The 103,781-nt window shown below is 39.7% G+C and overlaps 2 protein-coding genes across 4 annotated transcripts; both read left to right on the top strand.

Annotated features, from left to right (window-relative positions):
* Positions 1 to 4,896: 4,896 nt before the first annotated feature.
* LOC118789884 (sorbin and SH3 domain-containing protein 1) lies at positions 4,897 to 78,208 on the top strand. Of its 3 annotated transcripts, XM_036546606.1 has the most exons (28): positions 4,897 to 4,965; positions 25,364 to 25,406; positions 27,566 to 27,661; positions 29,155 to 29,277; positions 30,405 to 30,422; positions 30,522 to 30,625; positions 32,729 to 32,846; positions 38,595 to 38,767; positions 41,167 to 41,227; positions 41,356 to 41,430; positions 44,476 to 44,514; positions 45,188 to 45,308; positions 46,476 to 46,590; positions 50,374 to 50,454; positions 56,674 to 56,723; positions 60,709 to 60,887; positions 63,225 to 64,625; positions 66,996 to 67,075; positions 67,476 to 67,643; positions 70,034 to 70,080; positions 70,448 to 70,562; positions 71,196 to 71,321; positions 72,135 to 72,329; positions 72,950 to 73,486; positions 74,547 to 74,645; positions 75,436 to 75,620; positions 76,699 to 76,805; positions 77,068 to 78,208. In XM_036546606.1, exons 3-28 carry the CDS (start codon positions 27,628 to 27,630, stop codon positions 77,133 to 77,135), a joined length of 4,419 nt encoding a protein of 1,472 aa, XP_036402499.1. In that variant the 5' UTR covers positions 4,897 to 4,965; positions 25,364 to 25,406; positions 27,566 to 27,627; the 3' UTR covers positions 77,136 to 78,208. The 3 variants fall into 3 exon arrangements, with proteins under 3 accessions (XP_036402499.1, XP_036402501.1, XP_036402500.1); XM_036546608.1 differs by lacking the exon at positions 72,950 to 73,486 and having other exon boundaries at positions 75,568 to 75,620; XM_036546607.1 differs by lacking the exon at positions 72,950 to 73,486.
* A 5,941-nt stretch (positions 78,209 to 84,149) lies between these two features.
* Positions 84,150 to 100,968, top strand: pdlim1 (PDZ and LIM domain 1 (elfin)). The gene is made up of 7 exons (XM_036546609.1): positions 84,150 to 84,448; positions 87,763 to 87,914; positions 92,714 to 92,798; positions 95,212 to 95,402; positions 98,317 to 98,462; positions 99,274 to 99,391; positions 100,237 to 100,968. Exons 1-7 carry the CDS (start codon positions 84,356 to 84,358, stop codon positions 100,421 to 100,423), a joined length of 972 nt encoding a protein of 323 aa, XP_036402502.1. The 5' UTR covers positions 84,150 to 84,355; the 3' UTR covers positions 100,424 to 100,968.
* The last annotated feature ends 2,813 nt before the right edge of the window (positions 100,969 to 103,781 follow it).

Below are 103,781 nucleotides of genomic sequence, written 5' to 3'. Positions count from 1 at the left end.
TCAAGATTAGACAGTTGTGGACTTGGAAGCTTAAATTTAATGCACATTTTACATACATGACAAAAACTTTGATTTCTGGTGAAATTACCCTGAGGGTTTTAATCTTTAGTCTGTATCAAATGCAGTGGTGTTTCATCAGATAGATCTTGTGGTTTGAAGTAGATATTTTGTGGCAGTAAACTTATTTTAGAGCACCAAGCTCAGAACAGGATGTTAGTTTTTTGCCTGCTTTCACTAAATTATTTAAATATGATACCTGTTCAATTGCCTGAATGTATGCCTGAATTGTCTGTCGTCAAAGACAAATAGTGAAAAATGTGCATATTTTTCAGTAATATGTTTTAGCATGTATGTTTTAATGTACATATACATGTTGTAGCTTATGCGATTGAGGTAATATTTATGTGACAGCATGTTATATTTCATAACAGTCAACAGCAGTGTTTGTTCCGTGCTTTCATGTTGTTGTTTTTTTTTCATACCAGCCAGTTTGCAGTCCAACCAAAGGAAATAATCTTAGTCTTGTCTTTGTTGGATGCTTAGACATACAGTAGGTTCAGCAGATGTCTCTTGGAGTGAGTACATCCAGTTTCATTCTCTTCTTTTGACCTGTTAAATATGTTTCCATGGAGACATTTTGATCAAGTGTGACCAAACATGTGACATATAGCTGTGTGGCTCTGTGGTTGTATTCATTTCATAGTATCTGTGTGCTGGTTCCTTCTTTCCTGGCCTTTTTGCACTTTACTGGTAGATCATAGTTACTGTGGAAGCCACTCATTCACTCACTCAGTGCATGCATGAGTCATTCAGTGACTGAGACATATATCTGTTAACTGATAATACTAATGCAAAGTTGGAACACCAACAAAGAGATAAATGCCACCTATAAATCTTGCAAAAAATCCAAAGAGAAGCCAAGAAAAACACCAATTATGCCATTATTACCATAGAATTGTGTCAGCAGTGCACTTATTTGATCATCTGCATACCTGTCCATTTGTGAACTGCAAATTACATTGTGCATTTTTCATAGTATTCCTTCAGCATTTTCAAAGAAATATAGGAACACAGAATGTTATAATACTATGTCACTTTTGTGATTGCTTCAGCAGTGCAAAGGAAAGACAATACAGTACAGAACAATAACTTCTCCTATACCACCTCCTGTAGTTCCTTGTTTTGAACCATGTTGAAGTTAGTGACCTGCCACACCGGGAAGTGAAAGTGGATGGGTGTTATGGTAGGCCAGCCTTAGGCTTCAATAGCCTTAGGCTATTGTAGGCATCTCAGGCTTCACTTGGAAAATATTTATATTTGTTTGTGTATTCATTGGACATTCATTTTATGTTTGATTGCAGTGCCGCTGGAATCCAGTTCTAGAACTGGATAGATGTTGATTAAAGGACCTATATGACCATGTTTTCTCAGACACTATGTCATATGAAAATATTCTTTAGAAACATGAAAAGTAGTGTGCTTATAAAACTAAGTCAGAATTGACAAATATACAGGATATATCAAGACAAGCTGTAATCATAGTAGTTCCTGATCTCTGTATACATTTTTTAAAGTCTTCATATTTCATTTCTATATAATTTCACCAAGCATAACTGGAAAACCACAGGCCACAAAGTTCCTGTTTGAAAATGCATTATGTGTGCCTCTCTGTAGACACATGCACAGACCGGATATAGCCACATTTGGTTTGAATGGGTCCAGCCAGAAAAACTACTGAAGTTTTTTCATGTATTTCATTCAAACTCAGCTTAAATTAAAGTCTAAAAATAATTGAAAATGAACCTCAGAGAAAGATTTAGTTGGATGCACCAAGCACACTCTCAGTCAGTTTCTAACTGATGACAATGAATGATTCAGGTATGCATACGATTTTCAGCAAAACACTTTCCTTCAGCTCACTTCAGGTTTCATTTATGTTTGCTGATGACAGTCTGTAGAAGAGCTGTATGTATCAGTTCCATTGCTATTTAAATTACATTGCAGTCTGGCCTCCTTCTCTGCATGCTGACTAGACAGACAGAACATAAGAAGCTAGATCTCCCTCAGTGAAAATTTTTGAAGTTGCCGAACCTGATCTATGCTCTAATACCACAGGTGCCCTGCATAGATTCATACATAACATATCCATCGCACAGAGAAAATACATATAGCATGCCACAGAAAAATGTGAAATATTTATTAATCATAAGTTTACTGATAAATTAGGATGCAAGCCATACAGAAATCATCTGTTAATACATGTAATTCCAACATAATTATATTAATGCTATTGTACAGCAAGTATAAAATGAATAAGCAATGGATCTTTTTTATTTAGATGTACTTCTTTAAATTCCAGGATTTTCTGAAACTTTTTATTGTTGAAATGGGAACTAGTCTGGTTTCATGGTTAGGGAACTGAGCTTGAATAGCTGTAACCTTGAACAAGGCACCTGTAACCTGAATTGCTTCCATAAATGTGCAGCTCAATTGATATTTAAAACACAAACTATGTAGTGAAGTGACCTTTGTTGAGGGTGTCTGCTAAGGTAATTTGATAATCAATATAATGCCAAGATTGTGCTATTTTTACATTTTGCATTTTTTTCTACCCATCTAGAAATAGATGTCAATCTGGTGGTTCCTGTAAATTGGTTAACCTGACTTTCATTGATTTAAGTACATTATTGTTTCTAAATAAATGTGAAAACACCCTCTTGATGTTTTTAGCATATCAGTTGGTGCTTCACAAGTTTCAGGTAATATATATTTTTAAATATCTTTAAACATGTAAAAATGCTCTGAGATAGAACTACTGGCCAGTGATAGACTCTTGTACCTCAATGTGAAACCCAGCGTCACCTTGTGGTTTTTGGATTTCCTTCTTTGTTGTGTCAGGGTGAATTATTTCTCATCAACAGTTCAGTACATTTACACAGGCACCCCCAGGGGGTGTGTTGTCCCCTGTGTTGTTTTGCATTTACAACAATGACCTAAGAGGTGCTCCTTTGAGATATGTTGATGACTCAGCACTGAAGGACCAATCCAGCAGCAAGGAACATTTTCAAAAGGAAGTGAGGAGAATATGTGACATCTTTTTGACTTTAATTTCCCTCAAATTAAAGTCAAAAAGATTAAAGAACTTTTTGGATATTTCAAAAAGAACAGAACTTGTAAGACCAGTTATAAGTATATAGGGACTGCTATAGACAATTCTGTAGCTGTGAGTGAAAAGATACAGATCAGCAACAAACAATGTATGTATTTTTGCATAACTGCAAAACTGATTATTATTAAAATCTCTAAAATTACAACATTTTCATACCTCGCTTTTTTCAGGCAGATTCTGAATCAAGAGGAGGAACCCCACCATTATGCTCCCCTTCAACAGTTAGCTACCTGTAACTTGTATCTCTAATGTAAGTAATCTAATTTGTTAATGTACTCTTCAGTTTTAACCTCTGGTTGTCCGAATTGAATTGAATATACAACACTGACCCCCAGACAGAATTTTAGGTTTGCTGCCAACAGCAGACAGAGCTGAAGAGCACAAACTCATAGACATACAGCAGAGACATAGGTGCCAATGCCTGATAGAACAAAGTACATCACATAAAAATATTCCCAGAAATAATTCTGTGCTTTTGGAATATTTGGACTTGTTTTTCTTAATTTTTTCTGCAATATGATTTCCAGGGCACACCAAAAATTAGCGTAACAGTACCGCCATAAAAATTAAATCAATTCCAAAAACAATCTACCATTGTTCCCCATTAGGGGTCAGTGTTTTCTTTTTAGACACAAAATTCATACGATGATGTTGCACAATATTTCAAAATATGGGGTCAATTAAAAAAAAGTCCATCATCATGCCATCAGGGCTCTCACTTTGTCTTGTGGCTTATTTATAAATCAATCCAGGGCCCAATGGAATTGGAGGCTATTAGATGTTTGGGAATTTCAGTGATAGTAATCCTGGTATGATTGAATTCATACACACACACACTATATGTATATATATATATATATATAATACAGCATTTCAATGCTACTTTACACAAAGTCTTTCCACAACGTCTGGTAAACACATAAATGTAAATGTAAAATGTAAATGTCCGGACGAAGAATGCCATGTTGGAAATTCCTTTAAAAATTGGCATGTCCAGTTGCATATAACAAGAGACATAACTGGTAATATTCACATTGTGTTGGAGTCTGTCGCTCAGAGGCTACTTAGAGTTTAAGAACCCCTTGTGGACAGCATTATGCCATAGCATGGCCCATGTTAACTATGGGGTAACAGTCCTACTTTGCACAGCACCCAGCTTAATGTGCAAGTCAGACATGTCTGCCACATAATTACCCATCATTGGGTGCTCCTATGGATTTTTTTCCCGTTCATTTGTAAAAACTGAAATCCGCACCACTTCTAGATGATTTGCGTATCATCAGAGGGTCATTTGTGGGGAAATAATTCACATGTATCTACTGCATAACATTTTTTTTTCGTTAAGTAACTTAACCACAGGCAAGGAGGTTATGGATCCATAAACCTACTCGATATGGGGGATTCAATTAACGAGGCACGTATTCTCATGTGGCGAGAAAGCGCACGTTATTCACAAAACTGCTTCTGTCAGGTCTGCGCTTCAGTGCGACAGGAGCCGGAGAGTGCCGTCTCCTCCTGCTCCTTCTCTCCCCGAGTGGTCTTCAAATTCACTCTTTGATCCTCCACTGGCTAATCCATACTTGCTTACATCCACTCGTTCCTCCCTATTTCACGTCGCACCGCACGGACGATTCGAGATATATTCTAATGAGCGGGGAGGCTTGGTCGCCCTGATTGGAGGGGTGGTTGGTGGATAGCCCGCGTTGCCCGCGTTGTCACAGTAGCACAAACAGAATCCCAACTGCGGCGTGTAGTGGCGTCATCACGAAGGAACACTGGAGTGCTTTTTCCCAAAGGTAGGAACCCACTGCGCTACGCAGTTTCATAACAAAGTGCGGCAGTTGTCTTTAAAATAATCCTCACATTTTACCGTGCAAACATGTACCGATTGCTTTTTACCTATTGATACGGGCTTCATCATGAGGCTAAAGCTAGTTTTTATCGTATGCCATCAGATAAGCAAAATAGTTCATTTTCCAACTCGTAATACTGACACTAACAGCTGCTTGGCATTTCGTGGTGCATTTTGAATATTGCGGAAAAAATGCTAACATTATCGTGGAGTCACGTTTACAGCCGCCTTCAATTTAAAGGAAAATGTCTGTCTCAATATCTAATGGTGTAAGAATATTAGTATTTCTCCGTTGTGGAGCTCCTTGGGTATTAAACAGACAGGAGACACGGGAACGTGCTGCAGAACATGCGTTTGAAAGTCAGCAGCCAAAGGAAGGATTGCTGCACTGTACAGCCTTATATGGAAGAAAATACGAAAATCCTGTATTCATGAATACTAGTCATAGCCAATATGCACCTTTTAGGAAGAATAGATGGATGAATTTAATCTGGTCGACATAGGTGGCCAGGGAGATTTCTTAAAAAAAAAACATCAGTCAAGAACAGATGGGAAAGAATCGACAGATGTACATGCGTGGAGATCCCCCGACTGTGGCATTTTCAATACATATGCAATTTACATCAATTCACTTATATTATGACGAAACATTTCCCATTTTCTCATTGTAAATATGGTGTGACTGTTTTTGTACCGTTAAAATCACTGGTTAAAAACGATGTCCACAATGTGGCGTATGTGTTTGATATCGGCAGGTACACGCTGGCTGTCTCCTGACTGATTTATGTTGTTACCTGTGCAAGGTCATAACCCATCAGCCAATAGTTTCCATGGCCTTGAGCTCAAACACTGCCTGAGAGTGCCTGCAGTTCAAACATGTTATGAAATTGAGTGTTACTTTTAACATCTGGGAAAAGCTGCTCTTAGATCGCTCTTACATCGTATGCTTCCTAATTCGGGTCATTTCGTATTAACAGTGCTGTAGTTACAGTATGAAGCTGGCACCTTTTTCTAACCAATATCTTCTGAAGCAATTCTCTTGTGTCCTGAAGCTTTACTGAAATAGACATGTCATGAAACAAAATTTAAAATCCGCTAATAATTGAGTTTTTTACACCACGACAAAATTGTTACATCATTGATTTCTCTGTGTAAATAATCTATTTTACGGGTGTTTAAGCATGCATCATCAGTAAATAAAATGTTTGTATTATAATACTGAAGACAAGACTGGGGCTTCAGACCCACTTTATTACCCTCACACACAGCTCTTACAATTAAAGTATTTCACATTTTTCTTATGGCTTATTTTCTGGTGGACTCCAAGGTAATTTGGTTGGAGTAGTACATGAGTAGTGAGGCAAACTAAACGCTAAAGTACTAGACATGGATCTAAACTACATACATTGCTCAAAAACTTTCAGTGTACAGTGCATCCAAAGTATGTTGTAATCTTTTCAAAAATGATAAGGATCTTTGATGACCTGTGTAGATTGAAAAGTACCAAAAAGACAGCAAAGCTTGAATCAGCTACAATGCTTTGGCTATTCATGAATGACTGTAGTGCAAACAATATTTTAATGGGAGGCAGGTTAACACAAAAGAAGTAATAGATTTGTGATGAGTGAGTGATATTTAGTACTGAGCATGCATCCACTCAAGAATTGTACAGCAGTACCCTTTATACCCAGTATCCTTATCTCAAGTCATTCTGTACAGTTTGGTAATCTTTGTGTTATCGGGCAATTTGGAGAGGTTTTAAAGTGGAGAAGAGTTTAAAATGCGCAGTAATTAAACTTACTGTTTGCCTTTATAGTGGCGGTAAAGTGGATATGGATCAACTTTGTCGCAGTAATGATTTTGCAGTCAACAATGCCACAAGCTGCATGATTTCAGCTCAGTGATATGCCCATAGTGCAACTGGCAGGACTCAGCCAGTACACATTAGATATGTTTTACACTCTACACAGTTTCACCTACCGCTGAATCTTCTGCATGGCACATCCCAATCATCATGCCCGCATTATCACCTGATCCGTGTGCCATAAAAATGAGCAAATCTACTAAGAATCAGGGTGGCATCTGTCCCAAGTAATTCCTTAAAACATGGCTGTAGTGGGAGCCTCAGAGGTTCAATCAAGTTCTCAATTTTGGTCTATACTTTGATTCCTCGATTATGTAATTGAATCAGTTAGAAGTTTGATTGGGTGAAGTCAGCTGTTTCACTTCATCTTTGACATGGGCAGATAAGGCCTTGAATCCAACCCTGATATGGAGCTCCAGGACTGCTTTACTGCTGTCAACAATCATTGAACAATCTCATCTTAATATGGTGCACATCTACAACACTGGATCTCACAGGAATTGTGTGTATTCTGAGTGATAGCTGAAAGGAAATAATGTTATGAAACTGAAACAGTTTCATGAGTAACTCCTTGAACAAGATCAGCTTGAGTCTCAGTGCAAATTGGAGCACTTCGTACATTACTGTAATTGTTAATTGTCTAATGCATTGCCCACTGTGTAGTACTGTTCCTGGCCCACTGAAATGAAATTTGTGTTTTAAAATGGATTATGACATTCAGCAGGGGAGAAGGGGAGGGAATGACAGACACCCCCTTGGCATCCTGCCTCCCCCCCCCCCCTTCCCCCCTTCAGTTACACCGTTGTTCAACTGAAGTGCAGAACTCTAGTGCTATCCTCTCTCTGGCTCCCAGCTGCCTGACACATTCTGCTCAACAATTACGTGATCACCCAGGCTGCATGCAGTTCATTTAGGAGAGCAGGCTGAATCGCCATCATAAACGTCACTCCTGCATGCTCTGAATTACAAAGAATGTACCTAATGCCGTCCCTGCTTGGGTGGTTTGAAATCATGTTAAGATATTTATTACAGTAGGTGCATCATCCTACATTGGCAGGATGGCACATTGGTACATTGGGAGGAGGATTTGCATTGGGGATTAGATGGATCTGTACTGAAATCTGATTTTAATGTTAGGGCTGTATTACTTTTGTTTATATGTTAGTGGTGGACCATTTAATTTTACACACAATTCATGACTGTTTTTAGTACTTTTACTGTTTAAATTATTTTCAGTGCTGTTAATTTGGACATTGTTTACATATATGCTGCTGTTTCAATAATGACAACAGCTCCTCTGCATGGATAGGGCCATTAGGATGGCAGGTTTGTCTTCCAGCAAGATTGGAGATATCCCATCTATATAGCACAGAGTTTTTGGCATGTTCTGCAGAAATATCCACAGTCATGAGGTCAGACTCCTTATGGTCATCTACTGCTGTAACATATAACCAACATATGACCATTGGTCTATCCTGGCTACAAATGTTACAATGCTATCTCCGAGATTTGTGGATACTGCCAATCATGTGTACCCACTTTTGATGTAATAGTATGGCCCCAGTATCCCATTGTACAGCTTTATCTTCAGCAGGTCTATGAGATCTATATATTTTATGAATATTCAGTCATTTTGAATTCATTAAAAATCAAGTGTGTTCAACATCAGTTTCATTAATATGTTTGATCAAATAGTTACAAGCTTTTGGTGTTAAAAATAATCCTTGAATTGCATGTACTGTTACACTGATCACTGTTGGTATATCCTGTTTGGAGGGGCTAAATGTAGATGTATTCTGCCTACATTGTGGCCATTTCTTAGTTTTCTCCCTACTTCAATCTGCAAAGTATCATGCAAAGTATATGACATATGTATCCACTATGTATATGATCTTTTTCCGTAACCAGACATATGACAATTGAGTTATCTTATTTTGAAATCACACATACAGTATATCATATATTAAATGCTATTTAATGTCTCAAAAGGTTATGCAATCATGCTAACCTATCATTGCTGTACCTTTTTGTGCCACAAATAAAATCGAAGAGGATCTCTCCACCAGCACAGCTGTATCACTATATGCTCCATTCCGAACTTACCCTTCAGTCAGTTATGAAGAAATACTGTACATTCGAATGCATGTTATCAAATATTTGACTAAATTAAGAATGGACGTTTCTCAGTTCAATACGGGAATAGTCTTAAATCATAGTTGCTCATTTTATCAGTCAATTTGTAATTACACTTTTGAAAGCATTTTGAGTACTTTTTTGTTAATCAAGCATGACATTATTGTATGGTCCTTGTGGGGCATTATGTGTTTAGATCCCAATATTGAGGCTAAGACAGTAGTGGGTTATTTCAGAGTTTTGGAAGTCTTACCTATGAATAAGAAAAAACAAACATTCAGAAAATTATTTTTGGATTGATTTAAGATCTATTACTCTAACAAATGGGGCAGTGTTGTAGCAGAAGCACCCTCTCAAAGTCCCAGTCTCATGAAATATCCATTTAACATAAACATGTAATTAAAATACCACAGAGAGACAACCTTGCAGAATAAACACCCAGTTTATACCCTCAGAAACCACTGTCTTGGAAAATCCCAGAATGCTCTCCTTCTGTGTATCTCGCTCTCATGAGCTGTGTGACCATGTTTTTCAAAAGGTGACTTTATAGGTGACAAATGTACCAATCTATCATATCCTCAAAACAGTTGTTTATATTAAACTTAGTACTGCATATTTAGGTAGGAATTCATGCGCTATTAGTCTAATTATTATGCTTGGTATTGATTTAACAATACGTGTTTCATGCATTACTCTCATATTCTGTCATTTAAGGATGCTTGCTAAATGAAAACAATTATAAGATGATGAAGAATGCATTTTATTTTCACAAAATTACCAGCTACTTTGCCAGAGGTTGGGTTGCTTGGCAGTCATGTCTGACCACCACAATACTTTTTATGTATCTTAGTGAAGATAATTTGCTATTGTATGTATATTTTGTCTTATACAAACTCTGCACGTTTGACTCTGATTGCTTGAAAATATGTAGGGCAGAGTTTATTGAAAAGCAGTGGCATGCTGTTCTGAGTTTCTTTTGTGAAGGTCTGATTATCCAAATGCAGTGCTTAATTAGCCTCCAGTAAGGGCAGCCACCAACAAGACTACCAGGCCAAACATCTGTGCCATTATGAGGCACCCTCAAAGCTAAATGGGTCGGTTGTGTTTGTAGGAGACACATTGCAAAAAGTAAAGAGTAGATTGCTTATCCAAGAGCAAAGTGATCACAATGTACTGAAACATTGTGTATATTGAATGCAGCCCTTAGCTGACTCTTCTGATATCTTATTTGAGCGTTGCTTTCCAGGTCATTGAATTCTTACGGTAGAACATTGTCCACAAGAGTCACAAAAGAGTTGCTTCAGTCACTTTTGTGAAGGGACAGTGTGAAAGCAAGGGCCTTTTCATCTAGATTGATGTACATTCTTCAAAGTCACATCAAGCTGGAACAATTGTGAAAGTGGCTTATACCACCAAGGGTGTGTCCTCCACAGCAGAATTACATATTTTGGCTTTTGTAGAGAAAATTGTTCAAACTTGCCTAGGTTTCCTCTAAACTGCATATTGTTAAAATCATAATTTGTTTTAAAGAAATAGTTAGGTCTGCATTATGTGACTTTGTCTTTGTGGTGTTAGGTGGACTTTATTATGAGACAAAATTGAAATCATCCCCAATGGACAATGTACTAAATGAAATGTTTCAACCAAATCTGGACACAAGAATGATCATGTATGACAACACTTTGTCTGCCAAGATATATGGAAATGAGAATAAATTATTCATTAAAATATTGACCTTTTTTTCTGAAGTTTGACTAACTGTGACTAGTTTCAGTGATTAAACATTTGAAAAATAGGCGATTATAAATGAATCACTTTTCATGATAATGGTATATAGTTTTACACCTGTCAGAGGTAATTAAAGCACATCATCCTACTACAGCTCACTGTCTCACAGTTTCTCCATAAAAAGTACATCTGAAGATCTAAAGCTTTAACTCATTAAAATGTTAAGTATAATTATTAATCCTGTATCTATATAGTTTCAGCAGCATGGATAGCATTGAGTGTAATGTTATCAGCTGTACTTTGATTCCCAGGGAGACATTTGTAGTGAAGCCACCTGCCAATTCATAAATTAGTGGAGTGGCTGCTCTGACTGGGCTGCCTTATATGTTATTAATAAATATTTATTTAATGGACTTTGTGTGCTTTTTGTTTTGCTGCTGATCATGTGCATGCAGTGACAAGTCAGACATCAGTAACATATTTCTTGGCTGTGCAGCATAAAGTAAAACACAATCAGCTGGCACTGTCTTACAACATTGATGTATTAATATAGTGCATTGCCTGGAGATCAAAGGCATTATATTTGAAAGAATTATATTTCCAAACTAATTTAACACTGTAAATTTGAAAACTAATCGAAAACTGTTTTTTAAAATCAAAGTGAAGATGGAACCAAATATGCTACAGCAATGGCTAACATTTACCAGTCAGTGCTCTGAAATTAGCATTGTACATCATTTGTGAGTAGTATCACAGTATGTTTTAATGTGAAATGTCTGTTCCAATAGACTCCTGGGCATAAAGGAAATATATTATTTCAATCACCCACAGATGCTGTGTAATTTCAACTCAAGCCATGATATTAGGAGTGAATGAAAATCATTGACTATCATCAATTAAATTTCTAAAATAAGTCACTAAGCGCCTCATATCTTCTCTTGCACATTTACTCTAAGAATTTGAATGCTTGTCCATTTGTACTCAGAACACAGATACAGAGTGAATAAGACCCATTCAAATTTTAGACCTCTATGGAGAGATAGATTTGCAAACAAATTCTGTGGTAAGTATATTCTGGGCAAGATGTGGTGAGTTACAGTTGAGATATTCCAAAATACCATCAGGAAAAAAAGTTGCAGCTGTATACTCTGCTCCAGTTCCTCTTTGCTGGTGTGTTACTGTTAAAATTCAAAACTAGGTGTGAGAAAAAGTAAGTAATTGCTGCTGTCTTTGCTAGCATAATGTGAATTATGTTTATGCTATTCAACAGCTAATAAAAGTTGCACTGATGTGTTTGATTGCATGCCAACTGAACTTAATTTCAATTACTAACATTTATCACTGGCTACACAGGGGTAGTGTGTAATTTAACAGCATTTCACTGGCCTGTGTGCATCAAAGTGAAATGCCACAAAGCGTGATCTGGCTCTCAATTCCTTTATTTTGAGGTTTTGGCAGTCCAGTTTTTCAACCAAACATGCAAATTGCTCCTATGAATGCACAGTTCTGAACAGCACATGTTGAGAACTGTAGTTCAGTGTGGACCCTACTTCACATATCTCAATGGCAGCAAAGGGGGAGCATTAAACCATTATGAAATCACACTGATATTACACACCTCTGTGAAGCAGAAGGTGATTGGCTGGAATTCAAGTGCCATTTGTGAAAGATCGCTCAGAAGAGTGCAGTGAATGTAGCTGGTTAAATTTTTTTGACATAGAGTAAGCGGTTGGTCTGACGCTGAATGTTCTGAGGAGATCTGCTATGGTGGCTGCTGATGAATAATTTGTGTTGGGTGGTAAATATTTTACAGCTTTCGTGTAGTATCATGTTACCTGTCCCTGTGGAGATAGAGCAGATCTGTTGTGAGAAATGGTTTCAGGACTCAAACCTGAATTCCATTGATTTGCTTTCAACTGAATTCTGTTTGTAACTTTGTCAGATTAGGATTAGGTTTTCCTTGGATCAAAATAACAGTTTGTTCAGTAAGCCTTCTGGAAGACTAGCAAAACTACCCGAAAGACAACCAGGATACAATCCAGTGTAACTACAGAATGTGTACAGCATGGCCTGTGCAAATATTTGATCAAGGTGTCCCTGAATGCAGATTGTACAGGCTGTGTTGCCATGTTAGTTTAGACAGTGTGAGGTACATGTATCTTGTCAGCCGGTCAGTCTGGTTTTGTACCAGAAGTCACATTTCACAGATAACAAACTTTTTTTCTGAATGCTGAACAAAAGTATGAAAAGGCAATTCAGTGAATGAGTATTCCATGGGGGTGAAATGATATGGATGTTTTTTTTCAGACATTGTGCATAATTGTCGGAAATGGCTACAGTATATTTCACTTTACACAGTTGCAGGTGTTAAACTGTAGGTAGTAATCACATTTACCAAAAGAAACACTACTAGAGCTGCTTACACGTTTAAGTTAAGTCTAAATTAAAATTGAATTAGGAGTTACCTCTGATGAGAGCTGAGTAGGAACACGTGCAAAAATGATTCCCTACTTAAAATTTTTTAGTCGACACCAAAGTGAAATCAAAAGTCACCTTGCACCGGATAGTCCAGGCCACATTATCTCATACAAACTGAACAAGAACTGTTTCGCAAACAAATCCTTTATGTCTACATGTGAATACTGATTACAGCAGACAAACTGAATAGTTCTGAACAAGGTCATTAAAGACCTTGTAGCATTTCAAAGACTAGAACTATTTCTAGAGAAAATCCTTAAAGGGCCTTAATATTAGTGCTCTAGAGACAGGAGGTTAAGGCCTGCCAATCCATAACTTTTCAACTGCCATCCCAGTTGAAACCTGTGATTATAACCTTTGTGAGAATCCACTGATTGTTCAACAAATGCAGTGACTGTTTTACAGTGACAGCTGTCCTTCAGGACACAGGCACACACACACACACACACACACACACACACACTTACATAGATGTGTATATATATCATAAAGCATCTTTCTCCCTGATGAATATTCATGCAGAAAGAAAGACTGTCCATTTTTAATATGTGCTTATTCAGGTCAACTTTGTAAGGGTACATAAATATATTCATAAAAATATTTCAGCATTCATTAAAAACCTCAATGTGCTCCTTCTATTATGTAGTTTAACCAGGTGAAGTATGTTTGTGCTTGTGTTACTTTGAGGAATGAACTAAATCCATATTATTGTGGCTGAATACTGACACTAGAGATTTGTCTGAATGCTGAATCCCGTGGCATCTAAATAAACATTATTTCCAGTAATTCATCTGCAATGTCTAAATGTGTGCCTTCTGTCGGAAGACTTTCACCTCTAAAACACAGACAGATAAGCCAGACAGCTGTACTGGATTCTGAACCTGTTATCAAACACCCTCTCACGTTTGAAATTGTGGTGGAAGACTCAAATGTCTGCAGTGAACGAGGTGTAAAGAGTTTGCCATGAAGGAGGCAGGGTCCATGTTACTACCCAGGATAAATTTGTGAGGCTGCAGATTCAGAGCTAACCTTGAGGGTAGATCATTAGCACTCTCAGCTGGGAAGGTGGTCCAATTTGTCAAAGCGAGGGACACAAGCAAGCTGATTCAGCTATACATCTGGCCCTTCCCTCCTGCTGAAGTACTACAGTTGTCACCCTTGAGCCTGTTAGACCAGAGATCACAATCTGTATTCTTGCAATTTTAAGGATGTAATGGAATAACAAGCAGATATTTACCCATTTTTAATTTGAAAGGTGTCCTGTCTTTGCATTTCCAATAGGGAGTGGAAGGGCAGATATACAAAGGTGTGATTAATAAGGCTGATATTACAATGGCAACAGGAAAAGGTGAAACACAAGGGATAATACAAGTCCTTTGTGGTCACCAGTGGAAAACATGATAGATACTCATCATTCAACATGTTGTGGACATTGTGTGACAACAAACACCTCGTCCCTGGGTGTAAAAATGTGTTGTATGCCAATTAAGTGCAACCTGACACCTGCATTAAGCATGGAGACTGAGTATTCAGAACGAAGGCTGTCCAGGCAAATGGCTGATTAATTTAACACTCAGTAGACCATAATAATGAATGCATGTGTTGTACAGTATAGTAAATGTTATTTCCACTGTTATATGAATGTGTTATCTTTGCCTTTCTGTATTTGTCAATGTTGTGTGTGTGTGTGTGTGTGGGGTGGGGGCATACTTGTGAGTGTGCACGTGTGGAAATACAATGATACTGATGAGACATTAAATAGGCAGGGACTGTGAGATTCCACAGCACAAGAAAATGCCAAATACTGTCTTGTATGCTTGCATTTGTGATGCATCTAAAATAGCTGAATTATAGCGTTGTCTTACCAGATGGGAGGAATCCCATGAGCAGATACTCCAAGCACATATACCCGGTCAATCTGTGCTTACAAAGGCAGTGTACTTAAATCATGTTTTAGTTTCCACCATGCATACACTCAAATCCTATTACTCATTTTCTAGTGCTTGCTAATTTGACATTAATTGGATTATTACAGATTTTCTTGTCCCCTGGTAAATGGAATATTCAGTGATATTTTTAGTTGTATTTGAATCCACACAGATGTCTAGGGCAGTGGTGGATCAGAGTCCTATTGTAACCCTTCATTCATGGCCAGAAGGCTGAGGGTTCAAACCCCAGCTGGCATAGTTCCTTAAGCAAGGTGCCCAGGGAAATGTGTTACTTGAATGTCTCTAGTAAATACAGAAACCATGTTGATTTCATTATTACTGCATACACTTACCACTGCTGTAGTAAAAACAATCAGTAAAAATGTCCAGATATTATATACTCTTCAGAATTTTTCCACCTCTAGGGGCTTATAAGTTAATATCACTTATTGATTTACTTGTGCCTTCGTGCTCCCTCTTCTAGCCTTGATTCATGAGAAGCAGTACAGTACAGTGTTTCCTTTTTTGTTAAATTGCCTTAGGTCTGGCATCATTATCAGAAAATCCATAAAATAGCTGCGCAGAGAAAAAGAGTGTGTCTCATATGGAGAGAGAGAGTGTGTCTCAGGGGTCAGGGTTTACACAGGAAGAAAAACAGACTGCAGCGGGGAAGCAGTTTCAGTGAATAAAGGAGGTTCTGTTTTCTGTCAGAGGTCCAGCGATCCAGTAAACAGCCCACAATGCCGGGGCTGTGTGTTTGCTTGCAGGGAGATACAGCATGTGTGTCTCCATAACGAACTGAAGCCTCAGTTGTGAAATGAGTGTCTGCTCTGCAACGGCACATCGTACATTAATCAAATCTACGCAGTATGAATTTTTCATGTTGGGTTTTTAATATACTTTGGTCTTGTGCCTCAGTTTTTGAGCATAAATCATAATGTCCTGATAAGTATGTTGTTTTTGCATTAAATTTTCACTTGATTAAACCCCCAGTTCAATGTTCAGTGTTTATGGTGTGAGGACCATGAGCACCCAGTATCAGTCCAGTATTTGTAACTTTGCTTCTGTCTTCTACATCACTATTTAACTCATCTCTTTTCTAGAATTATACAGTGTAAATGTGTATATACAGATTTATGTAGCCTATATAGTTGTGCTCAATACAGTCAGCATTTTCTTGCATGACTCAGCATAAAATATCTTATGGCAATGTTGTTAGTGTGCTTTTGGCATTGGGTCAGCATTATGTACATAGTGTTGCATAGTGAAGAGTTCACTTGTCTTGTGACTAGGTTTACAGGTTTGATTTCCAGGTAGAGCACAGATGCATGCTTGATCATGTGATGTAGTCTTATTTGTATCATCAGATATCTGGCTCTGTGAATGGATAATAAGTAAGCTCTCCTTGATAAAAGCGACAGCTAAGCAAATAACAAAAATAATAATGTAATGTGCAGTATGTGTGTAAAGCATAATGTTACTATTTTGACTTGACTACCAGTAAGACTGTTAATCTGAAACTAATCTCATTCATGCAGTCACTTGGTGCCACTCCAGTCAGACCTGTGAAGCCCCTAATTGGTCTGTTGTGGTCTAATGTTTCTTTTGATGATGGATATGGGACAGCAGATGGGGGTCTGTCATTCCCCCCTGTGCATACTGGTGTGGTGCAGACAGAGATGCCTATCGGGCAAAGGCATTCTCTGTAGCTTCATCGCTCACACGTGCCTTGCATTCCGACCCAACTGCATTCAAGTGCTAGCACGGCTCCCAATATCCCCTGATTCCATTGTATAATTAATTGATGGCAGCACCTATTAGTCTACATACAGTGTGACATAGTTCTTCCCACTGAATGTCGAGGGGTCGAATGCCATGTGGATGTGCATTTTAGCAGGGGGGCTTAGTAAGCCTGCTTCTGGGAGGGCGTGGCTGTTGAAGGGCGTAGTCTCAATGGGGTGTGGTCCTGTTATGGCTGCAGGTTTTCACTCCTTCAGTCTCCTTTGCTCTTTAGTCAGCTCAGGTAGGTTGAAGTCTTCTGAACCAGGGAGGAAATACCCTACTGTTGCTGTTTTCTCTGTACACTGCTACAGACAATGTACTCTAACCCCATTTAATGTTTCATGCTGTCTGCAGTCAGATAAGGTCTGCTGGTGTGGGTGTTGTTCTCCAACTCAGCCTCTAATGGCGAGTAGTGTTTCGGGGATCTGAGCGACAAACGTGAACTACTGTGTGGGTAACTGGAGATTTACTTTTTCTGACAGCAGTCATCAGAGACTCCAGACCTGATTCTGCCCAGACTGACCTTCTGTAAATGTCCATGTGAAACTTGGCATCCATGTGCCAGGCCCTGTTCTTTTCCCCGGATCTGCACATCATCACACTTTGTAACTGTCAGAACGGAAGGCACCGGCCATCTCTGACCCCATGGCTGTGAACGGCCTGTTTCTGGAGCCAGCACCACAGGCATCTGCTGCTGTCTCAGAGTCTCTCGTCTATTTATGGCGTAACACCTTACATGAAAGCTATTTGTTTTGTTCAAACTCCATCTGGTCTTCACTGGTCCTCTCTGCGAGCCTACACAACAGGACTTTCATTGCCTATGTGCTCAACATTTACCAAAAAACTCAGCATGTTTCCCTCTGCTCCAGCATTGGGTGCATTTACTGGTCTGACACTTTTCAGTTTGTTCCTCAGTGTGAGTCTTGCTGCTCCTCCCTCTTTAAGTGCGATTACTGAAAACATATTTCCTCTGCCATTTTAAAGCATGTGGTTGCTGTCTGTACCATTACTGTATTGTTGATGGTAATAGTGATCAGAATAATTTGTCTATGCCTGTTTCACCTTTTGTCATATTTATTGAGCTCCTTCCTCATATGTAAAGAATCACCCTTTCCCCCTGAGTTATTAGCACTCTATTTCTGCAGTTTCTACTTTTATCTATTATTCCAAAGGCTTCACTCCTCTGCTCATTCTTGTAGACTATAAAGACAGACTTCCTTAGAGCTTTCAAATTGTCCCAGATCCTCTTAGAGTTTACAAGTGACTAAAAATACCCATCTTCTCTGGGGGGTTCCTCCTTCATCCTGACACTGCTTATTCCGGTGGAATCTGTATTATTGAAAATGATCAAACAAAGGAAAAGAACAAGGTAGAGAAGTTCCCTCTAGATTGCAGTCTCTTTCACTTCCCCATCTCTTAAAAACTCCAGTTTGAAAAGGTGTCCTCTTCCTCCTCTAGGAGAAATACCATATGTCAGACATCTTCATCTTCTTTTTCAAAATGAAATGGTGACAGTTGCCTTGAAAGGCTGCAGTGGGCTGAAGGCACAGAGTATGCCTGTGGCTTTCACACAGTCTGGAGGAAAGGCCTGTTGGACGCCTGAGTAAGTCCCGGGTCAGCAGAATCGCATGAGGCCAAATGAATGGATACTTTATCATCCTGAGTTGGAGATATAGCTTACGGCATCATACAAATATCACATACAATCAGAAGCATTAAATGCCTACAAAAAATATCTCTGAAAAGACAACTCTGAACTCTAAAGTTTTTTATGTACTTATGCTGTAGTACTATAGATGTTGTGTATCTTTTCATCTGATGCTCATTGGAACATAGTTTGGTATCTCCAGGTGTAGCGTCTTGAGTAGTTCATGTATGCTCTTACTTGACAGATACACCCTTATGTTGACATTGCCAAGGAGGTGTTTTGCAGTTTTGGTCCCATTTTAAATTTAACGACTGGATATCATCAGAATAGTCCTCACACTTTGCGCTGTGGTCCAACTGTGAGCAGTGCCTGCTTTCCTGGTGTTGGATACTGCTTATCCATGGAAATAGGAATCTCACAATGTTATGAAACCTCTGTTCTGATTATCTGTTTGATTTATTTTTGAAAATGTGCTGCACACTTTTCCCACTACAGAGTGCCTCGTGGGATATCTATAGTGACGTCGACAGCCTCTCTGCTGCATGTTCTGAATCCTGAAACTTCTTGCAAAGCAGATTGAGAGACCCACATATGGGTTATTTTGCAGCCAGCTTGTGAGTCAGTTGAATTAAAAACTGCTCCACTCAGAGAAGATCTGTGTGATTAATGCAGCTAAGAGGCATCCTAAATTAGCTTTTTAATACAACACTGCAGTTTTCAAGAGAAGCACTTTTTTGGTTTTGGCTCATACCTTTTGATCAAATACCATGGAAGCTAAAGTGAATCTCAGTGTTTTTACTGATTAAGAAGTGAGCAGTGCAGTAAGCCTCTGTTATCTGTGTTATTCTGCTCAAAGGGAACAGGGGCTGCCGTGAGCACGGTGCACTGAGGTATGTGGAAAAGACCGGAACATGTTGAATCCCTCTGCAGACACGAGATGTCGCATACATTTCCTTTTATGTAGCAATTGTATAAACAACTGGCGTGGGGCTGGAATAAATCTCGGGCCGAATGTGTAGGGCCTTCGGCTCATGTCCAGTGGGCCCAGCGGTGGTGTTTATGGAAGGAGAGCATGCTCTCCATCGAAAGCACTCTTTGCTCCGGTGGGCCTGAGCTTTTCGAGCCTTGTATGGAGCTCTTTTTTCCAGACCCCTGTCATGTGCCGAGATGTTTCTGCTACTCTCTCTGCCGTTTGTTGATAAAGCAAAGCCAAACCAAATCACTGCCGAGTCCCTCTTCAGTTTTCGGTGGTTGCACTGGTCCTTGTTTATTTATGTATGAAGGTATCTTCAAATAGCACTGTGAAGAAGCTTTCAGGGAATGCAATGGACCTGTACTCTTCATATGAGTGGAAGAGTTTTCTATCCCCTGTGGGCTGCATCAGTTATTTTTAAAAATTTCATTTAACTTGGAATGAAACTCTGTAATGCCCCACAATTGAATTTAATTGGAAAACTTCAGAAATTGATAGATGAGGGGACAGAGGCAGTATGTCTTGCAAACTGCAAATGCTGTTGCAACTAACAAATTTAAATGCTTGTTACAGATTGTACCATTTACCTCATGTCATATGATTGTTCATTTCTGTTTGCTTGCCCTGAGCCAAAGCTAGTGTACCATAATACATAGGCCCTAGTTGATGGTGTCCTGGCATAAACATGTCCCATCATCCATAAGGAGCTAAGTTATCTTATGAGTGACAGTAATGTGCAACATTGATTTTTTCATGTCTATAGTTGAGTGTTCCCGGCTTGTGTGTGTCTAAATCCTCTTTTTGTCAGCCTTTGAGCCTCTGAGGAAACACTCCTTAACAGACGCCATTCAGAAATGCAGAAATTTTCCATGCAGCTTTGAAAACATGACTATTTTAAGGTAGGATACTTGTTGGTATGAACGAGTTTAGTTCTCTTTTTTGTTTTGATGCAAGGCATTAAGTGCTGTCGACCTGAGGGTAATGGAATATACTCACTATGCAAGCTATGTGTGTGGAGTCATTGACCTTTTGGCCAGTATTACTGTTTGCCTCATATAAAGTGGAGACAGTTTCCAGTGAGACACCCGCTGCTTTGTCACCAGCTTTAGCTGCGGTCCGGGTCAGTTTATCTGTCTGCTACTTCAGTTTTCCAGTTCAGTATTTCTTGTGTACATCGGTTTGCCAGTCAGGCTTAATTGTCCTTTTCAGTTTTACGGTTCAGTTTCACCATCTAGTTCCATTGTCTTGTTTGATTAGTTTTTTAAAGTGAACACAAACATACCTGTGCTAAGTCTGATCGGAGACTCACATTCTGGCTGCATTGGACAGGTTAGACTGTTTGTTTGTTTGTGGTAGTCCTGTTACCCTGGAAGGCTGGACTAAACCACAGTGCAGCAGGAGCTCTGTGTCTGGGGCAGGGTGTGGTGAGAAAGCATCTCTTCATCCATGTTTTGAAGGACCAGCAGTCATACTTTCCTTCAGTCATGGCTCCTGACACTGCTGCCCTCTAAAGTCTCCTCTAAAGTGCTTTTGAACATTTGAACAATGTCGAACATATCCATTGACAAAGGCAAGTGTCAGTTTTGTCCCTACTACAAATTGCTGCCCACTTTTTCCCTTTCACATAAAATATGATGTTTGCTGGTGGATGGTCTCCCTTTTCGGGGGTAATCTGTGGGTGGGTGGGGGGGGTATTCAATGTGGCTTGCAGTCATTGAGTGGGTGCCACATTCTCAATTGGCAGGTGCTGACAGACCCATTTGGGGACACCTTGTGCTGAAAGCAGCCAGACCCATGAGAGCACACTCAAGGTCAAAACCAGGTGTTTTTTATGGCGGGGGGTTTAGAGAGGAAGCCACGATGAACAGCCCTCAGAGTCTTGTTGTCCTTCAGAGAGACGCACAGAGGCAGGGGTCGCACTGAATTCCCTCAAGCAGGTGGGTTTGGGAGAAGTACTGTGCCTGTGATGAACTCTGCTCAAGGTGGGGGGGGGGGGGGGGGGGGGGGGGGGTGTTGGTTGTATTAGAGATTTTAGAAAGTGCTGCTGATATCTTGGGAGCTGTTGGGGCTTTTTACAGTGTGTGTATTTGAAAGGCTGTGTCAGCTTGGTGTCGGTGGAAGAGCAGCACACAGTGTGCATTAAAGTATTTATTTTGATGTTAAAGATTGTTCTCCTGAAATTGCAGATGCAAAGCTTCAGTGATTCACATAATTGTAAAAGGTGTTGGCAAAAATATATTTTTAAAATAAAATAAAATATATATATAAATAAAATATATATTTTTTTAAGTGAGCAGGAATCATTAATGCTAATGAACACATCTAATAATACGGTTCAGTTCACAGTGAAATACATGATTTTCCTGGACTCTTTTCTGTTATATTGATTATGGACTAGCTTCCTGCTTTATGTGATGGAGCACAACTGTAATGATAACCAGGAGGAGAAGCTGCTATGGAATAAAGTGCTTGTAAATGACTGTGCTGTGAGGTGGGGCACAGTGGGTTAGTGTTTTCCTGCCTTGCTCTGGGGGGATGCTTTTTGTTCCAACTGCTTTACATTAATTAGGTTTGATTGAGCTATTTATTGAATATGTATCTAGCTTTTACATCACCTAAAACTTAAATAAAGTTTTTAAATAAAGGATAAACATTTAAATAAAGTATCAATGAGCATATTTTGATGTCTCTGGGTTTTAAACAATTTGACAGCTGTATCAATTAAGCTTTATTGATTGTTGAACTGATTACTCAAAAAATTGCCCCTAAAACACTTAACTGTGCAGCTTGTTTAATCTTCATCAATTAAAGTGAAACTAATTAACATCACTCATTTGCAAGAGGCAGAAATTGCCGTAAATATGCACCGATCACACATTCCTTTCATCTTTCCTTTCACAGCCCTAGATGAGTGTCTAGATAAGCGTTCGGCTAATACCTAATCAAAGTGATTTAATTGTGAGATCAGCTGGGAGGAAACCCTGGCTGCACAGTATGTGTTTCCAGCACCGGGGTTGGGAAACATTCTGTTACATCCCATAATGACTGTGCTGTGATAATGAGCGCTCTAGAGGAGTGAAGAGGAGTGAGGATGACTGCATTATACTCCAGCCCCCCCCGCCAGTGAAATCCTCTCCCTCTTTGTCTCTGTATCTCCCTGACTTGGATTTAACAGTGACTTCAAAGTCAGCAAAGCAAAGAAAAAAGCATTCCTGGCATTGCACTCTGCATCTAGGAGCATGGCTAAGTGAGCGGGAGGCTTATCGTTGTAGTTATATTAGGAGATGGAGATATGTACCCATGGGCAGGCTCTGGTGTCACACTTGTTTTGACTGGTTTTGCACCTGAAAGGTCACATATCACTGCCAGTTGGGCAACAGAAGGGCTCTAATTAAATTCCTGATTTCATTTTGTTCCCACCAGGAATGAGGTGGGGGCAAATAGACCTTCCCTGCCGTAGCTGGCTTGTCGAAAGGCCCAGCCATCACAGATGGCTAATGCCTAAGAATAACCGCCGTGACTTGTTGGATTTTCTCTCTGAATCTGCACCCAGGGAGTGAGTGCTTTTCTGGAGCAGCGTTTGGGGCAGCAATAGCTGGAGAGTGTTGTCGTAGCAGTGTTTGCTGCAGTGACAGTGTTATCCTGTAAGCACACTTCCAAGCTCCTGACATTCATTGTCCATTCATCCGTCATTGAGTTACAGCTGTTTTCCTGCCTCAGTCTCTGTTTACGAAATGAGCAGATACCCTGTTGATGGTGCTGGCAGGAAGCTCTGTTGCCAGGCAGCCGTCTCTAGGCCTAATAAGCTAATGACCGACAGCAGCCTGCTCATTAGAAATCCGAGAGCGCCGTCTTTATCCTAACCGCCAGCTAAAGTGTGTGGATCACAGCAGAGGGGAGCTTTTCCTTATGAATTCTAAATATTCGTGTTTTGATCGGTGTAGTGCTATTTTAAGCAGCCGCTTTATCTAAGCGACGGGAAGCTTCTGATTTATCCACCAGTGTGGAAATACAGGGGACACAAAGTGCAGGTTTATCTAAAGCTGCCCTTTTTCGCTTCAGCCAACAACATCAGGTACAGGAAATGCAAGCATCCCCTTACGGAAGGAAATGCAGAGGCTTTGTATCTGACAATGGCACGTCTCATTCCTGTGGCTGTCATGGCGGGAGCTGGGCCAAACGTCTCTCTGGAGCCGATCCTGTCTTATTAAAATCATGTGAATTTTACTGACTGAACTGCATGTGATTCCTTTCACATATTGAATCCCTTCTGTATAAAAGACTAAAGTGGCGAGGCTGGCTCATGTATTTGTGTAATTTATCCTGTGGGGGGCCATAATTCACATCAGAATACAGGCTTGTCATATTTAATTGATAATGATATGCTTTGATGCATGAATTATTGTGGCTGTAAATAATATTCTGCTTGTCATATACATATACAATAAATGAGATACTGTGTGTTCTTGTTAGGGAACAGAAATCTGAAATTCTCAGGACCATTGCCTTTGCATTAGGGCTTGACAGCTTCAAAAGAAGGTATTTAAACTATATGGGCAGAGGAACATGTTCCACGGTTATGTCCTTACTCATTTAATACAAAATGGCAAGGGTCATAAGGTTTGAATTTCAGATTTACAGCTTTGAGTGGTCTTCCATAAACAAGTCATGTTCTCTCAAAGAACTTTTTACATTCAGGGAAGGTGAAAAACTGACAACTAAGTCAGTCCTGCACTCATCCAAGCAGGGAGTTTCATGACTGCCTTTATCACCCTCTAAAAGCATAATTCTTAAACTTCTTACATCATATTATTATTTGTTAAGCACTGGTTTAGCATCTGTATTCATATTTGAGGCAATGCTACGGTATGGCCACCAAGAGGCACTACAACAGGATGGCCCTCAGAAACCACTAATGCAAGCAGAAGAAGAAATCTAACATAAGATGGCAGTATAAGGAATGCTTTCTGTGTTCTGACTTTTCTTCACTCTTATTACTTTCATCCCTGGCACAAATAATTTTGGACCAGTGCACACATCCATCGTATCAATTTTGTTTATGTTGTTGCTTCTGACCCAGGATTAGTGGTGGAAGCAGAATTTATCCTTAAGTCCTTCCTTCTCCTTATATGGGAAAGATGCTATCACAGTTTAGTTACACGAGCCTTGGCAGAAAGTATTAGCAGAAATATTCATACTGTGCTTGTTTTACTATAATAAGTTGTGCCTTGTACATAACCCTAGGCTTGCCGTATGTGGTAAAGTGATGGCGGGGAAAAAGCAACTGTCTGACCGGTTGTCTTCTCAAGATTCCACAAGGGGGTGCTGGTCATCAGCAGGGTTAGGGGTTATGGCTGTGTGCTGGGGTTTATGGTAGTGTGTGAGGGCCCTGAAGGCTGAGTGGATGCACTCAGAATATTCCCTTTAAGGTGCTCTTAGCAGTGAGTTCCTATGCTCCATTGATGCAGCTCGGATTACATGTTTGTACTCCCCACCTCTCTCCTTCTCCTTCTCCCTCTCGCTCTGTCTCTGTCTTCTCTCTCTCCTTCTCTCTCTGTCATTTCCTTTTCCATTTGGGAAAGGTATATTCCAGTATTAGCCCAACCAAATTGGGGCAATCATTACTGTAAAGTAAGATAATCAAATAAACAGTGGTAAAAAATGCAGCTTTCTAGCTAATTATCAAGTACAATGAAACTCTCAAGATGGCTGTGATCTCAGGGTCAAGGAGGGGCAGGATTAACGTGGCTGAAAAAAGATACATTTGAGCATTCATGCTTTAATTTAAAATGAGTCTGTGTTTTGCAGGGCATTGCAGCAGAGAATTCTGCGGGGCCTGACAGATCGCCTGGTAAGTCTGTGTTTCTGTTTGTCTGGCAAAGTGCTCACGTGTTAGTATGTGTTAGCTGTGTCCATCAATATTGTATCACATACTGGGGTCATTACCACATTCATAAATCTCTTAGTATCATCATTTCATCTCAGCAACACAAAGTAAAACAGGATTACAAGAACAGGCTGGTGCCCCACAAACAACTTGAGGACAGAGTAAGAACAATGGCAGCTCACATGCTCCTGTGGGCTGAGTGTGACCCCCCAGCATGCAGTCACAACGAACAGCATGTGAGGGGCAGAACACACACACACACACACACACATGCATGCATGCGCACACACACTGTTCAAACTTCACCCTTTCTGTTCCGGGGGCGCTGGCACCACCATTCTGATATGAACATGATCTTTTTACCGATTTAAAGATTTAGGATCAGAGTTCAACCATGATGCATTTTTGAATGCTTCTACTACTGGATATTGTTCCAAATCTGTTTGTGTTTAGAGTGCCTACTGTACCTCACAGGAACTGGAGTCAAACCTCCAAACCTTTTTGTTAGAGGTTGAGTTTCTCTAACAGCTACTCCACATTGATGTACAGCCCTTTCACATAACCTGCTCAGAAGAGAAATGCATCCCACAAGAAGGCTGTGAATGTGACTCCAGAGACTCCACAAAGTGTTGTAATTAATGTATTCACATGACTCAGCAAAGGTGATCAATGAAATCACATGATCCAGCACATATAGTGATCTTATGGTCAGAGATGATTAATTACAATGACTGTGCCCTGTGTGTTCCTTCCTGGTTCTGTTGAGGAATTTATAATTCTGAAGAAATAATAATTCTGATGGAGAGGAGTGGTGGACTGTTTAGTGGCAGGAGCAGAGTTTGTGTAACGTTTACAGTTTGATATCATGTTACTGAAGAGAATCTTTGGGATGCTTTAATGCCACACACTCCGCAGGCCTTTATGTTCTGATACAGAGTGCCACTGTCCTCCTCCTCTAGCATGGTCTGTGTAATTTCTCCTCTGTCAGTGTCGTTATTTCCTTCCTCTCATCCGTCTTCTTGCCCAGGCAGCGTCTGTCCTTTGTCTGGTCATTGTCTCTAATTCCGCTGCATTCTCTCTTGATTCTTCCCATGTGTACAACACTGTGACTTTTCATTGTGGTCTCTCATCTCAGCATATTTTGGACTGTGCCTCATCTGACTCTTTTGACTCAAACTCTTTTTTAGGTCAGCACACTGACAGTTCAGTCTGTTTTGTTCTCTTTTTTGTATAAGAACAGATTAAGGGTTGTGTGCAGTGTAGTGGTTAGAGGACTGGACTCTGAAGGTAATACAATTGGAAAGTTGCTACAGTATACTTGGCCAGGTTTACCTCAATACTGCAAGTAAAGGGGATTGTCTACAAAGTTTAGTAAAACATTTGAGCATGTAAGCCTCCTTGGGTAAGGAGTTGTGGTGACTAATTGGAAAATAATCACTTTCAAAACCTGTCTCCCCAAATGATAATTATGAGATTATTAACTGTGCTCCACAGACCTGATTACTAACGGCCTGTGGTAACAGTGTCTGCCTTTAGGGAGCTTTCCAGTGCCCCCATCTATTAAACATATCAAGAATTATCTTCCACTTCATAAACAGCTCATTTTAAGTTTTCCTTAGCCATCATAAATCACTGGATGCTGGTTGGTGGCTGGTGAGCTATAAAATAGCGAAGCCTAAAAGCGGCCATAGACCCATTTCTTGTAAGTAAAATGCTTGCCAGTTTTTGGAAGGGTGACCCACAGCAGCTGTTTCATTTTCATTTAATTTTATTTAATTGTGTGTAATGTGATAGCACAAAGTGCAATGATTTAATGTTTTTGTAGAGAGCTCCCACATGAGATGCAGTGAATTAAAATAAATCATGTCATGTGTAATGGTTGATCTGTATTTAAAATGGCTTGCTGTTTAATCTTGCAAATGAATAGTAAAAAAAAAAAAACTTCAAGATAATTATATGACAGAATTAGGTTTTCTGTATAGCCTTAGTGTAGCTCACTGAATACCACATTGTTGCTCTTTTATTTTTCATTCTAATCTGATTAAATAATGTCCTGTCAGACTCATTTTACAGTGTTTCACCTTTCTGAGGCTTGTTGCCTTTTTGTGTTTCTGCTCTCACAGTTTCTAAAGTCCCTTCAGGTCCACGAAGCATCGCTGCCGTTAGAATAACTCCTGTGAAGACCATGAAAAGCTCCCCCGACCTCATGCCTGCCTCAGGTCTGGAAGCCCCCTTTAGCCAACTGCTCTCAACCACAATGCAGCTATATAGACGGAAGTGCAGGAGAAGCTGTAGGTTACCCCCCACCCCTCAAAAAAAAAGTTACGCTCCCCAAGGAGCTAAAGCACTCGCTACTAGCTAGCTTGTAGCAACCCCCTACCACTAACCCCCATATCTGAGCTACACTTGCAAAATGGACAAAACATTTGAGATATTTTTTGATACTATTAGATATTTTAAGTGAAATCATATCCATAAAATCAGTAAATAGGTAACATTTTTCATGATAGAAAACCTTGTCGTACCAACTGAAATCATCGAATTCATTGCTACAACTTACAGGAAATACTGTGGGCAGGCTGTATCCATGTAAAAGAATTATTTTATTCTTTTATTATTATTTGTTGTTTTTTGGAAAGAACAGTCCTTTATTAAATGTAGTGAACTGTTGGAGTCGTAGAGGTAAGTACATTTGCACATGTAGAGTTGTCTGACATGTTGAACATTCAGAATTTCTACTATTGTATTTATGTTCAGTGGCTTGTCTGTTTACCATAGACTAGACTGTATAATGTGTCACAGTGTGGACTAGAGTGACATTTTCAGTGGACACTGATTTGACTTTTAGAAGGTTAATAACTGTCACATAAACCAAGGCATGAATATGTAATGTATTCTCTGCTGTACTGCTACAGTGTTGAAATAAATTTACTCTTACTGAAAGAGGCCATTCTGCTGTGACCACAAGCTGAAAGATTTATGACTATTAAAGTTATGGTGAAATATTGTTATTGTTGTAACCTTTGACTGGCCCTTAACAGTACAGTCTGTTGCACTGTTCCAATTTTTTTTTTTTTTAGAAAGAACCATGCTTGAACATGCCACAGTTAAACAAACTCACAAGGAACTGTATGGCATCACAACTGTGTTCACAAACACAATTGCCTTGATGTTTGACAGTTGACTTTATCATTACGCTTTGGAAAAATGTAGCTACTACTAACATCTGATATGTCTGTGCTTTACACAAATACCAAAATACATTTACCTGTATACTAATTTTGTTGATTTAGCATTTTCCTTCCTTCACATATTTCAAGTGGGAAAATATTCTGTGGTGAAGTGAAACTTACTCTGCTGATTGAGTTGGCCATGATATGATTGCCTGTTCTTTATATGCCTGTCTGTGTCTGTATGAAAAGAACCTGAGGAACAGTTTCTTATGGCAGATTTGAGATTCATAACTCTTACCCATGAACAATCCAGTCCCTTTATATGTAGTAGTTTATTTATTTTGTTTGTGTATTTTAATGTTGATTTTGTCTGTTGTGTTTTTGGTACAGTATGTTACTGCCGGGAAGTGAATTCACAACTCTCCACTAGCAGGGCAGACTAATCATAGGGATACTGTACCAGTAATCACTGTAGCATAGAATACACTACCTTGAATTTATCCCATTACGTTAAAGTCCCTTACTTTTCAACCCCCCAGATATGGACCCCTCCAAAGTGTGTAAGGGGAGGGGCGTCGTGACCTTGAGGGCAACTCTTGTTCACATCGATGATGATGATGAGATCAGTACTCCTGGCACACACGCGCAACAAGCAGCACAGAGTAAGTCTCAATTTACACCGTAAAACAGAGCAGATATAAGCTCTGTGACTCCACAAAACAGGTTCCAAAATCAATGGTGTGCATTATATGTACAGACCTACCTTATTTTAGATACATACTATCAGTACACAAACAAAATGTTTACTAGGTACTGTTTGAGACTGAAATCAACTGCAAAACATAAAAAATTAAATGACCACGCATTTTACTATTGAGAGAAATTGTGTCTTTTATTTTAATTGATTTTAAAAAAATGTTTATTCTTTTTAAAAAGTTCATGTCATCTCATCTATAGTCAGAGATAAGTAATGCAGAGGACTGGCCCAGAGAATGTTATGCTGTATAACTTTAAAGTTTGATTGAATGAAATTATGGCATAGCAATTTCATATTTTTTATTGCAATTGTGTAAAAGGAATAGGAATTCTTATTTGATTGCGGTGACCTCATCTTGGAGAAGCTGACTGTGGCATGGGTACACTGCTCCTCATTGTGTGGACAGCAGGGCGGGGGTGGGCAGGGACATGGTGGCCAGAAATAAAAGCAATAAAAACCAAACTGTCTTTTTCTCCAATGTAATGCCCCACAAAGCAGAGTGCACTGAAGTGCTCCGTGTGGCTTGAAGTCATTTTCATTAGTTGTCATAAATGATGCCTGTTTAGCAGGAATGTTTATTTAGCTATTCAGCCAGTAGAATACTTCACAGTGATCACTCATATTTCCATGGGTTGTCAAAGCCGCCAATTGTTCTGAATAGCCCACGTTGCATTTTGTAACTCAAGCCCTGGATGCGGACTTATTTGTGGCATTTGGAGCATTGGAACAGAGCTGGAGGAGGGCCAAGCCTTTTGGGGGAGATGCCTTAATTGTTGTTGTGCCTGAATAAAAGGGTTTGTGAACAAACGGCCCTTACAGTCCCGCTGAATAGTGGCCTTGTTTTGATTGCAAAGTTCACAGATTGTGAGAGAATCTTGTTTCTAGGGAAATTAGCAACTCTGTCCATATAGACCTTTCTAGGACGCATTTCGTCCTTGCGGAATTGAAAGGCGATTTTTGTTTTACCTAGAGTTAATGGTATCTGTTTCTGTCGTTGTTCCTGGCACCTGCTTGATGTGGGAAAACAAACAGGTCCATCACCAGAAGAAGGTATTTTTTATTCTTGTCTCTTTAAACCTTTTAAAAAGAGTTGGCACACCATGATGTCCGGACTGAACTTTATTGCTGTTTTTCTCTGTTTGGTTGTAGATGGTTGTGTTCCTGACAGCAATGGGGACAGCTCGGGAGTTGGTTTGGACGTGAAGGGCAGTCAAACGCCTAATTTACCCACAGACAACAAAACCCTTTCAGAGGTAAGTGATTTAATCACGTACAGTGGAACACACTAGTCAGTTACAGGAATGTTCTTTGGGAGCAGAGGTTGTCACTATGTGTCAATGCTGTATACTTTAACATGGGGCATCATTTTGTGTCCATTATTAAGGTATAGCATCATTACGTGTTATTTTTGATAAATAATGTTACACAAATAAATTGTCTTTTTAGGGGCTAATATCAACTAATTAATTGTAATCGAACAGTTTTCTGTAAATCCCAGATTGCTTCAGTGAAGACTAATGGCCTCTGGACAATGTACAGTTTATTGCCTGAATTATGCTTTCTATACACTATAATTTTGTTCATCGGGATGTTGAAGCAGCTTTCACACTACAGGATCACTTTGTACACTCTGGAAGTCTGCAGCATTACTGAAATGGTTCCTCAATTTATTTCCCAGGTGTTGTTTCAGTTTAAAAAAATTTATAGGTAATTGAATGTGTAAACAGACCACATAAGGTACTAAAAATGTGTTTGTCAAATAGCATCAGTGTTAAACTTTGAATGGCAGTGATAGGGTATAGAGGAAACTGTGGGCCATGGTTCTGTTTTCTCATTAGGTAGAAATGAACAGAACAGAGGAGTGAAGTCAAACTTTTCTTGTAATTTAGTATGACATCTGCTGTAGAAATACCACCTATGCATTAGTCATTAAGGAGCCCAGTGTGCACTGTGCATTTCTTCAGAACTGCTCCAGATGTCAGCCCTACACCCACACTTATTTCATGTCTTTTCAATAGCAGTATTAGAAGTAGTTTATGATCCAGCTAATGGTACTTAGTAATGAGCCGACTCCACTGTTGGATTTACAGTGGCAGCACTTTACAATAAAAGGCTAATGTGTTCAAGTTTTAATGGTGGTAAAATGAATACAGGGTCACAGACCCCCGTCTGTCCTCCATGACTTCCAGCAGTGCAGGAATTAATCATACACACACCTTTGCCCATACTTCAGTCTCCTATCCAAGCTGCTAAAAGTCAGAACAGGGAGCCATGCATCTTATCACCTGAATTCACCTCTGCTAAAATGAATACATTGTAAGACCCTTTAAAGATCAGTGTATATGAAATACAGTACAATATAAATTCCAGGGCAGTTCACAGTGTGTTGTTTTTACTATTTCACATTCCATAAGACATTATTTCAAAGCTGTTAGAATTAAGTATGCTCTCAGCAAGCAGGCTGTGGGAGACAGAGACGTTTAAAGCAAAAATGAAAGAAAGATAACCTCACTGTACCTGAACAGGTCACCTTCTAGAGCTCTTTGTGGCACTTGGAAAAAATGAAACACAAACAGCACAAATAGATAAATGACGTCCAGTTTTTACCAGCCCATGTGCACCCTTGTAACACTTTGCAGCTACACATTTTAAACAAAAAGGTCACCTAGAGGCATTTGGCCGCACTTTGTCCCAGCGCACACCGCAGAAAGCTCCAGAACAGTTAGCGTGAATAGAGAACAATATAACAGAGGGGTGCTTGTACCAAAAGTAAGGGTGACCTATGAGACACATTAGGTATGTGTTAACAAACACAAACATTTTGATACTATGTTAATACTTTCAGTTATAGCACTGACTGTTTTTAAATGTGAGTTTATATAAATCCCCTACAAAAATATGGCATTGCAATTAGCTGTCTTGAATTGTTGAATTGTTGTAGCATTGTGTAAGTTTAGCCTATGTGTGGATGGCAGTAATCAGTCAGCAAATAGTCCTCATTGATCTAGTACTAAAATGCTGACAGTCCTCAGTCTTATTTTTGTCATAGTATTATTATCACTTCATGAATATTATATGAAGAGGCACCATAACGTGCTGTGTGAAACATTACTGTGCACGTGAAACAGGCATTGTGAAAGTATTATTGACATTTTATATACCTATAGCTATCTACTTGTAGCATTGTTTTGTAGCACACATAAATTCATTATGAACACTTTAAGAGGATGCAGTCTAAGGCAAATTATTTGCATGGGTGTAATATGGCAGTCGGGGTCAAGCTAAATATGCTAATGTTGAGACCAAACACAAATGGAAGTGGGTCTCACATCATGACATCTTTTTCATCTTCTCAGGGGGGGATAGCAGAAGGTATTGAGGAGTCTCTGCTCACATCATCAAGAAAGGCCTCCTCCACTTACCCCTCCACCACCTTCGTAAACCCAACGATTGTTCTTCTGCAGCACAACAGGGGTGAGTAATTATGAGCATTACCCATTCTATTTTTAACAGGTTTATCAGTTGATGCAAGTTACAAAACAAGCCAGTTGTAATTAAGATTTAAATGTGTTGTTTTTTCCACTACTGAATCTGTTTTAAAATGGAGTTTGGATAGCAGGATAACTTTTTAGTGCAAGCCATGTCATGACAATTTTGCTTTTTTAGCCATATTGCTGTGCACAATCAAGAAAGTTTTCTCAGTTGTATTCAGTGATAATAAGAATACATTACATTACTGGCTTTTAACAAACACTCATATCCAAAGCAACTTATATGGGTTACAGTTTTAGCCATTGTGGGTGAATTGGGCAACTGTGGGTGAAGCACCTTGACCAAGGGTGCAACAGCAGTGTCCTAGAAGGGAATTCAACAAACAACCTTTTGATTACAAGCCCTGCTCCTTACCGCTGTGCCACACTGCTGCTACTAATAGTGATTGTAGTCATTTTTAACCCACAGGAAATGTTTCACTTTCTGCTACTAATCATAAAACAAGTGCCTTAAAATTTCAGTTGACATTGTTGGAGGGTTGTAATATTAGATGGTAAAGATAATGAAAGTTGTTCTTTGCAAACTACCAGTAAAATGAACTGTCCTAAGCATGATTTTTTTTTTACTTGCCTTCTGGATGAAAGGCTGGTTCAAATGAGTCCAGTGTACCCCCGTAATATTTGCAGTTAGTCTTGGTCTTATCCATATCTAGTCTTGCCTTAATTTGGGGTGCCAGAGATTTAACAGTATGGAGCTACTCTGTGAGCTAGATGTCACTGAGAAGAACCCTACTTGCTTGAACCTATGAAAGGGAGTGGACTGAGCTCCTCCCTTCATTTTCTTACCCACCATAATGCATATTGTGTTGTTTCAGCATGTGACACAAGCCTATTGGAATTTATTTTATTTCTTATATTTCTCATGTCTGTATTGTTGTATTTTTAAATGTCAATACATTATATTTAAAGAACAATGTATTACATTTAAGAAATGACAATATGCTACATTAAATAATCTGAATATAAGATCTGCAACATTTTAATTTCACAGGTTGCATTTTGTCTAAGGAAAATAAAAGTTAGGACAACAATGACCAGAGGCATATACAAAGTAGACAATGGAGTGGAAGAGATAGTATATCGATATGAATTAAATTATAAACACACACACACACACACATATACACAAAATTCACATCCGAAGGGATCGTCAGATACTGTAACAGCTGCTGTGACTTTCATGATGGTGTGAAAAGGAATGTAGGATGCGGGAAGGCTGAATGTGAATCTGTTGTGTTCTCAGTATTCCATTAAAACACATCCTGTTTCCTCTTCTTCATTTCCTGTGTTTTTGCTTGGATCAAATGCAAGTCTTTCACATGGCTTTACAGTGTCACTTTCCAGATCTTAATGTCAGTGTTTTTCCTTGAAATCGGTGTTTTGCCTGTTTCGCTGTCCTGTTTGCATTTTCCTCTGTGGCCTCTTGCAATTGCTAACAAAGGAAAAGTACATTGAAAAGCTGCTGGCTTTATGTTATGTGTGCTTTTATGTAATACTTCTTAAAGGGGACATGCTATAAGCCAAACAGTAACACCTACTTAATCACTTTATACAGTGCATGGGGTAAGTGATTATACATATGTAACTGTAGATGTGTCTGTTGTTTTAAATGTCCCACATTTAAAAGTTTAGCTGGGTCATTTATTTCCAGGGCAATATATTGAAAGAGTCATCAATTGGACATAAACCTTAGTTTTGCTCCGTGCACATCCAAATTGTTAATTGACAAGTTGGTTTTATGAAGCATATATAATACTCAGCCCCTGACCTATTAATAGTAAGACTAATAATTTTATTAGTAGCCTAAATGATTGACTGCTGCGGGCTTGTTGTGTTGTGACTCTTTCACTCTGTTTACTTTGAGGACATCAGAAGCAAGGGCATGGGACAAGCTATTTTTGATGATTTGCACTTCACTGCCTGTGCTGTGTGTGAATCAGCTGATCGTCTCTCATTTATTGTCCTGTTTCACTTTTGTTCTTCTCTTGTCGCAGAACAACAAAAGCGCCTTAATAGTTTGGAAGGTAGGCAGCCAAGGTCGGGTCAAAGTGCCTGCTGGACATTCGAGCTGCTCTTCATTTCTTTGCTGCCAAGGCCTTCAGCAAACACATTCAGTATAGACACAGGGCACATGCAAGCTTCAATCAAGTGGAAATATTATGATTTGATTTACAGCAATCTCTTAGATGGGTTTTTCATGCTTTTCCACTCAATAGATTGACAGTGCTGAGCTGTGTCAGTGTGTTGCAGGAGTGTTGGCCTTCTGATGAATAAGATAGTAGCATAAATAATAATGCTTTTAAAATTGTTGCATTAAGAATTAATGAATAGCTGCTTTGTAATTTGATTGATGTGATTGGTCACTAGGTAAAAGGTTCGATACCATGCCACATTCTTGCTTTGAACTTACTGGGAGACGGTGTAATCCATCATCAGTTGTCTGAGACCCCTCATTAAATACAGGGCAAGAACACTTAACATTCAGTTTATTAACGTGAGAGTCAAAAAACTATGACAATTTGCTGATGTTGCAGTCTACAGTCTGTATTAACTACACAATTTGGGACTACCAATGAAAAATATCACCTGGAAACCTAGTTTATAATGTCTTGAATGATTTTAATTGTCATTGAATAAACAAACAATCAACCTGTAAAAATTAGTGCCTTTGCAGTACCCCTCTTTTCATCCAGAAGTATGTGTACCATGTGAACCATTGAACAGAAGCAGAATATTTCTTGTGTCCTGCTCTGTCAAGCGTTATGGACCACCCATGCTACTGCTGCTGATGAGTGTGGCCTGCTACATAATGTAGTTGTTGTGTTGTATGAAGTGGACATCCAGCCTGCCACTTTCACTATTGTCAGTTTGTGTTTGAGCAAGACAAGGCAAGAAAAACTCTATGTAAGTACATATCAGCTGCTGGACTAATGTCTTTGATTCAGAGCTAAATACAAATCATAAATCAAGTACATTCAGTAGAGTGTGGCGTCTCTTTGTGAATTGTAGGTTTATTCAATTAGAGTTTTTATTTCTGGTAAAATTTAATACAGCAGTTAAATGAAACTGGGGTACAGCGGTGCCCCCCCAAGATCCAAAAATATTCTTCAAGGATGTGTTTGCTTTTGGCATGGTTGTTAAAATCCTTTTTTATGAGGTGCTGTACCTGTGGCATGTGTGTGTCCTTGCATGAATTTCATTTGTCTTTACCTGTGAAATTTGGTGTTCCCTTCAGCCCTTTTCTAAAGCAGTAGATTTCAAAGGGTTACACAGGGTTATTATACAGCAGAGTATAAGCTATGTGCTTGATTCAGTACATGCCAATATTCTGCATTATCATGTCTTCTCATTTCTCAAACACCTCACTATGGAACAACACATGCATGGTTACTCCTGTTCAAACACAATGTGTCTTTAGAGAAGGCAACAGGTTTTGAATTTATACTTATAAAAATATACTATGAGGAGGAAATTGTTTAAGCTAATTACTGCTTTCATCTCAAAAATTTTAGATGGTTTGTAATATTCCAAAAGCAAAAGTTTGCTTGATTCAGTCATATGCAGCTGGGTGTTTGCTTAAGTAACACAGATGAGTGTCTCTCTCAAGGGCATAATGGCATTGCCCCTGGAATCAAACTGCAAACTTCTGGTTGTTGATTGAAATACAACCACATCCACTCCATGCTGCTAATATAATAATTAAATTAAAGGCAAATTGCTCTGTGGGTAAATTGAAGGTGTTCTTGGGGAAATGTACATCCTTTGGAACATCTTTGAGTATTCCTGTAAGTGAGTATATGTGCTAATCAGTTTTATTTCTGTCAAGCCGGGTGTCTTTAAAAGGCAAGTTCATCTTAAAAGAGAATAGTATAAAAAGCCTATGCGAAGATATGATATCCATCTCTGAAGACAAAAATGTGTTACCTTGTGAATAATATTTGCTTTGCTTCCACAGAATGATAATTTTATACCCGTACTGCACTGTATGTTTCTGATGGAAAAATGAACAGATTATTATCAGTTAGTTTTTTGTGAAATTAAAAAACTATGATAGTCTCCTTGTCCAGGATGTGCTGAAGTGGACTCAAATTGACTATATTCTAAAAGTGAAAATGCTGCATGGCTATGAAACATTTCTTTTGCATGTTGCGACTCAGTAAAAATTGAAAACTTTCCATGCCTTAGCCTCTCCCCACAGAGAACATTGTACCATTTTATTTGCTTACAGAAAGCAGTCATAAAAACTTACCAAGTCCTGTCATGCTCCAGTTGGTAACATATCACAATCCTAACCCTGCAATTAAGTCAAACAATAGCAGCACTAGTGTCACTAAAACCTGAAGTATATCCATGGATCATTCATTGGGGTCCATGCAGTTCATGGACTGGGTGTGTATGCTGGTTGAGTGCTACTCCTCCTGATAGCATTATGTGGCTGGCTAAGAGTCAATGCTGGCCACTGAGCCACAAATGCAGGAGACAGAGAATTTGAAGACTGGTATGGTCTTGAACTTATTTTTAGTGATACAGGCTTACCAATTGTAGTAAGAATTACCCCTTAAAGCAGCAGAATTGTTTGTATTTAAACTAATACAGGAGAATTACATTAATTTTAACTATAACAAAGTGATTTGGTTACATTTCAGCATTTTGATCATAACAAGAAGGTTGGAATTAGGAGGTTTTTAACTGTTTTAGTTGAAATTGTGTAATTTAATATGTAGGGAAAACTACCACATTAGATTCAATCAAGTAAAATTAAATCAGCTTCTAAGTGATGATCTATATTTAAATTGCTGTGGTTTTTACTGTGAACTATGAAGAAAGTGTTGGTAATTGCCTCCCCTATTTACAGCTCAAAAGTTGTCACTGTTAAGAATATCCATGCCACATGATTAATTCTCTGCCCTGTCCTATCACATCTGTCTTCTCTTTCCCTCATGGTCTTGTGTTATGTCCTTTTTTCCCTTTTCTGTCACATGATCTATGTCCTGTCTTGGTGAGCTTCTGTTTAGAGTAGGGCATTTGGCGCCAGTAGGGAAAACCAACAGGGTACTTGCAATAATGATGTCTACAACAGCCTTAGGCTATATAAGAATGTAAGCTCGCTACCGTTAGCCCACATCAAAATGTATGTTCACTTGCCTTAGCCTAGACAAGAATGTACACTCACTAGTCTTAGCCTATACTAGAATTTATCATCTGTTCTGTGTATTTCCTCAGTGCTAAACACCTAAACTAGAACAGATTTGAAATTAATGGAATAATTTGATTATCTTGCTGTATCCTGCTTTTCAATTTGAATGAGACCATATATTAGTTTGCCTTTGATATTTAAGGGTTTTGGTCAGTATTTTCTGTTTTTGTGTATTTTGCACATTTTAAATGAATTATTTTAGTAATTAATAGTTTTACAAACATAGTACACTGTGTTGGGACCATGTTTGCTTGTTAATGACTTCAGATAGCATACTGAAATTCCATAATATTAAAAGAATGATGAACGCAGATTTGTGGTATAGTTAAAGTTACATTAAGGTTCAGCCCACATGCACAAAACGTGCATCAACAAACAAGTTACAGCAGGACTTGAGCCTTGAGTATAACTTAACCTCTGAACAGCCCCTCCCCTGTCCTTACTAGACTGATAGTGTGCTGTTTGGTTTCTCAGATCCCACACCAGAAAGGGGCGCTGATTCAGAGACAGGAAGTGCCAAGGTGCTGGACAGAGATTCAGTGAAAGCTCCACAGAGTCACCACACAGAGATGGATGGCAAGCGAATGAGGCTGTCACTGCACGCATCTGGCATCCGCCCACTGGAAGACATTGGTGCTCCTGTGCGTGTAAGTGTCCACAGGGTACAGTGCCCTCTGTTGGTGCGGTATTACTACTTTTTATGCTTTTTTCTCTCAATGCAAGCAACCATATTCCAGAATCACCAATAGCTCATTGTCACCACACCAACCTCTGCAGTCATGCAGGAATGAAGCAAGACAAATGTGATCCCTTGCGATGTACTTACACACAACCCACAGCTCCATTGCGCCCCGCAAGTCACGCAGTGCGTCACAGTGAAGCGGGTACCAGTTGGAGGATAGGTGCTAATCCACTGACATCACCCAGGCAACTCATAGGCTGCTACAAACTGACAGGCTCCCTGACAGCAGTGAGAGGAGGAGTCCCTGTTGTCACAACAACCCCTACCCCTGTAGTACTAAGCCAATTAACTGCTGTGGGCTCCTGGCCATAGGTCTCAGTCAGCATGAGTACCAGCCTCTCAGCCTGACTGAGAAACTTAGGACCCCTCAATATTACCACTTTGCTCTGCTCTACACGTTGTGCTCCCTCCGCTCTTTCTCTCATGAATAGCTCATTTAAACTACTGGGAATTTTTTGTAGTGTGCACTACAGCTCTTAACTTGACCTAGGATCAGAAGAAGTAAAAAGAACTTCTGCATGTAGGGCTAATTAGATAGAACATATGATAATTTCTTCAGCATTATGGGTTATGGCTTGGAAGGGGTAATAGTCCAACAGAAATGGACAGCAACTCTTCAGATATAAGTAAAAATTGCCCTAAATATATGTATTCCTATAATGTATTTATAAATGTACCAATAGCTAGTTATTTACTGCAAATGTTTTATGCATCTCTGATCTTGTCAAATAGCTAGCTAACTAAATCAGCTATGGCAGCTATCTTGTGTACTATTTGGCTTATGGTGCCTATGAAGGAGAGCCTTCACCTTTCCCTCAAACCTGTTCTTTAATTATTAAATGTTAAATGTAATGATTTTATCTTGCAGTGTTCAGCCTATCAGTAACTGAGCTCATTTCGCATCCAATACATCTAACCAGTTAATTCTTTCATGGTTGCATGTCAATTTGTAATTGTCATTGTCTATGAAATCCAGCCATTGGTTAATTAGCCTCAACTGGCTCAATTAAGGTGTATTAAATACAGATGTGTGGCTGCAGAGCAAGGAAGGCTGAATTGGTTTGGTTGTGTGCTGAGGCCGGTTCCTTTTTGTTGTTGGTTTAAAAAAATAAATTATTGCTTAGCTTCCTCACAGTGTCCCTTGTTGCATGTAAAAGTCATATCTGAAATGCCCCTCAGCTAGCCATCTCATTAGATAGCTTGGTATGACATTTGTCAAAAGATTATTCCTTTGAAATTGTATTGTAATGAGTCATTTGAACATAAGACTGTTGAGGGATATAAATATGCCATCCCTAACTAATGACTCAGCTCAGTGAAAGTCAAACATACTGAATAGAAAGATGACTAAACTTTACCAGTAAACATCAGTGGAATGTAAAAGTGCAAGGAAGAACATGGCTAGCCAAGCATGCCTTGTAAATGCCATTCAGCTGGCTAAATGCCTAATTTTGTTATCCTTTGCTTACTAGCTAAGTATTCAAATAATTTTTTGGTTCCATATGTACTCAAGTTATTCATTATATTGGTTAGCCACATTGCCTTCCTCATTCTGACATGGAGATGAATAACTATCTTATGTCACTTCTCACTGTGCTTTGAGACTGGAAAAGTAGATGATGTCAACCACTCAAGATTTAGCAAAGGCAGTTCAGACGCCAGGAAGCTACATATTAAGTGAACTAAAATTCGATGTACAATGAAGATAATAGCTTACACATTTGATACTACAAGCCAGTTTATTATATCAGTTAAAATTAACAAACTCAGTCTAGCAGTTAATTTCCCCTTTAAGATAAGAGTTACCTCAGGACTTCTTACCACCGTTTTCATCAGCTCTGTTTACTTTCCTCTCTGCCTGACGTATTCAACATGGCAGATTCCCAGCCTCCAGGAATATGTGACACGTTGGCTCAAACACTCAGCGTCATTCACATGCAGTTCAGATATGAGTAACTGGGATTACTCCTGTGAGAGGAGCTGTCAAACAATACGAAACCTGGCAGCTGCCTGGAGTGACAGCATTACACATGTTCATGCACTGTTTTTCCTTATATAAATATTGCCTTAAAGTGCAGTGCACTCCATTTCTAAGAATTACTGATATTGATACTGATACTGACACTGATGACTATAAATGACGATAATATCTTTGATGATAATATTTGGAAGTCTTTGGATGTGCTGTGTGTGCTGTATCACACTTTGTTTCTCTTGGTTTTCCCAGTTTCACTGTTACCATTTATGAGTAAAATATTCGAACCTGATGATTCAAACCTAATGATGTATTTTTTTTTCTTTCAGAATACCGAAAGGTCCAAAGACTGGTATAAGAACATGTTTAAACAGATTCACAAAGTTCCAGGTAACACACTCACAGGCTTATTGAAAGCAGCACTATGTGTTATGTGTCTGTGCTGGTCAAATCTGTGTTGCATGCATGTTTGTCACGTGTTTATGTTTCATGTCTTCTGTCTCCGTAATCTTGCTCAGAGGTTCCTGAGGAAAATCCTTACCGCCCCACCTACATATTTCCAGAAACCAATGACAGGCCAATGAAAATACGAGGTATACAAAGACAGCATTTTTTTTTTCTTGTTCCTTTTGGCTTTAATAAGCATAACCAGTATGACACTAATCGTAGTGCTTGATTTTTTTTCCCTTTTCCCCTCCAGCTGTAACAATTCTCCAAATACACTAGGTGGTGCACATGTTTAGTAATTTAGAATGCTAAAAACAGAATATCTCTGAGTATTATAACACATGTCTCTGGCATTAACACATGAAAAGAAAAGATCTCTTAATTCAGGTTATTGGTGCTTTTTCTTTTATATGACTTGTATTTGTTTCTGTAAGCATCTCCAAAAGATAAGCTTATTCAATTAATCACAGCCTACTTACTCTGCAGTTCCTTTTTAGAGCTCCTGCATGTTAAGATAGATTTGCTGTAATGCTTGTGCAGTTACATCATACCCCCGTGTCCTTCCTGTACGTCCTGCTCCAATTGTGGTCCCGCCTAATGTCTCTTGAGGCGCTTCCATGTTGTCATCGTGAGAACAGTTGTGTGTCACTGATTGAGTCATCCTCTCAGGAGGGGCTGCTGCATGTTCTGTGTGTGTCTTAATGTTAACTCACGCTAGTCTGCTTTGTGTCTGGAGTGATGTCGGGGAATTTCAGCTCAATAGAGCTGTTATTGGTTTCTCAGATGGGCCCACAAATCATAAACTATTTTTCCTCTTTTTGTACCATTTCTTTGAAAAAAGCATTGAAAGTAGATGACTCATGTCGGTTTTCTCCTTTTCTGCATATTTTAAGTGGGAAGATTTTCCATGCCTTTTCTGAGCTGCAATGCCTTGTACTGCCAGTGTATCAGGATTTTGATGTCTTTACTCAGTATATTGAGTCTGCACACTCTGCATATTTCTATTTGTGGGAATTTTTTGCCCAACCCTTTAAAGGGGAGGTGATCGCAGATATTTATGCATTCACATTTTCAAATATTCTATGCCAAAATAGATGTGAGAAGCTAAGTTATGAAATGGCATTTTTTTCTGTTGTGGTTATCCCAGGCCATAAGGCCATTTCAGGTACTATAAACACTACTGCAGTTTTGTAGTGTGGGTAACATTAAGCATGATTTTATTTACTTTATTACATTTATGGTGATAATTCTGATATGAATGACTTATTTGTTTTGTCACCCATATATTATTATTTACATATAATGCTTACAAAGAGTACAGTTCACTTTGGTTTTTAAAATCACAAGGTGTGAGATATGGATTCTTGTAGGTTCCTTGTATAAGTTTTACTGAGAGAACGGGAAAGAATGCCTTTGTCCTGACTACAGTGCTCTTATGACATGTGAAACTCTTCAATACTCTATCCCCAGTCTCAGTATGGTGTCATTTCCTGTGAGGCACGTCTTTCTGGGTGTGGGCCGGATGAACTGTGGAGTTTAGGAAATGATAGAAAAACATCAGAAACATCAGAACTGTCCAAAACATGGATTGTTCCAGTTTTCTAATACATCTCTTTGGGTAAATCAAACAAGATCAGCTGATTTAGTTATTGTCATATCAGCCTGGGAAAACATTGTGGTATTTGAGTTTTAAGTGCTCGACTCCAGGGCAAGCTTGTTGTAAGCATGTGTGTGGGTGTATCAGGGCTTAGTTTGGTCAGATTGAGGTTCCACTGCTTTGCACTGTTGTGGCAGTAATGATAATTCATTTAAGTAATTCAGTTAATGTAGGCATGGTGAGGCCAATCAAATATCCCCAAATCATACCCTTTAAAATCCTCCAGGACCAATGCTTGGTTTGTTGCTAACATTCCTAATTATGAAAGTGTAGTTGGGGAGATGGTGGCAAGAAAGCATGGATGGATTTAACTGTGCAGGAGGTTCAGCCCTGAAATGATACCATTTTTGGCACAATCTGGGCAATCTAAGAAAGTTGTCCACAATCTACCAAGGTTCATTCAAAAGAAATGGTGAATATAAATGATAAAAAACTAAAATAAAGATTATAATTTCATTTTCCGAGTGTGTTTTTGTTTTGTTGTCTGAGCTTAAAATAAAAAAGGAAATAACAATAAAAGGCTGCAGGACACACTTTTCCAGGATGAGAGAGACATCAGGGTAGAACCTGGGAAATGAGTGAAAACATGTCACCCTGCAGTCAGCATCACAAACTGCTAGGATATTAATAGAATGGACTCCTTTACAGGTCACATACATGATACTGCTGTCTGCCAGTGTACCTGTACATGAGTACAGTCAATGGCACCATGGCAATCCACATTTATTTAGGAAGCCATCCTTTCTTCTGTGGTGGGTTGAGGATGTTACTGGAAGATGAACAAACCTGTCAGGGTGTAAGTGCATGTAAAGCAGCACTGGCAGCCGGTTGTAAGACCCTCTTCAGTGAGGTCAGGTTTGACGGAATGACCTGGTAGCATAGAACCTGAGGGAAGCAGTGACCTTAATTACCACAGGAAGAACGGAGGGGCCTGGCATTGTTACAGTTTCTTTTACCAGCCACTGAGTGGCACACTTCAACCACCACTTCACTGAAAACATTTTCTCATGCCTTTCTCTTCAGCTAAATTGAAGAATGTTTTTCCTGGCCTGAGCACCTGTTCCTTATAGCACTGTGTTGTTATTCATTGGGTCAAAATGTATCCCGCAGATATCCCATTCGCAAATCTGCGAAGACAGAGGAAGGTTGCAAACTGTAATCAAACACTATTAAATATAAATAGACATGTGGAGGCTAAATTGTCCTTACAGCATGTTTTGGGCTCACATGGCATGGTCTAGAAGAATGTAGCCTGCATGTAAGGCATGTTGTATATACATCTTGTATATACATCTTCAGATATTACAAAGGCCAATATTTTTGGGCTTCTACCCAACCCTAAAATCAAGCGCAGTAATCTTGTGATGTTTTTCAGATTAGTTATGTTCTATTTCTCATTCTGTCTGCCCTGTTGTAGAAAGATTAGAAAATGGAAAGATGTATTGGTTTCTGAAAGGTAAACATTCCAGAACTTTCTGTCACTGCTGTGCAAGTATGTTAAACAATAATAATATTGTGAGTTGTTCTCTTGCAGATGATGGATATTCCACCCCTGTGTATTCAGAGGACAGCGGTGAGAGTTTCCTTTTGCTTCATGTAGATATATAACAGTGCAGTTTAGAATGTCACCCTTTACACAAGAATTCAGTTTTCCCTCAGCTGATTTATGATATTATCTCTATGTGTATTTGTTCAATACAAGATTTGACGTTATACTTTTCTGAAACAGAAACTAAAATATGAAGATCGTACAATTTTTAATAGAAGCTGAGCTGAACATCCAGTCAACTCCCACTATAATAGAGGCTTGTGTTTCATTCATCTTTCCAAGACATATATTTGTTTTTTGCATTGATTAATTACCACTTATGTCATACAGTTTCAGAATGCCACAATCTAGAGATTTCTGATTATTTTAAAGTTACATAAATCCAGATATTTTTGTTCCTGTCTAGAATTTGGTTTGGGACAAGATTTCCTTCATTCCTCTTCCCTTGCCACCTCATTATTAGCACATTATCTGTTTGCTATCCACGGCCTATTTCAAGTGCCTGATTATATCCAGACAGTTTGTGGCACCTCTGATGTGTCATCAATCCCCAGAATGTTTTATGATGCTCTGTGAAAATACTGATGACACTGACAGCAGGACATTTTTCAAGCACAAACGAAGGATGTAATGACTGGAATACTAAATATGGTATCAAACAGAGAATTTGAACTGAATGTTGCATATGGTTTTACAGGGAAAGCCGTGCCTCGCTCAAAGAGTGCAGCTGACATTGGCAGGACTGACCCCCGGGGCAGCTCGCTGTCCAAGATGCCCGTCCCTGCCCGTTCGTCATCGCTTAGACCCTCCACTGAAAGGTCAGTGATTGGCTGGCACAAGTAGGTTCTCAGGGCCAAATCCCCTTTAATTGCAATTGTTCTCCACATTGGTGCACATTCCCTCTCTCACCCACTAACAGCCACAGCACAGTAAGAGCAACCATTTGTTCAGTCATGTGCCTTCAAATGTGCATGACTTACTGATACTTGGAACAGGACGGACAGGAAAACATTTGATCCAGTGTGTTCACAACGAGTATGTGAAGTTGACTGCCCCAACACACAGACACACACACACACCTGTTCATCTCACTTCCTCACCTATTACCATCTGTTTGACTCAGTCTGACTTAAAAGTATAAAAGAACAGTTCTATTATTAATACAGTTTTGCCCTTGGAGACGCCCACATCTAGGGAAACCTCCTTCCTTTTAAGTGACATGAATAAAAGACAACCTGATAGGATAGGTAGCCAGGAGTGCTGCTGAAATGCTCAAGTCCATATGAAACAACTTATTTCTAAAGGAGTGCATTTGAAATAGCCATATGGAACAGTCAAGGCAGGATCCTATAACTCCTGACTTTACTGGCAAAACGGTTACTCCTTTCAACACATTTAAATAAACAAAAGTTTGATTGGAAGTGTTGGAAATGCCTTCAGTCCAGTAGCTAAAGAGAGCTGATGAGGCAGTGTTGGTGATGGGGGTCAGGAAAGAAGGTGAATCGGCAAATTTCACAGTGAGAGATGCCCGGAGCTGAGTGACATCAGGAGAGCATCCACAGGAAATGGAAATTGCTTGGGCAGAAAGGTTGTGGTAGATAGATAGAAACAGTCAAATAAGAACAGTGGTAGTAGCAGTAGGTACAGATGACTTTTGTGAATAAGTCCCATCATTTTTTATACTTGCAGAATTTTACGTTATGCCGTTGCTTTTCAGCATTTAAAATAATGACTCAGGACTATGGTCCTCTGTTACTGATGCCACTGTTTTTGTAAATGCTTTCCCAGAACAAACAACAGCACCCCTGGCAATGAAACATCATGGTCTGAGCATGTTGCAGGGGGGCGGAGCGTGTCTGTGGGAGAGAGAAGGGGTTGGTGGAGACATCAACCAAAAACTCTGCCATGGGAGGTTGCCATGGAGACTGTCCTCAATAGTGATTTGCTCTCCTCCACCCCCCCCCCCCCACCCCCCTTCATTCCAGGAAAGATTGGGAGCCTCCCGACAGGAAGGTAGACACCAGGAGATACCGCGCAGAGCCCAGGAGCATCTTCCAGTATGAACCGGGGAAATCGTCTGTGCTGAGGGTGGAGAGAACGGTAGGGTCGCTGTTCCTGCACTCCCACCTGACCTCGACTCCCACTTCACATGTTGCTCTGACCGTTCATGCATTATTCACAAGGTGTGTTTTTTTCTCTCTCTCTGGCTTTGTCAAGGACTAGGAGAGCTAGCAAACCCATCTGTCTATTCAGTCATTTTTAGGTGTATGAGATTACAAAGGGGTGTGTTCTAAGGTGAGATGGACTTTTTTTCAATCCTCTGTCACCCAGCATTCTCTTTGCAATCGCTTGCTGAATATTTCATAGGTTTCATGCGTTTGTGCCTTTGAACAGAGATTTTACTTGGTTTTAATAAGTTTATTACTTAACTTATTAAAAAAGTACTGTCAAAAAATAAAAATTTGATGTTGTTTCGTGCCGATAGTACAGCAGATACCATTTTGGTATCTTTTGTAGTGAATTGGTGCCCCTGAGCTATGAGTCCTCAGAGCCTTGAGGCTCTTCAGCACCCTGTATTTTGGTAGTTTAACACTTCACTTTGCACTTCTTGTGAGAATCTGGTCCCTACTATAACTGTATGTTTGCACAGAAAACGGTTCTGACTGTGTTCTGTATATCATCAGTTTGTCTATAGAAGACCTAAAATTATTTTACCCATCTTATTGAAAAAGAGACACTATATTTAATAGTGAACATGTGTGAGGGCAAATTCCTACTATTTTAGAAAGAGGAAACTAGAATGTTACTCTTGGCAGAGTGCTCTTTCATCCCATAGATATCAAAGTTCAAATTAATTTCCTCATTTTTTTCATCTTTGTGATAGAACATAAGTACTGTTATGAAAGAAGGGATCTATTTTTACATAATTATGCATTTAATTAAGCCAACAGAGTGGATGTCACAGGTTATATTTTACAGTAGGAGATGATTCATACTCTACTTTGATGAATGACTATATCTCACCTGTGGCTTTATTTCAATACAGTTTTTTCTGAACTATTTCATATTTTATTCATGCAATATCCTGAGTCTATCTGGCAAATACTTGGAACATCAGTACCTGTTTCAATATCACAGCACCCCCCCATTCACAAGCATGCAATTCTTTAAACAGACTGTAAGGGTGTTTCAGAGATCTCTGCAGTCATACCTTTATCAACTTCTCTCTTTTTATCAATTGTGTATTGATTGATGTGTCCTTTTTTGATAACCAACTACTGAAATACGTGTCACTGCAATCACAAACACCTCAGTCTCTTCACCACCACAAAAAGGCTGATAGCGACTGGGTTTCTAAACACTGATTAGCAAGTGGGTCAAACAATTACTGTCCAGCTTTTTCCTTTCCTTGTCTTGCAAGTTGAAAGGGAAAAACAATGAAAATAAGACTAAAAATGAGAAACGGAGAAAGAAATGGAAGGAGGAATAGTAATAATAGAGGAGTAATAATATATAATTGGTGTATAAGTGTCTCCATTCCTCTTACTTCTCTGTCTGCCAGTGAAGCCCACAGGGCTGCCCATGACGATGTGACCTGCAGAGACTGCAGATTCAGCTCAGTCCAGCTCTCACTGCTCCACATCCACATAAAAAAGTGAAAGGTCTAATTGTTTTTACATGCTATCTAACTGATACATCGCATTCCATTTGCAGATCCTCCCAAGATGATTTGGTTCCAAAAAGCAGTGTATTCTTCAGAGTGTTATTACAAATGAATGGACACAAATGATTTTTTAAACAAAAACCTCAAGCTTATTTTTTTGTTTAATTTAGAAATGCCCTTAGATAAACTCTTCAAACATGAAACAAAATGTAGTTGAATGTACACTGTTTCATAACCAATAATAAAAATACTAACATGACTCAACATGATTATCACAGATTAAATTCCTGACTCTGAATTGGCTACAATGTTGTGGTGCAGTTAATGTCCTTAACTTAGTAGTATATTATAATAGCTTAGTTTCATAGTAATTTTAGCCAGTTTAATTGCTTTTGAGTGTGTTTGATGTAGTCTACAAACTATGATGCAGTCACTATCTTGTCCAGTGAAACAAGTACCGGCTCAGTCATAGGTACCCTCCCAGTTAACACTGGTTTCCTGTGTCCTTCATTCTTCATGATGCTGTCCCTGTCTTTTGGATGGTACGCCCAATTACTCAGCTGAATCTCAGTGGTTGGTTTTAAGAAGGCTATGTTAAGTCTAAAGAGAAGCAGCACTTGGCATTGGCAGAGAGCATATTTCAGCCATGTCAGTTGGTATCTAGGGACTTAGCTAAACTGCACAGGTTTAGCTAAGTCCCTGTGCATCTTCATATTATTTTAGACTATTACACGCTACAGGTGAACCCAAAATATTTCCTTCAGACAGATGACTTTATTCTTACAGGCAGAATATTTAAATAGCGTTAGTATTGGAACACTTCTGTCCCAGTGTTTTTGATCACTATATATTAGTAATTCTTATGAATGGAGTGCACAGGACTTTAAATGTGTGTCTGTTATATTTTCTTGTGCAAATGTTGTTGATCATGTTTTGTAGATGACTTAAGACTATCATTACTCACACCCCAAAAACAAAAGAAATACAGAATTTCAAAAATGAGAAGCAGAAAATGATGCTTGTCTCTTCCTTTTATTATCTTCAATTTTCTGCCCAGTCTCCCCCTTTATTTTCTTACTATAGTTTCTGTCCTTGGATTTATGGTCCCTTTTTCAGTTCCATCTTGGTTTTAGTAGAGATCCTTGTAGACTGGTGCTCAGGATGTCTTGCTCCCAGCAGCCTTCACAGTGTTAGCTGAAATCACCCTGCAGTGCATACATTTAATACTGCATACATTATGCAGACTCTTTCAAGCTGCTGGCAGTTGCTCTGTTTCCACGGAGTTCCGCATTCTGCTGTACAATACTAAAAGGTTGTCAGTTTGTGGGCATTACTAGCAGATCATGTCACCGTGATCATAAGTATGACACTGTAATATTAGTATCTGGGTCTTGCAAGGTAAATCACAGAGATTTACCTCTTTTGGTTTAGGTAAGAAATACTAAATTTAAAATAGTTTTACAATACAAAGTTTTACAAGTTTTACAATCAAGCCATGTATGCATGACATACATCTTAAATTCAGAAATATATAGCATAGTTGTACACATGTTGTCTAAATGTTTCAGTTATGTCATTCAGTTGGACCTTTTATCCCTGTGAGGTATTTTTAACATTGAACGTTGTGTGAACTGCAAATATTGGTATGTCTCTCAATTCACAAGACAGTGTCAAAATTATACCTGAGGGAAGAAAGTCATTAAAATGAGTCTTTTTCCTGGATGTTCAAAAGGAAGTTTTAGAGTTTTAGAGTTTGTTTTCCATTCAGTATAATCATAAAATATAAGGGAAATATGATGCAGTACGTAGTGTTATGCCTTATTTGTCACTGAGGTGTACAGCAAAAATTCTGTTTTTCCCCCTTCCAAAGACAGTAAAGTACATTAAATTTATCTCAGACATGTCAAAAACAGATAAACATGAAGTGGAATTTAACTAGCAATGACATATTTAGTTCTAAGCACGTCAGTTCTGCAGCTGTGATTTTCTTCATGATGAAATACTCTTCTGAACAAAAATGTAGCTGTGGCTTTTGTTAAGTTTTTGTTTTCTTGAAATATTTAATGAATCACAGTGAAAGTCTAAATGATTTCCTCCATTTAATTTTGCTGCAGGGCATGCCAGTGAATCCATGAGTGCGTGATTTGTCTTTATATGCTGTGCTCAACTATCTTCTCTCTCTCTTTGTCATCCTTTTCCTTGTTGCCATACCCTTGTAGACACAGGATAGTCCAGAAGATATAGATTTAGAGAATGAACCTTGGTATAAATTCTTTTCAGAGATGGAGTTTGGAAAACGGGTAAGTCTTGGAGCTGACCTCTTAATTTTAAATCTGGACATGGCAATGTATTAAAATGCTGCATGCTATAATATACTGTCCAGAGCCCTAAGACCCTCACTAACTGTCTGTATGGGACCAATTCCCCTCCATATATGACCCCTTGAGACAGGTCCCAGACTCAAATTCATAATCATGTCCTCATCCTTAACTTCATTCCTTTTGCTGTCCTGTGTATATGAAGAGTCCAGTAGCAGATCCATCCTGATCTGCTTCTTAGTAGAATGAGACAAAATGGCTCTCCGTGACCGTTAGCTACATTTTTGAAACTTTATTATTGTCTTTTTAAACAATTTTAAAATGCACTGATTGTTTAAAAACATTATTACCTGAACTCTTCATTTATATATAAGGGAATATACTCTTATATGCCTCTGTGTATATGTACTCTTGTTGTCTGTCTACATGCGCTGTTTGTATGTGTATGTGTATGTGTATATGTGTGTGTGTGCATGTGTGTGTGTGTGTGTGTGTGTGTGTGTGTGTGTGTGTGTGTGTGTGTGTGTGTGTTTATGTGTGTATGTACCTGAAGTTGCAGCCAGTCGTACTCAACACTGTGCATCTTCATATGCTGTTTGGTTTACAGTTAATTATAATCTGGAAAATGAAGTGGAACTTGAGCATCATAAAATAACTTTGTGTTCATAAGCCACAAACCAGATTTAATTCTGAGATTGATTGGAAACTAAGCAAAGCTGGATTCTTTCATGATCATTTTTTGTGTGATTACTGAAAACAGTTCCTTAGTCACTGCTGATAATTTTGTATTTCTTCAGAGTTTAGCCTGACACCATACTGCACATGTACATATTATCAGTGCAGTTGTGACAGTTTAGAGGTATTAGTGACGCACAGCTGTTAGAGTCGGCTGTGTTGTAACTGAGTGAGACCGTAAAGCCAAGGTGGCAGCCGTGGCTGTCAAAACAATTTCATATGTGCCCTGCGGGGGTGACCAAAGTGGCAGTGGTAGATTTTAATATTCCACTCTGTCACAGAGACAGGTTAGCTTAAGTATACATCTTTTTGTATCAATCAAATGGGTAAGAGCTAAACTGCAAGACAGTGTAATGGCCATGGTTTTCAAATCTATGGATGAGAGCATGATGGTCTGTCCTACCAAAGACAGTGCTTAGGTCGAAAGGTACAAGTACGAAGACAAAATTGCAGTCAGATGATATAAGTAAGGCTAGGAGTTTTTCTTGACCATGTGACCCGCAAGGGTTCCAGCTTGTATATCTCTCATTACCCACCAGGCATTCCTGTAGGTACTCCAGTCTCCAAATCAGCACGGGCACGTGACTAATTATGCAATTAGTGGTTAATTAGGAACAGTTCATTGGTGCAAATCATTGAGTTTCAGTCATGGGTAAGGGAAGAGCTGCTGACATATGGCCGCACAAAGTGAAGCTCTTGAGTAAGAGAGTGCAACAATATCTGCCTGCTGTCAGTCAGGTTGTCTGCATACCAATGGATGTAATGTATTTTGCACAACTTGGAATATATTATTAAACCACATGTAAAGAGAGCGGTAGCCATTTAATATCACAAAAACACAAAAAACTCAAAGACACAGATTGTCATGGGTGTGGGGAATCTGTCAAAAATCTGAATTTGTCAAAAAATGCAGGGGAAAAGACAGTGTAGAATGGTACGATGCCATTCATGATTTGACGGGTGTATTTGACTGACCAAATATTCACCTTGACAAAGTGGATCATTCAAAATTACTTGTATTTTTAAACAAGCCTGCAGTAAGTAGTAGGGCAATTCAGTCAGGCAGTCAAATTCGCAAGGTGTATCCACCATGGGCTGCTGACTTGAATAAAATCACAGTCAAAGATCTCATCAAAACATTTGACAGTGTATCGGTTGACACAGGAATGGCCAAACACTTTGTTTTGCATATTTAGTTTGTTTTGCAAGGACAGTCATTTGTGACAGATCTGAGAGTTATTCTGTCTCAAGCAAAGATAAGTCTCATCTCTGATTTACTCCTCAGAGTCAGATGGCATCATGGAATGTTTGAATGAATTTGAAGTCAATTTTGTGACAGCATTTGTGTCAAATTTGGCTTCAGTCTGTCACTGGGTGAGTTTTGCCCTCAGACTGACATAGGGGCAAATCTGGCTTTAGTTTGTCATTGGGGTGAATTTGGACTCAATTGATATGTGCCTAGTAAAGTAAACATGTTGGGAATTAGTTTACGAGGGGTGCCCTGGGAGTATTTAGCTGCAAAGATGTAAATAGGCACTGACTCATACTTTTGGTATTAATTTACATTATATTAATACATTAATAGATGTAAATGTAAATTTAACCAGTACACCTGGAAGAAAAATATATGTGTGTGGGGCATAAGATGTCTGAGTGTACACGTATAGTATGTACTGTATGCGTGCTGAGAGGAACACAGCACTGGCATCACATTCATCATAACATATGCGGAAAAGGGAGAAAGTGGGAAAGCAGACCGCTGTTTGCTCAGGACAAACTGAAACCAAAAACAAAGATTTTAAAAACCTGCTCTAAAGCACTGAGAGAAATAGGTGTTAGAAAGGACAAACAGTGCTTTCACATTGAGCAGCCCTATAAAACCACCAGATGCCAACTGTGGATTACTTCAGTAACAGTAACATCACTTCTGATACTTTGCATCACTACTAGAGGTAATTTTGCCCAATTATTATGAAGCAGTCAGTGTTAACAAATATAAAATACTTATTTCCACCTATAGGGATGGGTAAAGGATTTCTGTTCTAGTCTATATTGCTGCATTGCTCTTTTTGCTGCTGTAGTCATAAATAAACAGAATGCATAGATGGAAATACGGAAAACCATAAGGAAAGGTGATAGAACTGTATGGCACTGCTGTCACTTAATTACATAAAAAAGCCAAACAAAAGGGAGTCACTTATGACCGCAAAGGCTCCCTTTATAGTAGTACAGTCATGATTCCATCAAATCTATTTATGAATCGGAAAAAAGGCGCACACACCAGCACTATGACCTGTCATGTAGGCTTATTTATATATCAGCAAAGCACTAAATTGTCTGTGGCATCCCCAGCACCTGTTTGGATACATGTGTGGGATGGGGGGGGGGAACAGCCAACAAACAGAATTTTTCTGGAAAGCAGCTATGCAGCCCCGCCCCCCACCCCCCATTCCGTTGACACCCTGGGCTGCATCAGTTTACACCGAGCAATCAGCGCTGTCTGAGGAATGTGTAAACGGCTTCTTTAGGGCTGCCTGGTTGGTCCTTTCGCACTTTCAAGCTGTTCTGGATCACTAAGAATCTTTCATTCCACAGCCCCTCTTTGGCACTTTTAGAGATAGGAAACCTCCTACATGTGGTCCACGCTGGTTCTCCCATATCATGGTGGTCCTTTTTAAGAGGACTTCCTTGATGCACATTATCATGATCTGTCACTGAGGTATTTCTTCCCCTGACATTGTACCGCTTTCTTGATGACTGTACATGTGTTTCTCTCTGTAATTGAGGCTTTATTTGCTTTCTTTTGACCTGCTATATTTGGAAACAATGAACTGATGACAGCTGGTAAAATAGGGCACTCAGTGGGAATGTGCAACGCTTTTTGCCAATATGTATGCATTTTTCATAAACTCCATATTATCTGCTGTTTTTTACACTTTTTCACTGGCAGATCATTTCCATAGCAAAACTGTGAATTTTGAAATTTGCAGGATACTTTTCATATTATGATTTAAGTTAAAAAGTGGTTTTCAAGGTACTGGCCAAGTTACATTTATCAAAAGCACATTTAAGCAATGCTTTTAGGGAAGTTTGAAATGAGTGTTTTTACCTCAGCTGATATGGATACTGGAGTTTGAATGTAGCAGCTGGGTGATGATGGGACAGATGTGTGGGAACCTGTCAGAAAGAGCAGAACTCTGTATCACACACCTTCGACTATTTGGCACAGGCTCATGAGGTTTTGGGGAATCACATTTCAGAAGAAGGAGGATAAAACCCTATTTCACCCAACTTGTCTAGCAATTTTGAATAGGAAACTCTCCAATTGCCAGTAGTGCACCTCATATAGAATAATGTTTGTTGTACACAGATATCTTCGTGGAAAGCTGGCTTTGTCACAGTATTCACAAGAAATAAGTGTTAATCAAGAGATAATTTCTGTTAATGAAGTGCTATTTATGAGTCGCTGCTGATTTCCTTGATTTCTTTTTAGTTGATTGGTTTATTTCCAAATTTTACATAACATCCATACCACTGTGCTTGTTGGATCACATCCTGACAGCAGCTTTTAAGAGGCAAAATGAGTTGGAAATATAACTGTTTTCATTTCCTATATGGACATGCCAGATGAATAGTGTTTTTTTTTTTTTTAACAGAAGACTTCCTCTGCTTCCAGTTGATATGAATACTAAGAAGTGAGGATGCCACTTACAAGTCAAGTCGCTGACACTATATGTGGCTATTTTTTCTAGCCAGTTCAGTAATTAAATTTGTGGTTCCATTCCTTACGCCACTTGTGGGAGAAACAAACAGACAATTTAGACACAATTGGTAGCTATTGGTTGAGTCTCAGTAAACATTTCAGTGTTGTTATACACTTGTAGTATTTTAGTTTAAATGCTTTATCTCTTTTCTTGTGTTGTGCTGTACTAGACACAAATTATCTTCTCCTAGGGACACAGTATGTTGCCTGTTCATCTCTGTTTGGAAAGATAGCACCAAGGAGGCTGTGCTTAATGTTCACTGTCAGAATATGGTCAGCTCACTGCAGGAAGTATACATTGGCTCTAATCTTTCCCAACAGATAAATGTTCTTCTGGATTTTTACAACTGTTTCCTGTTTTTTTTTCCCTCTCTGTGAGTACTATTGTTTCTTACCAAGCAGGCATCACTTTGGCATACCATTCTAGTCCTTGACAAAGAGCAGTTGAGGATCAGACAAAAACAGGACAGAGACAAGGAGACCTTAGTAAGATGGAATGCCGTGGACATATTCATGTGCTGTGAGTTGTTCTTGAGGGGAATGGAGTGTGGAACATTGAGCTGTATAAATAGATTATCCACAAACCTGCCAGACAAATTCCTGTCTTATAAAGACAGGCATTCATTTTCAAAGGTTATTAATGATCTTCCTTTCCCTAGCAACCCCTTGACAAAGGTCTGCTGGGATAAAGGGGACATGCAGTCAGTTTGTCGGCTCCTGTTTCGGGAGAGGGGAGGGTGAGGGGCACACTGTGTGACTATCAAAGGGATTGCGCAATGTTATTTCCAAATATTCATAGACCGCTTGTCATGCGTGTTATTTTTACTCCCTGTGACGTCTGCATGAAGAAAACTGACAGAAACAGTGCCTAAAATTAGCTGCTGCTGAACTTTTATGAACACTGAAACGCTGTGCTGCCCAGGCAAATGGCTTGCCGTGTGCTAAACAAATTGCTCCTGCTTCAGAGTAACATCTGCTTTCACAATAAAATCTCCAAAAATGCGGCAGCTCACACCGCCCTTCTCCATCCAGCTCTATGCCAGGACTTTTACAAGCTCATTTCTTAGACACTTCACAGGAAACTACTGTGTGTGTGTGTGTGTGTGTGTGTGTGTATGTGCTCATATGTGGATGAGGGAGAGGATATGAGTGTATATTTTAGCATGTGAATGTGTGTAAGCATGTGTGAGTGAGAGAGAATGTGGGTGTGCATGCGTGAGAGATGAGTATGCGTATGAGCGTGTGTGTGCGTGTGTGTGTGTGTGTGCATGCGTGTGTGTGTGTGTGTGTGTGTGTGTGTAATATGGCCTGCTCTTTCCACCAGCTGGCTAACTGATCTGCGGTCTGGTCCAGTGGTAATGAGACTGACTCACTCCCAGACAAAAGAATGGGCCACTGTGAAAGCTTCGGACCCATTGGCTGAGGCGCCTTCAGTCCCCTCCCCTTCTGAGTGCCCCTCTCAGACCCCCCGCCCTCCCCTCACCGCTGCTTGTTTTCTACAGCTCGCATGCGAGCCAAAACACACGTTTATTCCTCCATGTAAAGCCTTGTCCAGAGCACAGAATCCGGGGCTTTTTGGAGCGCAGCAAGAGGACAGACGGACGAGAGAAGCTAACGCCCTGACTGATGCTCCTGTTTCTTTTCTTTGTGGAATAGATCCTCCGGTGGATTTATCAATGACTTCTTTGTTTGGTTTATTGCAGAGTGCCCCCTCTTTCAGCCCTCTGGAAACACCCACCGACCTCAAGCAATAGTAAGTCCACCCGTTTTTATTGGAAAGGTATTTTTTTAATTCTGTCTGGCTGTGTTTTGATTTCCTTCTCTGTTGCGTCCTCCACATTTGGGCCATGTGTTTTTATACTGACAGCGGATTCCAGCTTTAATGGGAACACCCTGAAGTGATTTCCCCCTGATGGGGTGCTCCTGCTTCCTGACTGCTGCTCTGTTATACGACGCATAGCGGCTAGCACAGCCTGTGCTCTGTATGTGGAAAGGAGGAGGGTACTCTGTGTGTTGATTTATTTAAAGCAGAAGCAAACAGCCCAAAATAAAACCTGGAAATGTTTTGTGAGGAGATAAGGGATTGTCCCCCGCCTCCTCGCTTGCTGCTTGCGCTCTTTTCAGAGCGAGAGGGGCAACGTACCAGTGTCTCCCATATGGAGGTGATAAAGGAAACCCCTCTTTTTTCAGAATGTGAGCCTGTAATGGTGATAGGTGGATCTTTGTTCAAAACTTGTACCATGAGTGAGTAATGGGCAGCTTTGATCTCTTTGTTTGCGTCATGCTCAATTTATTTGGTCTATTTTTGTTTCTCAGAAGGAATGTTTGGAATTTAGAGACAGCCATTGCAGCTACTTTAGTGGCTAAAAACTTTCAGCATCTCCACACATCTGTAGGGTTTTAGCTGTGAATCTTCCCCATCTGTTTTAAGCCAGTGCCTGTTTTCTGACTTCAACTATGTTCTCCCTAATTGTTTTAGCTGTACACTACTCATAGGTCTGTATTAAAAACAAAACATCCATCAATTGGTATTTGGCATAGCATTCTGCACTGTGACAGAAGCTTAAAACCAAAATCATGCTCTTGTTAATTAGAGTGCCTCTGTTTCATTGACAAGTGTAAATGGATCATAACTAATGTTTGGAATGTGAATGTGGCACCTCATTACAGGGCTTCATTAACAATCCTTTCCCTCTAGTTTCTAACAAACGTGAATGGATTCACATGTCGCTGAAACTGAGCCAGTCTCAGAGGACTGCCTCATGGTTTCTTGTTTAAAGCTAATTCTGAGTGCTGTGTTATTGGAGTGGGCTGAGTAACTTGTGTAATCTTTCTGTCATTAAAAATGTTCTGTTATCATATATATATATATATATATATATATATATGTATATATATAATTTATACTATATTCCTGGGAAAATTTGTGGTGTCATCGTTTTTTTGTGAGAAGAAATTGGTAAATTCATTAAATCTACCGTTTTTCCATGTTGGAGACAGCTTTGGTCCCTTTCAAAGTTCTCCGTGGCACAGGGGCTTGTACTGTGCTGTTATTGATAAACACGGTGATTTGCTCATTGCATGTTGCCAGATGTGACATCAGACACTCATATCATGACTCTTACGGTACAGGAAAATCGCACAAACCGGATTACTTGTACACATATCTTCATTATTATCGGTAGTAGTAGTTGCAGTAGTCGTAGCAGCAGTCAGTTTCCTGTGTGTGCTGTAATTTTGTTACATGTATTAGTCTTACAGAGATTTTATTAATTAGAATGACAATCAAGCGCAGTGGTGGCACATGATTATGAAACAGGAAACCTTGTAATGTTTTGGGTTTTTTCCCTTGAGGCTGGCAGTATGATTGCCCCATTTGTGAATAAGGACAGTGCGTCATGTTTGAACAAGCTGTCCTGAAACAAAATTTGTCACTTCATTATCGTCATTTGAGTAGATGCTGTTATTCAGAGCAGCTTACATAGGTTACAATTTTTACATGTTATCCATTTATACAGCTAGATGTTTACTGAGGCACTTGTGGGTTAAGTATAAGTATGAGTGCAGCAGTGCCCCAGCAGGGAATTGAACTAGCAACCTTTCAGTTAGAAAGCCCTGCTCCTTACCATGATGCTGCACTGCTGCTCCTTCAGTTACTAACAGCTGTGTACTCACTTAATGATTTGTTTGTAGTAATATGGTCAGGATCATTGATTTTAGAGAGCTGTACTATTTTTCAGCCTTTCACAAAGACACCAAAAAAACACACCTGAACCCCTGTGAAAATGAAGATTGTTTTGCCAAGTTTTGCAATCTGTTGGATTTAATGTCAACCAAGTAAGCATCCCCCAACAGACAGCTGAAATGCAGATTTTTCATGTTAAATCCAGTGTATTTGCCTTTCTAATTAGCATCCTGTTCACACAGTTGTAACAGTTTTCCACTGGCTTTTCCTTTAGAAAGGTGTAGTGCTGTATCAGTGAAAGTGAGTGAATTTTTCTCATTCATCTGCTGAAGGAAGCCATGCTGTGATGACTGTCACTTTATCTGACTCTTCTACAGGCCAGTTACGTGACCTTGTTGTGGAACTAAGCACAGTGGAGTCACTTTAAAATGCCTTTCTGGTCAGCAGTAGAATGAAGCTTTGCTTCTAAGGAGGTGTTCTTCTCCTGCTGCTTCAGCTCAGAGAAATGGGAATACATTTTGTCAGGGATTACCAAAAAATAGTCAACAAACAAAAACAGTTGTTTAATTCATGTGTAGCACCTTAAGCTTAGTTGTTAAAGGATATGAATGCCTATTTTTTTTGTTTGTAATGCCAGACATTGCTGCAAGCAATTACTGTCATTTTGTTTTAGTGTCCTAAATTCCACTGTAAAATGTAGTGCATCACCAGTATGCACCTATTCTGGGTTTGTCCTAAGTGTGTCATGTACAGTATGTATAATGTATGTGTTATGTGTCAACCAACACCTTCAAGCCTCAGGGTTCTCTAAGGTTCTTAGGATATAGAAACCTTATGTGTACAGTTTTTTTTAAGGAAGAATATATCCGTTAAGAATTCCTTTAAATGTGTCAATTAGCCAAGGTTCCTCAGTTATTCCATTATTTTGGCTTGTATGTATTCTTTTATTATTCTTGTTTGAGGAAGGTGTGCTATAAGTATGTATAAATGTGTTGGTATTGCGGAGTACAGCCGTATTGTATTTCGGGAAACTTTGGTCCAGCTGTGACCTCATTGGCAAATACATATGAAGAAAAACAATAACAACACAAAGGCTATTACAGGTACATAACATTGGCAGTACCATGTGGGAATGTTCAACAGTATTTTTAGAACACTGGCATGCTGGCCTCCATGGAATGTGCAGATATGAGTTCTAGTTGCGGGTGTCATTTTATTGGTGTTTATTCATTTGTGCCATGCGTGCTTTGTGCAAGCAGCTCCATTTTTTTTTCCAAGAAGAATCTGGCAGGTATAGTTTTTTATGACAGATTTTAAAAGGCACTTACAGCATCAGTGTCAGTATGTCTGCAATATCAAATTTCAGCACAAATTGACTGAACTTCAACATGTACTTTTCTACAGTATAAATACTCGTCATGTGTGCACTCTCCTAATCACCACCTCTCAAGTAACCTCCATTCCAGCTTTTAGTCTGTGGCACACTCGAGCTGACACTTAAGTCCACCGGAGATTTTCCAAAAAGTGCAGTGCAGTAGTCACTCCTTTTATCTAAAAAAACACTGTGTAATCTGATACCTGGACAGATGTCACATAGCACACCGCTTTGTCTGGTGGTTAGGTTTACCTATAATCAGTCTGATGGTGAGGCTAACCCCGATAATCAGGCATAAAAAAAAACCCTCAGCATCTTTATGTGACAGAAATTTTTTGCAAGAATTTGATCTTGTCTTTATAAGCAGTGGAGCTTATCATGTTTATTCTGGTCTACATTAATAATGGAGTTTGTTCTCTATTTAAGCAACATTTGAGTGTCACTGTTAAAAGGTCTGTTTATGTGATCTTTTTTGTCTTTAGAAGCAAATTTATGGTGATTGTTATTATCTATACATGCAAAAGATTATTATTGTCTATATAAGTGAGTTTGTTCGTGTTTTTATCTCTATAAGCAACAGTTTGCCTTGATTGTTTATTTTTAGTGTATGTACAGGAATGTTCATCCTTGTTGACCCTATATGATTAACAATTTGCTGTGATTTTTGTCTGCCTCCAGTTCTTCATGTGAACCCAACCACAGTGAGGTGGTGAAGGATGGCGAAACGGCCGCCAGCGAGCCAGCAGCCGCTGACAGCGACCGCCACATTTACAAAAGCGTCCTGGAAGGCGGTGACATTCCCCTGCAGGGGCTCAGGGCTCTGAACAAGCGCCATCCAAGCTCGTCTTCCTCTAAAGGTGAGAGCGATGAGCAGATGTGCCAGATCAGCACTGCTGTGTGAGACAGAAATATCAGCGCTATATCCTCTCAACGGTTCAGATTTGTGGGGTTGACAAGCCTGCAAAGGTCCACGTCCTGTCTTTTTAACATCTCTGTTCTGTGTCATTGATCCATTTTTTTTTTGTTTTATGTTATTTCAACCAAAGTCATTTGTCTTTGTGTTTCAGTTTTCAATTTTGATATTTACTCTCTGATATACAAGCCATGTGACAAGCCAGAAACGTTACATGGCACTAAGTGATGGTGAATGTGTTATACTTTTGGATATTACTTGTTTTTTGTTTTGTTTTTAAATCTATTGTGTGTTGGTACTGGAAATTGAATTGTAAATGTTGGAAGATTTCAGACACTGAAAAGGTTTTTTTTTTAACTGAAATGGGACAATTCAAGGAAAACAAACAAACCAAAAAAAAACAGCAATTGGCTAGGTCTTATGGTCATGTCAGTATTCCACTGTATTTGGGCCCCCACCTCCAAAGCTACATATGTTCACATGGTCTGTGTATGGTCACATGGTCCATCACTTGCTGTTCCTGTACTACTAGGGCATACTACTGTGTACAACGCTTAGGAAGGCCTGGGCTCAGATGTGTGTAAACAGAGTGCTTGGAGCTAAGATGTCTTTTTTTCCACCAGCAAGGTGTGGGCTGCAGTCTTAAACGCTGAGGTCACAGCGCAGTGATGTATTTATAAAGGCGGGATCAGAGGGCGCAGTGCGGAGCGCCAGGGATGGAAAGGAAAGGGAAGGACAGGGGGGAGATAAACAGACCAGAGCAGGCAGGAGGAAGTCAGCTGACCTGAGGTCAGAGGATGGAATGCCTAAGGACAAGAACATGAGGAGGGAGTCAGGGGGCACACAGTGTGTCGTATGCTCCATGGTCAACGTGCCAAAGATTCCTACCACAGGCATGCTGTGTGCAGAGGCGGTCAGTGCGCTAATGCAGCTTAAGAAACTTATTACCTAACTACCTATCCTGCTTTAAGGAAGGCCTTAGCTAACTACATATCCTCTTCATGCTGTAAAGAAAACATTATCTACTAATCATTCTCATGCTGTAAGGAAGATGCAGGGTAATCTTCTTCATGCTCTGAAGAATGCATTAGCTAACTCCCTGTCGTCTCAAATTCTAAAGAGGAAATGAACTATATTTCTATCCTTTTCATGCTGTAGGGAAGACATTGACTACTTATCTATCCTGTGTTAAGATAGGTGTCACTTTTCTTTAGTTTTGAAGAATATGTGGTCAGAGAGACAGGTGTTAAAATAAGGACTGCATTGAGATGTGTGCGATAATGTAATGTAATTTGATAATTGTTTGAAATGCTGGTCTTTTTTATGATGAACTCTGCTTTGAGGATGAATTGTTGTTGAAACTTATGCATGTCTTCAGCTGAACTGTTAATATTTGGTAAAGAGTAATGTTCCCATCATTCCAGGGTGGTGAATGACTGGGTGGTAGTGACTAGCTGATAGTGGTAGAGTTAAGCACTGTAAAAACAGAAGTATATACACAGCGGCATGGTGCCCTTCTGTTGAGGGTCAAAGAAGGCATTTTGGGACAGGTGAATGCAGTAGTGAAAACAGCCTAAATTTGAAGTTTGTCAGGGTATTCTCCCCACTCTGTCTTTTTGTGTTGATTATAATTTAGCTGACAATTTATACATACCTACAAACATACATAAATTATAAATATCAGTATAGCTTCTCATAGTTCTAAATAACAGTTAATAGTATTTGGTACATGCATTTGTCATCCTCAAATGCATTCAGATATTGACTTAGAAAATTGACTGTAATCTCTCAACATGTTCTCTACTGTTCATTAAAATGATCATTTAAGCTGTGAAAAGTATTTAAGTGATTCACTTTCTTTTCTTGTCCTCCTCATCTCACATTCTAATAGTGGGAGTTGTTGTATGCATTTGTCCTGAGGAGGAGGATTTTGAGCTCCATCACCAAGAGCAGCAGTTTTTATACATTTGTTTGTTCGTTTGTTTCAGTTTTTTTGGTTTAGAACATGATGCAGCAGTGAAAAGCCTTGCATCTTTCATGCCTTGACTTTGTTGTGTCTTGTGGAACGATTTTATGTGAATAGAGTTGAGTTTGATGTACCCCAATTCCTTTTTGTCCTGGGTCTTCCAACTGTTGACTTACTGTAATGTGTGTGCAATGTTGATGGCTTTATCCAATAATTTTGGATAATTTGTAGGGAGCTGCGTGTGTTAGTATATGTCAACCTGTGATCAATGTCACCTAATATACTGTTTATTCTGTTGTCCTGCATGCTTACCAGTGGACCATAAAGGTGGGAATGGCTACATAATTTCACCTTCTTCCTCTGTAAATAGCCCATCAGTTCTTGCCAGTAGTTCGCTTGGTTACCCGTGTAAGAATAAGAAGCCTTTATCTGCCGCCAAAGCCTGCCTCCCTGAAATCCTGCCCTCCAAGTTCAAACCCAAGCTGCTGCCCTCGAGCGGCGAAGCTCGGGAAGTGAAAGCGGAACCCGCGAGGCGCCCGAAGGCGCACAGCTGTGAGGACCTGCGGGATGGTGGGAGCAGGGGAACGCCCTTGAGCCAGGGAGGGCCAAACCCTGACGCCAAGGCCGAGAGGAGGGCGGGCAGTGCCAACGGCCTGCCGGAGTGCGGCGCCAGCAGCCCCACTTGGAGGACCACGGCGGAGTTCACCGCCATGTACAGGACCATGCACCACATCCGCCGGCCGGGCTCGGAGGGCTCCAGTCCCCGTGGGAGTGTGCGCAGTCTGGCCTCGCTGTTTGAGAGGGAGGGCTGCGGGGGGGTGGAGAAGGGGGAGGGCGAGGAGCCAGGGACTGTCCCCCGGCACGCCGTTTCCTCCCGAGTGACGGAGTTTGAGCAGATCATCCAGCGCTCCTGCTCCATGCCCACGCTGCACAGCGGCCCCGTCCCCGGCCCCGCCCCTTCCTACATGACCTCTGCTGTCTCTGCCGAGTCCTTGCTCATGACAGATCCGCCTGCAAGGGAGGACCCGCCTGTGGTGAAAGAGGACTCGGTGTCCGGGAGTGAGGTGGCAGAGGAGTTGCCGTCGTCGGAGTTCAGCGACAACACGAGGGCTGAGTCTCCCCCAGGGACGGAGACGGAGGTAGACCACAGCTGCTCCCATGCCTCAGCCAATAGCTCTTCCCCCTGCACCACAGCCACGCCTATCCTGCACCACCCCCATCTTCACCACCAACACAAGCCCAGCAAGTGCAAAGGGACCTGCCCAGCTTCCTACACCCGATTCACCACTATCCGCCGCCATGAGAAGCAGCAGGCCCTGGCCCAACGAGACAAGCAGGCCGTGCCAGACAGAAAGAAAGCCTTTCCTGGGAGTCTGTTCCTCATGGGACCAGCACCCTTTCGCTTGAAAAAAACGCTACTCAGTCAACAAGTGAAAAAGACTACGGCTTTTTCAGCCACAAAAGCCACAGCAAGCAGCCTCAAGCTGCCCCTCTCAGAAAACAGCAACTCCTGTGTCTCAGGCGACCCAAAGCCACTTATCCCGCAGCGCATGTCTTCCCTGGAGGTTCTGGAGAGGCTGAGCAATGGGGAGGGTTCCCCGTCATCCCCAGCGCCTGGCTGCCAACGTCTCCTTAACGGCGGCCATGTTGGGTTGGCCCAGGACAGCCTGGACTCCAACAGAAATGTCCTGCATCCGATGGCGCCGCACCACCGAGGTGGCTATTTCCATCCTTTCACAAGTGTCACTCCCCATCTCTGCGGCCACTCATTACTCTCCGGTCTCGTTTTCTTTTGCATCTCCTTTTTTGTCGTCACAAAGCAATGATGCCCGCAGTCTCCATTTCTGTCTGTGTGGTGTTTGCTGGTGCTGCATCTTGCCATGAATTAGTATCGTTTCCTGGCTATGGACGCGTCCACCGGTCATGCCCACGCAAATTTTTAGGACAACAAAATTGTAGCCATCTAAGGGTGTAATGTAAGGAGGGTTACCTGCAAACTTTGGTCATGTGTAAGTGTGTGTACATAGTGTGCATGTTTGTCTATATTTCCTTGTTTGTTGTCGGTCTGACTATTCATACATCTGTGTTGTCGATGTCTTTCATTTTCGTCTGTCAGGTTGTGTTGTTGAAAGAGTGAGGGGTGCGTGCTGCTTTGTGAAAGCTATGTGATTTTCTCTAAAGTTCATCCATGGATGTCTTTGCGTTGTGCGTGAATTTGTACCAGGTTGGACTATGGATAATAACATTAGCTGCTTTGATCTATGTAAAGAGAGTTATATAGCAAGGGGATCTCTTTTGGTGGCACTAATAGTTAACCCAAGTTACCCTGATTCTGAGAATTCTTTGGTTGGATACAGATGGGTTGATTTAATTAACACAGTCACGACTCTACTAGTGGAAAGATCAGGGTCAGGGTGTTCCGTATATGATACATGCTATTTACAGGCAAATCAATACTTGTATAATGCATGTCAGGACAAATCAATTCCAAAGGTCAGTAAATAATCATGAATCATTTTAATGAATGGTATAAATAATTTTGTCATTTCTTCAGTCAGCTATTTTGATGGAAGACTTATTGTGTGTTTCAGCACAGAGCCCTGATAATGTAATGTTTTCAAAGTGATTTCCAAACAGCTAATAAGGGGGTAGTCTCTTCACAGCAATACATGCTCTGTATCTTTGTTAGGCTTCCACAGCATGGACAAGGCTGGGTTATGGATAGTGGTTAGCCAGTGGATCAAAGTTTCATTTAATTTGACTTTCAGACTACCACTAAACAATAGATTTAATTATCATCCACTATCATTTGTGTTCACTGATTTTGATTTGTCAAGTAAATTGGCTTTGATCTTTCATGAAAAAAACAGTTTAGTTATCAGAATGAAAACTTGTCACAAAGAGAATTAACATGAGAATATTTTTGTTATAATTATAACAGTATCCACTATGTTCTGTTAATATAGTGTAATGTTGTGTTTTTTGTTTGTTGGTTTATTGTTGTTTTTTCTTCAGAATTCATTCACATAACTCATTCATAATGACCTCTTTATGGGCTTGCTGTGTGTGTTAATATCTGTACAAATGTGATGTGTATTGAGCATTATATCACCTCTCTGTAGTGTGAGCTAATACCATCACATGGTTATTCTACAATGAAATGCTCTACAGTGATGCCTACTTACAGCATGGTACTATTGCAGTGTGAGCTATTACAGTGCGGGACAATACATGACTACTTGCTGCAGTTGAACAATGTTTAAAATGTAATTTCTAACACCTTTAAAACATCAAGTGAAATATACATCCTGCTCATTGGTGAACCATGTGGTGATTGCTGCCATGATGATCCTGACAAGTGTGCTTCTTGCACTCATGTTTTCTTGTATGTTCCAAATAGTCATAATTATCAAATGCACTCTATGAAGGCACTGAAATACAGCAGAGCTTGACTACAGCAATATTTGCACATCTGTCTTATAGCTTTCCTTGTATTCATCTTCTTATCTATTGAAAAGCATGTGGTCCTGCTCATAGTATGTTTGTATTGAAAGAGGAACACTGCAGGTACAAACTGGAAGTGGTAGCATGTGACGTGGTGAGGTGTCTAACAGCATGTCTCAATTGTTTTACTTTTTTGTTTCTCTTTCAAGCACTCAAGGTGTGTTACCCATGTATCACTTCTTTCAAAACATCTATCCATCTGTGTATCTATATGTATATATGTATATTACCGTACATATATGCGTGTGTATGTGTGTTTTCCTGGCTCCACACTGATATGTACAGGACAATGCTGTATATATGTCATCTGCTTTGTTTTGCTGTGTTGAACAAAGTGCAATCTAACCTCTCCATATATACACCCTTTAATCAAAGCATATCTGATTTTACATGAATGTTGTGATTTGGCGACTGCCTGATTAAAGGATGTTTTATTGGGGCTTATGCAATAATGTGTTGCCTGCATTCGTGTTTGAACAGTGAATTATTAGGTTTAAACACGTCAACATGCTCATGATGAGTATTTAATACACTCTCTTTGTTATGGTTGCAAAGTGCTGATTCTTACTGTTTCCTGAGTAGATTCTGATTCTCCACGCCACTTCGGTGACCACACTGAAAACACAGAGGAAGCTCTCCGGAGGCGGTATGGGGATAAAGAGGTAAGATTTCCACATTCTAACTAAGCTGAAATATCACTCATATTCAGTGTTTCCATACTACACTTTCCCATGTACTCTATATGCAGGTGAGCAAAGAAGTTATTTATGCATTTTAATGAGACTGTAAATACGAACATAGACTGGGATAAATTTTAGATAAACACGTTACTATTTTCATTCTGTTTATCTGTGATATTACAGTTGTTATAATGTTCCTCCTGTTCCTAGTGTATTGCTACCAGTGTATTGCATATAACAGTACGCAAATAACAATATAAAGCTGTAAATGTTTACTGCAGCAATTGTCTTAAAGTGTTTTGGTGTTTAAAAATAGCATAACTCAAGATTTTAAAAAGCTATTTCATGTGAAATGATGATAATGATGCACTGTTCCTCACAGAAAATTCTGGAAGAGCAGAGACGTCTGAAGCGGGAGCAGGAGGAGGCAGACACCGCATCCCGGCGACACACCAGTCACTTCCTCACACACCACCAGTTCATCACCAATGAACGATTCGGAGACCTGCTCAACATCGACAACACCGAGAAGCGGAAGTCCGGCTCAGAGGTAGGCAGGCACCAGTCAGCTTGACTCTTTCAACCCTCCAAACAAATGCTTTTCAAACACTGCAGTGCTGTTAGGCCTTAATCCCAAATCCTGGAAGAAGACTTCAAACTGGTTTATGGTATAATCTCTTATTCTCAGATATCATTTAACCCAGGGTGCTGATTCAGTAGGACATCTTATTGAGAGAGACTTGTCACAATTTGATAAAACATGGAATGAAATATCAGCTCATCCTTGTACTCAGTGAATGGTTTTAGTTTTTTTCTTTTTTTAACAACAAGCTGTCAAAAATTCATATGGTTGTCAAATTTAAGAGGATATAGTTAGTGCTCTCACCCAGCTGATTAAGTTTACCTGAGCACTATGCTAGTAGGCAGTAAACAGCCACATGGGGGATTTTCTCCTGCCTGGGACAGTTTGATGGACATCTGTCATTGTTAAGAAGTTCAGTCTCCCTATATCAGAAAAGTTCATGCTCAACACTGCAACCTTTACCTGAAAAAGAATGTCACAAGAAAAGGGCTGAAATGTTTGTGCAAGCAGGTTTTTAGTTAAAAAGCCCCATCTGTTTGCAAGATACAAACCACAAATACCACAAGACGCTGCACATGAATAACCCTGGAACTATCCCAAAGCTGCATACAAGGCTTTTTCTTGCTTTCTGAGTTTGACGTCAGAGCTACATAATAAGTGGAAGAAAAAAAAGAAGAGTTTTTAATGAAGGAAAGAAAATACGACATGTTTTGCTACACAAATCAAAGGTCAGATTGTTACTCAGGGCTGCTTTATACTCTTCAGTATAGACCCTGGCCAAAGGGAAGTTTTCCTTAAGGTGTTGTTTTTAATCCTGTTTAAACATTTGCCCTCCAGGACATCAGAGCGTGTGACCCGTGCTTCTACTGTACGGCACATTATCTGTGCAGATCAGCCAATGTCAGACATTATGTTCAGACTCAGAGGGATAATGCTATGCACTCCTTCCAGATGTTTTCACTCCAGCCCCTTTTGCAGAGTTTTCTGCAAGCTAGCTGGCTTTCTACACAACTTTCATATTCTGTTACTCTCTATAGATTCATGTAACTCAATACTGTGCATTGAGCAACTACAACCTGAGCAACTCTGCAGTAGCAGAGAAGCACATATATTTTACTTTCTCCTTCCTTTCGATTAGGACATTAGCATGTCTGTGTACCACTGTGTCTAGGAATGTGGACTCAATGTGCATTTATCAGAAGACATGTCTTACTTAAAGTTTTAATGAAATCAATCAGTATGGAAGTATACCGATAATTGTATTCATCATCAAATCCATTGTATACCGGCTGCAATGAAAATAAACAAACTGCACTACAGTCATCCGATAACATCTGTGAAATGAAGGCAGTGCTGCCTTTTTGTCATAGGACTTAGAACACATATTTTGTTTTATTCTAAGCTGTGGAACACAGACAGGTTATAGAAAAAAATAACACTGACCTGTTTGTCATTGTCATTGAATGGCCAGCTGCTTTGTGATTTCATTCAGTCACCTCTGACACACTGAACTGTGTTCTGTTTTCTTTGGATTGTTGACTGCACTTCTTTGTGCAACTGCACTGCAAGCACACCATCTACCAGCAGACTGGGATGCAGGCGTCTCTTGCATTCCTGTCATTGCTGGAATATTCTGAGCTGATCGGGGATGCCAAAAGGGCAAGCCTCCCACGAGTAATTGACCTCAATCCTCATTTCACACGAATATGCAAACATGTGTGCTTGAGTCCAGCATTACACTTAGCAGTATTGTACATTATCTGAGTATTGTTGCTGTTATATTATTGTACCTGCAAACAGTGTTACTACTACAAAGCAGCTGCTGTTACATTACCATCTTACAGAAGCGGAATGCCTCGATGCTATCCTGCAGAAATGTGCGTTTAATGTGCAAGACATAACTATGTGTGATGGTTTATGATTTTATTTAACTGAAATGGAGGAAAGGAATTTTAATGTCTTATTAAGAATGATGCAATAAGTGAAAGTTATAAAACCTCGCTTAAAGAACGTGACATTGAAAAGGACAGATTGTGATTTTGTTTGATTTGGCCTTTGTTGTAAATCTGTTTAGCACCGTTGCGCTTGATTGTTTCCTAGCTGTACAAAAACAGACAAAACTGAAAGTAGTCTTCATATCATATGTCACAAGGAAACTGTTTTCTCCAATTATTGACTCTTATCAGTTGTACAGTTTGTGTGCTAGAAGCCAAAACACTGACAGTCAAGAAAGACGCTGAGTGCAAGAATCCAAATAAAACAGCACCCAAGTGATCATGTGACAATCACAGGTGATTGAATGTGTGATGAAACTGTGTTCACTTTGATTGCATAATTTAAGGATTGTGTATTTACAGAGGACACCTGCCCTGGCCAAATTTGACTTCAAAGCTGAAACATTAAAGTAAGTAAAGAACGCCTTATTGTTTTTCAAGACACTACAACAAATCTCAACCATATGATTAGGTTATATGAAAAAAATATGAAAAAAGTACCTGAAATTAAATCCACATCCAGTGTTCAGTTGATTGTGGTAAAGATGTGCTCCAATTTTTACATATTGTACAAGATATTAGTAATGTAACCTACTGTTCAGGAAAATGGACAAAATACACAATGAATTAAATATGTTTCACTGCCCAGAGCTATCAGCTACAGTATTTAGTGTTTATGTAAATGATCACATAGGTGTTTACATTTGGAATTAAAAGAGTTTGGATTAAAGAGTTACTGAGACAGCTGTGCTCACACCTGTGGTCTTTTCTTGTCAGGGAGTTACCTTTTCAAAAAGGAGACATTGTGTACATCTGTCGACAGATCGATCAGAACTGGTATGAAGGAGAGCACCATGGCAGAGTGGGGATTTTCCCTCGAAGTTACGTGGAGGTAATTCTGTTTCATTCATTGTAGAGAGGATGAAGGCTTCAGACACCGATCAGATCACAATCTCATTGGCCCATGTAGTGAGCCAACATTCACATAACTCAGTCTAACAAAGGTTTGACATGGGGAAGCAGCAATAACACATAGATGAGCCTTTGTGAATCATTACAATACTGTTTCAGCTGTAGATCCAGAGACGCATCATCATGTCAGCCTTACAGACAGCGATGAAAAGCAGTTCATCTTGAGGGAGAGAGTACAGTGGGGTGGATAGGTGACAGGGCTGGCAACCAGAAGGCTTGAACCACCACTTCTGTTGAGTCCTTGAGTCAGGAACTTAACATATATTGCTGCAGTTAATATCCAGCTGTATAAATGATTATGAAATTGGATACATACTTATACCTTACTTTACTGCCTTATTTATGTGTATTAAATTCATTGTAATTCACGTATTAATATTTTCCAGAGTTGTTCAATTTGTCTGAACAGTCAGCAATTTGCTGTTAAAATAAAAAGAAGTGCATCCCGCCAACCACATACATGACTTTATGTGCTTAGTGCAACAATATTTTTCTAATCATGCCAAATTAAGATTTGAGGGAAGGGCTTGTGAAGTTGGTGCATGTGTTCCAGCTCCTGCCACCTACAGAAAAGGCCCAGCCAAAGAAGCAAGCCCCGGTCCAGGTGCTGGAGTACGGCGAAGCCCTGGCCCGTTTCAACTTCACTGGGGACACAGCAGTGGAGATGTCTTTCAGAAAGGTGAGGGAGACAGTGGTGATGGGAAGTAGTGATTGATACCTTGTGTTCATCGTGGCCATCGTATCCATCAGTGACTCACAGATCTGAACCAGCTATAGTGTTTTTTATGTGGAGCACAGTCTTTTCTGGCTTAGATGGCAGCTTCACCTCTTATAAGGTGACACATCAGTAACATTTCCTACCAGATAGTATGTAATTTTCTTTAAAGAGACGCAGGGTGCAAGCAACCCTGTAAAATTTACAAGACAGGAAAACCCGCATTGCACAAGACAAGATAAAAAAGCAAATAGCGTTCCTGCAGTGTTGTGACATTCATCAGTCGGCTAATGTTCCTAGGCTGGCTGGTTGCAGGCTTGCTGCTGCTCTAGTTTTTTGTCTCTCTGAAGTAACAGTGCAGCTGTGTCTCAGTCATTCCCCTGAGGTTTTAGCTGTCTTTGAAAAATATTTGCCGCATATGCTGTAAAAGGTAGTAAAAGATGTCACATAGTCATTGAACTTGTTGTGTAGCCATGGATATCTTTGGAATGGTGTCTGAAGAGAAATATGATTAACCTGCTCAAAAATACATATGTTCTAGTGGGTTTATCAAAATTATGGTAAATGTGACCTTAGGTTTCACCTACTGTTGAAAGCACAGTGGTAGAACAGGGCTTACATATTTGTCATTGCCTGACATCAGTGATTTTCCCTGTCAATGTCATTTTTGTTTGCTGTGTAACTCAATCGCATTAATCTCTCTGATGAGACAGCGCAGTGAACCACTTTGATTGTCGCGTTAGTGTTTGCAGATGGCATTTCTATGTCTCCCTGCAGGGGGAGCGGATAACGCTAATCCGCCGTGTGGATGAAAACTGGTATGAGGGTAAAATCGCCGGCACTAATCGCCAGGGCATCTTCCCTGTCACCTACATCGAGGTGCACAAACGGCCAAGGGTCAAGAACGGTGTGGATTACCCTGACCCTCCCATCAGCCAGTCGCCAAGTCGCAGCAGCAACGCCTCCCCACAGGTGAGCAGTTGGCCAGGCAACTCAGTTGGCTTCCTCAGCTCAAATAATCACACATTTACCAGGAAAGCAAACATTAAAGAAACAAAAAAGGGTTTATCTCAACAGGTTTTAACTTTCAGTGTACAGTTTTACTCAGAGGGTGATTCAGTGAAAATCTACATCCCACTGCAAAGAGCAATGGCATGTCTACCTGTTGGTGTTGTTGTGGGGAAATCTGGCATCACTTTGCTAAACCACTAGGAGTTCCCCACTAAACTTCGTTTTGTCTGCTGTTGTTGAACAGGATACTAGATAATTGTGCAGTGTTTATTGCTGTTTTCTACACGGTTAGAGTTCTTTTTTCATTATTCCAACCCGAGTACTCTTCCAGTTGTTTTGTTGTTTGAACTTTACAGCTCAGAATATAGGATAATGGTAACGTTTGTTAACTGTGTAATATTATCATGTCATTACCTAAACCTCCTTCAGGGTGGTTATTGTTTCACTGAAACAAAGAGCAAAGTAATATCTGCTCTAAGGTTAAGTGAGAAAAGAGCTGTAAAGTCTTACATCAATTTTTCATCCTCATTTAACTTTTCACTTCTCGTCCTTTTCTACCTGTCAACCTGCTTGTCCCTAAGCCCCTTCGAAACCGTCTGACCACTGCCCCCCTCCCCCTGCCCCGCTCCGACCGGCGCTCCGTGTCCCCTGAGATGCACGCCATCTCCTCTGAATGGATTTCTCTGACCATGGGGACTGGCTGCAGCCCCCCTGCGGCCCCGACACCCCCCCTGCCCCCTCCGCCCTCTGTCTCCTACCGCTGGGGAGAGTACCTCCCACCCTCCCTCTCCGCCAGCCCCACCCCTCCCGTCAGCAGCAGCCCCTACCTCGTGTCCCCCGCCGCCTCGCCCTCTGCCTCCCCCCTGCCTCCGCCCCACCCTCCCCGGCCCAGTTCGGCCACTCCCTACCTTACCTTCACCCCTCCCCAGGGGGAGGAGTTTCTGCTGTCCCCGCCCTCGCCCCGCCTCTCCCGCAGCCTCAGCCCCTGCGGTGGAGCGGGGTTGGAGGGCTGGCTGGGGGCAACGAACCCCCTGAGCAGCCTCCTGGGGGAGGGGGCAGAGCTGGACAGGGGGAGCGAACGGGAGGCTCTGGGGGAGTTGGCCAGCACCCCAGGAGAGGTATCACCTGCATGGTGTGTGGTGCTGCATCTCACAGAGCCTCAGAAAGTCACTGTGCACATTAACCAGTCTTTCCCATAATGCAGCAGCTCCATTACAGCGGAATGGGAACCGAATGCAGAGCTGACGTGTTCTAAATGAATGTTGTGTTTGAGATTTAGCTATATGTCTGCCTTGACTGTTTTTGCTTAGATTTTTTTACTCCTCAATATAGCTAGTCTGACAACCTGTATGGTTACCTGGTTAGCCTCTGAATGGGCTTTTATATCCTTGTACTGCATGACTCAAGGGATTTCCATCTCTGTCCACACTGCTAACTCTTGGAATTTGGGAGTTTCAAGTCATTTGCATGGAGAAGATGAGATGCTAGTGTAGTTGGTCAATACTCCTTTGCATAAATCAGCAGGTACAGTGGTCATCCAGAGTAGGATGACTCTAATATCCTGCTCCTTATGGTGTGGGTGACCACTGTACGGTCACAAACAGTAGCATGATGTAGGAAAACTAACCCTAAATCAATATATTGGGGCGATTTTTGAGTAAATGGGCAACATTTTGTGTCTCATGGCATAAACCAAATTTGTGAAGGCTACCTGTGGTTATTTCCGAGGAAACCAAAAACACTGTAATATTAAATGTTAATGATAAAATAAATTTTAATGATCCTGATCAATGATATCCTAACATGTATTGATACTGTTTTAAATTTTGGATTGATCCTGACCTAGTACTGTGCTGTCATACAGTAGGGTTTCAGGAACAACCATAGGTAAGCTGTAAGTTGTCAATTGGTCCCGTGGGCAGTTGGTTTAAAATCAGGATTTTACATTTCTACATTTAGCTGCTGTACTTATACAACATAAAGCCTATTTCTACATTTCGTTTGGATTTCTGTGTGAAATATGCACTTGTTTTCTGTTTTCACCTGGTCACTCAGGGTGTTCTGTTACTGACCCACAAATGCGTTTCTCCACACTTGTGTGAACTGAACAGTATTCTGAAACAGTACAATAAGATATACTGCCATGTATATACTAAAAGCTTTTTTCTTTGTTACTAGCTGGTGAAGAATGAAAGTGATTACCAGGGAAGATCCTCCAGGAGTCCTGTTATGCTATTTGACATCCAGGATAATGTGGTGAATGCCAACTCATTTGCGGTAAGATGTAATTTTGCTGCAAGGTGTTGTCATGGATTGCAAAGATGTTGCTTTAATATGTTACCGCATACTGAATAGAAAGTGTAATTTAGCCGGGTATTTTATGGTGCATTCATAGATTGTGCACTAAAATATATGTGTATGTGTATGAATTATTAATTTCGAAAAGCTGAAAGGATGGGAGAGAGGGAGAGGGTGCTGATAAAACTGAAAACAGCCCATCTTGAGCACTCCCTTTCCATCACCCCAACCTCACTGTTGTATTAACCTTTCATTTAACCCTGTCATCACTGACTCATACCTTCCTATACAAGTTTTCACTATTTAAACGAGACTCACAGGCAGCTCTTTTTAATGTGCATGTGATTACTTTCCTTCTGCAGTTGTTCCAAACAAACTTTGACATTAGTGTTTCTTCTTGTCATACAAACTTTCATGCCTGCTTTAAACTGCTTTGACACTCTATTGAAAGGTTAACTAACTGTTAATTTTTCTGATGGCCGGTGTGATTTCACATTGCACATGAACTTACTTTGGTGTCTTGCTTTTCCATGCTTACCTCTGGACCCCACCTCCATCTGTCCTGGTTTTCCTGGTTTTAATGGACTTCTTTCCACCTTGATACTTATGAACGCCTCCTGAACCTCCTTCCCTGCCCTCTAACCCTCCACCGACATCCATCTCCTACCTCTGTCTCACCGTGGGTTGGGGTTTGGCGGGTGGGTGTTGTGTGTGGGACGGGGGCATTGGAATTTGCCGTTGGGCTGTTCGTCGCCATCCCCTCCACTAGGAGGCGGTGTGCAAGGAGATCATGAACATCGCCGAGACATCGGTGCGGTACTGCAGCACCCTCTCCCGTCCACCTGAGTCTGTGCGCAAACTGCCCTCCCACCCCAGTAAACAGTCTCTCATCGTTTCCCAGCAACCTCAGTCACACAGCAGCAGCCCTGAGCCCAGCCGCCCCAGCTGTGGAGTGTGAGTACCCCATGCCCAACCCCCCCCCCCCCCAAACAACAGCAAAAACAGGCACAGTTCAAGGGCTGTAGCTACTGGGGAATCCCTCATCATCCTTCTCATCTAGACGCAGAATGAAATCACTGTCCTTTCTTTAAGAGGACCATTCACTCAGACACTCAGAGAATGAATGAGTCAGCATACTAGTAGAGGATACTTGTTTCATAGCCTGCTTGCTTGTGTCAATAATTCAGGTCTGATTTAATGAAGGCCCTTTCATGAAAAAATGCTATACAGCACTTGACAGGCAACAGAAACCAATAGCTCAAGTTTGATAGTCAGCTCCTTGAATTATGTTTTTCCAATCAGATTTTATCCACCAATTAAGTGAACTAATAATCCCTGGTATTCTCAGAAGGACAACTAATAGACGTCTGAATACTGGCAGGACTGATTTTAAATCGCATCAACCTGGAATATATAATTCGTTTGTTAGAGTAATTATGTCTTTGATTTAAACATGAATTTCAAGAACCAAATCCAGGGTTTTCACTTGTAGCAGAGACTACAATGCGAATATGTCCAAACATTTTTGTTGTGTTTTAACTATTTGCTAACCCTGCTAGTTCATATTGACACAAGATACACCAGAACATTGCTTCTCTAAAGATAGGTGGAGTTAAAATCATACTTTGGCACGTGGCTATGGGTACATATTTTTGAAAAGAATGGTTATGGCAGTAATGGAAAGAATTCTTCCAGCTGTCCTTTATTTAAACTTTGTCTCCATTTGATACCATGGACGTAATGATGATGGATTCAGAATTCATTGTTAGTAGTATTGTTATATCCAGTACTTACGAAACGCTTTTCCATCTAATGACATGTAAACAGTATGTGGGTCTGTCCCCACATTGTCAAATTGTCCTCATATGAATAATCCCTTCAATATCACTTATAGTAAAGGGCAGCCCTGCTTTTCATGGGAATGTGGTTTATAAATGCCTTTAAGTAACTGCATGTTCACACCAATACCACCAGGCATTTGTTAAAATGTCAGTCTGTGTGTCTTTATGTGACTCTGTGCCATTTCCTGTAGTTTCCAGGCCCTGTATAGCTATGTACCACAGAACGAGGATGAGCTGGAGCTGCGGGAGGGAGATCTGGTCAACGTCATGGAGAAATGTGATGATGGCTGGTTTGTCGGTGCGTTTCATGCCCACGTTGCAGATCACCCACAGCTGTAGAACAATAGGTTGTATTGTTCACTAAGGGTGTGTGCTACACACATGCCATGCTGGCTACAGCAGTTCAACTGATGGAGCAGATGTCTGATTTGTGTAGTAGAAAAAGTAGAAATGTGTTGTGCTGCTTTTGCAGCCAGGAGACTTCCATCAGCATGAAAGTAAGTGTTTTTGGTTACCCACTGACTATCATTAATTCTCTCTGTTTTCTGTTGTTTTCATAGGTACCTCCAGAAGAACAAAAGAGTTTGGCACTTTCCCAGGGAACTATGTGAAGCCTGTTAATTTGTAAACACTGTAGACTGTACAGCCTCTCTGAATGCATTCTACTCACATCCCTTGGCTCCCTGATGAGCTTGGAAAACAAATCAATATATTTGCGCTAGAGGTGTTTTGCAAATTGTCTCTTGGCCAGGTGAACGCAAAGGTTTGGGTATGTGAAAAATGAGGTGCGAGATTCTTCTGTGGTGCAGAAGTTATTTCTGATAGGAGAGAAAAGGAGAAAGAGAGAAAGAAAGAGAGAGAGAGAAAAACCACAGATTCACTGCCCAAACTCTCCTGTATGGTGGGCCCCTCTGCCATGCTCTTCATTCTGCAGGCACACAGGATATTTTAACAGTGTTGTGAGAATGTTGTGAGAATGTTAGCTGAGTACGTTGGCTGGTGTCTCCCCAGCTGTCCATCACAAGCCCCTCAGTTATGAGAAAGCCTATATAAATTGAAGTCTTGCCATATTGTTTACATGAATACAAGCACAGTTACAATACAGGCTACCTTGTCATGTCACAGTACAGTTATTGAAGATAGTAATACTTCATAGATGTTACAGTGGTGTTTAGATTCAAATTTTCCAACTTTTTTGACTGATTTTATGAAAATACCTTTATCTTTACTCACATTTTAACATTCATCTAGTGGGAGTATGAATGTCCCATTGCATACCAGGTCGCACTCACAGTTCACTTTGTATTGGTGAAGTCTAACATGTTCAGAGGTTTATGAAGAACTTTTCAAATTATCAATGAACTTAGCTGAGCAAGTGTGTGTGTGTGTGTCTGTGTCTGAGAGACAAAGAGGCTGGGAGCCACATCTCCCTGTCAGTCACCTTCACTTGTGAATCTACACATTCTGTGCAGCCTCCAAATTCCTGTATTCAGACTTCAGTGTATATACGTATTTACCACGTCTGTAGGAACTATTTATCATTTGCTTTTTTTTTTACTGTTCCATTTTATATTATTGTTTGGTTATGCTTTGTATTTTCATAACATATCCTCAAATATAGGAGAGAAGAATTGATAAACAGAGTGGTTTCTTACTTTGCTGTGGCATTTTTATTATGATCATTATTATCATGATCATAATTATCATTATCATCATCACCGCTTTCATCAGATTCTTATTTTTATCATATAAATATTCTTTATATCATGAATATATAAAGAGTGAGATCTGCACATACTTATTATATTGTAAATAAGTTATTTATAACTTCATTTGTATTGAAGCCTCCCCTATGTTTCAAGATATATTTCAACAGGTATGTAAATATGGTCATATATTTTATGATGTAGACAAAAATATTTTAAAATTTATCAGTTTAACAAGGAATTGTGGAATAATCATTGAGTACATTCCTGGATTATGATTAATCATTTCTACGATTCATCACTGTCTTTATCGTCATCATTATCATTAGCTATAGCACTGGTATTCTTTTCATTATCATAGACATTTTTATTTATTGTGTAAGAAACCACTCTTCCTCAGTTTTAATAAACTGATGATTAAATGGATATGCTATGAAACTTAAGCCTAAATAAACAATGATATAAACTAAAGAAATGGCAGTTTCCTCTGATTCATTTAAAGGTTCACTTCTTTCATGCATATGCTTTCCAAGAGTTAAAGAATGAAAAGTGCTCTTGTGTTTCATCATGTTTCTGTGTTAGCCTTTACCTTTGTAATAACTGAAAAAGGTTACTTTCAGTTTCAGGTTTGCAGCCAATGTTGCATAAGGTACACCTTACAGGATGAAAAACCTAAGGGATTCAGGGGTTTGTCCTTCGTCCAGTTATGCAGAGAATTTGGGTACACTTACTTCATGGCCCAAAGGTGAATATTGTCAGGGTAGAAAAGTGATGACTGTGGTTTGCTGAGTGTATAAAAGTCTAGTGTTGAAACTTTTTATTGGAAGTTTGCCAACTTCACACTGATATATCTGCCGTCCATACCTGCCTTTCAAAAAACATTTGTCTCATTGTTATGACTGTCTAATCCAAAAGTGAGATCACATGTCAGATCATATGGTTACTCTCAATGGAATCTGAGATATTTAAAGACATGCAGTATACTGAATATCACTCTAATAACACTCTGATATGATATAACTTAACTGTTGTCAATGGCAGGTGGTATTCTTTAAAATAGACATATAAAGTAGACAAGCATAGAAATATACCTGGATGGAGGTAGAAAGAACTTTGGTTCCGTCATATGTTGAATGATCTATCTTACACCCAGCCAGTTAATCTTTTCTGAAATGCTTGTTTTTGGAATTTATATAGTGCCTATTATCCACTGAAGACTAAAATCACTAACATGAGTGGGTTTGACTGCTGTTCTTGCTTTGCAACCTGTTGAAGAAGCAAGATTTAAAAAATCTTGATTTTAAGTTTGAGGTTTAATTCATCTTATAAGATGTATTGAATATGAGGCAGCATTTCAAGTCACATTTTGTTTAAAGCAAATTTGTAGCTTAGAGAAAACTCAGACATGGATCAGGTATTGGTTACTTTGTTTGATTCCTTTTAAAATGCTACAAATTCAGACTTACAAGTTGAGTTGTGCAGTTGAGCAAGTTGAGCAGACACAACCTGAAATTAATACAAAGAAGGTTAGTAGCAAATGCCACGTTTATATGTAAAGGTGCTATTTATAGCTAATGTTTGATCCATCCAGCTTCTGCCAGGGTTTGAGTCAGACAGTGTCTTTTTAGATCAGTGTTCAGATCAGAGTTTTTACAAGGACAAAATAATAGCACTGGATCTGATTTGTCCAGATGTATCATCTCTGAAAGAGAAAACGGGACATTTTTCCGAGGAGCCTGTTCCACAGTTTACAGTTATAGTTTAGCAGTGGTGCGGGTGGGTTCAGCCAACAGGCCTTTTAATGCACTGTACTGGTGAATGTTATTGTAGAACACATTGGGATGCCATTTTCAGCTGAAACCTACCTAAAATGTTGTTACCATGGAGTGAGATTACAGCTAATGAAGGAATGTTTATTTATTAAAATATATCTATTCAACTCAGTCATTCATTTACTTACTTACATACATTTCATTAGAAATTTATTGTCTGGATGCTATTCTGCACAAAGTAGTGTTGTTGGTTTCCACTGTAAGCAAGTTTCATTCACGTTTTGTAAGGGTATGGTTCACCTTTGAATTTGATTTGAAATTCAGTCTTCTGCAATAGTTCAGGATTGTGAGGTCTCCTGATCCAAATGTGTGGTTGCCCCTTGCAGCTGCTATTGTCGAGCCCCGCAGAACCTTACTGAGCAAATGGATAGTTAACTCTCCATGCTGTGTGTACAGTTTATTAATAATAACAGCGCTGTGTGAATGATAATGTAGCATGGGTAGGCCTGGTGACAGTCCCGTGGCATGTTGGTTTGCCAGCTGAGATTTCTCAGTGGTTGTGTTTGTGACGGCCATTTGTTAGCGTCTCTGCGGAGTTATGAGGCAGGGCAGAGTCTCCAGGTCCTCCTTTTAACCACAGAGCTCAGCTCCTCTGAAATTTGATCCTCAAGACACCTCTTCCTCTAGAGGGCCATCACTGATCAAGCTGTTTTTTGGGAATTTAGAGGGTGTTAGGAAAGGGTGGGCCTCTGATTGGACGTGAACCTGCCTGTCCAATCTGGTATCACTACTACAGGCCACTGGGTAAAGTGAACTGGTCACTCTCTAAACCGGTCTGGCTGGAGTGTGCCCTCTTTGGACTGACTGTTTGCAGTTTGAGTTTGTGGTCCCACCACCACACCAGTATGTATGTATATTCAGTAACACTGAAAATGAGGTGTATTATTATAATGTGTTTGTAGACCAGCTCTTCCATCAACCTGCCATGATCTTCAACATGTGCATTTATATATGTTAAGAACAGTGTATTACAACCGAGGAGTATCACATAATGACAAGGAAGGAAGGGGTCACATGAAAAAATTTATAAGCAGATTTGAACTTTAATAAATCTTTATCTCCAGCATTATAAAGCACTTATGCAGGTATTGTCTGGAAACGATGTACTTTATAATTATGCACATTAGATAAAGTGTTACCATCTATGCTGAAAAATGCCATGACTCATGATTGTGATGGTGAATGTGAGTGTTGATATGTCATAGCCATTGGTTGCTTACTTCATGGTATTGGTTGTCGTTGTTTAATTACTGTACTTTGATAGTTTCCACCATTTGTCTGCAGGTTTGTTGTACAGTACCACCTCCCCCATGTACAAGCTGATTGCAGTTTAGTGTTGTTGAGGTGAAGGGAGAGCTTTGCTCTGCTCCAGACATGAATGCTATCTATAACAAATAATGAGAACCAGGCCGACCAGTATTTATGGTTGAATGAGACATTAGAATATTGAGCAACCAACTGCGTTGACACTCTTCAACACCCCAAGATATGTGGATGTATGAATGTAAAGCCGTAATTACAGAAGTATATACATATACTTGTATAAAGAAAAAAATCTCAGTACTTTCAGCATGAATGCACATTTTGACAAGCCTGGCAAATGTAGGATTGTAAATATGTATATTATATAGAGAAACACAAGAGAAGGAAAACTAAGTCATCCGGCTCTTTGAATTTTACGCATTTATTTGCCCAAAGCACAGAAGAGGAGCTGCAGAGCACAGAGTGTCCCTTGCAGAGGAAGTAATGTCATGCTGCCACATTGTGGGTATTACCATGCCTTATATCACATGTGCTTTACTGAAATGTGCATTATTTTCATTTTGCTTTTATTATTGTTTGACCATTATGAAGTATATCCGTGTCATATTTAAGAGTATTACTCTTATAGTTGTCTTGCAAGTTTTAATGTATGTGATGGGAGAAAACACAATTACCCATATGAGGACTATAGTGTAACATAATGCTTCTAATTCATTATTAATTAACAATTATGTTACTGTATGTATACTGCAGCTCGCTGTAACGCACATTCTGCATCAGTTTTGTTTGTTTGCTTCTATTTGCGGTGCTGTTACAATTACAAAACTAAATTAAAACCAGAACACTATTTACTGCTGTGATTTCAGTATTATGCAATATTTAATAAACGGTATTAAAGCATATAAATGAATTCATGTCTTAATTTCTTGAAGAGAATGAACTACAAGCAAAGGTGAATTGTGTCCTAACATTATAAATCATTATTCAATATAATTTCACACAGATAGGATTAAAGAAAAGTGATTTATTTGCCATCAGTACTTACAATTAGATGGGGGTAAGAAACAGAGTGATCAGTTTCATTTTGAATGCTCATGTTATCCAAAACAAGCTGACTGAAAGTTCATTTCTACATTATGTATACAAATGCTTTAATAAACATCCATTTATTAAATTTCCGGAAATCCAGGGAATCTAGTTTTGTTCTGTCTCAAATGCAAGACACTGTGGCCTAGTGTTTCACAGACTTCATGGTATCACACTCATATCCACACAGCTGATTTAAAACAACTACCAGCGTGTACAAGATTAGGTCATACAAGAATGACATCACTAGCTGTGGGGGAATTCTTCAGAGTCTAATGAAATGTTTCATCCCTTTATTCATTCTACTTTTCCTTTCATTCTCCCATTTTGTAGACTTGTTTAAACAACCAGCAGATGTTTATCATTATACATGATAGACATCCATTTAGATATGACAGCAAAAACACAAAGCTTCTCTGAGAAAAAAGGATAGAGATCACTCTTGAAATATAACATACAAAATCATAGATTTAAAAATGTTATATTTTTTTCTTACATCATGAGAAAAGCAGTGCAGGATTTTAGAACTTAGGTCTTTTCAAATTATTAATTTTTATTTATACATCATGTGTAATAAAAGTAATGTAGGATTGTCAGCTGTATTAGCAGCCCTAGAAACCAAGACAAAGATGAGGAATTAAGGAGCCAAACGAACAGATTGGAGGTTTTAATGGCCAAATACAAAACTCTTTATAGTATTGACTAGTATTACATTACATATTATCGTAATGTGACCAGGTTACACATATGCATCAGAAAACGCAGCCTGCATAAATTTGATTATGAGCCAAAGCGTTTAAAATCTCGCTCATTTTCACACATTCCATTGATTTCAGTTAGACAACTGATAATGTCCGCTAGAGGGCAGGCGAAATCTTTGTAACAATAAGATTGAATGCAAGTTTTTTAAAGTTTCTAGTACACTTTTATTTAACGTTTAAGAAAATGCTTCATGTCAAAACATCACTGGGGAAACCTTGAACTATATCGCAATAACAGTATCCAACATGTGTATAGTGCATTTGTGTACTGAAAGGTTACGTTAGTTGTGGATACATTTCTAATCATTTCATATAGCTCTGCTCGTAGCGTGATGTTTGTCATTCATGGCAGCGGCAGAATTATAATAACAAAAAATATTTATACGCGTATAAAGAAAGACCCTCTACTTATAGGCCTACTACCAGTCCTCGTATGGCCTGTGAGACTCCAGACAATGCCACCTGGCCAACTTTCGCTGTGAATCCACCCTATGACTCTCGCCCTTATCATTAGCTAAGTCAACTCGAACATGCGCTGCCATTTTTTTCATTAAAGCGGTCAGTGCTTAAAGGAAGTTGTTTAGCAGAATAACGACCTCCACTTAAAAATAAAACTAATTTCGCAAAAAAAAAAAAAAAAAAGTAGAATAAGGTATGATTTATCTTTCTGTGTTTGTATTTAAAGTAATAGTAACAATAAAAACTTTAAACCGTTTAAAAATAAAATACCATTAGAGCAGGGAAAGCAGTGGCTTTAGGTAGCTAGAGGCAACTTGTTGCGCACAGATCCTCACACTCTTCAAATCCCAGGGACATGTTTCGGTTTGTCCGTGGCGAACCACCAGAGGACCGCCAGGAATCCAAGTTTTGGGAGCGGCACATTCCACATCCCTGGAATCGGCTCTACCATAAATGGTAAGCTTGCATGTAATGGGATGACGTAACGGTACATCCCTAAACAAACATAGGAAATAAGTCCTATCAGCCTGGAAATTTCAGACGGGAGTTGGTTAAACGCGTATGTTAAAACTGGGACCGCCCTTGTATAACTCCACGACAGGGCACCTCCCCGACTGCTAGTTTTGTATTCCTCGGAGCACTTTCCGGTCTCTAGCGCTCCAAACTTTTTGCAATACCTTTAAGTTCTGTATGCTTTTTGTCCCAGATTCCCGTACTCCAGGTTTTCGCTGAACTGATAAAATGCCTCTACGAGTTGTCATGCAAGGTCCCGGACCATGGGGGTTCCGTCTGGTTGGTGGGAAGGACTTCGAACAACCTTTAACTATCTCACGGGTAGGTGTTATCCTATGCGCTTGTAACAGAATTTACTAATGTCAGTATATTCCAGCGGTTCGGTATTTCTATGCGTGTCGAACTGGGTAGTTTTTATAGTTAATTACTGCGCTTGATAGCAAAGCAGGCGACTTTGCTGCCAGCTGCATTAGCGTACTGTTGCACGTTGTTGTGGGCGTTTTAATTGAACGTTTAGTTAAGTGCAAGTGCATTCGATGCATAGATTGCTACCTTAGACGCTTAGATTAATATGCTTTCACGAATACCAGATTGCTGGCGAATTGTATGGACTATTGTGAGAATGCAACGTACCGAAAACTAATGCCAATGTTTGATAAAGCGTGGAAGTAGGCTATGTGTCGCCCAAAATACCGCAAAATATATTTCCATTGAGTTTCAGGGTTGATTACAGTTGCAAACATACTATATAGAAAGCGTACAAATAATTTATGCCTCAGACAATTTGATAAACTAGAGTAAGGATGTTTCTAATAAATGCCTTCCTTGAGCCTACTTTGCTCCACACTTAACATTTTAACCGAAGGGCAGCACAATGAACAGCAGTCTCATGTGCTGCTAAATCCTAAAATGATAAAGCGTTCTTAGTGTGATGTACGGTGAATTGCTTTCACTGGCAGATAAGCAAACCAATTACAAACTAGAAAAGTACCAATTCAGTCACGGTAGTTTAATTACATACGTTTGTTTCAGTAGGTTTGTAAATTGAGCTCGTTTTGCACAGCGAAACACTGCACGTTTGCTTATCTTACGAAATGGTTTCGTTATCAAATGTAATTTCAACAAGATTACCATATCGTGTTTTGTGGTATCTTTAAAGTATTTTGGAAGTTTTGGGCTTTGATCATTGCCAGGTCATCCGATGTTATGAAAGTAACGTCCATCGTCGGAAGTAACGGGGCTTACCTGTCTGGAGCAGATGAATATGTAATGAATAGTCCTTAAGCATTGTCAGCAGGATTACCTTATCCCCAGGTCCTCTATCCACCACCCAGGCTGAAATTAAATAAAACCTTTGCCTGACCTGATAAGAAATGTCACATCTGTTGGTAATAGCAGACGTTTGACCTCTAGAGGCATCTCAAAACATCCAATAGTTGTTGGGTGCATACAGGTATAACAAGCATAGGAGATCTGATTAAATTGTGAAATGCATCATAAACTCTTGAAATTAATGCAGAAATAAAGTGTATTTAGTTGTGTGTGGTAGCTGCCCTTTGCCTTGTACACCCTTAGTTTATACAGGGCCATATGATGCCTTGTGGTAATAGTGAAGAGCTCAACATTCCTGAGGACTAATAGGCCCTTTCAGGAAGGAAAAGAGCTGCTCACTATCTGAAATCTCAAGCATTCCAGCTGACCTGCAGAGACTCACCCAGCTGCTGCAAGCTGAACTCTGACATAAAGCATATACTTTCAAATATGGCTGATCTGATGTGGAAAAACTGTACTACAGCTTGACTGCTTGCTGCAAAAAAATAAAAATAAAAAAATAAGGCCATAAAGGCCTCTTCTCCCCCTTAAATTCAAAAGTGTTATGTCTTTAATAGGAGGACTTTGTGCATGAATGGTTCTGCTCTGGCCCACCCCCTGTCCTTCCTGGCCACCTGCTCAGTTCTCACTTTCCCCACCCATATGCCATATCCTCTGTGACAAGCATGATGAAATCAGGGTGTGTTTCCTTCTCTGCAGAGGTGATGCAGCATTTATGTCTGTTTTAAAGAAACACACCCTTGATTCCGAGTTCTTTCAGCTGCAGTTGTTAAGCAGTTCAGTTCCTGTCATCTGTTATGCTTTAAGGCAGTGTTGCTGTCAAATATCTCATCAGACTTGGAATTCTTTTGAGAAGGAATTGCAGACTACCTGCACAATGAGCTGTAAATCAGATGTAAATTAAATGTCACCGATTAGCTATGTCTCACTTCAGGTTTTGTGGCAACCAAAGTTCTGTCTTCCTCTCCAAAAGTCCCCAACTGCAGTGTGGTGTGAGGTATAAACCACTTCCTTGTTGACTTGTCTACTGTGATTATCTGGCTTGATGGGTCTGACTATCAAAGGCTACTTTTTATGCAGCTGGCCTTGTTTAATATATAATGTATACCATATAGTAGATCCAATATTACTAATCCTCCTAATGCTTCCAGTACTCTGACCTCTGCATCACATACTGCCCTTCCCTTGTGCAGTTTGAATTAGTCATTGACCTTCCTCTGTAGTACTGTATTGGTATTTTTTTCCACTGCCACTTTCCTGCTGGGCCTTGTTTCTCTTGATGGTGCTGTGGGGTGTTGGGATTTCCTCTCTTCTTGCATCACTGATTCCACTAAGTGGTTCCCTCCACCCTGATATCAACCCTGCCCTCCTGACCTCACCTTAAATATATTGTAGTTTCTCCATTGTGTAGCTGCTTTTCTATCTGACATTTTGGAATTTTGAAAAGATTTTTTTGTGTACTGGCTTTCCTTGTTACTGTATTACATAAATCAGTCTGTTGACTCACTATCGTAAACTCCACATCTCTTCACACTCTCCGCCTGTCCTGTTCATACTCCTCCTCTTTATAGCTATCACTTCTGTCTGCTCCTCCCCCTCTGGCAGTTAGAGATGCAAGGAGAAAACAAGATTCTGCTGCCCTGTTAGTGTGAACCACACTTCCTTAGGATGGCACGGTCCTTCCGTGTCTGCACTGTCAAGACCTTTTCATCCTTTCCTTGAATGTAATACAAGCAAAGGGTAAAAAGTCAGAGCTTGTATGTAACATTGCACTGTGTAAGATTACATAAATTTAGCATATCATTGCATATTGTGTGTCATTTTGGCTACAATCTTAGTGACCACCACCTTGGATCTTCTTGGGTCTTCTCGGCTATAAATATTTCAATTTTCATATAGAGTATCATGAGCAAAACTATCTTACAGCTGACATTCACATGTATATTTGACAAAATACTCTGAAGTTGGAATATTAAATAAAGGAGACATAATACTGCAATAGAGTGTGCAGTGAATTACAGCAGTAAGGCTGTTCTACAGTTGTGCTGTTAAGTAGGGGATGTAAAGTGCCTTTGCAATTTTGATTGACTGTTATTCGGTGGTATGGATATGTAATTATGGATATTAATAGAAAACTGAGGCCTTAGCTGTTGTTAGTAACTCTTTTTGCCCAGTGCTTACATGGGTATTAGGACGTTGTTAAATAAATAACACCGATAATTGTAATCAGTCAGTTACACCAGGTTGCAGTGGGTCCAGGATTGTAGATTTTAATAGTGATGATATGGTTGTGTGATTCCTAGGTAACTCCTGGCAGTAAAGCCGCCCAGGCCGACCTGTGCATTGGGGACATGATCCTGGCCATTGATGGACAGCCCACAGAGAACATGACCCATCTGGAGGCACAAAACAAGATCAAGGGCTGCCTAGAAGAAATGGTTTTGTCCATTGACAGGTGAGCTGGGACAGATGGCTGTGGGTACTTTGTGCCCGTGAAGACAGATCTAAGATCAACTTGTCCTCCCTATGTAATGCCATGTTTTTAGTGTTAGGTTTTGATTCTGATCTGTCTTCAGGCTGCATATACTGCAGTTTCGTGTGTGCAGTCTCTTTATGTTTCATCAGCCGCTGGTGTTGATGTCATAGGCGGGCCTAGACAAAACACTCCATCTCCGTGGCCTTTAGCTTGGCCTGAGCCCTGTGGTTTGGCCCGCACGCAGTCTTCCCCCGTCAGTTAGGCCAAGGGGCGAGTGGAGAGGCGGCAGGAGGCGGGGCTGGGGACAGAGGGAATTAAACCCGCACCCCCTGGTCTCAGTCCAGACACTCTAACCACAAGGTCACTGTGCCAAGGGGAGACACCCAGCTGAGGGAAAATGAAGTATTCAGGGAATTCAGTGGACATCCAATATGCAAAGCCGACTTTTTTTTTTTTTTTTTAAACACTGCAATCTAACACATAGATTTAACGTTAAATGAGAACATAGAATAGTGCAGACCTGCCTCTACAGGGGCAAGTGCTAACACATGCACTGCAGACAAAGCCTTCCACTGAATGACCTTACCTGAAAAGAATTCCCTTTCCTCCATTTCCTCCATAGGCAAGGAGTATTCTTTTAGCAGAATCACACTCAGCAGATTCACATCTGTAAAGCATTAGCCCAGTTTTTGGCCACTTTGCAGTGTTTATGTTATACCTTATTTATTTTCAAACTGACTTCCACTGGAGCGAAACTGGCTTTACAGGTCCATGGTGTGTCCTTAACAGGACTGATATGGTTTCTCTGGGCTGCAGGTTCAGAGTCCAAGGAAAGCATATGCCATTACACTTTTGTTTGGATTAGGATATTGATGAGTGCATCAAATCTGTTCTAAGATCAAAATAAAATAAAGTGAAAATGAATGAACTGGCCCTACAAATTCCAGCACCTCATTTTATGTAAGATTTATCATAGGTGTTGAATTGTAGTATCTCAGGTTGTTTTTTTTTTACTCTTTGAAAGCTCTCTAGAAACAAAAAGTTTATGGTACAAGAATCAGAATAAAGTTTTTGTTTTCAGTACACCTCCACAAACATTTTTGTTCTGAGGTCTATTAAGTGCTTAAATACAAGCAAAGTTTTATTTTTTAATTTCAAGAGAATAAGAATGTTTGTTGTCACGACCGACCATACCAGTGCTTTGTGTCATGGTTGCTTTAATGCATTATTATCAGTTAAACATTGGGACGTCAGGGATGTAGACCACCTCCTGTTTCTGGACAAAATAGTTTGTTGCCATAGCAACAGTCTAGGCACCACGGCCAGATTCTGACTGTTGGTTTACCCTGTGGGGTGTTTGGCAACTGTTGAAGGAAAAATTGAACTGGACAGAAATTTACATTATTTATCTGAGCAGAAACAAAAATGTCTGTTTCAAATGAATGCCAGTTCTTTAACATGAAATACATTCCACTTCAGAAAGTTCTCCTTTTCTCATTTAGTCAGTGATGGAATTCCAACCATTAGTATTTGTAATTTCATTTTAAGCATTCTTCCTGAAACTTTGGGGTAGAATGGGTGTTCATCACTCACTCTTTTCTTCTTAATGAGCAGAAATCATGTGTTTACCAGGGCTTCAAACACTATGGCGTCTTCTGGTCCCTTTTGTTAATTTCATGAGGAACCCCAAGTCAGATAAGATATTAATTAATGCGAATGGGGGAAATGAATGTATCCCCTGGACAGAGTGTACTGTACAGTACTGAGCACCAGTAGTAACATCTGGCTGCCTCTTAGTGAGAAGAACCAGAGGTATCTTAGTGTCTCTTTTTTTCATGAAGTTTAAAGATAAAGATGCACTTCCGTGATTTCATGTCAGGCTTGGACAGTCCTGTGAAGTAGGAAGACAAAAACAGATCCACAGTGCAACATTTTGTCTTTTGTAAAAACATCATTTTTGCCAAGAACAACATTCCATGGTAATCTGTCTTTCTGAACCTTAAATTTTCATCACCAGCACAGACGGATAGGTAAAACAAAAGATGTCTCAAACAGGAAGTTCCCGTTGAAGTTTCATTTCAAAAATACGTGTTGCCTCTGGGGAGGAGTTTCCCTATGCCATTGTTCCCAGTAATGCCACTAAGAACGAGATTTATAAACCTTTCACTAAGCAAGCCAGATAACAGAATAAAGTCATAAAGGAGACTACAGACTTTAGATGCTGAAACATGCTTAAAACCTGTGAATCAGCTTTGTCCAAAAATCAATTTATTGTCAAAATAATTGCTATACAGATGCAGAATCTCTAAAAACAGGATTTATTTGTAATCACCCAGAAAGGTTCCACAGCAAGACTGCTGTTACCCCTAACAACAGTTTTACTGCAAACTTGTGGCTAGTTTTACACAGGCAATCTCGCAAGAAAACTCAGGCTAATTATCTTTCTTCATGACTAACAGTACTTTGCGTGATCAGACTGGAAACACTTTGTGCCCAATGGGTTTCCCAACTTCAGTTCAGCTATATCTTCCAGATGCTAGAATTTGGGAGTGTTTCATCACATGAAATCTATAAATAATAAATCATTATGAATGAATATGCATTCTTTGCCTGTTTAATCCAGCTATCTTCACTTTGTAACATCCATTACTTCATTTCAATGGTATAATTGTGCTGAAACCAATACCAACCAGCACAAATTAGAGATGGATAAGATCGTGTTTTCTAGTTGTTTAAACTTGTTCTACAACAGCTTCATGAGGTTAAAATGTTAATATCACATGAAGAGGCTTCAGTATGCCCTGTACTTGAGTACTGATTATAAGAAATGGTCGTTACTGAAAGTACCCCCACTACATGTTACAAGCACAGTATAAATTTTCCATCCCACTCCAGAATAAAGACATTTTCACTTGAGGTAGAAGTTATATTTTGTTTGTTTTTATTTTACATAGACAATGTTGAGAAATCCCATCCCAAGTGTGTGAGCATCAGTTAAGCTTCTGACAAAGCTATCACTGTTTACATGTGAGGATTCTGTCATAAATCATTGCCTTTCTTTTTATAATGAAACTGTAATGTGATAACAGTGGATTTCACTAAGTCGTGTTAGCGGCAGGCGTTCACATGTTTGCTGGAAGGCTGTTTTCCCTTGTGTTTTGATAACATTTTGATAACATTGTCGGTAGCACAATGTAATATGGTATGTGTTAAAAGCAGTCCCTTTTAGGTGTGGCCTTAGCCGGAACCTGTGTGAGGTTGGAGCTGTAAAAATGTGGTCATGTGCACCTACAGTTTATTGCATTTATTATTTTTTTGTAATGTCTCATGACTAAGAAGGGCTTAGACAGCAAATCGCTGTCTAAGAATGGAAAATGTCATGAAAAACTGGCATGCAGAACAAGACTTTTGCTCGCTGTGTTCTGTGTGCATGTAGTGATTAATCCAGTGTCATAGCTGGACAAGGAATTGAATCAATTTTTAAGGTCATGGTTTTGCTACACATCAAGAAACACTCATACCAGAGGGGGAAAAAAAGGTTTGTTTCAGTAAAGTCAGACAGACGGTGCCTCATTGCAAGCTGATTTTTCTGTTGCATCAGACAGTCACAACATATGAAACTTATTGAATCCTTGTAAGCTGACTGAAGTCCATTTGCAGATGGTGTAAGACTCTGCATGCAGCTACATGGGGCAGGGTGTCCCTGTCTTTATGTTTTTGTGTGGTTTGGTGTTTGACTTTCAGATGCAAGATGCTTTCAGGTTTGAGTTAAACAGTGTAAGTCCAAACGCAGTACGGCAACAGCTTAGCATTAAAAATATGTCCCTGCTGTTGTTGCAGTTTTCAGAGCATGAAGTCACCATGGTAGTTGTGGATTGGATTCGAGGGTACCTTTTTAACATCCATGTTTCCTGTGGTTGAGCAAGACATGTATGTACCAGAAAGTACCCAGCTGTGTCATAGATATGTAAAACTATATGTAAACTGCATAAAGCCTACCTGAATTAGAGCACAGGACAAATGATTGAATAATGCAATGGAACTGAGGAAATATGAAAATAGACAGATGTGTTAAGCTGGACAATGTTCTGCCTCCTATACGGGCAGTTTCAAAACATAACATGTCCTTCATACCTGTAGGCACTCAAAACAGGGCTGATGGTTGCGAAACGTTAAAAACAATAACCTTGCCAGCCACTGGAACTCCAGCTTTTCCCTTTGTACAGTGTTGTTGGGAGTTTACATGATGTAAAATGGTGTTTAACTGCATTTGAAGAGTCCTGGGACACAGTTTTAGGAAAGGTTAGACCATAAACTGATTTAACAACTTCTAACTAAAATTGTCTTTATGCTTATGTGCATATGAGACACTACGGTATTCTGAAATTTCATCTATTACCATGATGAGGATAATTTTCCATAAGATGCACTTCATTCAGAGAGCTTTCAGCTTTAAATAAAATAAAAAGAATTAAATTAATAAATAGAATTTTCATTGAGGCTTATGTCTGAGAATTTCACTTTGTTTGGTAGAAAAAAGTAAATACATGTCTTTTCCTTTGCATTGCATGAGTGTTTTCTCAGGCACTGCACATATAAAGCACAATACAGGGCGTAAGAAAACTGATTGGGGAGGATGTCCCTTCTTACCAGTTCTTATTTCCTATGATATGACTTTACACAGTGCTTTCACCCGGCTAAATTTGTTCTTAGCTCTTTCCTTTCCGACACATTCCAGAAGAATTCTGCACAAGTCTTATGGCCCTCCTCCTTTTTAGGTCTGAATCTAAAATGTGGTCCCCACTGACATCAGAGGAGGGAAAGACGCATCCCTACAAGATGAACTTGGCTTCCCAGCCTCAGGTGAGAAACCTTGTGCACCTCCCCCCAAAGAGTCATACTGTAATTGAACAGGCGTGAGGTAAAGATTGGTTTGTGTGAATCAGGAAGACTTTGCACCCTGCCATGTCTATTTAAAACCCTATCTAAAAGGTTGCCTTCCCATGAACAATACAGGAACAGTTTCAACTCACCATTATGCAAACAAAGGCTTTGGTTGTAGGCTGCCAAAGGTGAAGTCATTGTTTATACCATAGCAGTAAATATCCTAGGAAACCAAGATTTATCACTCTGAGGTAAGTACCTGCCTGCAATAAAAGTTAAGGCCAGTGTGTGAGAGAGGTGTCTTTAGGGTGTGATTTCTTTTTCAAGCGGAACCATGTGGTTGCAATTGCTTGAGATGTCTGTGACCACGTGTAAGCAATCATTTAGAGGATGAGTGCAATATTATCATTAAACAGTGTAGTAAGGGGCCTAACAGACTGGGTATGTTTGGTAAAATAGTGTGAACAGTGGGGAAGGAATGGAAAAACCCCTTCATTTCTTCATTATTAAGGGTTATATATTATTTATAATATCATTATCATGTCATCTTTCCAGGTGAGATATCATATAGTTAAGACCACAATAACAGCAGTGTTAAAAAGGGCATCTTTGAGGCTCAATACAGTTACTTGATTTTTATTATTGTGAATGGCCGTATTCAGATTTTCGTAGTCGAGATTAAGTAAAATAAGTTTCCCATGTATATTACAAGCAGAACAGTTTGGAGACTATTTTATGAAGTATATTTTAGAATCATTATCTCCAGGAAATGAGATCATACTGGAAATAGGGCCATGTAGTTGTCTTGGTATTCCTGGGAACAGAGACTTTTAGAATGTGAACTATGTAAGGTCAGCTCCAGTTCTGTTCCGACCTCTTGTCTGGAATGTTTCTGTGCTGCATGCCATGTGTATCCTTCTAGTTTCTTGTTATCACAGCGTTCACTTTTAGGCGTCATTTAAATCCGTGGTTGTATCTACATTTTCATTCTGAAGTGTCTTTTTGTTTTAATGGTTTGCTAGAATGGTTGATTGAAAATGGTGATCTCAAAACTTTGACATAAACATGCCATAACTTTTAAGAAACCTTGATACAACATCATGGCAATTTTGAGATGATTTGTGAATGTGTTAACTTATGTTGAAATGTTACATATTTCATAAATAAAAAAGTTACCTTTCTAGTTTCAGAGACTCCATAGATTGGAGATATTTTTAATGGCAAGGTTAGTCATATTAATAACATATTTCACAGCTGTATACCTTTCCATTTTGAATGAAATGCTCATATGTTTGTCATTTACAGAAATTGCTGCTGATTATAAGAAAAAGACAAACGTGAAAGTGTATTCTGCTTGAGCCTCTCTCTACATAGGAGACGATGTATGAAATGTTTGTCTGATGCTGCCTGAAAGCTTAGCACTTGGTTGACATGTATCTTGACAGAGTCCTGTAGTTGGTGACTTGAATAGAGGTATGTTCAGGTGAAGACAAGAGTGTTGCAGGTACAGTCAATATGCGTGGAGTGTGTTTCCATCAGTTACTGTAACAGCATGCTATAACTGAATGATCAGTGTGTCAGAGAGCTTTGTCAGCTCATAGCTGAACATGAAGCTTGTCACAAAAGTAATCTGTGCCTGTAAATGTTGAAATGTACACAATTGCCAAATTATATTCTAAATTTTTGGAACATTTTGAACTAATGTCAGATAAGTGATAAATTTCACAGATAACCCTGCAAAGTCTGGTTTGGCCCAGACATTTCAGGGAAAGCTTTCAAACTCACTGTCTGCCTGGATCAAAGACACAACTGATCAAAATTCCAATTTGCATGTGCAAGTTTAAAAACAAAAAGGTACTGAGTGTTTATTCTGTCATCTTTGAGTGAAGTATGACACACACTGCTTCTGAGTGCTCAGCTTTGTGAGAACATGTTTTAAAATGTTGAAAAATGTTTTCTCAATTGTGCAGGCTGCTTCAGCATTTAGGCCCTTGTACAAAAAAAGTAGACTGCTTGACTGATAATGCTACCCCCACCTCTTTCTACCACCACCTGCTGCTGTCCCCACCAGTGGTTCTGTCCTGTAAAGTAAGAGTTGTGCAGACATGTGCACCTAAATGGGCACCAGACTGCTCTGCAGTCTGAATTGTTTGTGCTTTTTACCCACTGTCACCCATTTTGTGCACCTCTGTCTTACAAAGCACAATGCTGTGTGAAGCAGCACCTCCCTTCAACTACAAAATGTATTTTGTGGGATTCTCCAAAAGCCTTTGGATTGTCAGGTCCAAGTTCCACACGGAGCTATTGGTTTTTCAACTGTGTTTTCTGCATGCTGCTTTGGCTGCATGTGTCACATGTGTGTATATGTGTTGTCCCTTTCCACTGCATGCAGGAGGTGAAACCCATTGGCTCTGCTCACAACCGGAGCGCTCTACCATTTGCCTCCTCCGGCTCCAGTCCTACAGTGGTCACAAATCGGTACAACAACCCATCTGGCCTGTACTCTTCCGAGAATATCAAGAGTTTTAACAGCGCTGTGGATGATGTCAAGGCTAGCGCTGCCCCCACTGAGCCCAGCAAAAAGTAAGAAATGCCGCTCCCTACCCCCTGTGATGGTCAAATCATGCCCCCTTTTCAACTTGGGGACTTCCACAGTGCCCTCCTGCTTTACTGTATGAAGTCAAAAACATGACTTAAGTAAACAGTAATAGCAGGTAGATTTCTGTCAAATTAATTATTAATCTTCTCCGAAAATGCAAGGTGCCTGACAATGAAGGAGGTGATGTTTGGTCTCATGATGAAATGGGCAAAGATGATTGCAAAGAGAGAGGGTTAAACTTTGCAGCAGAGCCTCACAATCCTTTTAGGTTCATGAAGTAATTGAACAGTGAATTTAAGCACTAGCTGACCTTACACACCATTTCTGATGACACCTTTGTATCCAATTTCCTTATCAGAAGTTTTGAGTTCCCCCACTACGTGCTTGTTGCTGGCTAGTGTTGGTGGGCGGTTTGGTACTGGGGGGAGTTTATATTTTCACCTGTCTGGATAATAAATTGAGAAAGGACCCCGTTGGGTCTCTGGTATCCTATTGGGGAAACTGCAGTTTTACACATTTATACCACTGGGTATTTAATGATGTAGTTTCTCAAAGTTAATGTGGCGGTACCGGGACATCAGACCTGTTGCTGTCAGGTCACCAGCCCAGTTTCCTGTCCACCACATCACACTGCACTCGCTGCGTGATTTCCTGCACCTCTTGCCGTTCTGCTATGATTGTTTTGTGTAACTCTGGAATAATGATGACGTCTCAAGCCATTAAGCCTTATATGTCAGGAAAACCAGGCCTAAATAAAATGTTATACATAAAGCTTTGCAGTACACAGGGTGGACCAGTTGTTCCATTGTTTATAGGATGTTATTCAATGAGTGGGGTGAGGCTTAGGGGCACTGAACTGTAGTAGGAACTGGGGAGGTGTGGAGTCCAGTCTTCCTGACTAGTCATCCTGCCCCTAGTGTCACCAATTTCCATCTACCTTTGTAGACTCTAATTGTCATTTGCTAACACAGAGATTTCTACCAGTTTATGACTGAATTAATAATGTTAAAATGAATCTGTACAGTGACACAGTTGACATTAAATTGTTTTTTAGGAGCAGTTAAAACAGTTTGACAATGATAGTTTTTCAATGATACATAACAAAATGAGACCTTTTCTTGGTCAGGGAGACTTTATTTGAAACCTCCCTTTCAAAGCTCCCATTTCAAGTGTATTTCTTGGCTCCAGTTCAGTTCCTATTGACTTTATTATTTAGTGTTGCTGTATGTGGTGGGAGTGAAGGTTCAGCTACCTGAAGTGACCCCATCACTCATGTCTTATTTACAATGACATCATGGAACAGAAGCAGGCATAGCTTTGGCCTCAGATGAAACATTTTGAAAAAAAGTCTCTAGTCATTTCAAATATATATATATTTGCACATACCATACTGAAAACGCATCCCCAAGTGACCTCACTGTAACTGACCTTACAGTGACTGATTGATTTGAAGACATGAAACACTGCCAAATAAGGAGTCTTTGAAAAGTGCCCGTGTAACATCTGGACTTGAATGACTAACTTCCTGTAATGTTAAAATATGAGAGGACGTCGGCGCTCGGCAGTGTTTTGGAAACCACTAGTAAAAACAATGCAGAACAGGAAGTGATCTAATCAACCGATCAGAGTGAGTCATCTGAGCAATGTTACTAGAGCAAGTACCTACAAGTAGAAGAATAGGAAGAAGCTGAATACAGTATTGCATCACAAGGACATATGCCATACTCATATATCAGAACACAAAGCTAGTGGTTTATACCACTGGACAAGCTCCATAAGAGCTTGCAGCTAGCTTCCACCATGTGGAATTTGCAGATATATCAGTAAAGTAGTAGTTACTCTTTGGAGATGACTGACCAGAGTACTATTGCCGTTGAGAAAAACATTTGTTTTCTTTCAAAAAATAAAAAACAAATTCAGTTACCACAGTGAGAAGCAGGCATGTTGCTGGCAGTATATTTGCACACGGACCAGAAACAGTGACCACACAGGCTTTTTCAGTTCACACAAATTATCTGAAAACCCTTTAGTTTGCCAGTCTTGAGTGTATGTGGCTGCTATGTGTCTCTGAACCTATTAACATAGTTGCCCCATATAAATGAACATATCTTTGTGCTAGTGATTTCTCTCATTTGAAACTTGGAAATGTTTGACTGATTACCTGCTACAGAAATGGAATTATGTAATTACTTAATCAAAATAGTGTAAAGTATATTTGGTTTATTCATTTGAAACTATGCTGTAAATGTGCAGTTTTATTTTAAAAGCTAACTCAGTTTGAAGACTCCAATTTGTGGTATTAGGGAAATTGCTTTTTATTGTATTAACTTCATTGTATGTTTATTTCTTCTCTCAATGTAAAAATCAAGAGCAGACAGAGCTGTAGGCTAGAACATACAAAAACAATAGAGCTTAAAAAAGGGCCGTATACCCTTTCTGTCAGCTTTTAATTACAACCAAAAATACCTTTCCATATCAGGTATGTAGATGTGATCTTTAACTAGAGTCAGCAGGTCTCAAATGGCAAAAAGTCACCTTTGCGCCCCCACCCCCTGCTCTGCCCCCAGAACTAAGCTGAACCGAAAGTGGTTTACTCTAGAAGCAGTATGCGGCTGTTCTGTTACTGCTGACCTCTAGTGGATGTTCCACTAACCTTCATCAGTCTTAGCTTTCGGCAGCCAGGTCAATAGCATTATGCAACATTTTACAATTTAAATGACTCATGTACCAAAGAACCATATGAACCCTGTAGCAAGTTATGCAGTTGCAGAGTTTTGTACTGAGGAAGGGTGGGAAGAGCAAAATTCAGGATGGAGCACAGAAGTCAGCAATAAATGACTGAGGGGAAAAATACTGATTGTCAAAGTCTTATTATTTATATATTTGTTTGTTTTGTAGCCCAGAGCCCTCCAAATCCAACCCTGCAAGGCCTGCTGTAGCTGCTGACTCTGAGGTTTTAAAAATGCTGCAGGAGAATCAGGAGTCAGATGAGCCGCCGCGACAGTCTGCTTCATTCAAAGTGCTGCAGGAGATCCTGGAGTCAGGTAGCTCTATCGGCCATCTAGAAATGTTATTCTGTGACTTGAAATCTACAGGTATTCCAGGCACAGGCTCCTTCTGTGGAGAGCGTTTGCTGAAATGTTAGCATGGAGATATTTGCTGGAAACTTCTCAGAAGACATGTTATGAGGCTGAGGTTGAGGTTGGAAGAGTTAAGGCATAACATTTGCAGGGAGAGTTTGCCGTTTTGTTTTTTTTTTTTACACAGCTGACTGTAAACAGGGGATGTCCCCATTTTCTTTCTGATACTTTACATTACATCACTATCTTTTAGCAGATGCTCTGCACAAGGGTACAGCAGCAGTGCCCCAGTAGGGAATTGAACCAGCAACCAATGATACACAACATATATTGAATAATTTATGTGAAACTATGTCTACAAGTGGTGTTAATTTTATTACACTATAATGATGTGCTTTAAACTCATCGGTTAAATGTTTATATTTTTGTAATTTAAACAGTGATGTCTCAATAGGTTTCATTTATGACTGCTTTGGCAGCTAAACCTACTGGAAAAAACACTATAGAAGGCAAAAATGGAAGTAAGCTTAAAAAAGGTTTTTTCTTTGTGTCAGGTCAAATGTATTACATCATTTTAGGAAAAGGAGTATGTTCATAGCCAGCATCAAACAACACCTTGTGGCTGGAAGACATAAGCTATTAGATGCATGTCAGTGAATGTAGAAAAAATGAAATTACATTTGAATTTAAAAATTCTACTTTAATGACCTTGGTTGCAGTCCTGAGAACTGGAATACATTGATGAATAAAATAAACAGACCCTCCCTCTCTGCAGGAGACTCAGACAAGCCCTCTGGATTCAGGAGCGTCAAAGCGCCAACTACAAAAATCGGCTCCTCTGTTGGTAATGCTGAGAAATTACCTGTATGTGACAAATGTGGATCAGGAATTGTGTAAGTATGCTTTTATAGTGTGGCGGAATTACAATGAGTCATTTTCCATTCACTCAGCTCATGTCATCTGTCAAGAAGCCACTCAAATGTATTTCCATTCCAGTTATGTAAATGACAGAGTACATACAGAGTAAGATACAGAGTACATACAGAATAAGAAGCAGAATGCACACAAAGATGAAAATACACTGCTTTGGAGTGCTCCACATGACATGCACTGCTTATATTACAGACAGGTATATAACAAATCTGGCTTAGAGCATGGAAGAAACGCATTGCATGCTCTAGGTGTTCAGTGTTTAGAATATTTAGTTTCCTTCCTGGAACTCTTGAAATGTTTTGCCAGCCCAGTGTGCACTCAGCTTTTAGCTCATTTTAACACTGAAAGAGCTGGATGTGCGTTTAGTAGTTACCGCTTCAAATTAACTGACCTTTCAGTGCAGAGGCTTTCATGTTACATTAGTTACATTCAGCATTCAGTGAAAAGCAAAGGAGTCAACATACATAAAGGAGTCAACATGAAATCAGTATCTGAACATGAATCTGTTTTAGTGAGCTAGTGAGTCCAGAGGCAGCCATCATAAAGCACACAGCAGCTGATGTTTATATTCAGTGTTGTCTGTAGGACAGGAGGACAGTCTCTAATCTCTTTACTTTAGTTCTGAGACTACACCTGAGAACATTTTGGCTTTAAAAAAATATTTTTCTTTATATCCTCAGTTTCTTTTTCTGTAAAAAAAAAGATGTGTTAGGTTGGCTATATCTGCTGAATTCTTTTATCTGGTTCACATAGTCCTCCTCTACTCTTTGAATTAATTATGTTGCTTTGATGTCTCTTCACAAAGGGGTATGTTGGTGAAGCTGAGGGACAAGTTCCGCCACCCTGAGTGTTACGTCTGCTCAGACTGTGACATTAACTTGAAGCAGAAGGGACACTTTTTTGTGGAGGATAAGATCTACTGCGAGAAACACGCCAGGGAACGGGTGACTCCACCTGAAGGCTACGACGTCGTCACTGTCTTCCCAAAATAGACCGGACACGTCTATGCTTCGCAGTGACATCAGGAAAGTTCTTCCACAAACTACACATTTCTCCAAGGCTCAAGAAAAGCTTACTTTGATCAGAAGTGATCAAAGGGCTGTTATACTCTTGCATATTTTTCTTTTTTTTCCACAAATGAACCCTGTGGTTTCAAAAACATGTTAGGATGGCCCATTGCAAAAACAATGCTTAATTTATAAGTTGTTAGAGCACATAGAAGATGTCATTTGACACTTGTAGCTTCAGTGAGTTTTACCATTAGTTGAAATCGAGATGGTAATTTGGACTTGTTCTTTAAGAGCTTTATTGAGAGGGAGACTTTGAATAGGAGAATTTATGCTTTAAGAACAAGGTTAACCTCTTATGTGTCATAATGCAGTATACAAATTCTGTGCTTACTACTGCCAGCTTTGGCACAGCTATCTATTTTTATACAGAACAACATTGTATCTCATTTCAAAACTGTAAAACTCCATACTGTAAAAATGCCACTAAATAAATCTCTTTTAATTTCAAAGTTGTTTTTTTCTTTCCTGTTCTTATCATCACCATTCATTGTGCACAAACATCCATTGAAAAACCGAGAAAGATCCATACGTTCCCAAGACTGTGCCCCAGTGTGTCTGTCTCGGACAGAAATCTTTGTGCCAAGAGTCATTGCCTGTCACTTGATTTTAGAATATGTGTCACTTTGTCTGTTACATGTTTGATAGAGACAGTCCATAAAGTGTATTGTATGTGACAGTCGGGTTATTTGGCTTGGCCAGTTCTGTGTACATTACTATGGATAGCTCTTTTAATGTTCGTTGTGCACTGTGATCATTCAGAGTTGCTTTGATTTCTTTGTATGGTATGTGTAGTGTGTCTCATTCTTTCTGCCCATATTGTGCACAGTTTAGAACATCGATTGGCCCTTCAGTAAGGGCATCATCATATACAACCCCAGCCCACTCCTTAGTCCTGTCCTTCCTGCCACCCTCACCATCTATTTTCACCCTCTACTGCCCCACTGCCTCTCTCTTCTGCCCCTCTTCACCATCCACTGACCGTCTGTTCTGCCCATTTCCCACCTGCACTGCTACTCTTGACCTGTATTTTCCCCACAACAAGATATTCGATTTTTTGGAGTTAACTGAAAAACAAAAATGCTGTAAAATGAAATTGTAATGGGGTTTCTGTAAAACTAAATACCTTTCAAAACCTCTCATAGGTATTTTTTTTCCAATATACTGTATGAATGCAACTGAAGTGTGACCAAATGAAAAGTTAACTGTTACAATGTTGTGGTTTTGCATGTTGAGTATTTCAGGTGCCGCTGTTCAGACAACATACTTTTAACCTGAAATAATTGATTTGTGTTTAGCTTTATGTATACCTTTCTAAAGGGAAAAATGCTATCAAAACTACAAATCACAATGCAATAAAAGGAGGTCTGTAGTAGCAAAGGTGCATTATCTGACAGATTCAAGTAATGGCCCCTAACCAAACATGTAAAAGGCATGCCATCACTAAATAGAGTTAAATGTGCTTCAACAAGTAAATTAAAATAATATTGGTTAAATGAACGTACAGGATAATTACAATTCTGCCATTTCATTTGCATTTTAATACAAGAATCGTTGACCTCAAACCTAGTAGGCCTAAGAGGAAGTTTTTTTTTTTTGATTGAGACAATCAATTCTTTTTTTTTTTATTTTAACTTATACCCTTGAGATAATTCTGTAACATTTTCCTACATGATGGATTTTTTCATAAATTATCCATGCGCTTCTGCAGAGGACCCCAACGAACACTAGAATTTAATATCACCCCCACAAAAGGGGGAAACACAGCATTTTACGGCGTTCAACAGGGAACTTGACTTCGAATAGACATTTTGTCATTTGAATAGAGATTTCTCATGGCACTTTATATTTTGCTACAGTTATGTGCTTTAAAACTTCTCAGGATTTATTTCCATTAATTCTCTCAGTATGTGTTTGTTAAAAATATGTGACTAACAAAGAACACAAGTATATGATGTAATGGCTCTCAACAATACATGGGAAAATTGACAATGAGCCTTAATTGCTTAAAAATATTACTCATCCCAGTTGGTATTTAAAATGTGAAAGTTTAACGGGATATCTCGTATTGGTTTTGCCATTTCTTTGCAATTAAAGCTCAACAGTTTATGAAACGTTAACATTGGCGTGCTTACCCTGTAGACACAATAAGGACGCGTATGCTTGGATCAAAATATTTTATCAGCATTCGACTAATATGACATTAGAAAATGTTTTGAATACAAAACATAGTAATATTTCATCAGCATCTGAGGTCAGTTACACAAATTCCAAATATGTCACTGCAACATGCATAGGCTATCTCTTTACACATACATGCAACGCATCCTAACGATCAAATACACTGTTTATTTAGTTTACAATTAAGCAGATTTAACAATTCGCTAAAATATATTCTACATTCACTCTGGCACACAACACACTGCGTTCGCAATTCAAAAATCGCATTAAAAAACAGTTTCAGACTGTACAGAATATAGAAAAATACTAATTTTGATGAACAACGAATGGAAAACTACAATCAATATAATCTATTATCATTATTATGCTTTATTAGGTAAAATATATTTTAAAAATGGATTTTGGGTCATGGTCTGTGCAATTTGTTGCCGAATGGCAGAGAATTAAAGCAAGAAGGGATGGGGGGGGATCTCGAGTCCTCGAATGTAAAGTGCAAGGAGTTATTCTGTTTCTTCCAAGGGTTCCATCCGTAATCTGGACCACAGTAAAAATCTTCCCCAGAACTGTCCGTGCAGTGCCCACCTGCGTCTTGTGATGACGGTGAATAGGCAGCCGGGTCCCAGTCAGAAGAACACATGCTGTCTGGGCTACCAAGTTCGAACATACAGGTGCCAGACCCTTGAAAATGCGCTTTACTTTCTGGACAGTTTGGAATGTGATTGAAATGGTCCGCCATCCTTAACGTTTCCGTCAAAGCCCAAATGTAATTGTGAGCAAACCTTAACGTTTCGATTTTCGTTAGTTTTGCTTCGTCTGGGAAGGTCGGGAGCACACTTCTTAGCGCATCCATAGCGGAGTTAAGATTATGCATGCGATTTCTTTCCCGGTCATTGGCTTTCATCCTGCGGTTTACCATTTGTTTGGTCAATAAAAACCCCGTATTCGCTTTGGATGGGTTTCTTTTTGGTTTGCGCATTTTCCCATGAAGCGCCCGAGTAACTGTCAAACATGTTGTTACATCTTCAAGGTCATCTCCTTTTGTTTTTGATCCTCCTTTGAATTTGCGATTACTCTGGAAGGACCTAATAGAATTAACTGGCGA

The sequence above is a fragment of the Megalops cyprinoides genome, chromosome 15, assembly GCF_013368585.1.
Source record: "Megalops cyprinoides isolate fMegCyp1 chromosome 15, fMegCyp1.pri, whole genome shotgun sequence".
In the NCBI taxonomy this organism is placed as follows: Eukaryota; Metazoa; Chordata; class Actinopteri; order Elopiformes; family Megalopidae; genus Megalops; species Megalops cyprinoides.
The sequence above is the reverse complement of the archived record's forward strand: the minus strand, read 5'-3'. Positions and strand labels throughout refer to the sequence as shown.

What these genes read in the sequence shown, in the direction of transcription:
- LOC118789884 (XM_036546606.1), top strand. Translation starts at nt 27,628, where the DNA reads ATGAAAAGCTCCCCCGACCTCATGCCTGCCTCAG. An exon ending in GATGGCGCCGCACCACCGAG is followed by an intron (nt 64,626 to 66,995) that starts GTGGCTATTTCC and finishes TTTCCTGAGTAG; the next exon opens with ATTCTGATTCTCCACGCCAC. An exon ending in GGCGGTATGGGGATAAAGAG is followed by an intron (nt 67,076 to 67,475) that starts GTAAGATTTCCA and finishes TGTTCCTCACAG; the next exon opens with AAAATTCTGGAAGAGCAGAG.
- pdlim1 (XM_036546609.1), top strand. Translation starts at nt 84,356, where the DNA reads ATGCCTCTACGAGTTGTCATGCAAGGTCCCGGACCATGGGGGTTCCGT. An exon ending in GCAGGAGATCCTGGAGTCAG is followed by an intron (nt 98,463 to 99,273) that starts GTAGCTCTATCG and finishes CCCTCTCTGCAG; the next exon opens with GAGACTCAGACAAGCCCTCT. An exon ending in AAATGTGGATCAGGAATTGT is followed by an intron (nt 99,392 to 100,236) that starts GTAAGTATGCTT and finishes CTCTTCACAAAG; the next exon opens with GGGTATGTTGGTGAAGCTGA.